Source organism: Rhinolophus hipposideros (assembly GCF_964194185.1).
Source record: "Rhinolophus hipposideros genome assembly, chromosome: 5".
Lineage (NCBI taxonomy): Eukaryota > Metazoa > Chordata > Mammalia > Chiroptera > Rhinolophidae > Rhinolophus > Rhinolophus hipposideros.
In genome coordinates this window covers 61,708,216-61,852,394 of record NC_138051.1, presented here as the reverse complement: position 1 = coordinate 61,852,394, position 144,179 = coordinate 61,708,216, and the positions used below count along the sequence as shown (strand labels likewise).

The following is a 144,179-nucleotide window of genomic DNA, read 5'->3' as shown; positions in this document are numbered from 1 at the left end:
TGGTCATGACCTAAAAAGTAAATCTACCTTCAAAATATCAAAAATTGTCAATATTAAGAATATTCAAAAGATGTTTCATGATCTAAAAGTAATTCTGAAAGAAGTTCCAAATATGCTATAAGCAATCACACCATTCCAAAGATACCAACTTGAAGGATAGTATCTGTTTGGATGTGTAAGTTCCAATATATCTAAGTTATCCTACTTTACTGTTACTTCTGTGTGTTTTTTCACCAGAAAAATTTAACACAGCAGTCCATTATCCATGGGGGATACGTCCCAAGACCCTCAGTGGAAGTCTGAAACCTCGTAGTACCAAACCCCACGCATACGTTTGTTTCCTATACATACATACCTATGATACAGTTTAATTTGTTAGGTACAGTAAGAGATTAACAATAACTAATAATAAGATAGAATTATTATATAATATACTGTAATAAAAGTTATGTAAATGTACTTAAGTCTCTCTTATTCTTAAATCTTATACTGTATGCACCCTTTTCCTATTGATGATGTGAGATGCTACAATACCTATATGATGAGATGAAGTGAGATGAATGATGGCATTGTGATATAGCTTTAGGCTATCACTGACCTTCTGTCAATAGGAGTTACCTGAACACCAGCACTGTGATACTATGACAGCTCATCTGATAACCAAGACGGCTAATAAGTGACTAACAGGTGGGCTGTAATTGGGGGCGGGGGGTAGTGTATATAGTGTGGATATGCTGGACAAAGGGACGAGTCACCTCCAGGGTGGGACATCGTGAGATTTCACCATGATAGTTAGAACAGTTCGCAATTTAAAACTAATAAATTGTTTATTTCTAGAATTTTCCATTTAATATTTTTGGACAGTGGTTGACTACAGATAACTGAAATCTCGGAAAGCAAAACTGCAGATAAGGGGGGCTACTGTATTCTTCAAATACCCCTCTACACGTAGAACTTTATAAGTATAGTCTTGTACACATGAATGGGCCATAAATAAGATGTGATATAAAACCGACATAAAATCCTAATAATATATTTCAAAATTTTAAGAAGCATATACAAATTTTCAAAAATACATTTTAAGAAGAAAGGAAAATAATCTAGTAGTGGCAATAACAGTAGTAGAGGCCATGGAAGCAATAAGCATGTAGCATTTGCTGTGGGCCAGGCACCTCTGTGAACAGGAATATGGCGTAGCTGTTTCACTGATTAACAACACACACCATCCCAAGGTAAGTACCACTGTTATCCCCTTTTATTGAGACACAGAAAGGTTAATAAACTTGCCCACAATGATAGAGCTAGTGTTTAACTTACACAATCCCCTAATTCATAAAATTTCTGATTCCAAGAAAGTTAGGTACTTAATCATTTTACACCAACAAATGAAAAATTGTTTTTTTCATATTTTTAAAGGAAAATATCTTATTCATCAAAGTAATATAGCCAATGAAAACATTTAAGTAAGATACTGTAAAATGTGACTTTGATTCTAATTTGGAAACAATTCTTTCTGCACAAGTGTTATTAAACTAAGTCAATGTAAAAATTATTCTAGCCAAAAAAATAAGATATACATACAGGGTTTTTTTAGGATTATTTCTATCATACACAACAAAGGATATGTGTGTACGGTTAATATAAGCATACACAATACATAATCTTAGTTTTCAAGCACATCAATGTCTTATTTTAATATAAGTGTATTATTGCTACATTTTTAGTCTAATGTAAAAATTCTTATTTTGGTAATTTTTACTATTTATAGAATACATGTCACTGTTTATTTAAGAAACTTCACCGTGTTGAGACAATACTATTTCTATCTAATACAAAATACTCTAAAAACAAAAGAAAATTAAATCCTAAAATCCAGCTCTTCTAACACTGATCTTTATTTTTATTTTAAAAGAAAAAATTTTAAGCTTGTCTATCTTCACATAATTTTTAGAAAAGCTCTCTGCACTTTTATTTTACTTTCTAATTCGTTACCTTTTCAAAGAACTTGGGCCAGTCACTGCTGTGTATGTTTCTTAAATTACCTCTGTCTTCAATCTTGTAGTGTCTGATTTTCTGGTCTTCAAGCCAAACAATAAAGTTTCTAAATTCTGTTTCATCTGCAACAAAAATACCATATAAATCACTAGAAGCACTAGATAAGACACTTTCTTTGCCACAAATAAATGGTCTTGTAGAATTTTTTTTAACTTCCAAATAATAATTGAGCTGCTTGAAGTAGGATTTGAAAGTGCAGACCTTGTATTAACATTAAAATTGTTCCATTCATAACCTGTCCTAAATTCAAATTCTGGTTCCAGGCACTTAGTGGTTGGGTAAACTTGGGCTAATCACCTCAATTTTCTGTGCCTCTGATTCTTGAGTTACAAAATGGGGGTAATAACAGGATTTACGTCATAGGGTTGTTATGAAGAGGAAATGAAATAAATAAGAATAAAAACAATGTCTGGCACATGGTTTTGCTACTATTATTCCAGTTCCTTTGAAGGAGGGACAGGGAGAAGGCAAGGTTAAATTTATAGCAAAGGAATAATAAAGTACAAAAATTAAATGACAATAAATAAAGAAGATACGAGTGTCATTTACTGTGATAGCACCCTGAGTACATGAGAAAGTCCATCTTGTTTAACTTAATCCTTCCACGTCCTTGTGAGGTAGGTAATAGCCCCCTTTCACAGGCGAGAAAAACTGACGCTCAAAGATTCAAACCCAGACCTTAAAAGCTCTATTGCCACCGACCCTTTTTTTGTTAAACAAAAGGCAAAGTTGAAAAACGAGATTCTATAAATTGATAGGCTTCTACAGGTCAGCAAAACATTGTTATCCTGCTTAGGAATTATTCTCAAGTTGAAAATCCAAGCTGGAATTTCAAATTCAAGCTTCCATCATGAAGTCCTGAAAATTGATGGTTCTGAGTTTCCCAGGCTGTAGTTCGATCACTTTCAAACTTACTCGTCTACCACTGGCTAAAACACTTGGGAAGGAAATAAGCAGCGGAGGTCCGTGGGTAAGCCACAGTGGGTAGCAATGCTAATACTTTTAAAACCTCTAATGCTCTAAAATCCCAAACACCTTTGTGTTTACAATTCAACCCCAATCTTCATCGCCTACCAACTTTTTTTTTGCACGACCCGTACAACGTAATTAGCCCGTTCCCATCGCAGTTACTCCAACCACGTCGGCCCGGGGCTTCATCACGTACTGTCTTTGAGCTCAAACTACCGGCGGTGGGTTCCGACTGCCTCCCATCCCCACCCTCACCCATTAGTTCCTGGCGGGCAGGACCCTAGTCTTCTAATTACTCAGCACCTTCCTCAGGTTGCAGCTCTGCGCGAGCCCACAGCAGGCGCTCAAGGTGTCGCCCAATTTACTCGGGACACCACGGAGTTGAAGGACCAAGGAAGAAGGCGAATACTCTTCCTGCAGTGTGCTGGCGGGGGGTGGAGGTGGATGCTCGGAGTTAGCAAGTGCACCAAGTGGCGATGCTGAGGCAGGCGGGGTTGGGAGGGCTCCGAAGGCCGAGCGTGTCGGGGCCTAAGGAGAGGGAAGGCGGAGGGCGGAGGTGCTACCGAGACGGCCGGGAGGACACCGGCCCGGGGGCCTCGGGGAGACAAGGCCGCGGTGGGTCGGGGTAGGAAGCCCGGCGGGGGGCGCCGAGAGCGGCCGTCAGCGGAGTCCGTGGCGCGCAGCTGGCGGGCCGCCACCTCACCTTTGTAGTTGAAGCCAGTAGGGTTGTGGTAGTCGAGGGCCGTCAGCTTGCGTCGGAACATAGTCCCCGCTTCTCGCTCTGGTTCCCCGGGCTCGGGCCGGGAGAGGACAGGCGAGGAGGTGCGGGTGGCGCAGGCACCAGGCGACACGGCGAGAGGGCGGGCAGGCGCCTGGACGCTCCGAAATGACGGCGGCCTTCGCCAATCGTGACTTAGGAACGGTGGCCGCTGGCGAATACCCACCAATCGCGGCTCTGGCTGGGGAGGCGGGGCCACGTCGGGGCACGTCGACGCTCAAATAAACTTTATTGTCAGCTTCCTAGTTGGACAATAGGCAGAAAGCCCCTGAGAAGCCTGTTTCCTCTTGTTTTCTTCGCCTTGGTGATAGAGCCTGAAGAGAATAGTATATATAGAATTTCTGCTATCGACCATACCTTCCATTGGATCATAAAGTTACTCTTAGTATTTTCAGTGTATTCATTCATTCATTCATTCATTCACGCATGCATGCATGCATGGATGCATTCATTGTATTCCCTATGTACCCTATTTCCCCAAGGTAAGATCTAGCCCGACCATCAGCTCTAAGGCGTCTTTTGGAGCAAAAATTAATATGAGGCCGGGTCTTATATTATTTTTTGCTCCAAAAGGCGCCTTAGAGCTGACGGTCTGACCAGGTCTTATTTTGGGGGAAACATGGTAATACAGAGGATGCCAAAAAATGTATGCACATTTTAAGAAAGGGAAACTATTAAAATTGTAATACTCAATATACAGTATACTGATAACAAAAGATGAATACAAGTCACATCTGACTTCTGCAATTACAAGAGGTGCTCAAAGTGGTTACCATCAGTGTCCAGACACTTCTGATTACAGAGAACTATTGCTTGAGCAACGTTGACCAAAGTGCCCACTTGTATACATTTTTTGACCCCCCTGTAGATGCTCTTCTAACACGACTAACACACAGACTTTTGGCAAGGTCTCAAACTAGTTGGGAGTCATCCACAGGTAAATACCCAATTGTAATACTATGTGATAGTTACAGACATCACCACCAGCCACAAGAATCTCTGAAGCCAGAAACTGGGAGTCGTCTTACTCCCTGTCACATTCAGTCACCGCATTCAGTAGGTCATTGTTCAGTAGGTCATTGGTTCCTGCTGTTCTGTCTCTCATGCCTCTTTCAAATCCCTCACCTCAGCCCAACTCCACTGATGCTATACCTGAAATCAGGCCCTCATCACTTTTCTTTATCTGATTTCTTACAGCCAGTCTGGCTCCGGTTCATTACCCCACACAGCAACAATAATGATTTTCTAAAATGAAAACCTGTCCATAACTTTTTAATGCTTAGTATCTTTTAGTGATTCTACTCATTAAATCCCCATTGCCTTATAGAAATAATCAAATCTTCTTATTGTATTTAAGACCCTTCGTGATCCAGTCCCTACTGCTTTCACACACTGGAGAGACGGCAGTGAGCAGAACAGACCAGGCTCCTACTTTCAGTTTAAAAGGCTAATGAGGAACCCACACAATAAACAGATACACAAGTATGAACTATGGCTTGAAGATGGTGAGAAGTTCACCATGTAGTTAAAAGGACAATTTATTTTGAGGGAAAAGGATGTACAAAGGCAAGGAGTGAGCAGTAGTAAAGCCCAGAGGGGCAAGAGTTTATGGGGGCTAAAAGGAATGACAACTGATGGGACTGTAGACAGAGGCAGGGGCCTGATCAAGAAAGGCCTTGCATGCCATGCTATGGGGAGCTATTGAAGTTCTTGGGGATAAGCCAGCTCTATATGTTTCATTTCATTTCAACAGATTATAATTAAAAACTTTTAGAATTTGTGGGGCATACAAAGGAGTAAGACAGTTTCAGGAAGTATAATTGCAAAAATAGACATGTAAATGCTTATAATCTAGAGTTAGATAGTGATAAATTGTGAGAAGTACAGAGTATGCTGAAAGGTCAGAATACACCTTTACTGTGAGTCAAACTATTTCTTCCAATTAAGATGCTTACAGAGTGAATCAAAAAAACAAGCTTCAAGAGTGTCTTGCCTTAAACAAAATTTGATCAAAGCTGCAGCTATAATCACATACGGTGTTGTATGCTAGTTGTATAATTAATAAAACACTAGCCAAAAAATAAGAAGAAAAATGAACCTGTCAAGGAAGGGAAAATAATAAAGGAATACTTTCATGGAATTGCAAATAATACATTTTTTTTTTTTTAAGGGGAGAAAAGCAGCTCTTAAAATTTGTTTTCTGGAATTGACCCTTTAACGCAAAAAAACTAACTTGTTTGCTCCTCACCTTGTCTTTCTATTTCAGTGCCCTAAGTTGTCAGTCACTTGAAACTGTCTCTGGTCATCATCCCTGGACACCTCTAGGTGTGGGGAAGCTATAAGTGGACTCAGACACACAGAATGCTGAAGGGAAGCATCAGACTTGAGGAGGGAATAAAGCTAATTTTGGAAAAGAGGTATAGCAGGTTACATACAATCAACCTCTTTTTTTTTCCCCCTGTATAAAACCCTTTTGTGTTTGTTTTTTTTTTTATTTCCTGCATTTGAAGGAGTCCTTTGGCCTATTTGAACAAAGTATCCAACAAGAAGCGAATCTTAGACAATTCTGTTTCTGAAGACTAAGTCCTTTGGCTTATCTTGAACGAAGTGTCCAACAAGAAGTAAATCTTAGACAATTCCGTTTCTGAAGACTAAGCTCTCTATGCACTTCAAGAAGGGGAAACCAACTTTTGTTATCAAATGTCCTGAGTTCCAATCTAATGGTTGATAAGGGACTTTATAGGTCATTAATCCATCTGTTTAATTATCAGAGTTAAGTGTCATTGCATGCCAAACAGTCTTCTAGGCACTTTGGGTGTGCCTATGAACTTATACACAAAAACTTCTGTCCTTGGAGAGCTTGCCATCTGGTAAGGGAAGACAAACAATGTAAGTAAATTATTTAGTATTTTAGAAAGTGTTTAGTGCTATGGGAAAATCATAACGAGATAAAGGGAATAAGGAGTAGGGGCAGTGGGAAATGATGGAGGTTGTAGTTTTAAAAAGGATGGTCAGAAGGTGAAATGCCGAGACTTGAAGGAAGTAAGGGAATTAGCCACATAAATAAATGGGGGGAAGACAGTTCTAGATAGAGCACTCAGTACAAAGAAGAGATTGAAATTGAGGGTCCTATGACTTTAATTAAATTTAGTTTTAAATCCTAGTTCTAGAAATCAAATCCCCCTCTTTCTCTCTCCGTATACCCCTCAAAGATCTAGCCTTTTGCCTATAATCGGCCATCCCCAAGGCAACAGAAGACAGTAGCCCAGACCTGACTAGTGGTCACACAATCCCATCTTCTGGCAGGCTAAAGATAACATCTTGATCTAAATTATGTTTCAGTTCCTGAGCCCTAAGGTGGAACGACCCCCTGGCTACTTTCCCATGAGACTGGACAGAGGGATAATAGAAAAGAACTGTTCTCAAGACCTGAAGAAATGATTTATTACCCTCCTCCTACCAATCAGCTCCCAGCACGACCCCAAACTCCTAATCCATGGTGTCCTATTATTTTTGTCCTATATAATCTGTAACTTACACACTATTGGGGAATTTGGGCTTTTGAATATTAGCTTCCCATTCTCTTGGATGGTGCCATTCATCAATAAAATAGCCAATATTACTCCACTGCAATTCTCAGTGTTTAGTGTTTGGTTCTGCTAGCACTGGATGGACAAACTCTTTCTGTTCTATAACAAGAATGGTTTATATATTTTTAAATAGTTGAAAAATCAAAAGAATAATATGACACATGGAAATTATATGAAATTCAAATTTCAGTTTCCATAAATAAAGTGGTATTGGAACACAGCCATCCCCATTTGCTTACTCGATGTTTTGGTGCTACAAGGGTAGAGTTGAATAGTTGCAACAAAGACCACATGGCTGTACCACAAATCCTAAAATATTTGCAAAAGTCTGTAATGGTTTCAGAAATGCAGAAGTGGCTATTTCAAGGGTGGCAATTATTACCAGGCCAACACATTATCAAGCAAGACAGTAAATCAGAGATACTCTTTGAAGGTTATTATCACAACTTACAACGTTTTTTTAAAGGCCTAGCGTTTTACTAGACACCTTTGTTAAAATTTTTCTTCCAAAGACAGTAAACAGAACAAGTTGGTAACACTTAGGAATATACACAAAAGTCTCTATCACACAGAAAAACAAACTTGATGTTCTAATGAATGTTACCAATTTAACGCTCTGTTAAACCGGATATTTTTTAACAAATTGCAAATGCAAAGAGAAGTTCCAAGGCTTCTTCCTTGGAACCTCCTGGAGAGAGAACATCTTCATCTCTTTCTAAGATTGTTAATTATGAAGATTTTCTTTCTTTTTCTTTCCTTTTTTTTTTCAGGTCAGGCCTTTAGAAATGCAGGATTTAACACTAAAAGTAAAAAGCAGGCCAGTAGAGCTCAATTTTAATGCTAGAAATGGAATAGGAATTTCCTTAGTCATACCAGGAACATGAAGCATTCACCTTCCATACTTGATGACGCAAGGGGTAAAGCTTGCCTGACAATGAAAACAACACAGAGGAAACAGAGCCAAGAGGTGGAAAAAGGCAATTCCTGAAAATGTTTTACAAAAGCTTAGATCCAGCTGTTCAGATACATGAGCCAAAAAATTCCTTTTAATGCTTGATCCAGGTGGGGTTGGGGTTTTGTCACTTACAGCTACAATAGTCCTCTTGAGGACAGATTTCAGAGAGGTAAAATAAACGATCCACAGAGTTGACGGGACTCAACATGAGATGAGAAGGAGAGGATGGCTTAAAGGCGACCTGGGGAATGTCACACATCAGAGATTTGAAGAACAGTGGATGCAGGCATAGAAACAAAAGTGCTGGCAGACATGAACTAGCTGGGGAAGCTGAAGAAACAAGCTCAGGACCTGTTGTTTTTGAGGTGATGGGAGATGTAGCCTGTGAAGGAAACCAGTATGTGTTACCCCAAAATAGTGCTTTTTTACATAAAAATTGTTTTGTGTTGAAGACAAGCAAGAAGCAGCTAACCCAGAAAAAGATACCCCTTTTTGTAACTTACAGGCAGGTTATAAAATCTCATTTGACTGGAGACAGACTCTTACTAGCCCAGAGATTTAATGGCGTAATCTGCAAACAAAACTTACTTTGTTATTAGGGTGGTGCAAAAGTAATTGCGGGTTAAAAGGTTAAAAATAATGGCAAAAACCGCAATTACTTTTGCACCAACTTAATAGTTTTCTCTCATATATTTACCTTCCCACAGTTTGTGGTCCTTGGAAGACTAAAACGGCTTTGTCCTATATGATTCCACTTATATGAGGTAGTCAAACTGGTAGAGAAAGTAGAATGGTGATTGCCAGGGGCTGGGGGAAGGGGAGGAGTGGGCAGTTACTGTTTAATGGGTATAGAGTTTGTTTTATAAAACGAAGAATTCTGGAAATGGATGGTGGTGATGGTTCTGTAACAATGTGAATGTACGTAAAACTTTATACTTAAAAATGGTAAGATGTTGGATTTTATGTTACGTGTATTTTACCACAATAAGAAATTTTTAAAAAACTGCTTTTTCCTGTCATTTCTCTACAAATGTATTGTTCTTTGTTGAAGATGCTACGTACGCTGGAATTCTACACCTCCATTTTGTTTCTCCCACGTGATGTGTGCTGCATGTATTAATACACTGTTTTTCTTCCTGAGATTCAGGAATGAGCTTGAGTGACTGGTCCAGACAAGAGATGTCAACTGAGGGGTCATCAGCATAAAATTATAGTTGAAACCTACATGTAGAATGAGCTCCTTGAGAAACCATGGAGAGAAAAGAGAGCCAATGACTGCATCTTGGGAAAACCCAGTATTCACATTCAAGCAGGAATAGGAGGAAGAGTCATAGAAAAGTGACTTTCATTTGAAAAGTGGTTGGAAGGATAAAGAGAAGGAGTATATGTGTCCCAAAGGCAGAGAGGAGAGGGTTTAGAGAGGCAGGGTTGGAGGTGGGATAATAGAGATCCACGTTTGGGTGAGATAGACTTCCCCTAAAAATTATAGAAAAGCCAATGTTGAGTATTTGAAAGCAAGGAATGAATAAGGCAGATATTATGACCTCATAGATTAACCAACATAGTCCAATTTAGATAATCGGCTTTACAGACCTCTCATGGACATTCCTATTCCTTCTTCCCTCTCTCCATCACCCCAGTAAGCCCTCGGACAGATTTGCTAACTCTCTGAGACACCCACAAAGGCTCGGCCATTTCCTTTTTTTCAAATTTCTGATAATTTGTCCCTCTCTCGGATGCTGGGAGTTGGGCAGGGGCAGCTACTACAGGAATCCTTGTAGTATTAGGAAGTCAGGTTTCTCAAAGGACCTTTGATGATCTTATAAGAGGCATTGTCCTGCCAGGTGGGCTTCAAATGTAGGCTTCACTTTGGGGTCAGACTTCCCAGGGTTCGTACCTGCAAACCATAGCATTGGAGCTCAGCCTGCAAGCTTGTAAAGAAGGTGATGGTAAATGGCGTGATCCCATGCTCGCTCCCCAATATGAGGACATTTTAAGTAAAATTCTATTGTGATGCAGTCACACAGATTCTCTATCTTTTGCTTCTAAGTCTCACAGAATTATTTTGTGTTCAAATGACATGTAAAGTCCCAGGTCACTCACAGTCGGTCAATTTGAGAAGAAGTCAGGCTGAGAGTGGAGAACATTCATTCATTCAGCAGATATTTATTGAGCATCTGATATGTATGATGCTAGACCCTTGAGATATAATGATGATGAAGACAGATCTGATGCTCACCTTTACTGACTTTATGGCCAAATAGGGAGATAGAAAACAACAGCAACAGGTAAAGGAGATAGAGAAGAACAGAAAGGGACCCACTTTATAATTTTTGTTTTAATTTTTCAATTACAGTTGACATTCAATATTGTATTAGTTTCAGGTGTACAGCATAGTGGTTAGACATTTATATAATTTATGAAGTGACTGATCTCCCCGATAAGTCTAGTACCAATCAAGTACCATACATACTTACTACAATTTTATTGATGCTATTCCCTATGCTGTGCTTTACATCCTTGTGACTGTTTTGTAACTGCCAATTTGCACTTCTTAATCCATCTTTTTTCACAGAAAGGGACCTACTTTAGATAGGGTGGCCAGAGGAGGCTTCTTGGAGGAGATGACGTTCGGGATGACTCATAAAACATGGGCCATTACTTGATGTCCAGCTGAGAGAAAGGACAGAGAAATCAGCGTGAGCAGAAAAGACTTTTGGCAGGAAGGGTGTGATATGGTGGAACTGAAGGCAGATCAGAGTGGTAGGACACTGAGCAAGATGCGTGTTAAGTGAGGAGGGAGTGATGGTAGGTGAAGAGCACACGACAAAGATTCTCCCCGTGGCCAAACTCTAGCCAGGCTCTTCTAAGCCCTCTTCTCAACTAAGTCTCAATCTTGGTCTATAAAGACTTGAACAAATCCTAACATAGTTTGAGAGCTGCACCCCTAAGATAACTTTAGCCTTTTTGAAAGTGCTTGCCTGAGAAAACTCAAGGCTGTCAAAACAATTTCCTGTTTGCTCTAGCTGTCACCTGAGGCTAGGGCCTGTCTCTAGTCTCCATGGAAGACGGAATCCTAAATTTGATAGTTGCCAGCCTGCAGACACAGCTGCCCTAATCGCATTTATACTACCTAGCCCTTTGTAATTTTTCACTTCCCTGACTCCTAAACCCTCCCCAGCCCACTCCCTCATTCACCTTTAAAAACGCCCATTTACCTCCACAAACCCAGGTTGAGTTCAGCACACAAGGGACTCTTTTTTCTATTGCAGTAGTTATCACTGATTAAAATCTGTGCTTACCACTTCACTGTCCAGCTTTGTTTATCTTTGTCATAGGTCAGCAGGGCCTTAAAGGTCACAGCAAGAAGTCTGGGTTTTATTCTAAGTGCAAAAGGAAGTCATTGGAGGTATGAAACAGGGGGCGACAAGCTGCTTTTAAGATCCTTCTGGCTACTGTGTAGAGGCCAGAATGTAGCTGATAAAGAGTAAGAAGCTGGGAGGCCAGTTGGGAGGCTGCTACAGTGGTTAGGTGAGCCATAAAGGTGAAAGTCAGGGCTACCCACACTATCTAGAATATTATAATGTGTACAACACATTATAATGTGTTGCAAATTGCCTTTTTAGCCGCCATTGTGGGTGATTAAGAGTTATCCCTATGCACTATTCACCTCCCTACTTCCCATTATTACCTGGCATTGCTGGAGAGCTGGATAGCCATTTGGATGATTTTTCAATTACAGGAAAATAAATTCTAAAGCTGAGAGAAAGAGCCCATTACAAAGAGAGAAATATAGCTGCTATCAGTCAGGGCACATATTTCTCAGCTCTCCCATTGTGGCTCTTAATTCAAACAGATTTTCCTATTTTACAGTGAGGTGCTGGCCCTAATTCCTCTCCTAGGCTCAGGAAAAGCACAATAATTTCCCTATATGCTTTTTCTTTTACAAATCTTTCTGGAAAATATTGTAAATGTGCTACTGTATTGGGGTTTAATAATAAAGAGGAACAAATTTGCTCTTTATGCTCCTTAACACGTGAACACTTTGTTGCTCTTTATTTTGTGTGTTTGCTGGTCATTCCTCCTTTAGCTTTAACAAATGAAAGTGGCAGCAGCCTCTTGGGGATTTCTAATATTCGATTCTGGGCATGTGTGTTAGCAAATGCCCAGAAAAAGCAACCTCTCCCATCCTTTCCCTTCCAGCTGTAATTACGCCATCTCCCTGTTGGCATTGCCGGAAACTGAGACTTGACTTCACTGGTCCCACTAATGACTATGTAGGAATAAATAATTTAGATTGTTAATGAGGGTCTGAGTTATTTCCCCAGCGAACCCAACTTTCTGGCAGCTTTAGCCTTCATAGCTCAGCAGAGCGTGTGTCTCTAAAGCCACTGCCATTTTCACACTCTTGCCTCACAGTCAAGAAATATTTGGAATCTGGTGTTTTAAATAAAGTACAGATCTGCTCTGATAATGGGCCTCTTTGATAGGACCCTTGGGAAATAAAGTTGGCCCCAGACTGTCCATTCCAAGCATTGCTGGAGAAAGTGATATACAACAGTCCACAAACATGAATCCAATTTCTGCTTTCAATTTGCCTTCTACACATGGTAGAAGCTAAATCAGTCAATGTATGATATGATCCGTCAATTTTGATCTCTTTTGTTGGGGAACTTCTGAAATGCCAACGAGTGGATGGCAGGCAGCAGGTAAGTTCAGTGTTTTCATAAACTGGCATCCCCTGGGAGGTTCTCATTTCTGTTCAGTCTTTGGCCGTTGGTGCACAAGTCACTGCTGTGCCTACCTCGTGCCCACGGCCAGGTCTCCAGGTTCTCTGTGCTTGCTGCCCTCAGTGGTCCAGGGACATCTCACAATTCCTGCCCCATCCCAGTGACAGAAACTCCATTTCCATGGCCTCTGGGACCCATGAAACTGCAGAATTGATCCTCTGCCACAGCCAGTGAAACTGAGTAACTCCGCCCATCTGCCAACATCAAAGACTGGAAAGTGGTGGCCCACATGTGGCCCTAAGATGCGTTTGATCTGCACTGATTAGCTTAAAAATTAGAGCCAACACATAAATCAGAAGATTTCATATATTTCAGATCGTCCTCCCAGCCTCTCCTGTCTCCTTGCTTTCTCTGAGCCCCAAAATAGGCTTATATTACCTTAAAAAAACAAACATTCCCCACAACATGTCTCAATTCACCACTTCAAGCTTTCCTTTTCCAGTTCTGCTTCACATCCTACACTGCATGGAGCTAGAGGCTTGACATTCCCTAACCCCCAGTGCTTCTCAAAACTATTTGTGAGGAAGGACACGTTTTAAAATTTCTGATCTATCGTAGACCAATACTTTTGTAAAATACAATAAAAAATGTAACACCAAAGAAAATGAAATAAAAAAGATACACACAAATATGAGCTCAATTTATTATTGTTCTTAGTTTGAATAGAAATAAAATTACTCCATCAAATTCCTATGTAAGTTTTTTAAACGCATATTGTCAGTTTCTGTATTTCACTCATTGTGGACCAATAGACTGAAACAATTCCCTGACTCTGCTTCTGTGCCTTTGCTTATGCTGTTCCCTTCACCAGGAATGCGGTGGCCACTGCTGTCCACCCTCCCTTCCTTCCCTTCCCCTCATCGTGCTCACCTTCCAAAGACCTGATCCTTCAGGACCCTTTCAAATGCCACCTCTGCTAGGAGGCATCTTTCCTGCTGTGTGAGCCCCCAAGGAGCACAGACGGACTGTCAGTCTTTTGGCATTGTATTGTGATTTTTGTGTACTGGTGTCAGCATACCCCCACCTGATAGTAAACTTCCTGAGCTCAAGGACTTTCTTCTCCATGGTACTAACAGAGAGTACCATGTAGTAAGCTTGCAGCACACAGAACTTCAATCCAACAAACAAACCAAGAAAGCAAGGATGCCACTGGGTTGATCACAAGTGTTAGTATCAGATGTGGGCTTTGGGCTCTTAGTTTCATTCTCATGAACTGTTACAAATTTAGCCCTAAAAGTAAAACAAGTTAAACAGAGAAAAGACCAACTAAGGGGTTTGGGCTCTTAGTTTCATTCTCATGAATTGTTACAAATTTAGCCCGAAAAGTAAAAAAACGTTAGACAGAGAAAAACAAATACTGTGTGTGGAATCTAAAGAACCCAAACTCATAAAAACAGAGAGTAGGATGGTGGTTACCAGGGACTGGGGGGTGGGGATGGGGGGAGTGGGAGATGTGTAAGGACACTAACGTGCAACCAGAAGATGACTAAGTTCTGGAGACCTAAGGCACAGCATTGTGGATATAGTAAACAACACTGTATTATATACTTCAAAGTTGCTAAGAGACTAGATGTTAGTTGTTTTCACCACGAAAAAGGAAATGATCATTATGTGACATGGCCTAGGTGGTAGCTAATCATCTTGCAATATCTAAATGCATCAAACCAATAAGTATTGTACACTATCAACTTATATAATATTGTATGTCACTTATATCTCAATTAAGAAGCGAAAATAAAAATGGAACAACTTGAGCTCTAAATTATAGAGATTCACAGAAAAATCTGATTAACAAAAGAAAACCACACCTCTCTTTATTGTTGCCAAACGAAATTTCACAGTCTGAATGTCTTACCTAAATTTGAATGAATGCTCAGGTATCTTGACGAAGCCCATGAAAAAGCCCTGGGATTCGAATCCACATGTTCTTTGACCTTGGTACACATTCACCCAAGATTTGGTAATACCTGATTCTCTTTCTGGCTTAAAAAAGGGGTGTGGGGATTCTAGAGAATCAAGATATCCAAAAAGGTTCTTTTTATGGGCCTGTTTATCCAGCCTCAGAGAGACTATTCTTGGAAAAGAACACCTCTGAGGGCCAGAACAATGAAGGAACCAGCCAGCTAGGGAGGGACACTGAGCGATGCATGTAAAATCTTGACTCCCCATTCAGGGCCATTTCCAATTTTTGAGGTTTCAGGTTTATTTTTAAAATCAAGGAACATCAAGCCTTGTAAAAATTGTAGTACACACACACACACACACACACACACACAACTGCATAGTGTAGCCTCACTTGGAAATTAATCTAAAAGTCTGGTCGTGAGACTGTTTAGGATTCAACCAAGATATGGGGGTGCGTGTGGGATAAAGGCAGTCCCATAACTGGTGATTTATGGTTAATGTTTTCCTCCTTTCTGTCCCAGAGATTTTGAACATTTGCTTCCTAGTCTGTCTTGGGAACCATTCAGAGCCATACCCGCTTTCTAGTCAAACATTCCCATGCAATCTCATTCATTCCTGTGGTTTTAGTGGCCATGTGTTTGCTGGTTTTCAAATCTACACCCTCAGGTCAGGCCTCTCTCCCGTAGCCCAGATCCTTGTATCCAATATTTTGTACCTCAGTGCCCACTGGACATTTCCACTTGTAGGTCCTCTTGGCACCTCAAACTCTACGTTTCCAAAAGTAAAGCTTGTACTTCCTTGTACTTTCTTGTCCCCAAATCTCTGATGGCTGTGCACTAAATCCAGTTCTTTGAATGTGCGGCATACACAGTTCTGCCTGGAACTCCCTCTAACCTCTCTTCCCCATTTCCCTTTGCCTAGCCCATGTCTACAGAATCCTAAAATGGTATTTTCCGTACTCTGGAAAACTCCCTCTCTCCCCAGAACAGACTGGGGCACGTAACACTATGGTCATGAGTTAATTGTGGACTTCTTCCTTCAATGACTATTCCCACCACTAGAAGATGAAGCCCTGACTGTAGAGATCATTTCTACTTGTTCACCAGGTACCCACACCTGGTAGATGGTACCTGCCATAACTGGGCATTTAATAAACATGTGTTGACTGACAGATGGAATAAATGAATCAGGTTTCTCCCTTGCTTGAAACCCTTCAAGCTGGCAGCCTTCAAGATAATATCCCACCCTTCAACATGGTGTCTGAGGCTTCTATATCCGAAACCTGTCTACATTCCTTCCCAGTCTCATTTCGCCAGTCCTGTGTAATGCAGTGGATGAGAGCACAGGTTCTGGAATAAAATGACCTGGGTTCAAATCCCAACTCTACCATTTACAAGCTGTATATCCTTGGAGAAGTTATTAAAGCTTTCTGTGCCTTTCAGTTTCCTGATCTGTTAGATGAGAGTAATAGTACTTGCCTGGCAGGCTTGTAAATATTAAAGTTAAACTCATATATATATCAATGTATGTTGTATTAACACATATATTAATATTATGTATACATGGCAGACACCCAGGGAAAAATCAGTAATTCTCCAAGTTGAGCAGGAGTTGCAGTTGCTTCTCTCTTAGCCTAGAATAGCCTCTTATCCTCCCTCCACTTGGCTAAGGCTTCCTGGCTTTCAGGACTCAGATCAGGTCACCTTTGGGGTGCCTTAATAGCACCTTCTCTTCAGTTGGTGGCATTAAGTGTCCATTCCACGTGTACAACTTCCCTCCCTGCATCCCTACGCCATGTACCAATAATTATTTCTTATCTGTCCCGCCTCTAGACCCCGGGCTCGATGAGGGTAGGATTTTTGTCTTATTACTTTTGTATCCGCAATACCTAGCACAGCGTCCAGGCACTGAGCAGTGCCCTAGAAAAATCTGTCAAACAAATGCAATACAAAAAGTCTCTAATCAGGGCTTGTATGTACATGTATATGTGTGGGCCAGTGACCCTGTGGAGGGCCTGAGCCATCTGCAGGACAGGAAGGAGGGCCCGGCGTAGGGCCCTGGTATGACAAGGCTTGCTCCTCTATTTCTCGGGAGAGTGGTGGAAGTGGAGAGGGTTAACAGGTTAGAGGAACATGGTCAGCTTTCCACGTGAGTGTCCTGGGCACATTTTGCTGTTCTTGTCTCTGTAATGCTACAGGTTCTAGTCATAGGTTTGCTCCTATGGTCTCGAGTGTGGTCTTGATCTCTTAACTTCAGTTTCCTCATAGATGAAACAGGACCCAATCAATGGCCTTAGTAACTAGTAGGACATTTAGCTGTACTCACCTGTCCAGCAGAACTGACCATTGTGGCCGTGTCTGTTCTGACCGGGCAGTGTCCATGCCTTTCTGGTTGTTAATTCTGAACATCTCCCCTGATCGCTAACTACATAATAAGAATAAAGGCAGGGTGGCTCAGGCGGTTGGAGCTCCGTGCTCCTAACTCTGAAGGCTGCCGGTTCGATTCCCACATGGGTCAGTGGGCTCTCAACCACAAGGTTGCCAGTTCGATTCCTCGAGTCTTGCAAGGGATGGTGGGCTGTGCCCCCTGTAACTAAGATTGAACACGGCACCTTGAGCTGAGCTACCGCTGAGCTCTGGCTCTCAACCACAAGGTTGCCGGTTTGACTCCTGCAAGGGATGATGGGCTGCGCTCCCTGCAACCAGCAACGGCAACTGGACCTGGAGCTGAGCTGCGCCCTCCACAACCAAGACTGAAAGGATAACAACTTGACTTGGAAAAAAAAAAAAAAGGTCAGATCACATGCTCTTTTTGCTCATCTTTATTAAATATTAGTCATTTGCATACCACTTTGTGATTGTCCTGTATCCACATTTTACCTATACAACGTTTTTGCTCCATATTTTTATTTACATTAACTCACTTTTTACTTATACCCACTTTAGCCTTGTTCTAAACAAGAATATTCTTAAAATCATGCCTTTGATATGCAAGCGGTACTTTAGAACACGCAAGCAAATATGCATATAAAACTGTTACAATGTATAATATGCATCCTGTGTCCTCTTCCACCACCTTGGGGTATGGCATGCACACCACCCTTTGGGGAATCTCACAGACCAGTGGTTCTCAAAGTGTGATCCCTGGACCAGCAGCATGAGCATCACCTGGGAACTTGTAGAAATGAACATTCTCCAGCTCCACCCCAGACTCATTGAATGCAAGACTCTGAGGGTGGGTCCAGCAGTCTGTGTTGTCACAAGCCCTACAGGTGGTGTGCCCAAGACTGAGAAGAGCTATCAGAGAACGTTGGGGGCTCCCATGGACTGACTTCCGTATACAGAAGAGAGCCCATCTCAGACCCTTTCCTGAGCCTTGGCTCAGCCCTGCCTTCAGGACCTTTCACTTGTTCTTGTTCAATCACTGAGACCTGAGCTACCTGTTTTTCCTGCAGCGCACACAACTGGATCCCCACAGAGGCAGCCTTCATTTGGAACAATTTCCTTCCCGCTTCTATTGTTTCCCAACCTTTCAGGCATTGAGTTGATTAAATTTAGAGAAAGAAATAGGTCAAATCCTCTGTTCCATAAAAACTGATTACTTTCTCTGTCCTCCTGGGTCTGTCCTATGAGGTGGGAGAGTTTTTTTCCTTCCTTTTTTCTGAGTATGGTCCTCTCTGTTGTCCATGGCCCTCTCCACTGGGCAGGTGGCACTAGGCCCCCAGAAGTCCTTACATGCTCCGAGATGCTTTCTTGTCCTCTGACAAGAACCTTTGTCTTTGGCGGGAGAAGCACAGGAACTTGTGAGGCCTCGTGCTCTGCTCAGCCACTGATACCGCAGCGGAAGTATTGCTGCTTCCTTCAGAGGATTTCTTCATCTTTGTTCTCCTCTCTCTCATTTGCTGATTTCAGCAACAGGCAGACCTGTTTCGTTGCACTTCACAGATGTTGAGTTTTTCCCAATTGAAGGCAAGATCTTCCAATGGCAAAAGTATTTTGACTCACTTCATTACAGTGGTCTGGAACGGAACCCAAAGTATCTCCGAGATATGCCTATATTTCACGGCTTCTGCTGTCTGCCTGCCAGTGAAGCCTTAACAGAAATTTGTTCACTCCCCACCTCTCTGAGAAGCTCTAATTCTGCATTTCCTGGGCTCATTCTCTGTACCTCACAGCCAACTTGTCCAAAGCAGAACACATCACCTTAGAGGGGAGGAACAAAAAATTTTTCCTCTACCTTTCTTAAATTCTCAGCTGGGGCCTTGTTGCAAAAGACAGATAGGTTAACAAGAGAAAAGCAAACAGTTTATTAACACGTATACCGTTACTGGGAGAATGACATCGATAACCTCAGCTCTTGTCTTCTTGAAGGAAAGACTTCAATCAAGAGACAGAAATTTGTGCAGCATGAACAGCAGAAGTTTATTAGTAGAAGAAAGTACATTCTGAGTCATGGAGCTGGCTGACCAGAGAAAGGGAAGCAGCCTAGAACACCAAGTTTATTAGAATACTAGAGTACACTCCAAGACGTGGAGTGGGCTGACCCAAGGGAGGGAGGGAAGCCGCCCCACCTTACATTGTGTTGCTTTTATTTCTATGGGTAGAATTGCTTCCCCCTCTCCCTTATCTCTCTTTCTTCCCCCTGCGGTGCCTAGTCCTCTGGCATTTAGCAATGAATTTCTTTGATTTAGGGGCATGTGTAAACACAGCCCTTTCATTTAGGGGCATGGGTAAACACATCCCCTTGATCTTGGGGAATAGGTAAGCACATCGCTTAGGGGTGTGTGAAAACCTGGAATTCTGTTGGGTTAGTGAGGTATTGGTGACAAACAGGATGTGTTGATAAACAGGATGCCTTCTCTTAACAATGCATTTCTTTGATTTAAGGGCATGGGTATTCACATCCCCTTGGTTTTGGGGGATGAGTAAACACATCCCTTAGGGATGTGTGACAACTTGGAATCCTGTTGGGCTAGTAAGGTATTGATGATCCTGACAAACAGGATGTGCCCCCCTCCCCTTCTCTGATTTCTAACAACTCTCTCTTTGATTTAGAGGTATGTGTAAGCGTGGAGTCCTGCTGGGCAGCTGCCAGGGGGCTTGACCCAAGTAGGAGCTGCAGCAAATGACTTTCTAATGGGGCTAAATTTCTCCTTCTCCTGCTCATTTCTATCTACCTACCCTACCATATACCTTATGTATACCTGGGAGACACCCAGGGAAAAATCAGTAACTCTCCAAGAAGAAGCTTATAGTTCAGGCTGAAATACCATCTTTAGCTAAAAACAAACAAACAAAAAGGGTGTAGGGAAGGCCAGTGAGATGACCAGGAAAAGTAAGGTCAACAAGAGTCAGGTTTGTTGTGCAGATTTAAGTTAGTGCCTTAAATTAAGAGTCTCCGATGATTTCATCATTCTTCTCTTCCTGGTACAGAGAGGAGGACACCCTTATAATGGAGATTTCCTTTATAAATGTAAATTTTGCTTACAAAAGGGTAACTTCTACTCTGTTTTCAGAGTTTCTCCTGTGTCTGCTGTTTCTCAAAATAAAGCTTATGCGAAAGGGACATATTATGGAGTGGCATATTTCTCTTGCATTTCCCATCTCAGCTAATTAAACCAATGTCTACTGTATCATCCAAGCCAGAAAACCTTCTCTTCCTCATGCCCACCTTTGGTGAGTCACCAAGAGACAGTGATTCACATCTTCATGGGGAATCCTTACCCTTCTCCATCCTCAAAGCCACTCTCTGAGTGAAGACCCTCAGTCTATTATTGCAACAATAGCTTCCTGGCCCGTTTGTCTTTTTTGCACCCACCCACCCACCCACCCACCACTCTGCAGCTGGAGTGAAATTCTAAACAAGAAGTCAAATTATTAGCACATTAAGCACTTTGTTGCTAAAACTTTTTCAGGGGCTCCCTACCACCTCCAGGATAAAGTTCAACACCTTTGCAAACAAGCCTGTGAACACCTGGCCCTGGCCCCTAGCTTCCTTTCCCAAAGCACACTGGTCTCCAGCCATACAGAACCACTTGCCGTCCCCAGAATGTGCTGGGAGCTTTCTGGCCTCTGGGCCTCAGAGGCCTCCTGGCCACTCCTCACTTCCCAGTTTGCCAAGTCTCCATGATCCCTTGAATCCCAGCTCTAATGTCAACTCTGTGCAAGTTGCCCCAACTTCTTCCCCAGCCCCCATCAAGCCTGGGCACTGTCTTCTGTGCACTTTTAGTAGCTCTTAAATTACAGCCTCTGCAGTGTTCGTCATACTAGGAATGGATTGGGGTGGTCTCTCATTCACCTTGGCCCCCTCAGGGCCCAATGCAGATACTCATGTTAAACCAGCACTGTAGCAGCTGATGGAGATCAACCCTTTCCCTGGCAGGTGTAGGAAAGGAAAAAGTTTTCCTTGACCCTCTTAGGGTCCCTGGCTGACTCTGAAAATTGAGCTGACAAAGACAGGTTAAGAGGAGAGAAGCATACAAATTGTATAGAATCTTTACATGTACATGGGACTCTTCACAAGAGAAGGAAGACTCAAAGAAATGACTGGAGCAGGGAGCTTTTGCAGCCATCCATATCTTGGAGATATTGCAGGTTCGGTTCCCCCATCACCGCAATAAAATGAATCATAATCTTTTTGCTGGTGGAAGGTCTTACCTTCAATTTGTAAAAAGGCAACACTTGTGAAGCACAATAAAGCAAAAGCACAATAAAATGAGGTATGGCTGTATACATTTTATATAAGGAAACAGTAACTTTGTGAAGAATCAGCAAGACAGAGGGGTCTGGGCTAGACCCCTCATTTTCCTTAGTTAGGAAGATAATGGTTAGTTTAACAAGGTTTGTTTGCAGAAACCTCTGGTGCCCTCTCTGGGCTGATTAGAGTCTGTCTCCTCTAAAAGGAGAATTTATTTCCTGCCTTTAGGCAGAAAAGGGGAGCTTTTGTGCATTTATTGTTTCTTAATTGCCTTCAGCTCAAAATAACTTTTATGTTAAAGAGGCATAAAAAGTTGGGGTGGCATACTCTGGTTTCCTTCACAGACTATAGCCGCAATTTCCACATCCAAACATGAAAGTTGTAAACACTGTTTCATTCACTCCTAACAAATCTGTAAGCCTCGAGCAGACCCAATATTTTGTCTCAAGTCACTAGGGCACTGGCTATGTCCACATCCCATTGTGGGGACAGAGCCCCAGAGAGCAGTTTCTAGGCTCTCGGCCTCACATGGAAAGGTGCTGGCTCAGGTAGTAAATGGCCATCAACTGTGATTGGATGGCCATCAACTGTGGCTGGTTGGCCGTTGGCTGTAACCAGTGAGCCATTGGCCACTAATATAACTGCTGTGGCTACACTAGCAGAAAAATGGGGGCTAGCAAGAAGATGGTGGCTGAGCCTGCAAGCGGAGCAGTGAGGGTTGCGAACAGTGTGGCTCCTGCTTCCTGTGTCTCCAACCCAGCCGCCAGCGACAATATAGTAGTATGACTCCCCTATCTATGGCTCCGTGGGTGTTCCTTTTTGGCCTCACCATGTCCTGCGTTCTTATATGAAGAGCGGGAGCAGAGGAGCATCACACCCCGCGTGACACCATCCGTACGGGGCTTCTTAGACCACAATAACCATTTTAAGAAACTGGGAACCAAAACCATCTCTCACCAAACCACCGCTTGCTGGCTACATTAACATATCTATACTATTCCATTACTAGCATAGCTTTACAGTTCAGAGACTCTTACTCTGGAAAAGCAAAATTACAAATCTTTGTTTCATTGTAGAAATTTCTGGAAAGTCTCATCAAGTTATCAGCTGACAGTTTACATTCCTAGACTCGCCTTACTTGTGTCCACCAATCCTAAATAGTTACACTATAATCCTTACCCAATCCTAATCCCTCTCCCAACATTAAAAGATCTGCCTTAAACCAGACCTCAAAGTCTTGGTACATCAGGCTCTGCCCTTCCCCTATCAAGACACTCTCAGACTTTCTTATGGTGGTAAGCAATAAACTAAACTTTGTCTTATCAACAGGAGGAGCCAGCATTCAACAAGGTATTGTGTTCTCCAGATCTCTCCAGCCTAACTAGGGGGTTGTTAGCTTGCATTCAAAGGGAGTTTTGTTCTCTCAACGAGGTTGACAATGAAGACGTTCTGCATGTTCAGATGTGGATGCTCATGGACTGTGAAAAACTTGACCAGGCATGGAGATGATACTTGTCTCTAGAACAAAATCGGTCTTTGAGGTCTTCCTGGCAGCAAAACCCACCTGCAGACGTAAACGCGCTGACATCGTGCCTTCTGAGAACTGACCAGCAGAGGGTGCTCTTGAGAAAGAAGAATTATTTGGAAGTTTCTTTCGGTCGGGACAGGAAAATTCCCACACAGGAGGCACCACTTAATTTTCATTATTGTAATTAATGGTAAATGCAAGTGGAGCTTCCACAGAACATAAACCAGAACAGCCACGGAATGATAGAGATGCCAACAGTGGGAAACCCAGCGGAGAACCTTCCCAAAGTGGTGCTCAGACAAGGATTGAAAGCCTGTAGTGGGATTTTGCTTTCTTATCAAAACTCCTGCAATAATAGAATTTCCCCCAAGTAATTCTGAAACCTGCGATATTTAGGTCATGCCATGCTGAAGTCTTTCCGGTCTGCTCACTCAGGGGTTCCTGAGAATTATTCTTAATAGTCATGCAGAAAGTCATCCTAACCCAGGAGTTGGCAATTATTTTCTGGTTATAACAGATATTTTCACTTTTGCAGGCTATACAGTTTCTGTCACAACTTCTCACTGCCTACTTAGTTTGAAATAAGTCACAGAAAATACAAAGCTAATGGGCATGGCTGTATTTGAATGGAACTTCATTTATGGACCCTGAAATTTGGTTTTCATATAATTTTCACAGGTCACAAAATGATATTCTTCTTTTGATTTTTTTCAACTACTTAAACATGTAAAAGTCATTTTTTTTCAGCTTGTTGGCTATACAAAACCAGTTAGATTCAGCTCATGTCCTGTGGTTGATCAACTCTTGCTCTCAAGAAAGATGAAGGAACCAAAACGTCTCTTTGAGGTCCTACTATGTTTGTCACTGAACAGAGAACTGTTGAAAGTTATGGACTGAGTTTAATAGAAACACATGATTCTCAAGGGTCAACATAACTAATACTCTTTCTGGTGTGAATATTGACTGCAAAATGTATGTTTTGCCAGAGAGGCTCTACTGGATCAGTGTCGAACTAGAGGAGAGAGTGAAAGTAGAACCAGAAACATCAGGGTTTGAACCCAAACAGCATTACTGATTGAGATGCTCTTGGACATGCATGTGACTTAACTTCTCCAGCTTCTCTTTCCTCATCTGTAAAATGAGGATATAATATTATCCATCTGATGAAGATGTCAAGAACCTGAAACTTAGTAGGCACTAAATAGATGGTAGCTTTTAGGGACATGGAGATGAACCCTAAGGAATGCCTCATCTATGTATGAGAACCAAGATACACTCCAACTTTAGTAATGGGTTATAAGGTATCTTAGTCCATTTGGGCTGCTATAACAGAACCTCATAGACTGGGTGAATTATAAACAGCAGAAACTTATTTTTCACAGTCTGGAAACTGGGAAGTCTGACATCAAGGCGCCAGCATATTTGTTGTCTGATGAGGGGCTGCTTCCTGGTCCATAAATGGCTGTCTTTTCACTATGTCCTCACATGGTGTAAGGGATGGAGGACTGCTCTAGGGTCTTTTTTTACAAGGGCACTAATCTCATTCATGAGCGTTCCACCCTCATGACTTAATCACCTCCAAAATGCTCTACCTCTAAATACCATCACATTGGGGGTTAGGATTTTAAAATATGACTGTTGGGGGAGACAGAAACATTGTCTGTAGCATATAGTAATGGGAATGGATTGTAAGATTCTTAAGAGCAGGGTACACACCAAGTTCCTGTTTTTCTGACTCACTTATTTTAGCTTGGTGCCTAGTACCTAAGGGGATGTGGGGAGTCTCAATTGTAGGGAAAAACTTGTGCTTCAGGGAAAAGCTATGCATTGCTCAGAACATGTTCTTCCAAGTTACCTGATTCTGAATCCATAGGGGTTCTGAGCCTTTCCTTGCGTTTGAGCTATTTTATAATTCTGTGAGTTGTAGATAACTAATAGCAGCTGTGAAATAGTTCTTGCTTTAGTCATGCAACTAAGTTCTGTCCAGTGGAGTTTCCACTGACTTCTCTCCCCCTTTGTGAAAGAAGCCAGTTTTTCATCCATTTGCAAATGCATTCCACTATTCCTGATTTATAAATGTCTCTGCTTTTTGACTTTTGCTTTGGACTAGTTGTAATATCTGCTTGGTTTCCTTATTAATAGTGAGTTAAATCAAATGTTTGACATATGTTCATTTTATACCTATGTGAGAGTCATGATTTATCTTTTCTGGTGTGTGGAAAATTATTTCCAAACATACTGTTAAATTGTGAAATTGAATTCAGGAATGTTTTCCTAGAAAACGTTTGAACAGAATCCCTGGGGCAACCTTAAACACTTCTGTCTTGCCCTTTTGAGTCATCTTCTCTCATCCTATATTCTACTCATGACTGCCACTAAATAGCTATAAGATTTTGAACGATGCTTACATTTTTCCATCTGCAAAATAGGGAGTGGAACTAGAAAACTGTCTATAAGGCAGCAGTTCTCAAACTTTATGGTCTAAGGATCCTTTTAAACTATTGAGAACCTCTTTGAATTATTTATTAAGGATTTGGTTTATGCAGGTCATATCTATGGCTACTAGAAATTATAACTCATTTTAAAAATATAAATTTTTAAATACATTGACAATAACCACAACAAATCCATTACGTGTTAATATCAATAACCTATTTTTATGAAATGTAACTATATTTCCCAAAACAAAAAATATACTGAGAGGAGTGGCATTGTTTAGATTTAGCAAATCTTTTTAATGATTGGCTTAATAGAAGACTGATGGATTTTCATATGTGCATTTGCATTTAATCTGTTGTGACGTCAATATCACGTAGCTTCTAAAAGCTCCTCTGTACACTCATAAGAGAATGAGAGTAGAGAAGGCAAACAACATCATAGTATTATTATGAAAATAGCTTTGACCTAGCAGATTTCCTGAAAGGATCTCAGGGACCCTTAAGAGTTCCTGGAACATTCTTTGAGAACAGCTGTTATAAAGTAAACCAAGATAACCTGCAGGTGGGAGTAGTGATTTTTGATGGTGGGATGTGCCAGTACATGGTGAGGACCCCTTTCTCAGAGTGACCGTTGTTTCTGCAAGCATTCTGGAACAGGAAGCTTTTACTCATGAGTATGCATGTTCCCGTGCAGCGGCATCTGTTGATCTGCGTTGTGACTGTGTTACAGGCTTGAGTCGGATATTACATATTGCTGGAGTAGGGAGAGGAAATGCGGTGGGGGTTGGGGAAGGAAATGAGCACCATTCTTATCTTTTCCCCGAAGAAGCTCTGGGTGAGACCTTGAGACTGCATTGGCAAGGGCCTTTGTCCTCAGATTCTTCCTGATCCTTTTCTCAAATGAAGCCCACGGGAACCTCCACTGCTACTCAGACCCTGTTTCTGACCATTGGAGGGTCCCTGGGTTCTGAGAGTATAAGGAAGCAGTTGTTAGAACAGTAGTTAGAAAGGGAAGGTGTTTTCCCCTCCTGAAAGTACTGAAGAAATACAAACATTCTAGACATTCCCTATTAAAATCAAGCTTCTTGATTTTCCTTGCACAGTCTCCTTGATACCAGGCAATATTTTCTGTGCAAAGCGAACACTTTCTAGGTACCAAATGACCACAGAGAAGCAATGTGGAGCTTTGAAGCTGACTGACAATCAGCTTATTCTGTAAATAAGAACAGCTTCAGAACTTTTCTAATAACCTCCCTCTTACGTATTTGCCTTTCAGTTTACATTATAAGATAGTAGTTAAATCTTTAGAATCAAGACAGATCTAGGTTGATTTCCTTGACCTCCCACTTAATAGCAATGGGAACCTGGGAAAATGGCAACCTATTTAAATCTCAAATTCTTCATCTGTAAAATGGGATTGAATTTGCTTGAATCTCCCCCAAAGCAGAACCTGAGTCAAGGACTTGAATGCAGGTAGTTTATTGGGGAAGATATTTAAAGAAGAAAGACCAATATGATGTGTTATTGGGCTGGTTACCATTCCGGACAATTGAGGCTCAATCCTGCCGGAGACCCTTTGAAAAATCACATAAAATACATTCCAGAATTACCCTCTGAAGGGTGGGCCTGAGACATTTGTCCCTCATTGGTTGAGGATTGCCCCACCGGACACTAATTTCCTCCGGGGAAGAATGAGCTTGCGCAGAAGTCTCCACTGCAGCTGTGGCTGAAATCAGAAGTGGGTGACTGGCTGTGACACGAGGCACAGAAAGTACTCACTTTGGGAGATAAATAATATCCATGCTAGACAGTTATTCTGAGAGTTAACTGAAGTGGTATCTATAAAAAGTTTAGCATTGTGCCTGGCACACAGTTAAGTACTTAATAAGTGTTCACTTTACTGTTGCTGCTGTTATTATTATTATGATTATTATCATTCCACTTTCTAGAGTGAGAGATGGGGGTGAATTTATGGGATGATACATAAGCCACAGCATGTCTCTTCTATGCCACACCGTGTATGATTTACCATAACCTCTGGCCAATTGTTATGACTGTTGTGATTATAGTACTTTTACTTTCTCTCTTTGTGTGTGTGTATGTGTGTGAGTGCGGTTGAAATTTGGGCACAAGGAGAAGGTGTATTTGTTCAGTTGTATGGCATGGAGAAAAGGTAGCTAACCATTGCTCTGGAGCAGGTCTGTCCAATAGAACTTCCTGCAATGGTGGAAATGGTCTCTATCTCTGTCCAATATGGTAGCCACGAGTTCCAAGTGGTTATTGGGCACTTGAAATATGACTAGTGTGGCTGAGCAACACAGTCTTTAATTTTACTCAACTCAATTTGTATTTAAATTTCAATACCACATGAAGACACAGTAGAGGGCAATTAAAGACAGTGTTGTCAGTGGACCGTGGGGAAGACTCTTCTCCTGGCGCTAAAATTAAAGCAGTGTGGCAGTGGTGTATTTCTTCTGAACCCTGGACCTATGGGGCCCACCAAATCCCACTTCCAGGTTGGAAAGCGGTAGTGTCACTGAGGCCAAGGGGCTGCTGGCTAAAGAGAATGAAGTCATGGGGACACAAAGCTGGAACTGGCGAGGGGAGGAGAGGCCACAACTCCCTGCAGCTTGGTTCATCTCTCTTGGTTCATTTCTTTGGCAAGCTCACGAGACCAGCTTTTACTAGTTATGCCTCTGCCTTGTCCCATTTCTCTGCAGGCATTTGTCCTGTACTCAGCCCATCAATGATCATTGCTGAGTATCACTGTGATTCCAAGTGCTATGCCAGGCACTGAGGGAGACTGAAGAGAGGACTGCCCAAATGGTGTTCTCTACTCCCTTGAACATTATGGAGAGAAACAAGATTCACATATAATAAGCCATTAACTTCAATGTTACCTTCTCTGGTTGGTAATCCTCCTCTGCCCTCCTCCCCTCAGCTTCTTGTGTTCTAGAGCTTCTCACTCTGACTAGTAACTGACAATTTACTTGACTACTTCCTCCACTAAAGCACAAGCTCCATGAAGGCAGGCACCTCAAATACAGTCAAATGCTAAACAGGAATTGAGAAAGGAAAGAGATAAGTATTCCCTGAAGTCATTCATAGACAACATGGAATTCAGAGTGGGCCTCGAAAAATGAGCAAGAGTTCAATAGTTGAGGAGTTGAGTAATGGCATTCCAGAAGGTTTATTTACCTCATAAGCAAAGGTGTGGAGGTAGGATTGTAATACATATTATTATATATTCACAGAAGGCAAAATAAATCAGAAGAAAGTTTAGCAAGCAAGGTAAGGATGGGCTTGGACAATAAGCCAGTTGAGTGGATCTGATAGGTTGAGTGGATCTGATAAATTGATAAGAGCACCGTGAGCCAGAGCATTCTGGGTTTCCGAGGGTGGCGAAATCTGAGGTTACATCAGTGAGTCTCACAAGATGTGGTTGGCACCAGTTTTTTGCCTTTAACCTTCAATCTCTCTTCCTCTAGTAGGAACACTTCAATTTCCACAGCTCTGCCCCTGTGGCACAACGACCTTACCTCTATGTCCAGGTTCCGGGATGGATGGGCATGAGAACAGATCCAGCCAATAAGAATCTTAGGAAGTGTTTCACAGATACAGCCAGAGACTTTTTGCTGGAGCTGTTATCTTTCTTCTCTGATTGCTAAATTAGTGAGATAAGCCCAGAGCTGCTGACACTATCCTGATGCTGCAGGGGAAGAGTCTGTCTGAGAATTAAACCAGCCCAGAGGAAAGAAGAGACAAGGAGTCAGAGAGAGACCTGATGACATCATCTGAGCACCTGGATCCAGCTGAGCCTGAAGTAGCACCTATTTCTGAGCTCTTCAGTTATTGGCCAGTTTCAGTGAGGTTCCTGCCACTTGCAACAAAAGGAATCCTGATTAATGTATAAAGTGGTGAGAGGGATGGCTTAGAGTGGGAGGAGACGAGAGAGAGTCAGACATGAGGCATCGAGGGTCTGAATCAGGGGCTATGAAGTCAAAGAAGCAAGGGGGTGAATCAAGAGGTGAGAAGGAACTAGCTAGTCTTTTCCTTTCTTTGAAAGTTGTACAAGCAGTGTCCAATGATTCTTTATCACATCTTTTTTCATGATACTCTATTACCTGCTCACCTTCATTTCTACAACTTAGTGAGGCAAGTGAATCAGATATTCTTGTATAGCGTGAAGGTCACATGGGAACTCTGGGGCTTGGTTTTGATTCTCTAGCTCCAGTTAGATGGGCTCTTACTTGCGTATAGCATGCAGTCACCAGGCACAGTCTTTCTGTTCCCTTAGAGTGGAGGTACACCCCCACTCCCAGGTTTCTCTTATTATGGACATGGAGAAACAGTAGGAGTTCTTACTGAGGAAAGGCCCGGGAGCCCATGACCCCCTTCATTAAAAATAAATTCTGCCTGAGTCTCCTGGTTCTAAAAAGATAGAAAATGTAGATTTGGGGCAGAACCAAAGGGACAGGGATTTCCCTTGGCAAATTATTTGCAATTTGTGGATTGGAGCTGACCCAGCTCCAATTCCCACGTCATTGTGAGTGCTAAAATGTGATCAGCTTATTAAAGAACCAGAGCTGGAGGTAATCCTCCCATGGGGCTCAACAGAGCAGGAGCAGAGTGAAAACCCACTAGCTTTCACTGCCGTGTCTCATGTCCAGGAGCTGCCTAGATTCTCACTCACAGTTTACATGTTCACTTTCCCACAGCCACTTCCTGTGCTGCAGGAATTAGAGCAAGCATATTTACGATTGCTTTGTGTCTTTCCTTAGGCATTATGAAAAGCTACCTGTCACAAGTACAGTTGACCCTTGAACAACATGGATTTGAACTGTATGGGTCCACTTATATGTGGGGTTTTTTCCCTTCGATAAATACATACAGTATTATAAATGTATTTTCTCTTCCTTATGGTTTTCTTAATAAGATTTTCTTTTCTTTAGCTTATTTTATTGGAAGAATACAGTACATAATACATATAACACATAAAATATGTGTTAATTGACTGTTCATTGGTAAGACTTACGGTCAACCATAGGCTATTAGTAGTTATTGGGGAGTCAAAAGTTATACTTGGATTTTGACTGCATGGTGGTTGGCACCACCAATGATGCATCATTCAAGGCTCAGTTGTGTTTAAATTAGTAGTCTTCAGACTATAGCATGCAGTGAGTGTATGTTCTTAAGGGCTACTGCCAGAAATTCTGAATTAGTGCAGGGTCTGAAGTCTGCCTTTTTAATACAGATCCCAGGTGATTCTGAAGCAGGGGGTCCAGGGACCACAGTCCAAGATACAGTGATGTAATGGACAAATGCACAAACTCCAGTGGCCCCTTTTTCAGAGGTTTAAAGACGCTGCTTGTGCCTCTTGTGCCTCTCCACTGGCACAAGTCCAAGGAGATCCAGCGTTGCCTTCTTTACTAACAGGGTTTATTACTCACTGGCATAATTTGAAGGACATACGGAAGCTTTTCTTGACTAAGAATATCTCTGAGGAGCTTCTGAATCTGGAGTTCTAAGCATTTATCTTCTCCAGTACTCCTTTTAAATCATGAACAGCTTATGGAGAATAGCACTCTGTGTTCTTTTTTTTTTTTCTTTTTTTTTAAAGGAAAAATCCCAATGTGGCATACTCACAGTATGTTAGAGTGTAAATGCCGCTCATCTGTCTTCATGGTCCATCCTGCCAGACCACTGGACTCTACCCCATCATCTCCCTGTGTCCCCAAGCCCTGTACTTGAGACATAGAGACCAGGGAGACAGAGCCTCATGTGAGTTTTTCCTTCCTTAGGGCACCTTTATTTACAAACCCTACAGAAAAATCAATGGATGCCTATTTCTGCATCCTTCCTATTATGCGTTATCATGCTTCTCAAATTAACCCATGGGTGAGGTGGTCCATAGGCTTTCGCAATGAAATTGACTGCATATGAAATGAGTCAGAAAATTCCATTTATTAAAACAAATACATGGTCCATGTGGGATGAAAATGTGCACATCACATTCAGGTGTTCCTGTTCTAATGTTTCTGGATTGCCTTCTCTTTGAAAAACACACTCCATAAATCTTATATAGGAAAAACATTAACAATTTTTGGGCTGGGAAAACATTAATGTATATGTAACAATTCACCATTGCCAGGAGCAGCTAGAAGCAAATTAAAAAAAAAAATTACATAAATTCCCTAAGACAGCATGCGCAATTTCTCAAAATTCCAGTTGTGAAAGAGTGTATGGAGAAATGGTTTTGACTTTTTCTTGGGAACCAATCTCTTTCAAATATTGCAACATTTGCCTCAGATAAAAGTATTTTTTTTTATTTGCAACCTCTGATTTAAATGAAATAGTATTAGATTGAAAATTGAAAACAAAAACAAAAACTAGAGTTAATATTGAGAATGATGTGATGTTTATTTTTTTTAAATATAAGAGTTATGTTTACTGTTTAACTAATTTTATGGCAGATTTCATTACTACCCAGTACATCAGACACAGAAATTAGGGCCTTGAATAATTAAACTAAGTTTTCCTATTAGTTACCCCTCAAGATAAAATTATGCTGGTGAAAATGATTATTGAATTTCTAAAAGAACTAAAGCTCTTCAGAGGCATAAGTAATCAAAAAAAGCTTTTTTCCCCTTAATAAGTAAAGATATCAATAAGCCAAAACTCATATAAAGGCTCTGGCATTATAATTCCTTACTATAGGACATGAAATTATGAAAAAAGCCAAAACCTTTTCCTTAAACTTAATTTCAGATGGGCTATATATTTACTGCTTTCTCTCTCCTTTTTAAAACAAGGTCACATTAAGTTTGGAATTTCTTTAGCTTTTAATTACCAGAGCAGTATTACAGTGTTTTCTCAAGTTTTACTCCATTTTCATTGCTCCAAAAATCTAGATTTACATGAAAATATAAAGAGTCCTTTTGAGAAAAACAAACTGTGTGGATTATGAAAATCATCAGGGTCTTATAATGACGTCTTAGTTACCACCAAAGAGTGTTTATTCACAGTTGTTTTAATGTGACCACATGTTCAATTCATATTTTGGCTCATTTAAAAAAATGGATATGGTTTTAGCTCATTCCACAGTATTACTAAGCTAATGGTACAATACTGTAGTTTAATAAATACTCTGTCAGGGTTTTTCCCCCTCTAAATCTTTATCAGTGTCCCCCTGACTGTAACAAAATTCCAAAGTTTAAACAGAACAGAAATATTTGGTATAGAAGTGCATTCATACATTTCACAAATATTTCAGTCTTTGCTCCCCCACCCCAGGCATGAGCTTTAATTGGATGCATTCATTCTTTTACCAGCATGCCCATTAAAGGAGCTAAGGAAAATATTTACCAAGTCTGTTTCAAAATCTGTCCTTGGCATATTAAGAATTTTTATTGTCTCTTTTCTTCCCTCTTCATCCCTTTTTGTTTCTTTTTAAACAGGAGGAAGGAAAAAGAAGAGAGTAAAATTTGGAAACCGTCTTTGGGATTGCAAAACAAACAAAACGTAAGAGAGGCCCTCTTTTGCCTGGGAATGTCGCAGAAAAAAAGTAACGGAGGCTTTCAGGGCCTCCCATTACTGATAGAGGCTAGAGCTGCAATGAAAAATCACTTTCAGTATCACTTCTTGGGAAAAGAGAGCTCTAGCTACAAGGGAGCTGTAAATAAAGACTGAGAGATTCTGTCAAACAAGATGGAGAACAAAAGCTAAGAAAAGATTCTATTGAGAGAAAAAAATAGGTGACACATAAAGACCATCTCAGTGGAAAAAAACAAAAGCCAGACCCCATCTGGTGGAGTTGGCTCTGTTGGCTATACCTGGCCCCTTCTCCCTGGAAGGCGAATAGCAGGCATTCTGAGAATGGGTCTTCTCCTGTGCCATGGGTTTATTTCTCCTGATCCTTGAACAACCAAGGGCCACATTTTTAAGAAGAGCACAGAAAGCGTTCTTTCAATCTAAAATTTCTGTGACTTAGGGACAGAAGGAATTTGCTCCTACTCTCTGACAAAAGCACCTCCCAACTCATGGTGAATCCTTACTGCTCCTGCGTGATGGTACCTACTCTGTTCTGGATCCTGAATAAAACCTAAATGCTTTGGATTCTGGAAAACATATGGAAGAGGCATTTATACCACTGATAACTAGGAGGTATTTTAGGCATCACTAAGGCTCTGAAGTAATCTCAGTTTTCAAGATACTGAGTTATACTCCTTCCCAGCTTCTTTCTCTCATTCCTGTTCCAGACTTTATAGCAAAACAACAAAACTTCTGAATGGATGTAACATAGGGACATTTTCATGCAATAGTACTCAAAAATTGTCACAAATATATGAAAGCACCAGTCACAACACATGAGTTACTTTTACTTGCAGAATCAACGCTATCATGTACAAATGTTAGGAATAGTGATAAGAGAACACAGACAACCGGCATTTTTTTGTTTGTTTGTTTTTTTGTTTTTGTTATTATCATGAGGATAAACCACAGGAAACATTTCCCTAAGCATTTTGGGTGCTCATCCTTGGAGTTCAGTCTCACAGACAAGCCCAGCCTTATTTCTGCACTACTCTAATGGGGAAGGGAGAGAGGATAGGGGACAAAGGAAAAAGAAAAAGGAAAACAAAGGCACAAAGACTAGACATCAATGCCATTAAACTGAATCGCAATTACACTGGACAACTCAGCTGATCAAAGGGTATTCTAAAGGCAATATTCATTCCAAGAAGGTCATACACATCTTAGCTCAGTACAGCTGTCTGTTTCAATTTTTATTTTTTAAATATGAAGCAGAAACATAAGGTTTTGGGAGGGAGAGCAGAAAAGAAATGACACCTATTTTATCTTTAAATAGTCCCCTCCTCCAGGCAGTTCTGCTGATATCAGATCTTTTAATTCAGGCTGTGTATTGGCTTTCATTCTCCTAAAGGGGACCAGTTCTTTAAACATGCATAGCCTGGAGTTTCCAGGATGGTTCTCCTCCCTCTCTTTAAATGCTGTGGACTAGAAAGGCGCCCACTTTGCTAAAAACTCTACATCAGTGTCCCAGGAGCCCCAAGGCTCTTCAGGCTTCTCGTGAAGACTTAAAGGATGGCACAGAAAAACTTCTTCTCCCTAAATGGATTCTCTGAAGCCGGAACAGGGGTCAGGAGGGGGTCTTCCTTGGCATGAGCTTCACAGTAGGCCATCAAGTCTGCAGCTGCCTTAGATACCTAGAAAGGAAGAAAACAACAACCGGAACTTTAGATGAGGCGCTGATGCAGGTGCAGTCAGTTAAGGCCCAGGATTTGGTGTCCAACTGCCCTCAAGAATTCGGGTTCAAATCCTAACTCCACCATGTACTAGTTTGAGTTAAAGTGAAGCAAGATACTCAATCTCCATAAGCCTCTGTTCCCTCATCTGCAAAGAAGGGAGTCGATGATCTTGACCTTACAGGATTGTTGCAAGCAGGTCCAAGACTAGGGTGAGGGGAATAAGGCACTTAGGGCACAAAATTGAAGGAGATGCTCAAGGTCAGGGTCATGCATATATCAACTCTGCATTTGTACAGCCCTGAGAGTGGGTTATCCAATTTATTGGCATATAATTGTTCACAATATTCTCTTATGATCCTTCTTAGTGGTGTTTACGTAGTATCAGTTGTAATGTCTCTTCTTTCATTTCTGATTTTACTTATTTGAGTCTCCTCTCTTTTTTTAGTCTAGCTAAAAGTTTGTCAATTTTGTTTATCTCTTCAAAAACATCAGCTCTTAGTTTCATTGATCTTTTCTATTGTTTTTCTGGTCTCTATGTCATTTATTTCTGTTCTGATCTTTGTTATTTCCTCCCTTCTGCTAATTTTGTGCTTAATCTGTTCTTTTAAAGTTTCTTGTGGCAAAAGGTAGGTTATTTTAGATCTTTTTTTCCTTAATGTAGGCATTTATCACTGTAAACTTTCCTCTTAGAACTTCTTTTGCTGTATCCCATAAGTTTTGGTGTGTTTTGTTTCCATTTTCTTTCTTTGTTTCAAGATATTTTTTGATTTCCCTTTTTATTTCTTCTTGATCCATTGGCTATTCAGGAGTATGTTGTCTAATTTCCACATACTTGTGAATTTTCCAGTTTTCCTCCTGTTATTGATTTCTATTATAATTTCATACCATTGTGATTGGAAAGATTCTTGGTATGATTTCAATCATCTTAAATTTGCTAAGACTTGTTTTGTAACCTATCATTTGACCTATCCTGGGGAATGTTCTGTGTGTATTTGAGAAGAATGTGTATTCTGCTGCTGTTGGATTAAATGTTCTGTATATGTTTGTTAGGTTCATTTGGTATAAAGTACAGTTAAGTTCAAGTCCAATGTTTCCTCATTGATTTTCTGTCTGGATGATATACCCATAGTTGAAAGTGGGATATCGAAGTCCCCTACTATTATTGTACTGTTGTCTATTCCTCCCTTCAGGTCTGTTAATATTTGCTTAATACATAGAAGTGCTCCTATATTGGGTTCATACATATTTATAATTGCTATATCCTCTTGATGAATTGACACCTTTATCGATATATTAATATAATGATCTTCTTTGTCTCTCGCTGTAGTTTTTGGTTTAAAGTCTCACTCTTTAATAGGCATTACATTGCTTATAAAAATATTTTTATTCTGTTCCTATTTTGTTCCAGATATTGACTTAAGTTTTCTCTTTTGACCTATCCAATAATCCTGAGGTAGAAAATGTTATCCCCCTTTTATGAAAGATTAAAGGCTCAGCACATTGCATGAGTTGTTCAATGTCCTATAGCAAAGTAAACAGGAGAAAAATATCTTGAGCCCCAATGTTTTGCCATTAAGACACAGCCATCTAAACACAAACTACTCAAATGCAGGGCTAGTTCCAAATGTTGATTAAAATTCTTTGTGCATCTTTATGAAATGCTACTATGACAGAATGAAAGGAAACAGCCTGTTCTTGTCTTAGCAACTCTAAATGAAAGCAAAGGACAGACTTTCAGAATCTTGATTACTTTTTTTGTGGTTTTTACTTGTTTGAGCCATAGTCATTATTACACCAAATAGGAGCTTAGCTGTAAGCAGCAGAGACTGAGCAGTGGTAATAGCCAAAATTCACTTATTAAGAAGAGATCTAGCACCATCATTGCTCATTTGCAATGCTCACACCCAATTTTTTGCAGAAATTTTCAAAATCTTTTTATGAAACGGAAAGTGCTATCCTGGCTAAAATTAATAGCTTAGAATTGCTCATATCTTATATTGGAATGCTTGATTCTGAATGATTTCCTTCTCAAAATATATTATGTGTTTTATCTTGTTTCCTCAACTAGATTGCAATCTCTTATGAGTGATAGTTCTAAACAATGTCAGAATCCTAGCAGTAATTAGAATAATTGCTAACATTTACCTGGCCTTGGTATGGGCAGAACTGTGCTAACTACTTTACATACAGTATGTTATCAAATTCTTACAACAACATTATGGGTCACAAACTATTATTATCTTCATCCTTAATATGTGAAGTTGAGGTTTCATTAGGTAAATGTTTGTCCTAAGTCCTACAGCCTGTGAGTGTCCAAGTCATGGTCTCAGTGTCGCTGACTTAATCTTTATGAAGTCTCTACCTTTCTAACCCATAGCTTCCATCCTTATCCTGTACCTGACAATGATTCACAGCAATAATCTGCCTGGCAAATCTTACTTTCTGATTATTCCTGCTAACATTTTGTACACAACTTCTTTTAGATTTTACATCCCCATGCCTAATTCTTCCGTGAAGATTTTCCCAATAACTAGGCAATCTCTCCATTTTCAGTCTTTGATTCTTCCAAAAACATCTCAAATTTGTCCTCTATGGCCATCTCTGTTACTGCTATATCAGTTCAAGCCTCTACCTTCTTTCTCCATGATTACTGAAATAACGTCTTAAGTTAGAATTCTCAAGGGACCTGCTATAGACTGAATGTTTGTGTCTCCCCAGAATCATATGTTGAAATCCTAATCACCAGTGTGATGGTATTTGGAAGTGGAACCTTTGGGAGGTGATTAGCTCATTAAAGCAGAGCCCCTATAAATGGGATTAGTGCCCTTATAAAAGAGACCCCAGAGAGCTCCCTTGCCCCTTCTACCATGTGAATTTATAGTGAAAATATAGCCTTCTATATTCATGAAGCAGGCCCTTATCAGACACCAAATCTGCTGGCACCTTCATCTTGGACTTTCAGCTTCCAGAACTGTGAGAAACAAATTTCTATTGTTTACAAGCCATGTAGTCTATGGTATTCTATAATAGCAGTTCAAACAGACTAAGACAGGGTCTGTGGGTAGAATTCAGGGGGTGGTCTGTGAACTACAATGATAAAAATATTACATCTTTACTTTCACTAACCTCAAATGGAAATTTCTTTCCATTATAGATGTAGGCAATACACCAACATACTACAATAGCATTAGCCGTTTCTATGACGTAGTAACCAACAGAAATCAGATATTTTCCATCATATAACAGTTATTGCAAATATCACATTTCATTTATGTTGATCCACTTTATAATTATACACCCACTACTAGATCTTATATTATCAGTTAATAAAGGGATACACATATATCATAAATGTTTTTCTAAAAAAAATATTCTGATGAACTATGTTTCAATATAATTAGTTTCCTTTGTGATTTAAACATATTATTCTGAGGAGACCATATTCTTCAACAGGCAGCCAAACAGTTTAAGGGCACAAAAAAGTTTAGGAATCTCAATTCTAAATGACTTTCCTACTTTTACAACTGTGCCAGGAGTAGCATTCTCCATACTGCCGTTATAAAAGATATTTTAAAAATATAAATGAACTCATATCACTCTCCTGTTTAAAACTTTCACTAGCTTCCCATTATACTTTGTAGAAAACCAAAACATCATAAAACAGCCTGTGGATCCTTCCTGCTTTGGGCCTGCCCATCGTTCCAATTCATGCTGTGGTATTCTTCCCTCCCCACACAGGTGTCCTCTAATTTTTTGAAATATCCAAGCCTCAAAGCTTCACACATACAACTCCCTGGAACATTCTTATCTCCATGGCCTTAACAGGCTGTCTTTTTCTCTTTCTTTAGGAGTCAGCTGAAGTGCTGCCTCTTTGTAGAGTCTTTACCGACCACTTTATCCAATAATGACTTTCCTCATTATTCTCTCTCAGAGTACACCATTCTTTTCCTTCACAGAAAAAAGCTTATCATAGTTTATAATTATGACCTTTGGTTGTTTATTTGCTGTTTGATATTTAAGCACTATGCTCTATGAAGGCAGGAACCATATCTGTTTTATTCACCACTGAATAATCAGTGCCCAGCACAGAGTAAACACTCAAATAATTGCTGAAGGAGTTCTCAAACATAATCTTATTTAACAAATATCCCACTAAAATAATATTTATTGAGTACCAAACATGCTAGTTCTGGAGGCTTGGAATAATTAGGGGGGAAGTCACACAGTTCTGGAGGCTTGGAATAATTAGGGGGAAAAAGTCACACAAAGATTCCTGTCCTTGTGGAGCTTACACAGTGTTGTAGACTTCCAATTCTGGAGCCACAGGGACCAATTAAACCTTCCTGCTGTAACTTAAAAATTGGACAAAACATATGTACAAATGTTTTTTAAAATGTTATACAAAAGGACAATGATCCCTGAGAGAATGGACACAAGATAAGCTTTACGATTGCCATAGCCTACTGCCTAAAAAGGGTTTCCAGGCCAAAGCACAGGTAGTGAGTACCTAAACAGAGTTGAGGAATGTCACTGAGTTCAGGTGAAAGTAACAGGGAAGAAAGAGCTACAGAGAGAGAGACAGAGTGCATACACATGCTCTGGAAGCCTCCAGAGGATTCCTTTGAGTCTTTAGTTGAATACTGATAAGTACATGTGTTGCAGAAGACTGTTGGAGGCTGTGCAAAAAATTTCAGAAAGGATCAAGTGAAACACTCCCCGATGAGCACACAGACCACAATAGTTTGTGTCCCCATAGGCCAGAGTAGAAAAACTTCATAATTGAGGTTTGAGTCCTAAAAAGGTAGTGGTGCCAAATAGGCCTAAGTTAAAGGCTGTTGTGGACTCACCTATCAAAGATGAAAAGTAAGCTTTGAAAAAATCAAAATGTTTCCAAGTAACTTAACTTCATCTTAGAACAAAATTAAAATTTATGGCAATACAATATTCAAAGGAATATAAAAAAATCCAAGCATGCCACAAGATAAAATTCACAATTTCTAGAATTAACAAAAAAGCCAGGCATGAAATAAGTAGGAAAAAAAAATCTATCCCTTAATGAGAATAAAAACTAATTTAAAAGATCCAGAATTGATAAAGATGATAAAATTAGTAGATATGGATAAAGTTTAAATAGCTATTGTAAATATTGTTCATATAATCAAAAAGATAGAGGAAAGCAAACATGATAAAAGGAGACCTGGAAGATATTAAAAAGGCCCAAATCGGGGCGGCTGGTTGGTTCAGTGGTTGGAGCACAGTGCTCATAACACCAAGTTCGTTGGTTTGATTCCCACATGGACCAGTGAGAAACACGGCTTGAGCTTGGAGCTGAGCCACTGGTGGGCAGCTGGTTGGTCCAATGGTTAGAGTGCAGTACTCATAACACCAAGGTCGCCAGTTTGATTCCGAAATAGGCCAATGAGCTGCGCCCTCCACAACTAGATTAAAAAAAAAAAAAACGACATGGAGCTGATGGGTTGGAAAAACACACTGTTCCACAATATTCTCCAATAAAAATTAAAGAAAAAAAGACCTATATCACATCTCTGGGAGAAAAAAATTACACTACATGGAATTAGCAGCAGATTAGATACTGCAGAAGAAAAGATTAGTAAACTTGAAGATATAAAAGAAATTCTCCAAAATGAAGCAGAGAGAAAATAGACTGTGAAAAAAAATAAAAATGAACAGAGGACAATGAGACAACTTCAAGTGATGTGGTATACACCGGGTTCTCAAAAAAATGTACACAAGTGGACATTTTGGTCAACGTTGCTCAAGCAGTAGTTCGCTGTAATCAGAAGTGTCGGGACACTGATGGTAACCACTTTGAGCACCTCTTGTAACTGCAGAAGTCAAACGTGATTTGTATTCATCTTTTGTTACCGGCATGTATTGAGTATTACAATTTCAGTAGCTTTTCCCTTTCTTCAAATGTATGTACATTTTTTTGGCACCCTCTGTATATCTGAAGTCTCTGAAGGAGAGGAGAGAGATAGTGGCTGGAGGAGAGGGAAAAAAGTATTTTAAGACATAATGGTGGAAAAAATTCCAAATTTAATGAAAACTACAAACCCACAGTTTCAAGTACCTCAACAAACCCCAAATGAAGAAATATGACTCAAACTACTCCAAAGCACAGCATAATTAACTTGCTTATATAGTATTTCAGTGGGAGAATAAAGAGAATAGAAAATGAAACATAATAAATTGCTGCTATAGATAAAGTTAGAAGGTAGTAAGTTTTGTATGAAAAAGCAGGGCGAAAGGGATTGAAAGTGTGTGTATTGGGGGATAGTGGTGGGGAACAGGTTGCAATAGTTAGGTTTAGTTGAGAAAGTAATCAATCTTTGGGTAAAATATTACAGAATGAAAACTACAGTAAGAAATGGGGCATCACCGACTTATATTTTAAAGGAGCACTCTTAATGCTGTGTTGAGAACAGAAAACTATAGGAGTCAAGGGTAGAAGCAGAGACTACCCTAGAGACTACTGTTGATCCAAGTGAGAGGTGATAGTGGTTCATAATAGAGCAATAGCAGCAGAGGTGGTGCATAGTCATATAATTCTAGATAAACAGCATTTGCATGAGATTTTCTGATGGATTAGAGGTAGGGCGTGATGAAAAAAGAAACACTAAGTAATAGAACTTCTAAGTTTTTGGACTGAGCATATGGAAAGATAATGTTGGCATCATTCCAGTTGGTTAAGGCTTCAGGGAGAGGTTTTTGCGGGGAAGATCAGGAATTCAGTTTTAGACAGGTTGAAATCAAAACATCTACCAGTGAGATATATAATGCTGCAGTTTGGGAGAGAGAGCAAGACTAGAGCTATAAAGCTGGGAATTGAGGCCATGTAGATGGTACAAAAAGCCTTGGGTGTTAATAAGATCATCAACGGAGTAAATTTAGATAAAAAAGAGAAGACCAAGGACTGAGGCCTGGAACACTTTATGAAAGAAGTTGGGGAGCCTAAGAGGCACCAGCAAATGAAATTTAGAAGGAGTAGCCTGCAAGAGTGGAGAGTACTGAGAGCTACATGAAGAAAGCGCTTCAAGGAATAAAGAGACATCATCCATGTCAAATGCTGCCAATAAGTCAAGTGAGATGAAAACTGAAAATTGGTCATTAGATTTAGCAATTTGGAATCACTGGTGAACTTGATGAGAAAAGCTTCAGTGGGATGATAGGAATAAAAGCCTCACTGGAATGGGTTTAGGAACAAATGGGGCCTCCTCCTCTTTCTTCCTAAACAATTCAGTCTTACAGGCATTAGGTAGGACCAAGCAAGGTAGGTTTCCACATCAGGTCAGATGCAAGGGGCAGCCCAGTGAGGGTTGTGGGAGTTTCGGTGGGATGTGAAGTCGTCCATGTCGGGAGGAGAGGTTGTGGAGTAGGAGCTTGGTTCTCTATAGGGAGTTAATGAAATAAGGATAAGAGGATCCAGGTTCTTATTCAGTGAAGGGAGTTACAAATACGAAGAGTAGAAAGCTGGGATGAACCCTGTGGTGTAGGATAGGACCTGGTGGTGTTGATATAAACTCACGGTTACCTATACACATACAGACAGACAACTCAAAATAGATGTGGGTGGCTGGGTGGCTCAGTTGGTTAGAGCACGAGCTCTGAACAACAGGGTTGCCGGTTCGATTCCCACATAGGCCAGTGAGCTGAGCCCTCCACAACTAGATTGAAGGAAAATGACTTGGAGCTGATGGGCCCTGGAGAAATACACTGTTCCCCAATATTCCGCAATAAAAATGTAAGAAAAAAATGGTTAAGCTGGTAAACTTAAAAAAATCAATATAAATGTAAAAGAGCGTGTGTCTGTGTGTGTGTGTTCGTTCTCTAGCTCTGCCTACTGAGAACTGCCGTGTTTCTCCAAAAATAAGACCTAGCCAGACAATCAGCTCTAATGCATCTTTTGGAGTAAAAATTAATATAAGACCTGGTCTTATTTTACTATAATATAAGACCAGGTCTTTAATGTAATGTAATGTAATGTAATATAATGTAATGTGATATAATACCGGGTCTTATATTAATTTTTGCTCCAGAAGACACATTAGAGCTGATGTCTGGCTAGGTCTTATTTTTGGGGAAACGTAGTAGGAGCATCAACACTTCATCAATGAGCAATCTAACATCCAGATCTTGATTTCTAAATGTCACTCTCAAAGGAACTAGTGCTCTTTGGAGAAGAGGATGAGTCCAGGGCTGGGGCAGGAAAATAACAAGAGGATCCTAGAACATCTTCTTATGCCCAAAACTAAGGAAACACTCAAAGAATGATGGAGGCTGTCAAAACAACACAACAGCCAGCTTTTTAGTCTGTTCCAATTTAAACATCAAAATAAAGGATGACAGTAGCAGATTATAAGCTACATATCAATATAATTCAATAAATAAAAAATTAGAATGTTTACTCTCAAATCGTTCAGGGGAAAACAAAATCCTTTGCACTGTACTTGCAACACTCCTGTACCTTTGAGATTATTTCCAGAGTAAAAATATTTTTTCAAAAGAAAGGGAAATTAGAGATAGTGAATACAGAGAACGTTTTCAAGAAGTTATGCTGCACAGCAGAGCAAACAAATGAGGCAGTTGCTGGAAGAGAAAGCAGGGGACTCAAGAGGAAAAGTGTAAATTTTATTTAAGATGGAGAAATAACGCCAGGCTTGCATGCTGATGGAAATGATAAAATAGAGAACAAAGACTGATAATTCAGTACTGGCAGGTGGTTGGGGTGAATAGCTGAGGAGCATGTCCTTGATTATGGAGGGGAAACTAATGTGCAAGTGAAGGAATTTACTTGTGATAACGGCAAGGATCTCCCCAGATTGACGACTGCTGAAACCCAGTGATCCAACAGCCTCACCAAACCAGACTGGGGCTGAGAAGCAGGGAGTAAAAGGAGGGAGACTCTAGACATTCCCAATAAAGGCCACCAGACTGTGATTGGAGGCTATGAGAAAACGAACCTACTCTACACAGACACCCTGACAGCTCTGAAAAGAAGCAGTTGTCTGCAAGGATAAAAACCAGACCCAATTTAAACAGTGTGCAAGGATATCGCTCCGTCTTCATTACATCCTGAAATTGAGACACATATATATTTTTTTAAGATAACCTCAAATTATCTAATTCCACCCAACTCTATCTTTTGAATCACATCTTAAAATCGATGTCACAAAATGCTTGCAAGCCATCAGGCAAAGAAGTAAGCACTGACAGGTTGTCATTGCCTATGCACGTAGGACAATGCCTGTGCATTAAAGATATCAATCGTTCAATCAGTCTTTCAGGTAAGTTGCTGGCATTAATGGAGCCATCCAGGATGACAACTTTAATTTGTTGCTTAAAACGACATCAAAGATTACACTGGGATGGAGGCTTGAAATGGGAAGTTATAGTGAACATTGAACATTGCCGGTCACAGGCTGGGCAATAACGTTGAAGGCAAAAGAAAGTGCCAAACCTTTGGGAAGAGATCATTTCATTTTCAAACCAGGGCAGATTGGTCTGACATTTGTTTAGAAAGATCTTTTACTGATGTCAAAAGCTGCCAGCTTTATTTTTCTTTGAATCACGAATACAGAGGATGCCTAAAAAGTGTATACACATTTTAAGAGAGGAAAACTGTATTAACATTGTAATACTCAATATATACTGATAACAAAAGATGAATACAAGTCATGTTTGACTTCTGCAATGACAAGAGGTGCTCAGGGTGGTTACCATCAGTGTCCAGACACTTCTGATTATGGTGAACCACTGCTTGAGCAACGTTGACCAAAGTGTCCACTGGTCTACATTTTTTTGGCACTCCTGGTATGTAATTCAAGAAAGGGAAAACTTAAACATCTAGCTTAAGCGCTAATAAATGCAAGAAAAACACCCCTCAGTATTCTTTGCTGTGCCTTGGAATTCTATTGAAAATACCAAGGGTGCTATGGAGAGCAAGATCATGAACATAGGACTGCAGAGCAAGTCACCAGGATGCCCATGTCCCCAAGTAGTCCTGCATCACTGCTGGTGGCCAAAGGTGAGCCTCATGGAGCTTTCCACTGTGATTGTGAAGGACACCTAGGATCAAACTGTGACTATTATACTAGAGAAATTATAATTGTATAGATAAATATGTACTATTTTTATTTGTCACATAATGTGTGAGTATTCTAAGTAGGTTTTCTTTCTCGCTTTTCCAAGGTGATATTAAATTGATGGTACATATCAATAGGCTATTTTAAAAAAGGAAATAAGAATAATTAATTTTCAAAAACAATAGTCATCAAGAAAAGTACCTTATATGTAATTTGCCCTACTTAATAAAAGAAGAAAGACATGCGGAATTGTCATCCAAAATAGTTATATTTTTAAGAAGGGAGACATCATCTGTCCTGAAAATTAGGTGATTCAGAAAATTTCATTTCCCAGAGATTTTAAACTATCAAGGCTTTACAGTATTACTTCTCTAGCTCCTGGGTACAATGCATAAGGCTAAGCATGTACTTGGTACTTAACAAATATCTATAAATTTAAAAAATATACCAACTCTCATAAAAATGAAGTTTTATGCTCAATTATTAATGTACAACTAAATTAAATGTTAAACTTTTTGCTTCATTTTTAGCAAATCAAATGAATTAGAACTGGCCATCTTTGAACACAGCCCTTCCCTCTATAAGTCCTTTGATATACTGTGCTAATTTTATTTATTTATTTATTTATTTATTTATTTATTTATTTATTTATTTATTTATTTTATTTTATTTATTTTTTTTTTGAGAGCGCACTGGCCCATGTGGGAATCAAACCGGCAGCCTTCGGAGTTAGGAGCACGGAGCTCTAACCGCCTGAGCCACCGGGCCGGCCTACTGTGCTAATTTTATTATCCCTCAAAATATTCTCAATTGGCCTATAAGGAGGCTTGCATCTCATTCTGCCTAATAAACTGAATGCACGTATTTTCAGAGAAAGAATGTTAAAACTTTCAATTTCAATTCTGGAAAAATACTGGGAAAGTCCCAGACCTAAGCTGTATGTCCCCTCTCTAATATGAAGCATGATATCTAACTGGCCCATTTCTCAGTACAGCTTTCCGTTAAGTTGAGTTCCAACTTATCATGAGTCAATCATCAGAAAGATGATTTAGTCATTAGAAATGTTACTATTTGGTTCGATAATTTACACATATTTGCCAGTTATGAAAATCAGTCTGTTCTTTTTATGTTGAACTGTTTTAAAAAGAAGATACACTATAAATGCTGGCTACTTATAATCATACACAATACATAATAGACTTTACCTATCCAAATTAATTCTGCTCTTTTTAATATTTTATTAAATTTTCTCCTATTAGCACAGCTTTATTTAGCCAGTTACCTTAATCTTTGAAATTTCCCAAACCATAAAAGTAATTGGAAATGTCATGTAGAATGTAATCCCTAATGTCTAATAATATGACACTTAGTACGTGAACTTAAAGCTCCCACTAAAAAGAAGTGTTTCCCGAATGCCTGCACACCTCAGTACCATGAAGGATGCAAAGAAGTAGATGACATTGTCTTTGACTTTGAGGATTATATAGTCTACTTGAAAAAAATTTATCTGGTAAGGGTAAAATTAATTAGTAAATTGATTAGTTAATATAGTCAGAATGGTAAAAAAGATTCATGGACAAGTGGAGATTTGAGCTGAACCCCTAACAGAGGAGTACAATTTGGACAGTGTCATAGTCTATTCAGGCTGCTATAACAAAATACCATATACTGGGTGGCTTATAAACAACAAAATTTATTTCTCATAGTTCTGGAGGTGGGGAAGTCCAAGAGGAAGGTGCTGGCAGATTTGGTATCTGGTGAGAGCCTGCTTCATGGTTCATAGATGGTCATCTTATCCCTGTGTCCTTACATGGTGGAAGTCAAAAGGCATCTCCCTGGTGTCTCTTTTAAAAAAGAGCACTAACTGCTCTCATGACCTATTCACTTCCAAAGGCCCCACCTCCAAATACCATCATGTTGGGGACTAGGATTTCAACATACAAACATTCAGTATATAATAGAAAGGAAAAGAAAAATTTGCACAACACATTCTTGGGATGGTAAGAAGAGCCAGTTGGAAAGGTCTATTGGGAACATTTGGGAGAAATGAGAAATAAGTTTGACATTTTTATGTGGGGTTAATTTATGGAGCATCCAATTTGTAAAGAAGCAATCATTTCACCCATGCTCCTGGTCTTGGTTTTCTTTTGCTCTTACATCTACATTATTTTTCATGATGTTAACAACACCCTTTGTCAAAGAGCATCTTCCCAGCTTACAGTGATTCCTCCCCTCCTTAAATATCTATCCCCTTCCCATGCACATGAATGGGTTAATTCTAGGAGCCATGTTTGTACAATGTGGTTCAATTCTAATGTCAGCTGATTGCAGCTGCAGATGGCTCATTCTTGCTAGAACAGAGATGCCAACCTCGGAATATGGAATTGAGATTAAAAGGGATTGAATCAATCGATCTCTTTCTTCATGGACCTGGGACTGTGACATGTGATCCTGGGAACCCTGGGAGCCATCTCATGTCTGCCACATGGGACAGGCAGCCGAAAAATCTTTTCTTCCCCAGAAAAAAAAAGAGGCAGACACACAAAGAGAAGCAGAGACATGTAACAGGGTACTCACAGTTCCTGATGGCCTTCTAGTTCTCACTTTCACTGCTTACCAAGCTACATTTCTGCTCTTGGAATCTGAAACACCCTATATCTTTTACAATCAATCTCCTCTTTCTGCTTAAGCAAGCTTGGGTTAGGTACTTCTTATTAGAAACCCAAAGACTCCTAATATAGTAACGAGTAAATAGATTTGTTGAAGTCCTGCTGTCCTTTACTTTTATACATGCTCTCTCAACTTGTGCTCTCAAAACAAGCTTTCTTTCATTCACCTTAGTGTGAGTGTACTGCTGCTTCACATATCTGAGTGTCACAGTCTCCACACACCCCTCGCCGCCCCTTCCCAGCTTCCTTTGATTTCTCTTTACTTTCTGTCCCTGAATGATATGCTAACAAAGAAACACAGAAAGGCTGGGAATATAATTTATATATGCCTGAGGCTTATGAACAGATAATGGGTTCATTAGCCCAAATCTCCCAGGGTCTATGATGCAAAAAGATAGGAAACAAGAAGGTTTAAAAATGAATATGCTATTCAGATCTTTTCACAGTAGGGCTACTCTATGAAACCCAAGTTATTCTAGAGGCCACATTAGGGATAAGGCCGTCCCCTGTTTAAGGCACCCTTGACATCTCCAGTGCCAGCTGTGTCCCCTTACCACCTATTCCCTGTGGCCTAAGCCACAGTAGGCTCTGCCAGATGTACATAAAGCCACTACTACCAGAAATGATGGCTTGAAGAGGTCACTACTCTCACTGGAAAATTACAGCCTGGGATCTTCAGAGAGAGGCCCCTTCCTGCTGACAGGATTGTGCATGGAAAGTACGTGGAGAAACGTGAATGCTCAGAAGCCTTGAAGGGACTCCCAAAGGCAGATAACCAAGCCCTAAAACAGCTAGCTGACAACTGTGTCAACACAGTCACACTTTTATCCAACAGCTAAACTAAAAATAATCCGACACTTCACCACAGCATGTCTGCCTGGCTCTGATGTGCAGAACAAATGTTAAAATACAAGCTACAGCTACATTTCCAACAATTTAAGGTCTAATGACATCAAGAGGGATTCAGAGATTTGGATGTGAAAATCACCTAGGAAGGCAACTCCTTGGTGCTCAGTTGATTAGGCTAATGTTTGTCTCTCTTTCAATAGTGATTTATTTGGTCTCTTTACAAGTTGTATACAAAGGGACTCAGGGTGTGACTCAGTTGGCTTCTTTCTGATGATATTTGGTAATTATGCTTCTTAGATATCTTTTTGGCATCAATGATACATCTTGTTCATATTTTTTTGTAATCCCTTAGTAGAATAGGAGATTCCAGAGGGCAAAAATCATGTCTTCATCTTTATCCATCTTAAAGCTCTAGGACCTAATGAGGTCTAACAACTTAGAAAGCTCTCAATAAAATACTTATTATATAAATAAATAAATGAACAACAAAGAAAAACGGTGAAAATCCAGCCTTAGGGAGGAGGGTCTGGAGAAACTTCTTAAAGGATATAATGATTGATCTGAGTCTTCAAGGAATCATAAATTCATCAAAGTTGGTAAATCAGAAAGGTAGAGAGGAGAGTGAATGTTCCAGGCATCTGAAATTCCCATGAAGGGAATTAGAATGTGGGCAAAAGGAAGGGGATGAAGCTGAAAGATAGGCAGGGGCCAGAAGAACCTTGTACATTCTGCTGAAGAGTTTAAATTTTATAATGTAATACACCACATCATAAAATGAGGAATAAAAATCATATGATCATATCAATAGATGCAGAAAAAGCATTTGACAAAATTCAATATCCATTTATGATAAAAAAAACTTTCAGCAAAGTGGGGATAGAGGGAACATACCTCAACACAATAAAGGCCATGTATGACAAACTCACAGCTAACATTACACTCAACAGTGAAAAGCTGAAAGCTTTTTCTTTAAGATCAGGAACAGGACTTTCACCACTTTTATTCAACACAGTATTGGAAGTCTGGCCACAGCGATCAGGCAAGAAAAATAAATAAAAGGCACTCAAATTGGAAAAGAAGAAGTAAAACTGTCATCATTTGCAGAACATTATACTATCTATAGAGAATCCTACAGATTTCACTAAAAACTTTTAGAACTAATAAATGAATTCAGTAAAGTAGGAGGATATACAATTAATATTTAGAAGTTGGTTGCATTTTTATACACTAATAATGAACTATCAGAAGGAGAAATTAAGAAAATTATACCATTCACAAGAAGAATAAAATACCTAAGAATAAATTTAATGAAGGAGGTAAAATACCTGTACTTGGAAAACTGAAAGACAATGAAAAAGGTGAAAGGGATGAAGTACAAATTGCCAGTTATAAAGATAGTCATGGGATGTAAAGTATAACATAGGGAATATAGTCAATAATATTGTAATAACTACATATTGTGTCAGATGGGTACTAGACTTATCGAGGTGATCACTTTGTAAGGCACATAAATATCTAATCACTATGTTGAACATTTGAAACTAATATAATACTGTATATTAACTGTAATTGAAAAATAAAATTTAAAAAAATTCTAAAGAAAAAAATTGAAGAAGATTCAAATATATGAAAGGATATACCATGTTCATGGATAGGAAGAATTAACATCATTAAAATGTTCATACTACCCAAAGCAATCTATAGGTTCAATGCAATCCCCATCAAAAATTATCAATGGCATTTTTTGCAGAAGTAGGACTAACAATCCCCAAATTTATATGGAACCACAAAAGACCCTGAATAGCCATAGCAATCTTGAGAAGAACAAAATTGAAGGTATCATTCTACCTGATGTCAAAACAGCAGGATACTGGCATGAAGACAGACACATGGATCAACGGAACAGAATAGAAAGCCCAGAAGTAAACCTACACTCACATGGTCAGTTAATCTATGACAGAAGAGGCAAGAATATATAATGGGAAAAGACAGTTTTCTCAATAAATGGTGTTGGGAAAACTGGACAGATACACGAAAAGAAAAATGAAACTAGACCACTGTCTTATACCATATAAAAAAATAAACTAAAAATGGGTTAGTCTTAAATGTAAGACCCAAACCATAAACACTCCTAGAAGAAAACATAGGCAGTAAACTTTTTGACAGTGCTCTTAGAAATATTTTTTGGATATGTCTCCTCAGGCAATAGAAACAAAAGAAAAAAAATAAACAAATAGAACTACATCAAACTAAAACGTTTTTGCACAGTGAGTGAAATCATCAACAAAATGAAAAGACAATCTATTGAATAGAAGACATTTGCCAATGATACATCTGATAAGGGGTTAATGTCCAAAATACATAAAGAACTCATACAACTTAACACCAAAAAAACAATCTGATTAAAAAATAGGCAGAGGACCTGAATAGATATATCTCCAAAGTAGATATGCAGATGGCCAACAGACATACGAAAAGATGCTCAACATCACTAATCATCAGGGAAATACAAATTAAAACCACAATAAGCTATCAGCTCACACATGTGAAAAAGGGCATCAGCAATAAATCAACAAACAACAAGTGTTGGCAAGAATGTGAACAAAGGGAATGCTTGTGCATTGTTGGTAGGATTACAAATTGGTATGGCTATTATGGAAAACAGTATGGAGGTTCTTCAAAAAATTAAAAATAGAACTACCATCTGACCCAGTAATTCCACTTCTGGGTAAGAAATCGAAAACACTAATTTGAAAAGATATATGGACCCCTATGTTCATTATTATTTACAATATCCAAGATATGGAGGCAACCTAAGTGCTCAACGATAGAAGAATGGATAAAGGAGAAGTGGTACATATATACAATGGAACATTACTCAGCCATAAAAAAGAATGAAATCTAGCCATTTGCAACAACAAGGTTGGACCAAGGGTATCATGCTAAGTGAGATAAGTCAGTGAAAGACAAAGACCATATGATTTCACTTACATGGGGAATCTAAAAAACAAAATAAATGAACAAAACAGAAACAAACTCATAGATACAGAGAACAAATTGATGGTCGCCAGATGGGAGGGATGGGTGAAAATAATTAAGAAGTACAAATGACCAGTTATAAAAATAGGCACAGGGATGTAAAGTATAGCACGGGGAATATCATCAATAGTACTGTAATAACTATGTATGGTGTCATATGAGTACTAGACTTATTGGGGGGATCACTTTGTAAGTTTGTAAATGTCTAACCTCTATGTGGCACATCTAAAACTAATATAATATTGTATGTCAACTGTAACTGAAAAATATATTTTAAAACAGTCTGAATTTTATTTTACAGATGATGGCAATCACAAAAAGATTTTCAGTAGGAGAGGAACATTATGAGATTTTATTATAGAAATTTTTCTTTGGCAGCAATGTGGAGGGTAATTGAGATGGGATTTCAGAGATCAGCTAAAAGCCCCTTGCAGTTACTAGTTCAGGTGAGAAATGATGAAGGTCTGACCTATGGTTGAAAGGTCTATATCTGTCATCTTCCTCCCACTGTCAGCTTTTCATCACCATCAACACTGTCATATCCTCCTTTAGGAGCCAGGCCTGGGGATGCTGAGTAGTAACACAAAACACCAACCACAAACACTTTTATCTTAGTTGAGCCACCCCAAAAGGCAAGGGGGGTTTTCCCAGAACGTCCATGGGCAGAACCTATTCCCTCCCCATAAAAGAACTGAATAACTCCTTCTGATGCTACAATCCTTGAGCCACCTCACTTCTCTCAGCAGTTATTATGCCCACCCTGCCACACTGTACTTTGGCAGCATGGGAGTAAAAAAGAAGAGGCAAGGGGGAAAGAGAAGAGGAAGGTGGTAAAAGAGCAAGGCAGATAGTGGGAACCCTTTATTTATCTCATTTGTGAATACAGAAAAGGAATGAAAGCTGTTGCAAGAAGAATAGAAGATGTTTACATTTTGTGGCCCATTACCAGGACTCAAATTTTACAAAGGAGATTAAGGATAGGTGGAAAATTGTCCATGGCTCAGCTTGTTTATGGAGAAACACCAGCTCTCCCTACAATCTCTAGTACATATCTGAATGGGAATTAAAAGGCGCTAACCCCTACCCCTAGGCTATACACTGACATTAACTAATAACTAAAATAATATATTCATGCCTGAAGTACACCCCAAGAAATTCTAATTTAGTTGGTCTAGGATATGGTCTTGGAATCAGTCTGCTTACAGAATGTGATTTGAATGTCCAGATGGGTTGAGAACCATTGCTCTAGACCAGGGGTCAGCAAAATTTTCTGTAAAGCCAGGGAGGAAATATTTTATGATTTCTGGGCCACGTGGTGTTTGTTGCAACTACTCTTCTCTGCTGTTGTAGTATGAAAGTAGCCACAAACAATCTGTAAATGAATGAATGCAGCTGTGTTATCATGAAACTTTATTTATAAAAACAGGAAGTAGAATGGATCTGGCTCATGAACTATAATTTATTGACCGTTACTGTAGAAGCACACTCCAAAGGAGGCTGGATTGTCCAGGTTGCTAGGTCGGGTATGGAGAAAATAGGAAAAAAATATTGTAGAATGTTCTGGTTTTATTTTAGTAAAATGAGATGTGTTTCTGAGTTCCATTTCATAAAATTCTTGGGTCTTCTGGGGAAGTGAAGTTTTGGTAGTTGACAAAAATTCACTTTATCTATCCTGCAGTAGCTATCTGCTAATAATGACACTGTGTAGGTCAACTTTACATTTAAAATCGGCCAACAATGAGTTAGTTTTTAAGTCCTGGCTCAATATGACTTAGGCCCAACTTAAGGCAAAGCTATCAGGTTCGATCCGGGGAGTGAGAGAAAGAAAAAAAAGAGTTGACTATTAATCTCCATTAAACCTCTATGCTGTTTGACTTCTTAGGGAGACCATGTATGCTTTTGTGTTTTGAAGAAAAAGAATCCAATAAGGTATAAAGATGGAAAAAAATAATAACCTGCAATGGTGAATTAGAAGGATTAAAAATGAAAGATAGATACTTAAACTTAGAACCCAAATCTGAACAGAAAAAAATTAAAACCCAAATGAGAAGGTCCTTGCAAGGTCAGAGAGTTCGACTGGTAGACTTCTATGTTTTGTGTTCTCTGATTTCCTTGGTTAGAACCCGGTCATGAGCTATGTTTTGCTTTTGTTTTGCTGTTATTGTTTGTTTTTAATTCTACACAGAGAATCAGTTTTAATTTATACTATTGTTTTATGCTGGAGAAATCTAAAGAAGGCAAGATATTACAAAAATAAACTTTGGCCAAATTATTAAGTTTCTCTTCCATCATCACTGGCTTCATCACTCTCTATGGAAAGCATAATAAATGATAGATGGCTGTAAATCGTGCTCGTTATATTCAAGGATAGATGAGCTGTGTGGGTTTTGTTGTCCTTACCTTTATCCGATCGATGTTGGCTTCCATCTTCAGCTGTTCTACCAGCTTCCTGGCTTGTGCTATGCTGGCAGTGTTGTTGCTGGCCATTGAAGTGCTGGGTGGGTTTTCCAGACACACTAGGAAAGAAAAGAAGGAGGAAGAATGCATGAGAATTCACGAGCTACCAAATGTGCAGGTTCATCATAACTGGGGGATCTCAAAAGAGTGGCTGCAATTTGTGACAACACAGCGGATCTTGAAATTATCATGGTAAGCGAAATAAGTCAGAAAAAGTTGAAAACCATATAATTTCTCTCATATGTGGGATATAAAACTGAAAGTAACAAACAAACAAACAAAAATTCATAGACACAGACAATAGTTTAGTGGTTACCAGAGGATAAGGGGGACGAATAGAAGGAGATGGTAAAGGGGGTCAAATGTGTGGTGATGGAAGAACTGACTCAATGCGATGTATAGATGCATTCATTGGTGAACACTCAATGCAATGTATAGATGGTGTATTAGAGAATTGTACTTGAAACCTATATAATTTTACTAACCAATGTTACCTCGATAAATTTAATTAAAAAAAAAAGGTGGCTGAGTCAGGCCAGGCTAATCTAGCTCCCTACACCCCAATCCAGTATTGCGTATGATTGTCAAGCACACCAGAAGATGGGGTTTGCTTTTCCAACCCCCTCACCTTCTGCCCTTCAATCCTTATTTAGGGGGAAAAAATGAAGAATGTTACCAAGTCAGTTAGAATAAAATGTGCTGCCACATTAACAAAGCAAGTTATTAGAATTACCTTAATTTATGAAATAAGTTCAAAATCATAAAGGTGAGAGAATGCATTATTACTGCTATTATTTATTGGGTACTCGTATTATCAGATACTGTGTTAAGTGCCCTCAGACAATGAGGAGTAAACGCAAGAAGAGACAGCAGTGGTAAATTATATAATCCTTCAGGACTAAAGACACCAAGTTTACAATGTTCTTTTGATGGGCTCAAAAACAACTTTACGGTTAACTATGACCACCTAGGCCTATTAAACTGCAGAAATACTGTAATAGGAGGTTTGGCTTTGCAGAGTCACTTATCTGGCACTGTTTTAAATAGTCATTTCTCTTTTCTCTAAAATATGGCTTTATTCACAACTATTCACTTTACTCACAATTCTTCAGAAGCACATCTATAATGTCAAGGGGGAGGGATTGCCATGTGTAAATTGTTAATTACATCAATGAGCTCCCCAGCAGTATTATAAATTAAGTACAACAGACTTACTACTTTTTAAAATATGAAAATGGAACATAAATGTTTAGAGAGTGGAATTCTGTACCTATGTAAAGTGTGAGATAGTTTCATTGCCCCTGGCTCTGTCAGATCCCCTCCCCATCCTTGCCTCTACTCCCTTCCAGTTCTTATCACAATTTCATTTCTCTTCTAATTCTTTCTTGACCCATTATCTCACTTTATTCTTGTTTATCTTGGAAAGTGTCCTCTTTTATTTTCAGGGCCCATTTTCCCCACATTCTGATCAGGTCTCGCTTCCTGTCAAGGTGCCATATGCTATTTCTGGACCATCTGTGTAAATGTGCCCCCTGAGGTCCCTGACACCCAGTCATGAAACAATGTCCAAAAGCTGCAATTTAATCAGATAGAGTGCACATCCCAAGAAATGAGAAGCATTAAAACACTGCTTCAGTCAACACTAGTTAAATCTTGTTCTGAAGGCATTATATTAAAAACTGTGACTTTTGCTAGCTTTGATGAATATTTTTATCTAGGAATAAAGTAGGATCAGGTTACCATCTAAAAAAGGAAAGAGGAAAAATAGAAAAGCTGGGGAAGGAAGAATAACCTATAATACACTCAATACATAGATTTTTATTAAAATCATAAAACAATTTTTAATTACCAAAAAAGCAAAAGTCTATAAATTATGTCCTTTGGTTCTTATTTCTTGATACCAATTTTTCAAGACAAAAGAAAAAAATTATGTATATATAACTCTCTGTAAACAAAGAACTCCCTTTATAGAGAGTGCAATTTTATAAAGAATACTATAAAATAAGTCACCCAACAACATTTATAGTATAAAATTGGAAGATAAAAAAATTGGAAGATAAATTAACTGTACCCTCAACTCATTTTCAAAGGGCTTGGAAACAATAAAATGGGAAGGAAGACTGAAGGATTTTAAAACCACAAAGATCTCTGAACCCTACTTTTATATGCTTGAAGATCAAGGGAACATGTAAAAACAAACACAAAAAGAAACAAGGAGGCTTTAATAACTACAATTGTATCAGCTTGGTTAGGGACCCAATCATCTCAGCCCTACAGGAAAACTATATGTGCCCAAATCAAACATCTAACATCCTCACAAAACTTCACAGCTCCAAGATGGAATATTAACTTATCCATTAGGGTAGCCTAACTCTTCCATTCATTCAGAGTTGGAAGCTACCATGATCTACGAGCCCCGGGCATTGTTCTGTGAAGCTAATATTTCTTCCAAACTAGAATTGATCCCATGAGGATACAGACTATCACAGAATTACCAAATCCTCAGCTGCTGTTACACATTACTATCAATTTAGTGGCTTAAAGAATAGAAATTTATTATCCTACGGATTTGGAGGTCAGGAGTCTGAAATAGGTCTCACTGGGCTAAATTCTAGGTGCCGGCGGGGCTGTGTTCCTTGTGGATGCTCTAAAGGAGAATCTGTTTCCCTTCTTATACTCGCTTCTAGGGGCTGTCAGTGTTCCTTGGCTCTTGGCCCTTTCCTTCATCTTCAAACCAGCCAAGGTGAGTCGTGTCCTTCTCACATCATATCACTCTGACCTTTCCCTGTGATTCTCCTCCTTCCCCTTCTTCCACATCTAAGGACCTTTATGACTAAATTGGGTCCACCCAGATAATTCAGAATAATCTCCCTATCTTTAGGTCAGCTGATCAGCTACTTTAATTCCATCAGCAACCTTAATTCCCTTTTGCCATGCAACATAGCATATTCATGGACATTCATTCATAACATATCATGGACATGGACATTTTGGGGGGCCTTTACTCTACCTACCATGAAAAGAGACCTCTGTGCAGGCGGAGGAGGTAAAGTGGAGAGGTGGGGTGTCGATATGGGAAAAGAAGAGGAATGGGCCATGATGCAAGTCTAGAAATGCTGGGGAGAGAACACATCTGAAACCTAAACGGACTTAAAATAAACATAGCCTTTGATTTGTGCTCCTAGTTTTAGGAAGGTACATCCTGATTGTTCTTGTTTTACCATATGACCCAACAGAGTCTAGTGCCGCTTTTAGAATCATTTCGTGCATTTTCCTCTTTTTCACATCCAGCTGTGTTCCCATAACAGCATGATGAAATGCCCTTCCTGGAGGCTGATAGAACTGTAGAGTCCTAGACCAGTGTTTCATAGAAGTATGTGTTTTCCTAAAAAGTGGCTATGGTAAATAGGAAAAGTTAGCCTATCTTCTAAGCTTGAGACATTTGACATAACACACACACACACACACACACACACACACACACACACACCCCTCTTTTCATCTTACAAAACTGAAACTCTATACCCAATAAACAATTCTTTTCTCCCCTCAGCCTTGGAAATCACCGTTCTACTTCCTATTTTTATGATTTCCGCTATTCCAGGTAGTTCATAGAAGTGAAAATCATACAGTATCTGTCTTTTCTTGACTGGCTTATTTCATTTACCATAATGTCCTCAAAGTTCACCCATGTCATAGCATGTGTCAGAATTTCCTTCCTTTTTAAGGCTGAATAATATTCCATTGTATGTATAGACCACATTTTGCTTATCCATTCATCTGTTGATGGACACTTGGGTGGCTTCCATGCTTTAGCTACTGCGAATATGCTTCTGGGAACATGGGTGTACAAGAATCTCTTCAAGATCCTAGTTTCAATTCTTTTGGGTATATATCTAGAAGTAAAATTTCTAGATCGTATGGTAAATCTATTTTTGATTTTTTTGAGAAACAGCTATACTCTTTTCCACAGCAGCTGTACCACTTTACATTTTCATGAAAAGTACACAGGATCCCAATTTCTCCTTATCCTCACCAACACTTGTTTTTTTTGTTTGTTTATTTGTTTTTATAGTAGTCATCTTAATAAGTGAGAAGTATTTCACTGTGGTTTTGATTTGCATTTCCTAATGATTAGCGATGTTGAACATCTCTTCCTATACTTATTGACCATTTAAATATCTTCTTTGGAGAAATGTCTATCCAAGTCCCTTGCTGATTTTTGAATCAATTTTGTTGTTGTTGTTGAGTTTTAGGAGTTCTCTATATATATTTGGGACATTAATCTCTTACCAGATATATGGCTTGCAAATATTTTCTCCCATTCCATGGATTGCCTTTTCACTCTGTTAATTGTGTGCTTTGATGCACAAAAGTTTTTAATTTTCATGAAGTCCAATTTGCCTAAGTTTTCTTTTGTTGTCTATGCCTTTGTTGTCATGTCTAAGATATCACGGCCAAATCCAATGTTGGGAAGCTTTTGCCCTATGTTTTCTTCAGAGTTTTATAATTTTTGTTCTTATGTTTAGGTCTTTGATCCATCTGAATTAATTTTTGTACATGGTGTTAGGTTAAGGGTCCAACTTCATTCTTTTACATGTGGATATGTAGTTTTCCTGGCATCATTTGTTGAAAAGATTATCTTTCCTCTATTAAGTGGTCTTGTCACCCTTGTTGAAAATAATTTGACCATATATATGAGCATTTATTCCTGGACGCTCTATTCTATTCCTATGTTAATTCTATTCTAAGTTAATTTCTAAGTATTTTATTCTTTTGACACTATTGTAAGTGGAATTTTTAAATTAATATCTTTGTAAGATTGTTCGGTTAGTGTATAGAAATGCTACAGTATTGATTCTCAGTGGGGAAGAGGAAGCCTTTTACTGTCCAACCCTACCTGAGTTGAGGTTAATTGCATGCAACGAGAAGTGTCGTTCAGCAGGGGAGAGCCTTGCATCTTGTGAACATAATGGGGCCAAGAAAAAGTGTTGACAGAGTCCTGTTAGATGCTTAGGAGGTTTCTAAGGGAAGCACAGACACACATCACATACTCTTTGCTAATGTTTCTGTTTCATTTTACATGTAACCCAAATTGGGCACAAACTATTTTTTTTCAAGAGGGAAGGAAATGGTTTTGAATACACTAACTAAAACAGCTAAAAGAAAAAGTAACATTCTGCGGAAAAGATCATGTAGATAAAGCTTTAAAACATGCACACCTCTTAAAACAACTAAAAATTTTTAGTTAAAAAGAGGGGGTACTTCATTTCTACACATTGCTCTCCCCTCACCCTTTTAGCTCAGTCTTTGGATGGCCCTGTGGTGCACTGGAGTTCACCTTTGCAGGAGCCCAGCCTGGCCCTGAAGCCATCAGAGGGCCACTCCAGAGATTCACCTAGCTGTGGACTCTACCTCTTCTAGAAATTGATGGGGCAGAGGGAAATAGAGTCAGAGTCTGGTTCTCGGGAAAAGTCTGGATTCCTGAGGTCACTTCTGGGATCTCAGAACATTTCTGAGTGTCAACACGGGTGACGGTCAAAGGTTGGGCAATGCTTGAGTGACACACTGTGGTCCAGGAAGGTGTTCTTAGCCCAGCAATTGGTAGCACCTGTCAAGTACTGGATCATCTGGCAAACAAGTTATGGCATGGGATATGACATCTCTGAGTTTGAATCAGAGAACTATAATACTGCAATTTAATTCTTTCAGAATTCTACAGCCAAAGGCTCTTTTAAAAATTCTAATACTTTATCCTCTGGAAATCCCAAATGGGATTCAATCTATTCTCCAACCCCCACGCTAGATCCACTGGCAGTGGTTCTCAGTAGGAGAGGTACCACTCCTTAGGAGGCGTTTAGAAATGTGTAAGGGTGGTGGGTTATGGCAATAACTAGTGGTGCTCCTGGCATTTAGTGAGCAGAGGCAGGAACTCGAATACCTTGCAGAGTGCCAGGCAACAATGACTTATGCTGCTCAAAAGGCCCATGGTACCATCAACGAGAAAGGACACTGACAAAATAGCCATAGAGCTAGGAATGAAAAATCTGCTCAAAGACCCTGTTCAAAAAATCTTTTCTACGCCATGAGGAAAGGTTCAACTAACTGAGCTTTTATACTTAAGTCTTATGAGCCCTATTACCTTCCCAGCGATGAATAAGTGCTAAGTGTTCATAATTCTCATTAGCATTATGCTTTATGGATAGTTGGTTCCTGCTTATTTAAAAGAGAACATAGCCTCTTTCTTGCAGTGTGCTCATGAAATGAGATTATGCTGGGTTCTATCTGCCAGTGAGCAAAAGAATGCAAACAACAAAAACCCTTAGAACAATTATAGAGCTTGTGTGAGAGATTGGCAGGACTCTGCAAGAATGTCCTCATTATCCCACCTGAATTCCAAACCCAAGAGTAATACGGAAGGCATTTTATTGTTTTCAACTGCTGAGAGGAGCTCCTCCGCCCCCAACCAACCCCAGCAATGTGAGAGATAGGCCTATCGTGGAATAATAACCATTAGATGAGTTTTCTTTTTCTACAAATGCATCCAGCATTTTAATTTCTTTCTGTTAAGAAACCACACTTTTTTCTTTCTTTTTTTTTTTTTTTTGGTCATTTGGGCTTAGGAACAACATACAACCCCTTATTTCTGTGGCACAAAGATAAATGTTTTGGTAATGGGATCTTTGCCTTAGAGAGTATAGGTTAATTGTGGAAGATTCTATTCTTTTCATACTCTGATGGTGTTTTCTTAAGCCTGGCATCCAGCGAGTGTCCCTATGGCCCTTCATTTTAATTACAACTGTGTGTTTCTTAGAACTGTATTTTGATATCTGCAATAGGTGCTAAGGGGGTTTGATTTATTTGTTTTGTGTATTTACAGGTTCAGTTTACATTGGCAATGAAACAAACAATTCTCATCTAGACCACAAATTAGAGGTTTATAGTCTCCCAGTCACCTGATGATACCATTATTATTCTCATTTGTCAGTTAGCCGTATCACTGCTGAGTGGTTGTTAGTTGCTTTTGAATTAGAGGACTAATTTCAAATTATTCCAATTTAGAATTCTTCAGAGCCTCTACAATTACTCACCTGGATAAATATGTTTGTTAACTGTTTGTACCACAACCCAAGTTTACCTTGGTCATTTTGCCACTCATTTTTTTGATCCCTACTCTAATATATTCTGCACCATCGTGAAAATGATTAGATTATACATACAAACAGTACAGTTACTATCCATTCCTGTGAAGGCTTTAACAGTCAGAACACTAGTGAATTTATGCATAGCAGCTGAGTGTCAATCAAATAATAATTGTGAAATAGCCTGCCAGGCTTCACGGTAGTTTTTTGTCAGACATCTCTTTTTGTTACCAGTTGGCCACTTTGACGTGAAGATACCAAAATAGCACATTTCAATCTGTACTAATCAGCATACACTAATTTCTTTTTGGTTCTCCAGCCTCTAAGGACATTTTAAAACAACAAGGGATTTATTTGTGAGGCTTGTTGCTTTTCCCTCAACACTTTCAAGCCCTAGAGTATTAGGGCTGGAATATACCTGGGCACTCACTCTTTCCCAATCCTGTGTTTCAACCATTGGAGATGTCACAAAGGCATCTTTTGGGTGTCAAAATGTCTTGATTTCCTCACTTGCCCTTGCTCATTTTTGAGCAGTAGTGTGTAGGCTGGAGGTGGAAAATAAAAAAAGCTGAGAATAGAGCCTAGTGGGGGGACAGGAAGGGGGTTAGGTAGGGTATATCCACACATATTTGGCTTGGAGATAAAGGCTATGACATGACCTTTTAGCCCACCAGGCGCTGGTCGGTATTTGAAGAAGAGAGGGGAGAAGGAAGAGAGAGGAACCAGGGAGAGGAGGGGAGAGGAAGGGAGGGGAAGGGGGAGAAGGAGGGGGAATAGGAGGGGAGGGAATCCAGTAAGGCAAAAGAGGCACAGCAGCCAGAATGCAGAGAGCTGGATGACAAAATGCTGGCTAAAGTGAAAAGATGGATTTATAAACAAAACAAAACAGGAGCCTTTTGAGAATTTTCCTCCTTCTCCTCTCTCCCCTCCCCGTATTTTAGTGCTTTTCATTTCTGAGAATTCGGTTTTACAGGCCAAAAGCTCTGTTCCTTCACCAGAGGACCAAGAACTCATACTAAAAATGAATATTAGTTTATAAACCAAGGGCTTGCCATGTACCAGGAAGTGGGTTAAGTACTTTAAAGAATTATCTTATTTAATCCTCACAATAACTCCAGGAAGGTAAGTAAGCACTGCCTCCCTAATTAGAGGAAACTGAGGCTTAGATTAAGTCAGAACATTAGTGAAAAGGGTGTGTCTGAATCATGCTCCCCAGGAAAAGATTTTCTTCCAGCCCTTCTCAATGCATATTTTTAGAGGCAGCAGACTGATCCTAATTGGGGCACTATGGTATATGTTTGCCATTTTCACAAACATAATAGCAATTTTTATGGTCTTTGTAGCCACAGGGAGAGCAAATGCAAATGAGGGCTAGTATGGAAGCTGTACCAAGCAAAAGTGCTAGGATGCCAACAGGGAAGAAAACGAACCAGGGGAGCAACATCAACTTAAAATCCACTCTGTGCTATTTTCATGCAGGTTTGCTGGGATGTTGCCACTTACCAAATGGGAGCAAGACAAGATCCCGTCTGATTTCCCTCAAACCAGCATGGGAGCCATTTATGCTGTATAGATGGAGAGTAAGACACAGCACAGCTTCCCTGCCTCACTGGGGTGCCAGAAACCATTACTTGAAATGACAGCTCTCTGCTTTCCAGTAAAATGTTGTTTTTGAAACATCTTTACGAGATGCAGCCTTCCTCTTGGAAAGAGCATCATTGGTTATCTGCTTTTAACAACCGTGACAAAAACACAGCTCTTGAAAAATGTTGACTCAAAGTCACGGATTTCACAGATTTCGTAAAATGAAACAGGAATGAATAGGCCATGTTGCAACTTAAAAATGACATGTAAGCTTTTCGTTTTTATCGGAGCTTTGGATAAGGAAACAGTTTGTATCCCAAATGGCGGCTGGCATTCTTAGATGTTATGTGGGCTTTGTTCACTCCAAGGTAAAAAAGATTAGTATTTTGTATGGCATATGTTGGATTTTCTTTCTTTCCTGTTTTTTTGTTTGTTTGTTTTGTTTTTTAAAAAATATGGAAGCTCAGACCATGAACCAGTAGGTTTCCAACAAAAGAAAAATAATGAGCTTGTTTCCATAGAAATGGCTCTGTTAACCCAGTGATGTCTAATTCTCCACAGCAGCAGGCGAAGGGGGATCTGACAGGCAGTGGCCTTCTGTCTCCTTGTAGGAAATTATCCACTGGATAATTAATTTCTTAAAAAAAAAAAAAAAGCCAAAACACTGCTTCAATCCTAAATCCTCAGTGGATCTCAAGCCTTAGGCAACCGCCGACTTCAGGGACCCTTGCCTGCCTGAGCTTCCTTGCCACTGCTCCAATGGCCATGTAGGCCTATAAAGTGGTAACAGAAGTCCTCTGGCTGAGCTCCTCAATGCAGCCCACCCAAGAAAAATTGGACCTCCTCCATTCAGATTTGTTTTTTTATCACTGTTGTCTAGAGATATACTTCGTGATGCAACTGACATGTGGTGCAAGAGTGGAAAAACAGGCACTAGGATACGGTAGGCCTGAAGTCTAGTGTATTTTGACACTCCCAGCTGTTTTACAGTAGGAAAACCATTGTATTTTTCTGGGCCTCAGTGGCTCAGCTGTAAGGTGGAGATAACTCCAGGACTGCTCAAGTGCGCTTGATGTTTATGATAGCATGTTATAAATTATGGAGTGCTATCTATACAAGGAACAGACAGGAATACAGAATGACCACCACCATGTACTGAGCAATTACTAAGCACTGTGACCTAAACACATTACATACATAATCTCAAATCCTTACAACAATGAACATGGAAAAGGAATCAGCGGCTAAGAAAAGCAAAGGGAAAAATCTATGATGATGGCCAACTGTGACTCTATTCAGTGAGAACTTAATAATAAGCAAGAACTCAACAAACAATCCAAAGGCGAGGAAATCTTTTTTGGGGGCAGAGTAAGTAGATCTTTACATCCTATTTTGAACTTTCTAATTTGCGATGACAATCGATGGAAGAGATGGTAATTCTATGAAAATCAATTGTGATTTAAAACTGGTAAACAAGGATTTATTGAATGCTTAAGCACCTGCCCAGGTTACAGTGTTTCTAAGGAAACCACCCACTGAGCGGATGTGCTACTTCAATAATTCTGAGAAGGCTCTTTCATTGGTATCTTCTGGAGGGAAAGTCTCATGTCCACATATAGTGTTTGTAAAAGCTTTCTGTGGCCACAGAATAAACTTGCAAGCCTAGCGCCTGAAGCTAGTTGCCTTCTGCCTCCTCCTCAGGCCTATCTCCTGTATGTAAAGGCCAGCAGAGCATCTGTGCACATACAACAATTGTTTCCATCAAAATATCCACTGCCTTCTGCTGCCCCACATTACCAGCCCTAATCTTCAGCCAAAGTGCCTGTTTTCTGTTCTCCTTACACAGCTCATGCCCAGGGCAGCCATGATTCTGCCGTATCTGTCATCCCTCATGCACGCCTGTATCTGACAGCACAGCTCGAGCCTCTTTTCCTCTGAGAACCTTCCTCAGTGACTACAGTGACCTCCTCAGTCCCTCAAACCCAAACCACCAGCCTAGGAGCCTGTGCTAATATGAACCAAGTCATTTCTCTGACTTTTAAAAAAACTGCAGGCTGACTGGTGTTATTCGTATTCTGTGCAGCCTTCCTCCTGTAAATATTTACCAATCCTGCTCTTCCATCTCCAAAATTGCTGTTTGTCTGTCTGCACTGGTTCAACAGGCCAAGCCAGATTTCACCTGAGAGTCCTCTCCCTTGCCAGTGGTTTCCCCCATCTGCAATGCTGCATTGCCCCTGGGTGGTGCTGCACACAGCCTCTGCTTTCTCCGTCAGACCTATCTTCAAATGTCATCTCCTCCTGACCGCACTATCTGAAATGCCCCCTCCCAGGCCCTATCATTTTCTAGCACATCACCCTGATGATTTTCTCCAATACATTACCATAATATGAAGTTATTGAATCAATTTATATATCATCGGTCTCTCTCCTTCTCTAAGTGTGAACTAAGAGCAAAGATCTTGTCTGTCGTATACATATTAAGTGCTCAAAAAACATTTGTTAAATGAATGAAAGTCCTCCAGAGTCTCCCCAGCACCCAGCCTTATGTATATTAGATGTGTCAGTAAACATTTGCTGCTTCTGAGAATGAGTACCGGCCACACAGCATCAGTCACTCCCCTCAGTGTGGCCCCACCAAATGTTCCTGGATACAGACTGCTACCAATGGCTTTTGTTTGGTAGCAAATAGGCTTATGGAGCATATTCCCCAAAAGGGCATCTCCCAGACTCTTTATCTCATCTGTTCTTCAAGTATCTCTACCTCCTTGGGGCAAAAGATAAGCTTGTGACTTTCACCTTCTCTCTCACCATTTCATGTCTCCTGACAAGAAAGGGACAGATCCTCAAGTAACCAGATACATTCTGGCTTGTTTGGGGCAATAGATAAAGCATCAATAACTTTTCCCAGTTGTACAGTTAGACAAACGCTCTCTTTGAAAGCATAAACATCATCCCAGGCTGAAAAAGCTCCCCTGTAGCATAAGCCTCACATCCCCGCTCCCCACAACCAACCAATCTATCACCACGCATCTCAGACAGAATCCCAGTGTGAAGTCACAGGCCCTGAAAATGCCACACACAAGGGCTCGTCTCCTCTTTATTAGTTTAGTGTCAGGGACGGCACGAGGCACATTTTTCCCAAATTCACTTTTTAAAATACGGTTTTCTTATAAACCAAATACGTAGCCATTAATGGAAAAGTGCAAAGAGATTCAGAAAACAAAAATCTCCTATAATCCTATCACCGATAGACAACCAAGTTAACCTTCACAGTAACTTTTCAAATGCCTTTCCTCAACTTGGAGTGCTTATTTTTTTGGTGTGTAATAATAACATGCTGGGAAGATAATACTAACCAATACACATAATCATTTGCTGGGCCCTGCATAAATGTTGACCTTCTGAAATGTCTTCTCATTATTCACATTGCAAGATGTGTTCCTCCTCCACCCAACATCCTTAAGAAAACGGTTATTTTAATGTTTCCCCATTACTCAAGTGTCAAATTTTATATCACATCTTTTAAGGTTAGGACACATCTCGGATATGTCATACAGAGTCATGTATTATTCTTTTAAACAGTATTGCTTTGAAAGCTACGGCTCTAGGTACATAAAATAAATTGCCATGCCAATATCCCTCTGATTATAAGGAGTGAATAGAGGAAAACTGTAAGAAATTAAAGATGAAGGAACAAGTAACCTTTTCTTTTACTTTGTCACCAAGTAAGGACATAGACAACTACTGAGTCAGAAATATCCTGATTACAGAGAAGGAGAATCAAGAAAAGGGCCCTTTTCCTAGGACAGCTGTTTATCTGCCATCTCTAAAGGGTGAAAGGAACTTATCTGAAATGAAATGTTGACTTGGGGACCAGGAGTTCATCTTACAGATACTTTTTTTTTTAAAGTCAGGTTTAACAAGATATAATTCATATACATTAAAAGTCACCCTTTTAGTGTGCTGATGAAAGGGTTTGACAATTGTGTATGTAGATTCCCCGAAGCACCTCAATTGTAGATACTATTTTCAGGAGCTATTTAACCAAGCTGGCTGCTCACTTTTTTTTTTTTTTTTCTAGCCTGCTCTCATAGAATGAACACCTTTGAGACCAGACTGAGCAGTTCTGAGAAAGTAAAGGCTGTGAACTTGACTGACTTTACTTAATATACCAAGAAGTTCACAATTATTAAATGTCGGATTTTAGCAGGAGTTATCTTGCAGAACTATTTATCCAAAACAGAAATCTTTCTTATCACCACTGATATAATGCCCTTTAATCACTCATGACACAGGTTTAGAAAATACCTCTAAATGTATGGAGTCCAGAGGGGCGCTGTGTTTTATTTAATGTTTGGTCGACTTTTGGCAGCTCCTTAGGGCCTCATGAAAAGGGGCCTCTCCAGGATAAGAGGCGAGGATTTTTCTAGGAATGAGCAAGTTAGAAAATGGCTCCTCTGTAAATTTATGCCACTAACGCTTAAAGAGATGCAAATAAAAGACATTTGAAACTCACTGAACCAAGACCCTTATTTCACAGATGAAAATTATTTATAATTAGGTGCTATTGTTTTAAAAACTTAAGGGCTAGGTGATTAAATGAATTGTCTTAGAAAATGTAGCTATAACCAAGCCTTGGAACAAAGGACTTAAACCCTGGTTTAAGACACCTGGTTAGATGAACTTTTCACTGTTTGAGTATTTCTTACATTTTGGTACTTCCTTAATTGTTAACATTATTAAGGTTCAGGTTTCCTACTAAGTTGTCTCCCTGTCAATATAACATAGTTTCATTCCTATACTGTATCATGGAATCCTATAGCTCTGGGACTTTCTCAACATAATTAAGTTTCAGCCCAAATTCCAAAATTAAATGTCCAAGGAAAGAGGATCAATGCGCAGAAAGCCCTAAGACCAAGACAACTCCAGCTGGTTGAAAGGAAGATTTCAAGTTTTCCATTCTCTTATGTCCATTTCCTATTTTTCCAGGTCACTCCCACTGTACCCTGATTTCAAGAATTCAGGATACCAATCTATGGAGACTATTGCCTTTTTACTGTCTCTAAAACCCTTATGTCCTCATGTGTCACCTTACCAGGCTTAGATTCTGTAGTGTATTATGTGGTAACTCCCTTTCAATTCACAGCAACTCTGCCTCTTTCTCCCTCAGTCATACAAGCTGATAAAATCCCCAACCGTGGTTGAATCCAATTCTCAGCCTATCCTTGAGCAACTAATGAGTGTTGAGTAAACAGGCAACCACAAATGCACAGATATTAACTTCAAGTGGGTCCTTAGTGCTGCCCAGCTTTTCTTCCATATCTTCTTAGTCAACTTACAATGACTTTTTTCACAACTTCTCCTCTCTCTTCAAATCTCTACCACTTCCTCTCTCCCCATCCTCATGCTTAGCTGGTAACCTTGCTTCTTATTTCAGTGAAAAAGTAGCAGCACCCAGAAAAGAGCACCCATATATTCTCGTGACCAACCCTACCAATTTACTTTCCCCTGTACTTCTATACTCATAAACTCTGCCTTCTCTTTTGTTATGATGATGACATATCTATAGACGAAATAGATGATATAGGTATAGATATAGATATATAGATATAGATGTAGATATATCTTAGTGAGGAATCCGTTCACTTAAGCACTGGTTCCCATCTTCCTTACCTACTAAAGGAACTGACCCTTGTCCATTTTTGTTGGTGTCTCCTGTATCACCAATTTTTCTCCCCTCTTTACTGGAGCAATCTTATCAGCATATAAACATGCTAAAACATCTCCCATCTTAAGAAAAACAACAGCAAAACCTGTCCCTTGACTCTGCACGTCCTCTTCAACAAGAATCTCATTTTTCTGCTTTCCCTTACAGATGACTTGGAAACTTGTCTTGCTGTATACACTTCTCTTCCTCCAGTTCTTTCTTGTACTCACTCCAAATCATTTCCCCACCACTACTTTACAGACACTCCAGTTGTCTAGGTCACCAGCAGGTCCAACTTTCAGTCTGCCATATTAACTGGTTACTGCTCAGTCCTCGTATCACTTGACCTTTGTCTTAGTTTTCTATGGCTGCTGTAACATATTACCACACACTTAAGGGCTTAAAACAGTGGAAATTTACTCTCTCACCAATTCTCTGGAAGCTAGAGGTTCAAAATAAGTTCCACTGAGTGGAAATCAAGGTGTCATCAGCGCTATCCTCTCCCTAAACTCTTTAGAGAAGAATGCACTTCTTGCCTCTTCCAGCGTTGGGTGGCTACCAGCATTCCTTGACTTATGGCCACATCACACAATCTCCGCCTCTGTGTTCACATTGTCTTCTCCTCTTCTGTGTGTCACCTCCTTCTGCTTCTCTCTTATAAGGACACTTACTATTGGATTTAGGGCTCACCAGGATAATCTAGGATAATGATTTCCATGTCAGGAACATTAACTTAATCACAACTGCAAAGACTCTACCTTAGTAAGGTAACATTTACAGATTGCAGAGATTAGGACCTGATATCTGGGGGGGGGGCAATTATTGAGCTACTACAACCTCCTAGAGCATTTAACACAGTAGATTACTCACTTTTCCTTAAACGCTGTCTTCACTTGACTTCAGGGATGCTGCTGTTTCTTTCTTTATTGATTGATTGATTCATTCATAATTGTGGTAAAAGACACATAACATAAAATTTACCATCCTAGTGTACGGTGTAGTGTTAACTATATTCACGTTGTTGTGCAACAAATCTCTAGAACTTTTTCATTTTCAAAAACTGAAACTCTAGACCCATTGAACAACACTTTATTTCTCCCTCTCCCCAACTCCTGGCAACTACAATTCTACTTTCTGTTTCTATGAGTTTGACTACTTTAGATACCTCATGTGAATGGAATCATACAGTATTATGTCTTTTTGTGACTGGCTTATTTCATTTAGCATAATGTCCTCAAGGATCATCCACATTGTAGGGTGTGATAGGATATCCTTTTTTAAGGCTAAGTAATATTCCATTATATGTATATACCACATATTTTTTTATCCATTCAGTCATCAATGGACACATGGGTTGCTTCTACCTCTTGGCCATTGTGAGTAATGCTACTCTGAACATGGATATACAAGTATCTCTTCAAGATCCTGCTTTCGATTCTTTTGGACATGTACCCAGAAGTGGCATTGCTGGGTCATATGGCAATTTTATTTTTAATTTTTTAGGACCTTCCATGCTGTTTTCCATAGCAGCTGCACCACTTTACATTCCCACCAACAGTGACATGCACAAGGGTTTCAATTTCTCCACCTCCTTGCCTATACTTATTTTTTACCTTTCTTCGTTCTTGTCTGTCTTCATTGTCAGTTCCTTCTCAGTCTTCCTTGTTGGTTTGATTCATCTCCACCATACCCAGGTCTCAGAGTGTTTGTACTTTTGTCTTCTATGTTTACACTCAGCCCCTCATCCTCCTTTCCGTGATCTCATTCAGACCCATGGCTGTAAATACCATCTTTGCTTACAGCTCTCAAATTTACATCTCAATTATCAGTCTTGCCCTAGTTCTCAAGACCTATATATCCAACTTCTTACTCAACCTCTCCACGTGAATGGATGGACAGCTCAGACTTGACAGGTTCCAAACCAAATTCTTGATTTTCTCTCCCAAACCTGCTTTTACCACAGTCTTTCTCATTGTGATCAATGGCAGCTCCATCCCTCTGGTTGCTCAGATTAAAAACATTGAGGACATTCTTGCTGTTTCTTCTTGTTTTACATATCACCTACAATCTACCAGGAAATTCCTGGACTCTTCCTTCAAAATATGTCCAGAACCAACCCCTTCTCCTCCATACTGGCCTAGCCACCTTTATTTTTTGAACATTTCAATATCATCCTATCGTCTCTGATTTTACCCTTGCCCTTTCATTCTAATTTTCACATAGCAACCAGAGTGTTCATTAATAAAAAATATGTAAGAATGATGTCAGTTCTCTGCTCATAACTTTCTAATGGCATCACACCTCGCTCAGAGTAAGAGCTCAGTCCTATACATTGTCTACAGGAGCTGAACAGTAAGATCCATGGACATCTCTTTGATTTCATCTTTCATCAGTCTCTTCATTCTACTATAGGTATAGTGTCTCCTTGCTCTTTCTTGTATATGGCAAGCACCATCCTGTCCCAGGGCCTTCGCACCTACTTATCCCTCTGTTGGGAATGCTTTTCTTTTTTTTTTTTTTTAAGTTTATTGGGGTGACAATTTTAGTTACATAGGTTTCAGGTGTACAATTTTGGGGTACAATTCTGTAATACATCATCTCTATGTCACATTGTGTGTTGGAATGCTCTCCTTAAAGTTTATCCCTTCACTTTATTCAGGGGTCTGCTCAAACATCAACTTAACTGAGGCCTTCCCTGTCTTTCCTAAGAAAGAAAGCATCCTTCCTTCTTACACTTCTCATCCTCCTAACTCTCCTTTATATTCTTTCTTGGCATTTATCACAACCGGACCTATTTTATCTTTATTTATTTATTTGTATTGTCTGTATTGCCCACTAAAATAGAAGCTCCATGAGCACAGAGAATCAGTCTGTTTTGATCACTGCTGAATCACTGGTGCCTAGAGTAGGGCCTGGCTCATGGCAGGCTTTCAATAACTACTTGTAGAATGAATGAATGAATGAATGAATGAATGAGGCACCTATAATGCCTTTGTTAAGAGTCATTTCCCAGAAAGGGGTTTGCTCCTATTAATCATTTGTAGATGGGTCATGAGACCTTTAGCACTTCGGAACTTTAAGGCCTTACACAAAGTTAGCTTTAAAACAGATTTTCTGTTGGATGCTCTAAACATTGCCCTTACCTGTAGGTTAGGAGATTTGATGCTATCTTCTAAGCAACATTCTTTTTTTTTTTTTTTTTAGATTTTTATTGGGGAAGGGAAACAGGACTTTATTGGGGAACAGTGTGTACTTCCAGAACTTTTTTTTCTTCCAAGTCAAGTTGTCCTTTCAATCTTAGTTGTGGAGGGTGTGGTTCAGCTTCAAGTTGTTGTCCTTTCAGTCTTAGTTGTGGAGGGCACAGCTCAGCTCCAGGTCCAGTTGCTGTTACTAGTTGCAGGGGGCACAGCCCACCATCCCTTGCGGGAGTCGAGGAATCGAAATGGCAACCTTGTGGTTGGAGAGCCCACGCTCCAACCAACTGAGCCATCCGGAGCTCAGCGACAGCTCAGCTCAAGGTGCTGTGTTCAATCTTAGTTGCAGGGGGCAGAGCCCACCATCCCTTGCGGGACTCGAGGAATCGAACTGGCAACCTTGTGGTTGAGAGCCCACTGGTCCACGTAGGAATCGAACCGGCAGCCTTCGGAGTTAGGAGCATGGAGTTCCAACCGCCTGAGCCACTGGGCCGGCCCCTTAGCAACATTCTTAAGGCTTATTTGTTCTATTTAATTTTAGGCCATAAATATAGAATGACATGTATAATCGTGGAAGGTTACCTTCAAGAATTCATACTGTATTGTCCACTGTTTGGGGGAAACATCTCTGAGGCAAACCAGAAACAGATTTGCAGATGAAGAAACAATGAAGAGAAAAGGTGACCTGACCAAGGAAACAGATGGTGACTACAAGCCAATCCTTTTATCTCTCAGAACTAGTCCTTTCACTAGAAAACCCCAGAAAACAGTCTCTTTTCTTATTAGGTCTATCCTACGAAAATGACTAGTTTCTTCCATTAAGTGGTGCCTAGAATGGAGCTCAGATTCAGAAACATTTTGCTTATGGTGGTGATGGATTAGTCAGGCTCTAGCCAGTGTGTCCCCCATCACTAAGGAACATGGCACGACAGGTCTAAACAAGCATTTTGTGGTCCTGGAATAAAGCAAAGCTGACTCTGCTAAAGAGGAACGAGAGTGTTCAAACAATATTTGTGCAGTGTGCTAACCAAATACACCAAAGGAAGTACACACAAAAGAGTCAGAAGAGCAATTCACGCTTGGTTAGCACATTATTCGCTTGACTAAGGGTTATTTACAGTGTCATACAGGTTGAGGCTAAGATGAATGGTCCATTTCACAAACAGGGGTGGTGATTAGTATTCTGTATAGAAACATATCAGCTACTCCTAGAGATAGATGCTTTCATTACTGGTGAGTTTAAAATTAGGATGATACATTTTCTTCTGGCTGGTGAGAACAGATATTATCAATCTAGAAAATGGTTTTCCAGAGGCATTGAATCTTCTATAAAAATTTTCATTTATCTGTCAAACTGGCATCAGAGCAACCTACATCAATTGCTACTGTTAGCCTCTCTTCCCAATGCCAACCTCACATCTTCCTTGTGTTTTTGTCTCTGCCAAGCACAGAAGCTCCAGGGAGACCCTACAGCAAGTGGATTCAGTCTTCTCTCATCCTGAAGCATATTCCCATGAAAATCAAACCAAAACTGAGTAGGAAAGCAAGGTAGACAGACTTTCAGTTTTAACAGGTAGCTATTCATTAACCTCACCCACATTCAATTACTTTTGGCTCTACACACATAAGGCGTGTATTTATGACTAATGCCCGGTACTCTTTCTTTACCTTTTGCTTTGCTTGGAGAAGCTAATTCTGCTGAAGCTGCTAGAGAATTCTGCGGTTTATAGACACTCATTTTCAGAAACCTTGAAAGGTTGCTTAGTGAGAGGCTTCAACATCCTCAGACCTTTTCCCCCCATCAGCTAATGTTAGATGGGTAGTGCAGATAGGAACTGCATCCACCCTGGGGGGTAGATAGGAATGAGATGAACCCAAACGGTCAGTGGGCCTGACCCATTATAACATCTATTTAAGATAGCTGGAAAAGAAACAGCAAACAACCCTTTATTTAAGCCAGCTTACTTGCTGGGTCTGTTATTCAGGTGAATCCTTATTAAGCAATGGAGCCTGATTTATTTTACAGAGGTCTAATTAATACTCTGACATTACAGAGTACATGAAATTCCTAGGATTTGTTCCTAAAAATCCTAATGCCAGTAATCCCACTTGCTTGTGAAATGGTTTTTATTCCTAAGAGTTTTACATATACACTAATGGCAGAACAGAATCTCTAATAAAAGCCTTTAAAGATTACTAAAGTTCTGAGAACATAGAGAGCGTCCATGATTTATATGAGACTTTGGTTCAGTTCACACCAGGCATTGTGACGGTACAAAGACTGAAAAAAGGCAGACACCTAACAGGGACTTCAGAGACTCGGTATTTCCATGAAGGGTTTTGCTGTCACGACAAAAACCTTAGGATTCTAATTACACAAGAACATCATTTGTTCTTTTCATTGTTTGCAAAGAACACCAAAAGACTCAGTTTTAAAAACTTTCAGTCTTCCTTACATAACAGATCACTCTTCCTAAACATCTGGGTGGCCTTATTTAATCTAACTTGGCAATTAAACAGAAATCTTGCCAGTCCTCTGTGGCTACTCTCCTTACAAATCTCAGTATAATCAAGAGATTTTGGGGTTTGTCTACTTAATGTGCCAGGCCGTGCTAGGAGCCAAGGATAGAACAGGGAACCAGATAAAACCCGGTTTTTAAGGAGTGTATACTCTAAAGGTAAAGACAGACCCTTAAATAGGCAATTTCAACATGGTATCTTGTGTGCTAAGCTAGGAGAAAGCCCAGGTATAAAGGAAGCATCTAGGAGGGGCACCTAACCTTTTTTGTTCTTTTTTACCCCAGAGAGAAATAAAAAAGAAAAAAAGCGTTTCTAGTACTAATGTAAAATATAGTGATCTGTTAGGTTAAGCAAAAATTTCTCTCCAAGTAGAATGGTGGCTGCTAAGGACTGGGGCCGAGGGAAATGGGGAAATGTTGGTCAAAGGGTACAAACTTAATTTATAAGATGAGTAAGTTTTGGGAATCTAATGTGCAACGTGGTGACTATAGTTAACAATAGTGTATTAAACACTTGAAAGCTGCTGAGAGGGCACATCTTAAATGTTCTACACACACACACACACACACACACACACAATGGTAATTATATAAGATGACGGATGTGCTAACTAACCTTATTGTGGTTATTTTGCAATATAGTATGCATTAAATCATCACATTGTACACCTTAAAGTTACACAACATTATATGCTAATTATATCTCAATAAAGCTGGAGAAAAAAAGAATCTGCTGCATAGTCTCCTGGGAAAACAAAATAAACACTACTATAAACTTGCTTTGTAATAACTGTGTAAGGGCCGTTATGGTTCAATCTTGAATAATAAAACAGTGAAGTACAAAAAAATAATAATTTCTCTCAGCTAATAAATGCAAAGCACTGAAGGAGTGCTCAGTGTACAGTATATGGTTTGTTCAAGTCATAGACCTAAAGGTAAACCAACTGTTTCAAGTGACAATAAGCAAGGAAAGGAACTTAATTTATATATGTGACAGAAGCTGACAACAGAAGCTGAAAACAAAGATACCAACAGTTCTCTCCAGCTTTGGACATGAATTCTTATTTGATCTCTGGCCACATGATCGACACAAATTTAAATGAGGCGTGGAATCACAATCTGAGCCAATGACATAAAGAATCACACACGACTGATTTTGGAGGTTTAATGTTATTTACTATCATTTATCCAGTGGTAGGTGGGTCTTAACTGAACTAGAGACCCTGACTTGCAAAAGAAAATCTGAACTTGAAGAATTTTAATACTATCAAATTGGGAAAAGGGATTAGAGAAAAGAAGTATGGTGATAGTAATTCAAAGTGACATCAGCTCCAGATAAGCACTAGACATTTGATCCCAGACAAAATTATTTACCATGTTGCAGGATTGACTATGCACTCAAATGGAATTATCTGACCAGATAGGACTGCCAAAGGTCAGGGAGGACAAAAAATGAGAAGGGCGGCACAGCCCAGGAAGCAGGGAAGACTCTTCTCCTAATTAATAGCCCAAGAAAAGGAATCAACTAAAGCATGTTTGGCAACTTGCCTCAAGATAGTCGCATCTGCCTCAGCGGGCCGCCTCTTTCTGACTGGTGAAAGGTGCCCACACACTGAGTTTTTATTGATCAGGACCTAGTGAAAAGTTATTTTATATGAATGAGGCTGAAAATAGAGAAATACAGATATCTGGCACCTCGATCCAACTATTTTCTCAAAAATATTGTATCATGGTGACTTTAATACCTGGATACTATAAATGTTAGTCTATTTTTTATTGACTTTTAAAAATGAGTTGGTAAAGAATAACAAAGATAATCATTCGAAAAATTAGACATCTCAGACAGGGAACCATATCAGTGGTCATGTGAGGGCTGTCAGGGCGTGCGGGAACCTCGACCTTTGGTCCACACCCTGCCCCTGAAAAAAATTAGTCCAAAACTCATTCAAAAGTCCGAGATAAGCCTTCTGCCTTTTTTTCTTAGATATGAATGTACTTTTATCTATAATTTCTATGACTTGTTTAGATGGGAAGGGATATTTTTAAAAGTGAAGACCTGAAATCCACTATTTTGCTTTGTTTTCATGACTTTCTCCAAATAAACTTAAATGCACCTCCGTGAAGCCTAGTGTTAGAAGCAAACATAAAGTCAAAATGATGACTTCGGGGAATTTGGAAGACAGCAAAACAACGCAGTGTAACTCATCATGGCCAACAACAGATTTGAGAGCTCACGAAATACTGCAGATCACTTTTTAAAAAATGGACACTTTATGTTCTCAGTATCCCCACATCTTTCTTCAGCTTAAAAAGACAAAACAAAAACACAACTGATCACTTCCTTGGAGCCTTTTCCTTTATGGCCCTTCTCTGTCCTCACCACTCCAAGTACATTTAAGACTTCAATGTCAAGCCTTACATAAGAGAATTTGAACAGCTGGCCCCAAAGAAGGGAGCATCTTCTGATGTTCAGAGGAGCAGACTCTGAGCACTTCCTGTCTTCGGCACATTGTAATTACTTACAATGGCCATTCCATGGGTTGGGAGGAGTACAACAAGGAGATACAGAATCTATCCAGTTCTAAAGTCTTACTACCTGGTTTCAGTTGGATCTTCTGCCATATACTAACTGGTCAACTTACTTCAATACTCGGCCTCAGTTTTGTCAACTGTAAAATGGGAGTATTAAAGTACCTAGTTCTTAGGGTTGCTGTGAGGATGAAATAAGATGATTCTTGTACAGTGCTAGAATAGTGCCCCAACCTAGTATATGCTTAACAACTGCTACTACTATTAGGATGATGAACACCAGTGAAGAGGACAGGCAGCATCACAAGAAGTAGATAAGAAAGAGCATTATATATTTTGAAAGTTAAGCAGGGTCAGTGTTTACCTTTAATTATTTATACTTTTGGTAGATCCTGACACTGAGAAATATCTTACTCAGAACTCTAGTCTGTATCTTAGGGGTTGCCTAACAATTTAAGATGAATCTGATCTATGGACTTTCTCCTTTATAGCAATTTGGGCCATCAGGGGCTGCTTTTACCTCAAAGTCCCTCTGTTGAACTGCTGAGCAGAACTTTGCTCTGACATTTACTCACCTCTTTCCTCTTCCTTCTCTCCTCTGACCGGTAATACTTTCAAATACCAAAGTCTGTTGCTGAAGTAATACCCACCGTATGTAGGTCTGATCTTCCTAAATGTCTTACCGTGTTTCCCTGAAAACAAGACCTAGCTGGACAATCAGCTCTAATGTAATTTTTACATTAATTTTCTAATATAATTTTTTCTCCAAAAGACACATCAGAGCTGATTGTCCAGCTAGGTCTTATTTTTGGGGAAACATGGTAGATTTCAAAATTGCTTCTCCTTATGCCATCCTTCTTGATTGATTAACTATCTCAACTCAAAGGTATTAATAAGCATGATGATGTACTACTAATCTCAACTGAAATGACTCATAGTGATAGCTGATATTTAAATAGCACTTCATAATTTAATAGAGGTCTTCCTTGGGCATTACATCATTTTGATTTCATAGCTGTTCTACGATGGCAAAACAGGTGCTATCATTCCTATTTTCAGATTAGGAAACTGGGGCTCACATGGATGAACTGGCTTGCTCTATTCCACACAGCTGTTAAGTGACCCTGCCTTAGGAACTCACAATTTCTGATTTGGTCTGTGAAGTTAATCAGAACAGAAAGCTAGTTGTTTAAAGTTATTCATGCTAAGATATGAATGACCAACAGCTTAAACCTATAAAGAGACATGCTTTTAAAAAGAGAAATCTGAAAAGGCTAATGAATTTATAATCATACAATAAAGATGGGGGTAGGGAATTTAGTTATCTCTGAGCAGAGAATTTTTCTGATTTTTGTTGCCCATTCCTGCTGGCTTGCATGGCCAGCCTTAAACTGAGATGTCTCAGGGGGTCTGCTGAGGCTGAGAGAAGAATGAACCTATGCCCCTAGGGAATCTGCGGCCCTTTCCTGTCACAAGCTAGGTTTCTACTCCACTTTTATCTTAAATTCAAATACATTTTACATTTAATTCTGTTTACTTTAATATAGAAAATATTTAAAAATAGAGTGAAATTTTACCATCTTAATCCTGGTACATGGATCCTGGTACATCTTAATCCTGGTAGTATTCTCTGTTTAAGGAGGTACTGTGAGTCCATTTAGAGTCCCACAGACAAACGTCTTTTCATTTAAATCTAAGTCATATATACAGAGAGTGCCAAGAAAAATGTATACACATTTTAAGAGAGGAAAAAACTGTATTAAAATTACGCCGATGGTAACCACTTTGAGCACCTCTTATAATTGCAGAAGTTAAATGAAACTTGTTTTCATCTTTTGTTGTCGGTGTATATTATCACAATTTTAAGTTTTTTTCCTTTCTTAATATGTGTATAGATTTTTTGACACCCTCTATATATCATATATATATATATATATATATATATATATATATATATATATATGATTTCATAGCTTCAAAAAAAGTTGTGAATCACTAAATCAACCCTCTCTTTACCTCCACAATTCAGGTTCCAATTTTTTGGAGTCTTGATGATCTTGATGTAATTCTAACTTAAGGCCCAAGACCAAGAGGGGACTCTCTCCACATAGCTCTGCTTCGCTCTGGGTACCCTCTTGACGGTTTCAACAGGAAATGCGACATGCTGGCTTACCGTTGTTGCAATAGAAAGAAACTTTAGACAGGTTCCAACCATTTCCTATTTAATGCCTATTATTTTCTCTGCTTAGCTATTATGTGTAAATATGGGTATTTTGCAAAAAGTAAAACCGCCTGTACACGGGAAACCACAGAGAAAGTTTTTGGCAGAAAGAACTGTCCTGCTCACAATTGTATGTTGGCCTGTTTAAGGCAGTGCTCCTGGGGCTAGCTCTGAGCACCCTGAGTACCTCTGGGGGAAGCGTCTGCACGTCTGCGCGGCCGCTCGCACACTTCCCCTTCTCCACCCCACCACAGCCTTGGAAATTAGCAGTTGCAATCTTTGACTGGATGCTATTGAGCCATCCCACCCGCGGCTGCTCAGGAAGCACATACCAACGAACAGAATGAAAGGGGCTTTTATAAACACAAGTCGGTTATTTCTTAAACAGACTCCCACATAAAGGCTTTTTTGTTTCTTACTCTTTAGGAAAAACTGAGCTCCTTCTGAACAGTCTTTGGAGAAGGAACAGAAACTGAAGATGGGGAGGAAGCTCAGTGGGGGAAGCTACACAGCTAGGGACAAAGGAGGGGCCGTGGGGAGTGTCAGAGCCTTTTCTGAGGTAAAAGCTCCAGTGTTTGGTGGCTGACGGAGTGGGGTGAAGGTGGTATTCTCAGGGCTCAGAGGGGTTGGCTGGACAACCCCTTGGGGCCTTCTCCCCCAAGGGATCCATCCAGGCAAAGAACATTTAGGAGAGAGCCTAGCGTTCTGGTCTCCAGAAATATTTCAGGGAACTAGGTGTTCTCTGAATAGACTTAATTTCTTGTCTTCTCCTTCTCCTTTTCTTTTTATCTAAAAAACGACATCTTATATTTTACAAGATTCACAAGCAATTTTCTTCCCATCATATTATCCTGGTTTGTTTTTCTTTTCCTAAAGAAGCAAAATCTCCTAAACTATTTCAGACGTTCCAGAATCTGAATAGTATGTAGGAAAAGACTAGTTTTACAATTTGACTTACTTGGCTGTAACGTGTACACACACACACACACACACACACACACACACAGAAAAAAGATACATAGTAAAGTTTCAATTTATTCTTCATTAATTAAACATTTAATAAAAACTGATCATAATCTAACTGAATCCAGGTGGTCCGCTTATAAAGAAAATGCCAAAGAAATTAGTACGGTTTTAGAGATTTTTGCATGCATTAAGAAAGGAAGAGAAAATGATGCTGCTTATCGTAATTCTGCATTAGCTTTGTTAGAACAAAATCTCTACAGCAGGCAGAAATCAGCAGAAGTTAATGCTTGTGATTTGTAAATGAACTTTTTCATGATTTGAAAGATCCTTCCAAGTTTAATTTATCATATCTCATTATATTGCTTAAAAAGAACAAAAATTCAATTGCCTTAAGAGAACCCACATCTCAGCACCTCTGGGAATGGCACTTATCTCTGCTGCTTTGTTGCCCTGGCCAGAGGTATAACGGCGTTATGAAGCAAACACTGGTTTAATATCCTGTACACAATCCATACTCAGGGACTAGTTTAATATCCTGTACACAACCCATACTGCATGTGTCCTAAGAAAGAACAGAGTCCATGTGGGTGTCAAATAAGGCATTCTATAGTTGTGGCCCCCTTATCAGCAATAAGAAGTTGTCCCTTTAAAACATGTCTGAATCAAAGGGAGGTTTGGTAGGAATTATGGAAATGTAAATCTCGGTTCCCACACATTAGTCTGTTTATATGTTTGTACCAGTGTCTTGAGCATTCCGCCTCTACTGGAGTCTCCTCTTTCAAGGAGGTAAACTCCTTTCAGAGGATATTAATAATAAAAACACTTCTTAAGTACTTACCATGAGGCAGGCACTGTTCTATGCACTTTCCTTAAATTAATTCATTGAATTGTCACAACACTATGTGGTGGGTACTAATATTATTCCCCATTTTACATTTTTGGAAATGGATATACAGAGAGGTTAAGAAGCTTACCCAAGGTCACACAGCCAGTAGGTGACAGAGCTGGGCTCTGAACATTCACAATCTGGTTCCAGAGTCTGTACTTTTTATCACTATACCATACAACCTTTCAGGACTTTAGATCTAAAAGGACCTCAGAAATTATTTCATCTTAATTCTCTCATTCTATAGGAAAAAGAATGAGAATCAATGGAAGTTAGGTGACTTGCCTTGGGACATATAGCTTGCTAGTCCTTGGAAAATCCAGAGCAGAACCAAGGTCACTATAATTCATGTATAAATACTGTTCTCTTCTCTCCCTTCCCTCTCTCCACACCCAGAATAATTCCGGTTTTTTTTCTAAGGAGCTCAGTACTCTTTTCACTATTCCATGTTGCCTCCCATATTATCATGGCCCCAACGACGGCAATTTGTCAGGCCCATGTACATTTACGATGTCTTGATTAAGAAAGATCAATATTGGTGGCAACACAGACAAAATTCACGGTTGGGGCATTCTGGTCATCTTCCGTTGTCTATAAATGATGAAAGGGAGGAAGGACTAAGAATCATACAAAGAACAATACTCTAAGAGCTCAAAATCCTTGGACCTTCCCATTTACAAGTTCTATCCAAAGTAAGTCTTTCCTAATGCATCTCATGGCAGGTACCCTGTTTCTATCCTTCAGGGTACTTCTGTATCACAACTTGTAATTGTATATATAATTGTGTGTGTGTTTACAGGTAGACTGCAAGCTCCAAGAGGGGCCATATCTGTTTTATTTGCCTAGAACCTGGGACACAATTAATTGAGTAGGTACTCAATTAATATTTGTTAAATGGAGTTACACCAAAGAGTCAGCAACACAATGTTAAAAGATTATCTGAGACTGCTCCACATTTTGCATAATAAACATCTATTCTTCAGTGCTCATTACCTGGGCCATATCCATTACTAAAGCAGAACATGTACAAACAGACAAAGTTTCAATAAGCAGAAGTCTAGTTGGCTTACAAATCTACCTTTTATTCAGGGTCCAGGAACCGCCAGGGTGGGGCTAGCTATAATGTTAAACCTCAATTGTCAAGTAGAAGACCACTCTAAAACATCTAAATTATGGAATCTATTGGGAGGAAGTGGATTACTTTTAAGTTCTGAGGATAATTCAAAGTAGGTAAGCAGAGTTTGCTGCAAGACACTTCTTTGGGGACCTCCTTGATAGCCTAGAAAAAATAATTTGTGTTTGGCATGTTCACATATGGCATACATATTTATGTGTAAAGAGCTATTTCAAAAGACCTTAAGAATGTTCAAAACCAAATTATTCTTTTAATATTTTAAACATTTCTCTTACAATCTTGTTTACACATTATTGCATTATAATCACTTGCATTATTAGCCCCAAAGAAAAGGTCTGTTGAGTAAAATTAAATGTCAGTGCAGTCACTATGTAAAACAAAACGAACTGTGAATTGATGGAATTTAAATTAACGAAGTTTTCACTCTAGCTGAATTATAAACAGTTTTCTAAATTTTATATCCTTGATGATGATGTATAAGAATTTTCCAAAAACAATAACACTTGGGCTTTTCACTCTCTCACAATGAAGAAAACAGATGCAAGAAAGTAGCATTAACTCTGTGCCTAAGTGACCCATCTGCTTTAGTGTCTATTTTATAGCTGGATCCAAGGAAATTATTTTTGTGCTATAGACGTGAGTGTATTCATTTACTTATTTATTTTGAGAAGCATAAATGATCGAAAAGAGAGCCAACAAAACACAAGGTAAGCGCTCTCTCCTGGGGACCATGCCAGAGATGAACATGTACCTTTTTATTTGTAGAAAATACCTGTGTGTAAGTTGGGATGGATAGATATTTTTAAAATTTGGTTACAACCCTGAGTCCCATCTTGTCAAGATGAAACTGCAAAATGAGCTCTCTTTTTCAAATGAAGGAAATAAAGTCAACTTTATATTTCAAAAAAATGCTCTCTGTTGGGACTTATGTCTACATAAGAACAACTGAGAAGCAGAAGTAGCTGGAAACTGCTCTGTGCATTGCAGAGACAGTGCAGGTCTTTGCCAACGTGCACAACCACATCTTGGCACCACAGCCACATTTTCTGATGTGAAAACCTTGGCACTGTGGATACACTGTGGATACATGGCATCCACAGATACATGTCACAGGTATCTTTGACACTGTCAAATAAAAATGCTTTGGGGATCTCTTCTATCCCACTGATCCCACTGTTTTGCCCCATCACTCTGGCTCATGACCCTGTAGCATTAGTCTTCTCTTTCATAGAGAGGGAGTTGAGGCTTGTTTGTTAGTGTTTAAAATAATATGTGTCTGATGATTGATGAGGACATGATCAAAAATTCAGATTTACTTTTATGATTAAAATAATCGTGGGTAAATAGCATGATTATTTAGATTTTTCTTTTAAGCCTGATTTTTACTTTCAGGGAACAAAAAAACTCCCTTGATGAATCCTAAATACCTTTAATCAAAGGAAATTCTGATTTAAAAGTATACCATTTGCTGGATGTTAAGTAATAAAAAAAAGACATGTTTCTAATAAATTCAGTACCCAGCTTAGGTTCTGGCTCTAATCTCCTAGAGGATGTTGCACATCGCAGGAAGATTCAGAGGAGGTTGCAGGATGAAGGAAGCCAGTCCCATCTGACAAACGAGATGCAATTTTCTTTTCTTTCCTACTCAAGCTCAGCAAGTACATCTACGGAAAATCGCTCCTTCTTTATCCATTTTCCCAGCAGTGGCTGGTTTCACTGGGACCTGTGATAATGATGACTGGGTATTTTTACTCCAGAGCATTTGAAGACTATCTTTACTTTTGAAAAAAATTTCGGAAATGAGATATCATTTTGAAAGGGTGAGGGATTAGCCGGAGATGCATTCACATGCCTAAGGGCTACCACAGGTTTAGGAGAAAATCCATTAGGCCATGTCTTTCCTAGCCTTCACTTCCCCCTCTCAAGCCACAGTCTTACTTTTAGCAGGCTTTGCCTACCCAGTACTCAAGCCAGTCCTGAACAAGCCTGGCAGTGTATTTAAAATCAGATCTCCAGCAATGGGGGAGTTCTGAAATAGATTTTGCTTCTTAAGCCATATAGCTAGGGAGCTCAGAACACCTGGCACCCAGGTAATATTCCCTGCATTCTGCCCACTAGCCAGGCCTTCTGCCAGGACTTAACCCCCACTGCCCAGGACTTTCTCCCTGAATTTTACATGCTGCTAGATGGGAGGTAGTTTCAAAGCTGCCAGATGGTCCTGGAACCCTGACACTATTCACTACATGATGTCCCCTGTCCATCACGTTGCATCCCTGGGATACCTACAGCCATCTCGGTGTGGTCCATGGCAGCCGGGCACTGTCCCGACCACACCCAGCTAGGTCTCCCTGCACTTCCCTGGGCTTCCTCCCTTCTCATTGGCCACAGATGAAGATGTACCAGCTACAAACCCTGATCTCCCTGGAGACTGTTTAATCTGATTAATTTCCATTTTCTTTTCCAGATTTATTTTGGTGATGAAATTTTAGCATTTTAAGATGTTATAGCATTGGCATCCAAGAGACTGAAATATGAAATAGCAGCGCAGAATAGGTCCTTGTGGGAAGTCAATGTGCAAATTTCCCACCATATTCTGCCAACGGTGCACAATTCTCAACTGCTCCATTTATCTCCAGGGGGCAAATAGTGGATACGTTCCAGCACCCACTCAATTTGTATTTTCTTCTGGCAAAAATAATAATAGATTTAAAATATGGCTTTTCATCTAAAATTAGCCCTTCTTTAGACAATATCCGCTACCAGTCAACACAAAGGAATTTCATACAGAAATAAAATGATTATGTAGATAGAATGATGCATAATTTCATTAATTAAATCAATTGTTCTTTAATCATTTGGCACCTATCTATATAGTATGTTGAACAATAGCGGACAAAGAAATAAACAGGAAGAGGTCCTGTTCTCAAGGGATTTACCTTTGAGGTGGACTTTTATAATCTTTTAGTTCCACTATATCTTTTGTATTTCTAATGCAAATGTATCTGTACCTGAAAATGACAGTAATTATAGGTGTATCTTACTATAAATAGTGTCATCACCTATCACCTACTGCCACACTTCCAAGACAATGAAAAAGCCCAGATGTGGTATTCTGCAGTGAGTTTCTGCCTGAGAAAAGATTACAACATCTCTTTGCAAAGTTCTAAACACGTGACCCTTAATTCATATATGTAGGTCAAAATGATTATTTCCTGCTAAATATGCGCTCCTTTCAAAGAACTCGATTAGAGCAATGTTATGCTACTTGTTTTTTTCCAAATAGCATTTTGTCACAAAAAATTTTAGAAAAATATCAATTTTCTATTGTGGGCAAATTATTTTAAGGGCTTAAAATTCATAGAGGAAGGTTGTTTTTTAAAATAAAAATACACGTTAACTCTGATTGGAGGGCAGCTGCCAGCAAGGATTGGGGTTTGTTTGAAAGGTGGTGTGAGCCAGACCCTATATTGACAAGTCTACTGCAGAACAGAACTGGTGGCTTGTTATGTATCACATTTACCCATTTCCCCCTAATTTTCCATTTATCCCGAGTTCATTGTGTTTACCTGCTGCCTCTCTAAATCCCTACCATATCCTGACAGCTTAGGTGTCTTTTGTGAATTCATTTATGCTCTTTGTTCTATTCATTGTATTTGAGGCAGTAACAGTTTACAAGGAACAAAACACTATGTTATCAGTCAGTCATAATTTTTACACTCAAATGCATCCTTTTCCTTCCTAACAGAGCAGAGGCACAATATCATAAAACATGAATTTCTCAACCAAAAATTGCCATTTTATCCACAGCTAGGTAATTGTCTTGATGATGCCCTTATTCTAAGAGAAGAACAAAGGAGATGAAAGGGAGTATAGGGAACAGATAATTGAACTGGTTGGTATATTTGAGCTCTAAACATGGCCAAAGTTTCTTAACAGCTGAGGCAAAACAGTGATGGGGTTACACAGTTTCCTGACAGGGTGAAGGCAAAATAAACTCCTAAGTAGAAAGAAATATCCCTGCAGTTAAACCCAAGGGAGAATTCATGAAGTGACAGGCTCTTTGGGCCTTCCTGATGGCAAAAGGTGTGAGACCAGGTTATGTGTATCTGTTGTCCATTTTCCCTGTTTTATCAAGGGAGATCTCAACCATATAATCTTTAGGTTTCTTCCAAAGGTATGAATATGTGAGTGACTCTCACATAAAGACCAGTTCAAACCTGTATTACACTTAAACAACAACAACAACAACAAGAAGCACTCTTCAAATAAAATATGCTCAACCTAACTAGCCCATGGGAATACGTCCGATAAGTTTCATCACCCAAGATCTCTCTGTTACTGGACCCACCAGATCAGGGCCACTAAGGAGCTCCCTTAGACTGCTTTAATTAGGTATTTCACTTACAAATGAATTAATTAATTAGTGATAAGCACCTGATGCGCATTACTCATGTGGTCTATTTAAAGCTTTGATCGATAAAAACTGCTGACATCTCACTACTATCAGATAATGTTACACGGGGGGTTAGTACCCAAGAAGATTTACCAAACCTCTTGCCAAAACAATTTGCATTGATTCTAATCCATTCTCCACCCTGGGCACCTTCAGCAGGAAGGATCCTTCAAGAAGATTCAGGAAGAAAGGATCAAAGCTGGAGCTATGGTTACTGTGGTCAGTATTTCTCTATCAATATTTCTTCAGGCATAACAAAGCTGCCCAAGACAGCAGTTGTCTCCATTTCTGCTTTGGTCTGATGTCCATTTTATGTTGCCTAATGACCCCAATGCAATGGCATTGTATGTCTGGCAGCCTCTCGCTGGAATAAAAGTGGTGACAGACTTATATAAGTGCCAAAATGGAAACACTACATTCTCAAGACACAAGATGATTGCAACTTAAGTACCTTCTGGAAAAGCATATGAAAAAAGTAAGCAAACCAACAAAAAAATCTTTGAACTTTATACTTAATACAGTGACTCCCAGTAGTAAGCACACTTATGGAATTTCCTACACAAATAGGCCTGGCAAATATGGAAAATTTGGTAAAAATTTGAAATTAGGACAGAAAGAATTTTATGTGTCCTTTATAAAACTCATTCATGCAAATTAAAAAAATCATTCAATTATTTGTGGACATAATATGGTCTTAGGGATGAACATATGTTTGTCAAGAAAATAAATGAATTCTTGGCATTGGCCTTTAGTGAGGAAGCTACTGGAGAGATTTCCATCTGAAAATAATCTTAGGAAAGCGAAATGCCTGAGCGATTAAATCAAACTGTGGTAAATGCACATGACATTCTCGAACAAACTAACTGCACCTACATAAGTTACCAGATCAGGAGGTTCTACTCAGAAATTTTAAAGAAAGTAAGGGTGAAACTGTGGAACTATTGGCCAAAGCACTTTTAAAATCAGCACATGTGAAAAACTTCAAAATTAGGCAAATTATTAAGGTGGTCAAAATTCATAAAATCAAAAGCATGAATAAAGCCATCACAGATTTATTCATTAACTCCTGTTAAGATATAGGACATACTCCCTGGAAATGTCTAATGTTAATTTCTAGATAAAAGGAGCATATTCCATTTGGTGCAGTGGTTAATGTGGTAAACATAAAAAACAAGTTACATAGAGATACTACATACCTAACATTTATTTCATAAAATACTGCCTTTTTTCTGATTATAGATTAATATATGTCACTTGAAAAGAATCTGGAAAATGCAGGGGTAATATGAAAAATATAAAAAAATTGTAATTCCACTATCTAGAGATAAATTTCTTTCTATTAATACATACACACAAAAAACACATATGTGATAAAAAAAAAACCACATATGTGAAAAAAAACCATGTATATGTGCAACTTTTTTGTAATTGTTGGATTGGTTTCAAGGGACTATATGGAGTACCTCAGTGCTAATATTAAAGTTATAAATGTAATTTAAATGTTGTAACCTTCACCCCCACAGTAACTTTGACTTCTGCAGCAGTACTAACAGCCAAGATGCTTATTTCTTTATCTGGAGCAGCCCTTTTCCATCTGTTCTCCCTCCCTACAACCTCTCTAAGTCTCTGCTGCTCCTCTTGGTCCTATGGCTGATGACATGGAAGAAAGGACCACAAATTTTGTACTGTCCTCCCATTGTACAGATCCCATCAATAGCAACTGTATTTTTAAAATTCTTCCCCGTAAACCTTGTTTTTTAATGTGCTTATTTTCCCTAACTTATTATTTAAAAATATTAAACATACAGAAAAGTTGAGAGAATAAAACGATGTACACTCATAGACCACCCACCTAGATTTAACAATTGTCACTTCTGCTTTTTCTATCCCTCAGTCTCTCCCCACCATTTGAAACTACTAGGTAGCAGACAACATTAGACTCCATCCCTGAACATTTCAGCAGTAGCAACCCTTTGAAAGCAGAACTCTAAGGTTACAGGTTAAATTAATTCCCAGTAGAGTTAGTGAACTTCAGCAGTTTTACCTAAATATTTATTTTAGCTTTTCCTAGGCAATCTCCCACATCAAGGAAACAAAACAAAACCAAGCCAGGTAATGAAGACACGGGCTGCAGCATAATACCTGGTGTAAGGCTTTTGTAAAGGGCTGCCCACACAATGTTGTTTCCCTGTGTGGTGACTTTGGCCTCATGTTAGAATCACTGACATATAAGAAGAAAGAATCTAGGCTGGTAACCCTGCAGGGAATAACTCCCCTCTAGAATGTCAGATTTAGTCAACCATGCAATTCTGTTATGAGAATTTCACCCCTGAGGACTTCTTCTGCTTTGTGTGAAGAAGTCCAGCAGTAATGAAAGTGGACAGGATTCCACCCACAAGAGGGGTTCTACCCGGGCGATGGTGGGTGGTACCCCTGCAAAGACCCGCGGCCAGTCTTCACTAATCACGATAGTTTTAGCAACAGCAGAAAATGACAGTCTCTCCCTCACCTAACTGGGACCAGGAGGTTTCAGTGAGGGTGTAACACTCTCAGGATATACTCAGTATTTAGTCTGAGCCACTGGAATTAAGGGCTTTTGGGGTGGGGAGGGATGGGGTAGGGGTAGAGGCTGGAGGGCAGAGAGGCTTCAGTCCTGCCCAAGATACAAGGGAATCTTAGTGCTTTCTTCTTCCTTTTCTGGCCATTCCAACCATATTTCCTCCATTCTCTTTTCCCCCTCCCAGTAATGGCGAAAGCTAACTTGTACACATGGCTGAGAGGCAGTGTAATAAAGTGACTAAGAACTTGGACTCTGAGCCCAAATAACCAAGGTTGAGTCTGAGTTCTGGCATCTTCTAGCTAAGTGATTTTGGGCGTTACTTAACTTCTGTGCCTCCCTTTCATCTGGAAAGTGGGATAATGAGAATAATCACACATACCTCCTGGGATCTTATGAAAATTAAATAAGTGAATATGTCCGAGGCACTCAGAACAGTGCCTGGCACTACTGGCTGTATTTTAAATCTACTAAATAATTACGTTATACAAAGGACTTTCCTGCCTTAACTCTTTTAATCCTAACAAGAAATACATGAGAGAAGCTTATCATTATTCCCCTTTTAAAGATAAGGAAAATGAAGTTCAGTAAGTCTCTAAGATTTCCCAGATAGTAAGTAGTGGTGCCAGGTTTTGAGGTTAGACAGTGGGTCTCCAAGGCTACATACTTGGCCATTTGGCTCTGTGACATTTCAACTTGAGACACAGGAACACTAAATTCACGCTCAGGGACTATTTCATTCTCACAGGGCTGGATGACCCTTCCCTTCCCTGCCCCATCACAGATGTACTCATGCATTTCCCCATCCCAAACACACACACACACACACACACACACACTTTTTACAAAGCCTGACATTAAAAGCATGACACCATGGAAGCATGACACCAAGTCACGTTATACTTTTTGCTTCACACGGTTGCAAAAGCCGAAGCTGACCATCTGGGTGAGCAGCCCCGACAGGCCCCCGACCCAGTGCCCTGGGCCTGACCACATTCCCCTTCCACTCCCCTAATGGTATCGCTAGACAAATTCTGCAGCTAGGAGCACAGCTCTCAACTGTACACCTCTTTGTTAAATAATGGCTCAGAACTGACTTGAGTAGCAGTGACGCATTTCAGAAGTTCAAAAACCAAAGACAAAAGGGAGGCAAAGTAGGTTGTTCTGGAAGCTCTGCCAGCTAATTCCATGTAGACAGGTGACCCATATTATGTCAATTAAGTGCCGCTTTAGAGGCATGCCGCAGTGGGCTTTTTAAAACATTGAACATTGTAAGGTAATATGGAGATGGATTAAGGTTTGCTGAATGCACTAGGGCCTTTCCTCTCTGTAATTCAATTAATAGAATAAGGCATGGACTTTTGTTGGAATGCCTCCCAGGCGGCTGAAAGGCAAAGTGGGGCACTTCTGAGTCCATGAGGGTAGAGAGGTAGGCCTTGGCAAGGCTGCTCAGCCCCTGGAGTACATGCCAGGTGCAAAAACAGGTCCCAGCATCCTGCCCATGGGGCCCAGGTGGACAATGAGAGGAAGGAGGCACATGGCTAATGGAGCCGCTGAGGTTTTCTTAGCCAGCTGACACCTCTTCCTTCCAGCCCAGTGTCCATCACTTTCCCCACCCCTTTATATCTGCCCTTTGGAACATTTTCATATCCTAAATTCATTTTTACAAACTGCTTCTTCCAGCAAAATGTGTAGGCCCTGCATGGTCTGGCTCCAGGTCCCTTCTTAGCCTCATCTCTCGCTATGACCCCTTCTGGTCACACTGGCCTTTTTCAGTGTTTCAAACAGCTCAACTCCTTCCCACCTGAAGCCTTTGCAAGCATGCTATTTGTTCTTTTGTTTTCTGCCTGGTTTGATTCTCCCAGCATCTCTCCTGCTGACCTCAAACTCATCCTTTAGATCGCTACTTTCCTGGTTGCCTGAAATACTGCTCATTCGTAGACATAATTATAGTTTGTAAATATGTATTGTGATTATTTGATGATTGTCCATCTCCCCCATTAGACCACTAGACTAGCAGCTTCATGTTAGTGCCTGTTTTGGCTCGTGATTATATACCCAAGGCCTATGATAACTTCTGGCCTATAGTGGGTACTCAATAGTTATGATGTGTTCAATGAACCCATGAGTGAATGAATGGTCCCTTCAACTAATGTAAAATATTAACCTGGTTTACACATTAGTGGCTGATAGCAATGCATTACTTTCTCAGACATTCTGTGTGCTATTTAAAGGATCTTGAGCCCAAAGTGTCAGGCCAAGCAATCGTGAGACTTTCAGGAAGGAATGGAGTAGGCTGTTGGGAAGACCTGGCACAGCTGGCTTTCTACAATCCACTTATCTTCACGTCTCTAGGCTGTTACTGCCCCGACGCACAGATAGACACCTGAAGACATCAGTTATCTTGTCAAGAGGGGAGCTGAGTAAACATTCCAATGCTCATGTTCAAGTCACAGAAGGCCCACTTGGGCTCTGGAGCTACAGGCAGAACTCTGGGGAGCAGGTGGGGTACAGCTTTCTAGAATCAACCACTCAGAGTCCTTTTCACTCTCCCTGATGGTTCCTCTGATCGCACTGCAGGCCTTTTTGTCCCTTCTTTTTGTCTTAGGTCTCTCTGCCAAGTACAACACTATATGTCTTCTTCAAAATTGCAGCAAGGTGTATCCTTAGAAGGCAGGTGTTTCTGAGTGTAGGTACAATATTTTCAGCAGACAATTCAGCAATATCTAATAAAATTTGCATGCACCAACTATAGTTCAATTTGAAAATTTACCCTGAAGAATTCTCTCACAGCATGCAAAAATATATGTACAAACATGATTCTTGCCTAAAAATGAGGGAAGAACTTAACTGTCCAACAGTAGGGACTGGTTAGAACATTCTAAATAGTTATTCTATTTGCTACATTCATTCAATAGAATATTATGCAGCTAGTAAAAACATGAATTTATGTACCAACATTGAAAGATATCCACAATATACTGTTAAGTGAAAGAAAAGATATTCTGAATCATGCATAGTTTTTATTAAATATATTTATCATGCTATATAGATACATTATTAACTATGATTATAAGTTCACATGAACTTTCAAATTTCTCTATTGTACACTATGTATATTATTTAAAGGTTTTATAATTATATTATCTATAGTTACATTATTATTAAATGTAATGCTATTCAAGTTTACATTTTTTTTGGCAAAAACATAAAATTTGCTTTTAAAATATGATACTCATTGTAATTCACTTGATCAAGAGGCTGTCATCAGATGTAGCACTAGACTTACAGCTACTCTGGAATCCATGGTTTCCAGAAGAGATGGTCATTTGGACCTGTAGTAGCCAGGCTCCAAGATGATCTACAATAACCTGCTTCCTGGTATTCACACCCTTGTGTGTGTGGTAGAAATGATGGTTTGTTACTTCTAAAATTAAGTTATAAAAGCCTGCGGCTTTTATTTTGGGCTTTCTCCCTCCTGGATCACTTGCTCCGGGGGAATCCATGTCATGAACAGTTGTACGGAGGCCCCTGTGGTGAGGAACGGAGGCCTCCAGCTTTACATGAATGAGCTTGGAAACAGATGGTCCAGACCAGATCACGCCTCAGAGGACTACAACCCTGGCTGACACCTTAACTCCAGCCCCATGAAAACACGGGAGCCAGAGCCACCCAGCTAAGCCATTCCTGGATTCCTAATCCACAGAAACTGTTAGATAATAAATGTTTGCTGTTTGAAGACACACTGGACTCATTTTTTTTTTTAATAATTAAAAGAATTTTTTTAAATGGGGGAACAGTGTGTTTCTCCAGAGCCCATCAGCTGCAAGTCACTGTCCTTCAATCTAGTTATGGAGGGCACAGCTCAGCTCCAAGTCCAGTTGCCGTTTTCAATCTTAGTTGCAGGGGATGCAGCCCAGCATCCCATGCGGGAATTGAACCTGCAACCTTGTTGTTGAGAGTTCACGCTCTGACCAACTGAGCCATCTGGCTGCCCCTCCGGAAGCTCAGCAGAAGCTCGTTGTCTTCAATCTAGTAGTGGAGGGCGCAGCTCACTGGCCCATGTGGGAATCGAACCAGCAACCCTGTTGTTCAGAGCCCGGCTCTAACCAACTGAGCCATCTGGCTGCCCTGGGCTCATTTTTCATGTAGCCATAGAGAACTAATATAGGACTGGATCAACTAAGCAATTTTTAGTGCTTCTTTCCCAATCTGACATACAGCATTTTAAAGTTATGATCTTTATGCTCTGAACTTAGTCTCACATTGGTTTCTGCTGTGCACCAACCTCAAATTGGTTAAGACCAGGTCCTACTCGTAAAGTTACCGTAGGGCACTGTGTTTCATCCTCATGAGGGCACCACTAATGAGATGGGTGGGGGACTGAATTCAAGGGCAGTCTAGAACTGATTTGGTCTCACGCCTTCAAATGAAAACCCTGTGCTTTTAAAAAGACTTCCATTTTTTTTATCTGACCCATTCAAATCATTACCTTATTGACTCAGGCAGTGATTCACATTAAATATCACAAGAGAATACCCATAACAAAAGAAAAGGACAAAACAGCTGAAAAAGCTGTCCATTATATCCTTGCTAAATGGGGTCTCTGAGGAAAGAAGAAATGGACTCCTTTCATAACTAGGTTTAATTCTGCTTAACGCCAAGAGAGGAAAATGAAATTCCATTGTTGTAGAAGTATTGTCTACTATTCCTGTTGGTGTGTTTCCACTCAAGACCCTTATTTTCAATGGTTTTTCATCTAGCCATAAGCATCTGTGCAAATAGTTCTAGGAATGGTTTTTATTTTCTGATTTAAAAATGGTTTGCACAGGTACTGTACATTTTATATAACTGAACAAAATGCGTGTATGAATCATCACCTGAAAAATCAATGAGAGGTCAGGGAGGCATGGCCAGCATGCTCAAGGAAAGCAATGTCTCCCAAGTCACTATCAATTCGCTGCCAGCTTGGTCCAGGGACACTTGGCAGTACCCACCAGCCTGAATAAAATCTAGGAGCTGTCATGCCTGTACTTCCAGTACGGCTTAGTAATAAAGTCATGGAGTCCCTGCAAGGGGTTCTCAAATAGGTTCCATGTAAAATATAGTCAACACAAATGTGTTCTTCTGTTTTCTCAAATATAAGTAGATGACAGTGTGACATATCAAATGCAAATTCATTTAAAATTACTTTTCAATTAATAGCTTTCTTAATTAATGGATATTAGAAGTATAGCTTTCATTATATAATATACTGAGATTTTTAAAATTTTATTTTAAAAAGAGACCATTTCAATTGACATGTTGAGAATTGTTCTAGAGAGGCTACAGGGAGATAAAAAAATTTCTCATTTTTCATGAGATGTAACTGAATTCTAATTTAGTTTTATCCACTCCCTGAACATGAAGATCCAGTACATTGAGTAAAGCAAATCATGCTTTATGCATAAATTTACATTTATAGAATATACATTTTAAACAAAAAGGACAGTCTCACTGTACATTAAGTATGGCATACAAAATGTACTATAATGTCATAATTCCTAGTTGGTCAAAATATTTAACATGGAATAGTAAAATACAGAAGGAAGGGGGAGGAAAGATGGAACAGAGCAGGACCCTTGAGAATAAGGTGATAGGAAGAGCAGGGAATAGAAACTCCTGCCTCATGTGAAAGATACTAGAAACTTCAGTGAACTAGTGACAGCAATAGTTCCCTCTGATTTACTTAGGAGGGTGGAGGAAAATGTCTGTCTTAGGTCTCTGTCATATATAATGTTGCCTGCCAACGAATACCCTGTCTGTTGCTATGGGTCACTCATTTCTGTGGCATATTTGGCTTCCATTCTTTCCGAGGCTGTCTACGGTTCAAAGTGAAAAAAGTAAAAGTAATTAAAATGAATCCAATGTCCCTAAATCTTCTCTTGACCAGCTCTGTAGTATAATTTGGATATTATCTCTGACTAACCATCCTCCATGTGTCAAGATTCTTCAGCTCTCCTGAAGTATCACATATCTTTTTGATAAATTCCCTATGGAAATTTATCTATGGAAAAATTCACTCAGGTTAGTTATGAGTCCTTGTAACTAAGAATTAGTGATGACTCCTTGTACTAAGAATGCCCACAGTGGATAGAACTAGGGAACAGCTCTGAGGTTTGAGGCTTTGTTATGTCCACCATGGGCTATCTGATTGGATTGGGTCACAGTCACTCTGTCACTATCTGAGTACTTCTCAAATCATAGAATTGGTTAGTAGTTGTTAGTTTCTGATCTTGTGGGGACATAAGGAAAAATACTGGATTCATCTGCTAAGGCTCCTGCCCACTTCTTAGGATTTATTGGGCAGACCTAAACTGTTCAAACAATAATATTCTTGTTGATCTTATAGGAAAAAAGGGAGTAAGGGATCTGAAAAGCTCCCCCAAAACTGAAAGCCATGGAGGTCTAGAACTGTGTGTGTTCACTGCCATGGGAAAGTAAAAAAAATTACAATAACCTAAAAACAGATGTTTTTTCCTGCTTTGCCCAAGATTTTGAATATCACCAAGATACCGGACCAGATGTGAACACGTAAGTCTATGTACCTACTTCTACCTCTAGTCAATTCTCATTATTCATGGTAGGTATGTTCTTTAAAGTTGCTGCAAACAATTAAATACTGAAGCATTGCACCTAGGGGAACTACAGGGTTAGGTTCTTGGGAGCCTTTGCTCATAGCATTAATTGATCAATATATAGCTTTGCTTTATGTGTGTTTCTGTTTAAAAACTCCTTATTTATATATATATACAGTTGATTCATTAACACTGAACTTGGGCCCAACGGCATTGTAACTCATGCCTGAACAAAGCTTATCTGCGAGGAGCAATGTAAATTGCAGAAAGAAAACAATCTTCAGTTTTGGGAAAATAAACTCGGAGTTAAATTTTAATGTGCTAATAATGATTTGTGGTGACTTTCTATGTTAGCAATCTGTAAGGCAGGTAAACTTTTCTTTCAGATTTCTTGTTTATTCATCAGCAAAGAAACAATGAAAATTACATCCCAATAGTTTTTCATTTAAATACTCTCCATTGTCCCTTACATTTTCATTCAATAGATAGATGTTGTGATTTTTTAAACATGGCTGCAGACAGAAAAATGAATATTAGTTAACATTCCTTCTAAACTTCTCTGTAATATTCGTGTGTATCATTTCAAACGAATGCATCTATTCCATGGAGCTGTCAAATATTTTGATTGTTTCCAATTTTTGCTATTATAAATAACTCTACAATAAATATTTTTAAAGAAAACTTTCATTTGCTTTAATGTTGTTTCCTGAGGTTAAATCTCCAAAATGGGTGAAGAAAGTAAGCATCCCTGATTGCTAGTAATAAATTAACTAGGTCCTTTCAGAAAGTGGTGACAAGTTTTCCTGTTTCCCCAGTGGCTCTCCAGCACTGGTTTTATGTCTTTAATTCACTAACTTAATAGGTGTGATATTTTATCTCATGACTGTTTTAGTTTGTTTACTTAATTATTGGTGAGGAGGAAGAGCTTTTCAGATATCAATTCAGTCATTCGCTTAGTCAATTAACATTTAACAAGTCACTAGCAGGTGACCTGGAGACCAGATTCATGTCACACACTGTTCCTTCCCTTGGAGAACTCCTCTGCCTATCTTTACTTTTGTACAAACTGCCTAATAAAATGCAACCTTTTGCGTATTGGAGGCTTGTGTCATCTTTTTGGCTTTAAATAAGCACTTTATTTAAATTTAGACAATAAATCTTTACCTATTATACTGCTACTAGTTTCCCAATTCATTTTTTTCTTAGTTTCAATGGTTTGATTGAATAATTTTCATTTTTGTATAGGTGGAAATTAGTCACATTCAAAATATTTAACAAGTGGCAAGCTAAAATATTAATATGTAACATAATAAACCAATATATTTAACCAAAATATATTTAATATTCCTTTTATTTGCTGAATTAACTACATCCCAATATATTCATAAATGATAAATTATGGAGAAAATGATTCACCAAAATATTCTGGCAATTTCCGAAATCACTTGTTGATTTTTACAAACTGTTGTTGTGATATTAGTTGATGTAGCTGCTTTCTAGCTAAGTGATTCCCCAGTTCAAACCATATAAGAACCACATCAGTGACTCCATCATATTGACAGTCATTATATCTCTAGTATCTATGATGCAGTTGGGCATATTAAAGGCTTTTCACAACACGTATATATCCAACTCCCAGTGCTCTCCAGAGGGCCTGTGCCTGCTTTGTCGCCCCTGCCAACTCTAGGCAGCCCTAGGGCAGCTTGAGGTCATTGCACACACCTCCACTGTGGTCTCCCAGACCACTTAGTGGCTGCTGGAGCCACCAGCATCTGTGTTGGCACTCCTCCCAGGTCCATTACCACCTCCATGGCCACTGAAGGGTGACACGATTAGATAACTTATAATCTCAATGACGAGAAAATTTCTTTCCCAACTGATATGAAAATATTTCAGTATTTTAACACCCAATGCACCTCTACTAGTACATTCCAGATAATTATTAGCCCTGACTATCCCATAAATATGCTTTATATGAAATGATTATTCAGAAATGCAATTCCTGCTGATTGGACTCCTGCTTAGAGAATAGATAGATCCTAAGCATTCCCAAATGCTGTAGACAGGAAGTGGGAACACACTGGAAGCATCCCTGAATGTTCCACATTGGAACTTTGCATGCATGGGCTGAATATATAACCTACATAAATGAAACCCAAGTCAACTAAGAAGAGCATTTAAATGGCAATAGGTACATTTACAAGATTGCTTTTATTCAATCGTGAATACTGAGCCACTCTTTCGGGCAGTGAGACAACCAATAGATCCAAATCCCTTTAAGATCAAGTCACTCTGGCTGGAAAGTGATTAGAAAGGTGGAAGTGAAATGACTGAATAATTTCTCTCTGCTTTTCTCCAGACCCATCTCTACTGTCTTCCAGAGACTATGGAAACAAGGAAACAGAATTGTTCTATGAGAGTAAAACTATTAAGTCCGTTAAAAAAAAATCCCAAAACTCACAAATAAGGCATAAAGATTACTGTGAGCCCTTTCAGTGTCTAACAAGGTTGCCCAGCTTCATCTGACACTGCAGAAGGACGTTTTTTTTTATTTACTCTTGATTAGGGCCCAGACTCTGTAAAGCTAGATGTTCACTTGTAGAAGACTGATATATTACAGATCATTTTTTTCATGATAGAAATGCAAATTATTTGATTGAAAAAATAATCTCAAAGGTTATGCCGTTATTGCCCTACATGGATGGCATTTACCGGTTTTGTATGTAACTGGGCAATACTATTTTATGGTTCTTCCTGTCATTGACATATATATTCCTTGCATTCCTTAAATCAAGTATTTCATTCACTGTTTTCTTTAATAGGTTAATTAAATCTTTGACATGTGCTCACCACGTATTTGTATGAGATTCATGTCCTTAACTTTTTCAACATTGACTTTGACAATCATAACTTAATGATTTGCAGAGACATCATCAAAGATAGAATTACTGCCAGACAGGGCTGACTAGATTGGTGACAGTGACTTGAATGAATTAATTTCATCACCTGTCAGGAAGGGGAAACTGGTGAATGAGCAATGAGAGCTTCATAAGTAAATGTCCACCCATCTGAGCACTGACCAGGGGGCTGTGGGGTCCATTTGGCAGCTGTATCCCTATGTCTTCAGTAGGTAACCACCCTGATATCACCAGCATATATCTAGCTCCCTTTTTTCCATGGCCTTGCTCACTGAGTAACCTCTGGATTATAAGTTGGTTTCCCAGGCAGAGAAATGATTTGCTTGATCAAGCCAACATGAGTAACCCATCCAGGTGGTACTTTCATTTTTCCTTGCAAACTAATAAATTGTCATTGGCATGTAGTTTTGCATTCCAGTTCTTTGTGAAGCCTGACAGCGTGTGTCTGTTGTGACTTAAATCAACTCTAGTTCTCCTAGTAGATCAAGTTTCTAAGCCTACAGGCTGCGGCTAACCCCAGATCATATGATTCCACCAAGGGAAATGCCAGTGGATCAGAAATCTGGTGACAGCACTTCTCAAACTATCTGTGGTTGCAGACACAATTTTTGTTCATTTGTTTGTTTTTAATTTCCAACCCATGTGGACCAATACGTTTAAGAATTTAATAAAAACATATTATCAGGAAAATAAACATTTGAAAAACTAATACAAAATGTAAAAAAAAAAAAAAAGCCCACTTTTTTTTTTTTTATTATTTGAAGGTTCAATGGAATCCAAATTTCTCTGTTACATAGATGTTTCTTTTAAAAGTATAAAAGTCTCTCTCAATGCTTACTCTCAATTTATGTACTTAGGTCCAAGGACTGCACTTCATCTGGGAACTTGTTAGACTCTTGGGTCTTCCCCCAAACCTATTGAATCAAAGACTGGGATGTGGGGCCCAGCAATCTGTATTTTAACAGACCTCCAGGTGATTCTGAAGCCTGCACAATTTCATGAGAATCACTCACATAATAAATACACATCAGACGTAACAAGTTTAAATGGCAGAAGGGCTAGACAGGCACAGAAATACAGTTTGACAAGATGAGGATTATAAAAAATAATAGATTCCCTGGCAAACTATAGCCTGGATGTCCCACAGAGAAGCATTCAAATCCAGACACACACACACACACACACACACACACACATACACACACACACACACACACACCCTCTGGTCAAACACACCTCTGGATAGTGTGTGATCCCTGGTCTATTACTTTTTCTAAATGTGGATTAATAGTAATCTTGATAAATAGTAACCTTGAGAAAACGATGAGTTTTTTTTACCCAACAACTGTTTAAGCTCAGAGTATTATATATTAAATCCTAAGTGTATGAAAGCTTTTCTTGAGGTCTTTATTCTGTCACGTAACTTACGTTTCCGTTTTTAATTCTATATCACACCATTTTGAATTGTGAGACATTATAATACATTTTTAGTCACCCTTGATTATTACTTTTTCTTCGGTAGTTTGAAAAGTTAATTCTTACCAATTGGTTTTACAATAATTTTGCTATATTCCACCAAGTGTCCTGTGAACATTTCAATTAAAATTGGTAACTATTAGTTAACTATTAGTTCACTTGGTGATGGGTTAGGAAAAAACAGGTTTTGGGTTCCCATCCCAACTCTGTGGCTCAGAAAGTCTGTAGCTTAGGGCAACATATTGAGCGTTAGCCTGTGATATGGCAGCAGCAATGTCCCTCTTGCAGGCCTGCTAAGAAATTATTAACATATGCAAATCACATCTGACAGTTGGCAGGTGCTCTAACACGTCATTGCCCTTTCCCCTCTTCCCTTCTCAAGCATTGCAGACCCCTTCTCTTCTCTATCCAATTAGCTGTTTTCTTAATTGCAGGGAAGAAAGAAATGAAGAATAAAGCAATCCTGAAAGCGATACATTTCTTCCTTTGTACTGCTTGTCTCTGACCTAATTATTTTATATATAGTATTTTTATTACAACTATTTTTGGGTGAGTTGTACTATGGTTATAAAATGTGACATAAGATGATATAATTTCTGATTTCTTCGTTCTTATTGAAAGCTTCTATGTGTTCAAATAGAGAATACATTTTTAGAACTTCCTATGGTCTGAGAGAAAAATATTTCTTTTCCATAGGCAACAAAAGAAAAAATACATAAATGAGACTACATCAAAATTAAACATTTCTGTGCATAAAAGGACACAAGAGAAAAGGCAATTCATGGGATGGGAGAAAATATTGGTAACACATATAAGGGGTTAACATCCAGGATATATAAAGAACTCCTACAATCTAATAATAAAAAACAAACAACCTGATTAAAAACTTGAATACAATTTTCTCCAGAGAAGACATACAAATGGTCAATAAGCACATGAAAAGATGCCCAATGTCACTAATCATCAAGAAAATGCAAAGCAAAACCACAAGATGTCACCTCACACCTGTTAGAATGACTACTATCAAAAACACAAGACATAACAAGTGTTGTTCAGGATGTTGAGAAAAGTGAATCCCTGAGCACTGTTGGTGGGAATGTAAAATGGTACAGCCACTGTACCATTTTGTGGAATGGTGGAAAAAAGTATGGTGGTTCCCTAAAAATAAAAAATAGAACTACCATATTATATCCAGTAATTCCACTTCTGGGTATATACCCAAAAGAACTGAAAACAGGATCTTGAAAAAAATCTTTGCATATCCATGTTTATAGCAGCATTATTCGCAACAGCCAAGAGGTGGAAGCAAACCAAGTGTCCATCAATAAATAAATGGATAAATAAAATGTATTATATACATACAATGGAATACTATTCAAAGTAATTCAAAACAAAGGAAATTCTGACACACATTACAACATGGACGAACCTTGAAGAAATTATGCTGTGTGAAATAAGCCAGTCACAAAAAGAGAAATACTGTACATAATAAGTATATTGTATATAAACATTTATATGAGGCACCTACAGTAGTCAAATTTATAAAGACAGAAAGTAGAATGGTAGTTGCTGGGGGCTGAGGGCAGAGAGGAATGGGACATTATTGTTTAATGGATATAGTGTTTCAGTTTTACAAGATGAAAAGAATTCTGGAGATGGGTGGTGGTGACGGTTGTGCAACAAAAAGAATGTGCTTAATACCACTGAGCTGTACACTTGAAAATGTTTAGAATGGTAAATTTTATTATGTGTATTTTACCACAATTTCAAAAAAAAGAAACCTCAAAAGAAAACCCAAAATGTTTTTCTTTTTCCTACCCCTAATTTTGATATAAATCATAATTCTGCCTTATTGTTGGTACCATTCTTGTTTCAGTTCCAACAAAGGCCTGGGCTGGGGTTGGCCCAGCCCCGGGGAAGAGGATGGTTCAGAGTTTATGGGCTGATAGAGAATGGCTGGATCTTGGCAGAGGCAAGGCCAAACAAGAGCTGATGGACAGAAGCGGATTGGGACAGGAAAGAACTGAGTTCCCCTACAGAGCCCAGAATCAAACTCTTATTTGTCAGCAAGTTGTCAGGATCAAAAATATGCTGTAAAGATAGGGGAAGGTCTCATAAACAGACTTGGACACATGTCCTGGAAAGTCAATGCCAGAGTGGAGATGGATTTGCAGAACGCTGACAAGGCACTATCAAGGGTGGAGATTTTATCATAGATATCTTTCCTTCTCTTTCTTTCCCATTTCTCCTCACTGCTGCTGAAGGGAAAGTACATCAGAATCGTAAGGTCTTTATTAATTAGTGGTCTGGGCCATCTTACCTATTTTATTTCCACCAAATCTTATGGCATTGCAACAGGAACCTGAAAGTCCAGGTGCTACAGTGAACTGTCAAAGAATTCAGGGGACAGTGACTTGGCTCGAGCAGCTGTTGTCACGGAAACTCTTCCTCATGGTGGCAGAGGCACCCCTATCTCAGAGGCTGCAGTTACAGAGCTTGAGGGCTCTGCAATGAAACACACATTTGTATTCCATGCACATCTTACCATTTTTAGTTATTTTGAATTCAGACAAAGAACTTCCCCTGGTCCTTTGTGGCTATTTTGTTTGTGCCATTGGTCTTTTGCTGGAGCTATGATTTTAACAATTTTCTATTTTTAATGAGTGATATTTTTTAGTTTCCTTTCATGTTACTTTCTTGAATTTTTCACTTTTATTAAATTGGAATGAAGAAACAAATAAAGAACTATGAGGGCAATCTTTTTTCCTGGCCTGGTCTATGGTGTTCGCTCCTATACCTACTCATGGTACATCTACATGACCCAGAAAAACCTAAATGCAGGGGCCATTTCTACCCTTAAAATTCATCATGCAAATCATTCAAAAGAACCACGAAGAAAGAAACAAATTCTCTGTCCTTTCCTGTATAATTTAAATATTTCATAATCATTTGTAAGCAATAATAATGAGCCTCAAAGACAGCTTGGGGAAATGGTTGGGATAATAACACTCCAAAATTTTCAGAATATGAGATCTGTAAACTGGAATCTGTGGTCTCTAACATATGTAACCACAGGACAGAGACAATTTGCTTAAGAAGCCTAGGTCTTAGATGGAAAATAAATAAAAAACAATACCCAGAGAACAAGAATCTTCTAGAAAACAGTCCGAGAGTGTTAAATCCATAGTAAGAGGGTCGCCCTGTTGATAGAGCCCCTTTCATATCGTCCTGCCTCCCAACAACCTCATTTCTAGGCAGGACTCAAAATGAATGTTACTAGTATGCAGCTATTTCCCATAGCCTTCCTTTGAGACATTATTCAATACATTGTGAGACAGGTAGCTGCCTATAGGACCCTGGCCTCAAACATGGAAGGGCCAATAATATGCTCTGTCTAGTTGTCCACTTGCAGCTCCATCTAGCCTTTCACCAAAGGAGTTCCTTACCCTCCCAGAACCAGATTAAGAAGCGACCACAAGCTGTTGGTAATCTACTCAGGGAAATACAGGCAACATTATGGATAGGCTCATGTCCCTGAAAAGCTAAGCTTATCACCAATTTACCACCTAATAACTTTTTCATCAGTTAAACTTCTCCATCCATTTCTCCTTGAAATTATTACTAGATTTCTGATTCAACTAGAAACTTGGTTCCATGTGGGGAAGCTGATCAACTGATGCCTTAATTCTAATATTATCCTTTTTACATTACAGGTTTACTCCCACAACTCCCTCTGGAGTTGTGCAATGAAATAACCCTGCTGCCTTCGACAGTTATTTCCATTCTCATTAGCTGTAGGAGCCATTGCTTTTACAGCTGCCTGGCCTTAAGACGCCTCTTTCCTCCTCAATGTGATCAAGCCAAGGAAACTCATACATTTCCTAACCATAAGCAAATGAATGGTTTGACTCTACTATATCTCAGTCTAGATAAAACTTGATTGTCCAACTCTACTCTATGTTAGTAAACCAGGAAGTATACAACATATATTCCTAAATATCAAAAGGCCAAAGTTGTTCCCTGGTCCTAAGGGCTCTTGGAATACACCACACAACAAATCCACTTTCACTTTTGGAATGATGTCAGCCAAAGGAGAGACCTCACCCTACTATCACCAGTCGTGCATTAACATTATTTGCTTATTCCTTTTGTTTCTAAGTTTCTCATCCTACCCATTTTGTTCTGCAATTAGTTCTCAGATATTATTCTCAGTTTCCTTATGATTTGCTTAATTAATGTATCATAGTTCTGCCTTGTATTTTAATACACAAGGTTGGACAATTAAGTTGGCGAACTCATCCTAGAAAAAGTGCTACATACCTCATTGCTGAACATCACTATGGTCACCTTCGAAGTACTCCCCTTGGGAAGCTATGCACTGATGCCAGCGCCTTGTCCACCCTTCAAAGCAATTTTGGAACTTTTTTCTGGAGTGGACATCAGAACTATCATTGTATTACCCTTGATGTCCTGAATGTCATCAAAATGTCTTCCTTTCAATATTTTCTTTATCTTCAGGTAAAGAAAGAAGTCATTGGGGGCTAGATCAGGTGAGTAGGGAGGGTGTTCCAAAACAGTTATCTGTTTACTGGCTAAAAACTCCCTCACAGACAGTGCTGTGTGAGCTGGTGCATTGTCGTGATGCAAGAGCCATGAATTGTTGGCAAAAAGTTCAGGTCATCTAACTTTTTCATGCATCCTTTTCAGCCTTCCAAATAGTTAACTTGGTTAACTGTTTGTCCAGTTGGTACAAATTCATAATGGATAATCCTTCTGATATCAAAAAAGGTTAGCAACATCATTGCATCAAGTTTGTGAACTTAATTGTCAGACATCATGCACACAATCGTAACAATAATATACCATTTTCTGTTGATTTCTTTTTATAGCCATAATGAACCAATTCTTAGGCTTCTTTCCATGAGTGAAAAAGAACATTTCAGCTAAGGGCTTCAGCCCTTCCCCACCGTATCTCATTCTCAGTTTTTGGACTGTTATTCTGAGACTTCTACTTTTCTTGGGGGTCAGAAAGACATGTATTCAAATTCTGACTCTATTACTTTACAAAGCAAGTTCTTTAACTTCTCTGAGACTGTTTTCCATCGAAACAAGGGATTCATGCCACTTTAGTTTTTGAAGATTAAATGAAATAATGTATTATAAAAATTTTAATACATAGTAGATGCTCCCTAAATGTTAGTTCCCTTCCTCTCTGCCTTTTAAATTTTAGATTACAATTGATTCTGCAATGGGACGGTGGTCAGAAGCGTTGATCCTTTCTACGTAGTGTTTTTAATCTCCCATTTTGAGAATTGGTAAGTCAGCCACAGTATGGAGAAATTCCTGTTTTGGACCCAAAGTGTAAAGTCAGTGACTCTTTAGGGTTGGTTGGATATGTGAAAATCTTTCTTTAGCTTTCCCAAATGAATGACATCTTGCCTGGATAATTTTTTCCATAAAGAGAATTGCAGATGTTTCATTTCCTTGGGGAGTTCATGGTTTCAATTGTGGCTACATCTGAAATCAGTATTTTGAATGTTATCTGGCCTTTGTTCCAGATGTTTTAATATTTCTTTCTCACTGAAATTTGAAAATGTTGCAAGTAATGTCTTGGTATCATTCTCTAAATGTTAATTTACATTTATAGGCTAAGTTTTTAGTCAATGCTGGAAACACGTTATACCTTAAATTGTTGATTCTTTAAAATATTCCTTCTACCAGCTCAAGTAGTTACTCTGTTATTTTCAAGTTAACACACTGCTCAATTCTAGAAATGAGTCATTTTGGTCTGCAATTATTTACACACTTTCATTTAAGCCTTTTAATTTTGGATTTGATTCTGTAGTTAATAAGCATACGTAATAAGCATAGGTCCGTCCTTAATTAACCATTTATCAGTTCTCATTGTAAACTCTTTACTACTTCTAGAAATGTCCTTAGTTCTGATATTACAATTTTCACTACATGGTCTTTGTTTCATGGCTTTATGTCTTTTTTCTTATCATTTAGAGTATATTTAAGTCATTTTTGGAATTCCGACTGACACTTTTTACTTGTTTTGTATCAGATAATATTAAAGTTTATTGTTTTTAAAAAATTACTTCATAATTGTGTTCTTTGGAATCGCAACATTTAAAAATTGTTGAATTATTTTGAAAATTCTTTTTTGACTTGTTTTTTGGATAGCGATGTTATGTTATCAAATTTTTTTGTTTGAGACATTTTTATTGGCATTTGAACGAATTTAATAAAGACTGCTACACTGCTGCTTAGGCCATTAGTTTCCAATGGATAAAAATGTTTCTTCTACTTATAAATTATAGTCTTTAAAAGTACATACAGGAGAACTTTATTTTTTGTAGCTGATGATAAAATTCTTCCAACAAGTGATATTACCCATCTACCTTATATCTTGAGGTTTTATCTTCAACTAAGCCTGTGTTCAACAGATAAAATTGCGCTTCAAAGAAAATTGAAATGTAAATATAATAATTAGTTTCCTTGATTAAGATCCCACTTTTAACAGTCTTGGCTAATCCAGAACTAAAAGAAGGGACGACGTGCCTGTCACACAGAACTGGTAGCAAAGTTGAAATGAGGTGAAGTAGCACAAAGCTCTCCTTTAACATTCTTTAAGTCCAGCTTAAAACATTTGTCTCTGGGGACCAGAACTAAGATCTCTGTATTTCAGTCTGAGAATATTCTTTAGCACTAAGAGAAGAAAAGCTGTTTATTTTTATATTTATTTTATACGCAGACACTTAAAGAAATTTCCAATTTCAAATGATAGAGAAACTCTTATATACTGAGGAATACATTTCAAAAGAAACTACAGTATCTATTTGAAAGCCATTATAAAATATTTTTTAAAAATATAAAATAAGACTTGAACAGAGAAACGTGTTTCCTGGATGGAAAAACAATGAATATAAAAAAGGTGATTCTCTCCAAATTAATATGTGATTTTAATGCAGCTTTAATCAGAATCTCCAATGGTTGTTTCCCCCTTTTTAAACTGTAACAAAGTGAATTTCAAGTTTCTATGAAAGAAAATGCCAAATAATACCAAGAAATATTGAAAAAGAAGAGTGAAATGGGACTCAGTTGCTTTTCTACATATTAAAATCTAAAATAAAACTATTATAATCAAGATGGTATCATATTGACATAGGAATAGAAAATAGATCCAGGAACCATAACACGAAGTACAGAAATTGCTACAAGTATATGTGAAACAATATATGACTGAGGTAGCATTTAAATTCTATAGCTAAAAGGTTTTTAAAGTAAATGGTGTCATCAGACTGACTATACATTTGAAAGAACATAAGGTTATATTCATACCTCATACATATACAAATATATTCCAAATGGATTTAATATATGTATATAAAATTAAATCAATAAAAAAATTGGAAGAAGAGTTAGGAGAATATTTATATTACCTTGGGTAGAGATAACTTTCCTAAGCAAAATAAAAAACCATAAAGGAAAAGATAGATATATGTGATTAAATATTTTTTTAAGGCAAAAGATAGTACAAACAATATTTTAAAAAATGATAGACTGGGAAACAAATAACTACATCATACAGATCAGAGAAAGTTTTATAATCTCTAATAAACTAAGAACTCCCTACAAATTAAAAGAGTCAAATAATGTTATTAGTAAAATGATCAAAGAATAAGAAATGAGAACTCACAGAAGAAGAAATAAAAAGAACAATGAAAATATATGAACAATGCTCCACCTCAGCAAAATTCAAGGGAATATAAATTAAAACAGAATGTCATTCTTCACCCAGTAGAGTAATAATACCAGGATAACTAGAATATAGAAAGCAAGTAGGCTCATACTTGCCAATGCAAGCCTGAACTGGTACAATTATTTTGGAAAGAAATTTGGCAATGTATTTTAAAATTTAAGATGCATGTGTCTTTGACTCAACAACCCACCCTTTTGGGATTTAACCAGAGTAAAGCACTGTACTATAAGGATAGGTTAATTAGGGGAAACACAACCAAGGAGACCATAATTTCTCTCCATAGGAGACAGTGGAGTGAATACTGTGCAATCGTTGCTATGAGTTAGATCCACACCTATGAGCTGGATAAATGTCTGTGACATTTGTCATTTAAAACATAGTTGCACAGTAATGCTAATGTTTGAAAAAATCCTCAAAGACTCGGTATGTATGCATGTGCTTCTTGAACTACACACCATTCCTGATATGTGTGTGACTGAACTACACAAAATTTCTGATAAACAACTGCTTTGGAGCTAATAAAATGGCAGTCGCATGAGTCTCAACATACATTTATTACATATTTCTGAGCATGGAAAAAAATGTGGAATGATTAATTCCCCAAGGCATTAATACTGGTTGCCTGAGGGAGGGGAGAGTTAAGGAGGAAAGAGGAAATGAACTTCTTCATGCATCTTTGTATTGTTTTACTTGTTTAAAAATTTGCAAATCAAAAATATTTAATAAATAAAACTGTTTAAAGAAAACATAGAAAAGAAATGAGACTTTCAGTCTCGATATTACTTGAAAACATGTATGTAGGAGCAGAATGTACCGCACTGGACCATGTAACTTTATCAAATGTAGTAAACAAAGACCAAGTTATTTCCTGGTCTCTAACCTTGATAGTTCAAAATGAAAATCGAACCAATTTTTTGTTATTTAAAAAGAGAATTTCAGAACATATCTGCAATAAAAGCAGTAAAAATGAAAATTCACAAGACATTATTGACAAGTGGAGCAACAGGAACACTTTTATGCTGCTAATGAGAAGTAACCATTCCCAACAATTTAGCATTATCTGGTAAACTTGAACATTGCATAGTTGATGACCTAGCAACTGAACTCCAGAGTACATGTCCTAGAAAAACTCCTGGATGAGGAATAGAAGACATATACACCAGTATCAGAGCAGCATTTTCATGACAGCAAAAGGCTGGAGTCAACTCAAATACCCCAAATGGATAGAATGGATAAAAAAGTATAGTATATTTCATACAATGGAAGAACAATACTGATGCACTGATTAACACTATATAGTGGTGAAACTGAGGGACTTGTAACTACACACATCCACCTGGAAAAATCTCAAAACATAATGTTGGGTACAAATCCAAACCAGAGAAAAAACATGATTCCATTTCAAAAACAGGCCACACTAAAAAATACAAGGAGAAGCAGTGGAATGACAAATAAAAAGTCCAAATTACAGCTTGCTAGGAAAGGGAAGAAAGAAGAAAGGGGTCAGGGAAGGCAAACAAGAGTCTTTAAAGATGATACTGATCATCAATAAAACTAGAAGGAAAAAAAGAGGAATATATGTGTGTTGTTTTATTAAAAGTCTTTAGGTATGTGTGTACATTCATTTCCTCTTTTGGTGTGTAGTACATTTCACACATGCACGCATGCATGCACACACAGAAAGAATCTAGGACAATGTCTGCTCGTGCCTACAAAGCGCATCCTATTACTGGAGAAGCCATTTAACCATCTTCCAGGTATACTTTGCATTATAGATATTTAATATATAAATGAATGGATATATTTCTACAGTAATACTTAAAAGAACATCTTTGGGAGCTATGTTCTTCCAGGGCCAGGATAAAAGAGAAAGTTCTCCTATGCAATTTTGCGTAGTGCACCAGGAGCTGGAGAGAATATACTACAGAAAACCCTCAGATAAATAAATACATGCACTGACTTCAAAATTTTTAAGTCACTTGTAGAAACTTTTATATACTAAGTCATAACAAAAAGCAAAGGTAACATTTCTGAGTAGAGTTAACATGGGTTTTGCTTTCATCCTAGGTTCATCTCTCTCACCACTTTATGATTTAAACTAAATGACACCAAAACTCAAACTATGGCTAGCAATTTTTTCCAAAGTAGGAAAAAAAAAGCCTTTTTCAAGGACAAACACTGAGTCCTCAGGAAACACTGATTTCTTGGGAGTAGACCAGGTGGAGCTCTGTTTCCAGTTATGACAATGTTAGTCCTGATTCACAGCAGTGGAGCAGCTAAAAGCATTCTAAATAAGGCGGTATTTCACCAGGTGAAGGAAGACAATTAGAAAGGGCGGAAGTCTGTCCTTATTCCCATCCTCTACAGCTGCTTGAAACCAAAGTTGTACGTCCAACGGAATGACTACTGATTCTGAGCTACTAGTTTCTTTTCCTTTCCAAGGATTATTTTGAATATTTGGACTTCTACTTAACTTACTCTATTCTATCTACTGCTGCTAGGTGTTTGGTAAATAATCTAATTTAGCTAAGATGTTTTACTGACAGGATATCCTGTATCTAATTTAACTAACTAAGGCTAGAGGAAGGGGTGAATGCATGTTATTTTTAAAAGGAAAGGAAAAGACAAAAAGTCAAGGTAGCTACAGGCCCTTTATCATCTCAAGTAAAGCAAAACAACATGATACAGTACTACCTCCCAAAATATGACTTATTTGCCGATGTGACATTTTTACTTTCTAACGCTGGCCAAGTTTCACTTTGCGCTCAGGACCTGAAAATGCAGGTGCAGCAGATCAATGAGGTAAACAGCTGTAAGTTTTCCCCTTAGCACACAACAAAACAAAAAAAAAAGAAGAAAAAAAGAAAAATTACATTAATTGCTACTCTTGAATGTTTTTACCCAAGCAAAGTTTTACAGATTGCTTTTCAAACATAATAGCCTTATTGAAATACATATACTGTAAAATTCAGTCTTTTAAAGTACACAATTTAGTGATTTTTAGAATATTCACAGAGTTGTGCATCTATCACCACTACCAAATTCCAGAACACTTTCATCACCCCCAAAAAGAAAACCCATACCCACCATACCCTTTAGTAGTCACTCCCCATTTCCCCCTCTCCCTCCAGCCTCTGCAGCTACTAATCTACTTTCTGTCTCTATGGATTTGCCTGTTCTGGACATTGCAAGAAATGAAAACATATAACACATGACCTGTTGTGTCAGGGTTACTTCACTTAGCAGAAGGTTTTAAAAGTTCATTAACGTTACAAGCATAAATCAGTATTTCATTCCTTTGTATGCTAAATAATATTCTATTGTAGAGATATACCATCATTTCATCCATGCATCACTTATGGACATTTGAGTTGTTTCCTCCAGGTTGCTTATGTATGGTCAAGAACAAAAGAAAGCTTAGGAAGCAGAATGAACTGAATTTCAGCTCAGAGCTCAACCTAAGCCAGGGATTAATAAACACAATTACTGTTATATCTGCATTTATACCCAATTCTTGTACACTGTGCTACTCCTGGAGGATGTAATGAAAATGTCAGCTGTGGTAACATGGGCTATGTGAAAAAAATTTTTTATACTATTAATGAGGAAAGAAGAAGGGAAACCGAATTAAAACATAATTGATTATATCCTCCAATAGGTGCGCAGATAAACTGTGGTAAACCAATCCAATAGAATACCACTCAGTAATAAAAGGAATAAACTATTAATACATACAACATGGGTGTATCTCCATATAATTATGCTGAGCAAAAGAAGCCAGACAAAAATTAATATATAATATATGACTGCATTTATATAAAATTCTAGAAAATGCAAACTCCTCTAGAGTGAAAGAAAGCAGACCAATGGTTGCCTGAAGATAGGATTGGGAAGGAGATATTGTTACTGAGCATGAGGAAACTTTGGATGGAGATGTTCATTATCTGGATTGTGGCAATAGTTTCATGGGTTTATGCAGTTAAAATTCATCAACTTTAAATATGTATTATTGTATGTCAATTATACTGTTCGTCAATTATACCTCAATAAAGCTATTAAGAAACAATGTTTTTTTAAAACATGAGTGTACCCCTACCTTCTGAAGTATTTGAATGACTGCTATGTGGAAAACCCTCCCTTGATTTTGAATATAACGTTTCAACTAATTTTGGAACAAGTCAAATTATTTTCATTTTACACATAAGGAATTTGAGATTGAGAGAGTACAGTAATTTTCCAAGGTAGATGCAGTCAGTATTAAGCCGAGATCTCTTATTTTTAATCTCCAAATCCATGTTCTTTTCACCATTCCACATTGCCTCTCATTGTTCCTATTACAGACCCAACTTTATTTTTCTGGAATCCTGGGTCCCTGTAATTCCCAAGTCAGGGAATTTTCTGGTCTGTAAAAGAGGTTTATGCTTTAGGGTGGTATTCGAAATTTACTTTAGTTTGCCTGTCGTTGTATGCTGCCACAAACACTTCTCTAACTATGCAGATTTATCCGATTTAGTTGATTTATTCAACTTCAGTGAATCAGAGTGGTTAATCTGGATTAGATCAAGGTAAGTAACCATGGTCCCTGGGTCCAAGGACTGAAAATAATTCATGTAAGATTAAAAGCAAGCTGAAGAAAACAAAAAACTGGCTACTCAACCCACCAGCTTTGCATTGTTCTCCTTTGGGGCAACAGTCACTCCTTTGATTACGGGAGGGCCAACAGTATGGATCATTCCGGATTGCTGAGGTGTCTACCTACTTTTTCCTGCCCCTTCCACCAAAGTTGAACTTTACGTTGAGGTTGTCATCACATCTCTGACTAGGACAACCACAGGGGTGTTTCCCTCCTTTAGATGACCTTTCACCTCGCAAACCACTGAACTCCATCCAAATGTATTGGGGCCCATTTGAACATGGGCTATGACCTGGATTAAGTAAAATGAATGAAAAAGTGAAAGTTGGTTAAAACAATTTTTTGGTAAGATACCTAGATTTGGGGAGGAAACAGTGCTTTCTTTCACGCAAGACTTTCATAATGAAGGTTAACTGTGCTGGACATTATATGTTCCAATTTGCCATCCTCCATCCTGCTCCACCCATCTCAATGCCCGAGGAGACTAAATGCATGCACTCAGCAGCAGGCTTCCTTCTGCTTCCTCTTCCAGTTGGGTTCCATCAATGAGGAGCACAAGCCGATCAGAGGGAGACAAGAATCATTTCAGGGTATTTGCGTCCTGGGATCCCTGCCTGGGGGGTCATTATAATCTGGCTACACCCCTTTCCTGGAGGCCACATCTCCACTCAGGAGGTCTTCTCCTCCCAGTCCTGGTCCCTTCAGGCCAACAGGTGGTAAAGGAGCCCTGGGGACATGCATTGTCCCTTGCAGTTTTCCTATACTCTGCCCACATCCTTGTCAATATTCTCTTTATTAAGCTCTCCTAAAATGAATCAATTTGAGGATGTCAGTTGCTTCCAATACAGCTGACATTTTCGGAGGGCTATTTAGAAAATTGACTTATTCCAGGTCCTCAGTTGATATGAAAACACTGCCATTCGTGGGGTTGATACCATGCCCAGGCAAAGACAAACAATGGCCAGGGGAGGTGTGGAGTGGAGTGGTCCAACAGCACTGACTCAAGATTACTGCACTGAAGACTGTGTAAGGTAAAGGCATATTCATATAGACTTCCCAGAGCAGTATAGGTGGTGGATTCTTTTCTCAGATTTTAAAATGTGGGAGATGTAAAACATTTTCACATTGCTGTGTTATGCTTCTCCATGCTTACAAATCCTATCTCCACGGTGCCTTCAACCTTTTTGCATGTTATTCTCCCTGGATTGAGACTTGACACCACTTTTGGGGTTCTAATGATCATACATAAAGAAAGGGATGTTTATTACACCAAAAACTGCCTGAATGGCAAATCTAAGAGAGAGAACGGATTTCAGAGTTGCCATCTGTTTTCCCTCATTAAAAGATATTTCATATGTAGTAAAAAAAAAAAATGCTATAAAAATGAGGCGATGTTTCCTGTGTCATGCATAAGTTATAATCTCAAGTAAATTTTTATTGGTTAGAGCTTATATCAAAGATATAAGTCCTTTAAGGAAAAAGATGGATCCCATCTAAGCCACAAACAACGAACGTCCCATTCCCAGAATATATCATTTCCAGTGAAGTATAATTAGAATAGTAACTTGAAGGTAGATTTTCTTTGATAATTTTTCTCTGATGAAGCCAAAATGTCATTTAGCATGCAACTGTAAAGCTCTTTGAAGTGAAAAAGCTAAAATGTTGAAATATTAGCATAGTGCTTTATTTTTGCTTAGTTTCAGTGTGCATGTATGTGCGTGTGTGTGAGTGTGTGTGTGTGTGTGTGTCTGTGTGTGTGTTTAACATAGATTAGGGTTACAAATTGAAAAGAAAAATTCATTGAATTAATCTGAGTCAGCAAGGTAATAGCTATCCTTGTATTCACTATGAATATCTATAAGGACTTAAGAGTATTTGAAAGGAGATATCAAAAGAAAATCTGGGGAACTCTGGCAGCTGCCACTTAATTCTGCATAACACCAGATGGCTCTTACAAAGCTCTCACTTCTCATTTTCTAAATGAGTGGTAATTTCATTCTTTCAACTTTTCCTAACTCAATGCAATGTATCAATGAATAATACTATCTTGTATTTATACTGCATTTTACAATTTACAAAGTGCTTTCCTATTCTTTATCTCAACTAATCTTTACAGTGCAGTAGTCCCCCCTTATCCGCGGTATCAATTTCTGCTGTTTCACTTACTCTCAGTCAACTGCAGCCGAAAATATTAAATGGAAAATTCCATAAATAAACAGTTCGTACATTTTAAATTGCATGCTGTTCTGAGTAACAGGATGAAATCTCATGCCATCCAGTTCTATCCCACCCGGGACATGAATCACTCCTTGTCCAGTCGATCCATACTCTACACTACCTGCCCATTAGTCACTTAATAGCTCTCTTGGTTATCAGATCAGACTGTCACAGTACCACAGTGCTTTGTTCAAGTAGCCCTTATATCATGTTTCCCCGAAAACAATTTTTACATTAATTTTTGCTCCAAAAGATGCATTAGGGTTTATGTTCAGAGGATGTCATCCTGATAATTCATGCTAGGGCTTATTTTCCGGTTAGCTCTTATTTTTGGAGAAACACGGTAATAGCCTAACACTACATCACAATGCTGCGTCATTCACCTCACTTCATCTCATCACATAAACATTGTATCATCTCACACCATCACAGTAAGAAGGAGGAACTCAATACAGTATTTTGAGAGAGAAAGATCACATTCACGTAACTTTGATTACAGGATATTGTTATAATTATTCTATTTTATTATTAGTTACTGTTGTTAATCTCCTAATTTATAAATTAAACTTTATCATATGTGTGTATAAGAAAAAACATAGTATATAGAGGGTTCAGTACTATCTGAGGTTTCAGGAATCCACTGGGGAGGCTTGGAACGTACCCCGGTGGATAATGGAGGAGGGAGGAGGGATAATGTAGCTCAGATACAGTCAGAGCAAACATTATAATTCCCATTTTATAGATGCTGTAACTACGGCCTGGAGATATCAGGACTCTTTCAGTAGCAACTTGAATTAGCTTACGCAAAAAAAAAAATGAAAATGTATTAGCTCACATCAACTGGATTCATAGATTCTAATTGTTACTATGCTCTCATTCTTTCCATTTATCTATCCATCTGTTTGTCTCTCTCTTTTGCTTCCCCCACCCCTGCCCCCATGCATGGAACTTCATTCTCTCAGTAGACTAAAACAGAGACTAGAAAGGATGGTACCTCTCCTCCCTCAACTTGAGTTGGAAAATTCCAGAGGAAGAACCTATTGGCCCCTCCTAGGTTGTATGTTCACCCTTTGAGCCAGCTCCTGTGGTCTGGGTTGAAATACTATGGCTTCCCCAGCATGGGTGAAGTCCCACTTCTGTGGCTAGTATTACCCAAACAAACAAACAAAACAGGAATAGGAAGAGCCAGTGAGGAAATTTTAAGCAGAGTCAGCCACCCTAATTTGTATGTACTGTATGAAATAATTTGCCCAAGGGACAGAACCAGAACAATTTCATAACCGATCTTCAGGCTGCAAGCCCAGCACCCTGCCCCCTTCACAGCCTGTCACTGTAGGAGCCTCTAAGGAGTTTCTGTACCTCTCTCTTCTCCATAGTTACCAGTGTGGTCTGGTTCAAGACTAAAACTTGGAAGAGGCTCACGTTCTAGTCGTGATCCTATCACTCTTCAGCTGTGTTCATGGGCAAATTACTTAACCCCTGGGAACCACAACTTCCTCCTTTGCAAATTAAAGTAAACAATTCCTGAGTCATGGGGTCACCAAAAGGATAGAGGGAGATAATGTACTCCAGATGACTTAGAAAATTATAAAGAACTACCTTAAGGTTTATAACTGAAGTTCTGTATGTAAATTTTATGGAGGCTAAAATTACACGTTGACATTCTTCAGTTACAGTCCTCTCTACCACCAATCCTCTAATAGCATCACTTTGGTTCTAACATTTTTACTCTTTCAGTTTTAAAAGGCACATTTCAAATAGAAGTGTCAACTAGTGTCTCAAAATTAAAAGATGTAGTCCAGAACAGAAGCTTATGAACAGATGGTTTAATGGCGTTTATCATGGTCATCTTTGCAATACAGATTAACCAGGAGATGGAAAACTTCTGAAAGACACACAAGAAACTATTCACAGTGGTTACCTCCAGGGAGTGGGGCTAGAAGTCGGTGTTTAAAAAGAAATTTCTAGTTTACATTTATTCTTGTGTCTACTACTTGAATTTTTAAAAAAACCTCACCCATATAATTCTTTTCATAATTAAAAAAAAACTAATGAAAAATATAAAAGCATGGTTATCACGGAAATGGAATATGGTATATACCCAGTATAGAGTCTGACACATCAAAACTTTCAATACATTCTTGTTTGTTGATCACACTAGGAATTTTTAGTTGCCATCTACCCAGCAAAGTAAAATAAGCTGCATTAGAATAAAAGCCAGGTTTCATCTCTGTGAATGCATGTTTTCATTAATCACATGGTGAGGAATGCTCATTACCACTTGCCGAGGATATGGTTTTAAACTCTTATACCTTCACAAACCAAAAATGAAACCTCCTTTCTTAATTCCCAATTATAAAGCACAGTGCATGTGGCTACCTCTCAACTCTGTTAACCACGGCTCTTGTAAGCATGCTGTCTTATTAATATCAGAGTATGCTGGGCTTCTAGGAAACTTTCAATTTTATAGCTGGGGGTTGCATGATATTTCTAAGAAATGAAAGGTTACATGGCAGCATATGCCAAAGTTAAAAGAAAGATTTAAATAGTATTTTTTCAAATGATGCAATAGCTATGAAGTTTGGATGCTATGTACTGGCTAAGTGCTATACTGGTTGCCTAGTTACATCTCTGTAGAAAGGTCAAAATGGTTGTCTCTCAATCTAGAAGGAATTAAATACCTTAAACTTGCATCATCAAACCAAGGATTGTGTGTGAAACCCCATGCAGTTATCCCTTAAAACGAGTTCCCATCAAACTTTGATCAGGTGACAGCCCTTGGGGGTATCTAAGAAGCTATTTTAATAAAAGACATTTCTATATGTGAAATTTGTTCCCCTATTCACATTTCATTAAAGTTACCACAGCTGGACTTCCTGTTTTATCATATCCAATTTCAGTCTGCTACTATAGGATATTAAAAATCTTTCCAGCCTTGTTGATACAACTTCTATTTCACAACAGTGGGAAGAAAGTCCAGTGTCTTAAACTGCTATACTTAAAAGACAAATTTACATTGTGATCAACTTTGCGAAGTATAGGCCAGTCTATAATCTAGTAACAAAAACTATGCATCTTAATAATAAAGAAATAATATATTTTTAATTCTCAGAGATGTTCCTCCTTTACCCCCTTGAGATTTCCTCATTAATTCTGCCCAGCAAGCACTTTTAAGTCTAAATATCCCAGTAATGAGACAAGATAGAACAACAATTTTTGTCTAGAGATTAAAATGGATGCAGATTACTTCCAGAATTTTAAGATAAAGAGAAGCAGTCTTTTTTTTCAATCAAAGTTCACTTGACATTTTTTTAATTGAGGGAAAATTCACGTAATATAAAGTTAACCATCAACCATTTCAATGGGTACAAGTCAATGCCATTTAGTGCACTCACAATATTGTACGGCCATCACCTGTCTAGTTTCAAGACATTTGTATTACTCCCAAAGAAACACTGTACCCAGAAGAGTCATTTGGATCTCTTATTTATATTTACTTTCCTATTTTTCTTTGGAAAAGAATAAAAGAATCTGAGTTTAAACGACAGCATAATTATTTGACCTCCTTTCATTTCTGCCAGAACTTGTTTGATGCACAAAAAAAAACAGCAGAGGTTTGAAGCTGAAGTGAGGCTGGCCTTAACAAAATGAAACCAAGATCAGCAGTCCTAGAAGGAAGGATCCCCAAAGGGGATTGAGGAGAATATGAAAATAATTCACAATTCTATCCAAGACCTATCCTTGTCAGAAACCTACATCCTATCACCATGACTGGTAATGTACAATTTTTCGTTTACTAAAAAAAAGAAAAATAATTGAAAAAGCATTCTTTGTACCTATCAACAACTAGGACAGTTTGGAAGATAGGGAACAATTAAATATAATGTATTTAAACAAACAAGCACATAAGTAAATAAACAGATAGGTAAATAAATAGATAAATAAATGACCTGGCTTCTAAATGTCAAATGTCTATTCTGGGGACAGCTAATTTATTTTTCTTTCAAGTACATTTATAGTTCTCTTTGCTTAGTCCCAGTGGCTTAGAGAACAAAACTTTCCAAATGCAGGTCACAGAAATGAAAGGGATGAGAATAGGAGCTTCAGTGTTCCCGTTTTCTCAGTCTGGCTTTGCTATGGATGACACAAGGCAGGGATCAGGGAAGCCGGGAGGAAGGGCTGAGCAAGAGTCTTTACCCAGATACAGCTCCTTACATCAGGGTTAGCAGCTCATGTTCTACCCCTGGGAGATCAGGAAGCCCCATGTTCTTAGAGCTGGATAAGACTCCAAGACATGATCCACTCCAATCCTTTCCTCTTGGGCATTCAAGATAGTCTTCTTAATACTTATCTAGTCCTGAATGAACAGTCTGTGCCATCTCTTGGGGTAAAAGTTCAATTTTGTTATACAAAAGGCGGGATTCAAGCTGAGAGAGCTCCGTATTGCTTGGCAAACTTGGGTTTTAGAGTTTCCAAACATGCTAATATGCTAAAAACGATGCATGAGGTTCTGTGGTCACCTCAATAATAAAGTCATTGAAGCAGTGATTGTCAGAGCGTCATACAGGCGCATGCGGGTAACACTGAAGAATTGAAAGGGCAAAGTATGAAATGTAATATTTCATAAATGTTGCTGGTTCTTAGGTTTTAGTTTTTGTTTGTTTGTTTTAAGTTGGTTTGGGCAAACATGTATATGTGGATACAAATTTTCCACGAGATAGACTCACCCCGATCTTCAACCCAAATCCTGAGGGTTACTGTCATTATTTAATTCAATCAAAATCCCATTTTAATTCAACATGACAGCCACTTTCCATTGTTAGACAGCTGCAGTGACCACCTGTCCTGATTTGTCCCAGGATTCTCTTAATTTCAGCCCTGAAGTTTCTGTGTGCCAGGAAATACCTCTGTCTTAGATAAATCAGGAGGGTTTGTTACTCTATTGCTAATGCTAGGTTTGGCCTTTGGATCTGCATTGCTGAGATGTCTGGAAGAGGATAGAAAAGGGACTTGCTACAAAAATGGCTGAAAAATTTAAATCGCCATCAAAAATTTCGGGCTATATTCTATGCCAGAGATAGTTTTCAAAAAATAACCCAGTGATCTATTTCATTCACTAGGCAAGAAATGCTTTCTTACTTTGTGGGGATGACCTCCTAAGGTATGGAGGAAATTAAACCAGACCTAGAAATCAGGTATAGTAGATACCACTATAGTGAGCTTCTGAAATATTATATTTTCCCTTCAATTTCCACATTTTAGAGCCCAATAAATAAAGTATAATATGACAGGCAGACATAACAGCATAAAATAAAAAGCTCACATTTCTTTGGTGCTATTCAAAGACCTTGGAACCTGCACACGAAAGGCAAACTTTCCAGAGTTGGAGAAATGCCAAAAGCAGCATACTCTCCCGAGGCCACACCCGTAGTACCAGAAAGTCTGGCCAAGAAAGGTGCCGTTGGACTTCAACCTGTCCACTTGAGCCAATGCCAAATACACCAAGAAACCAAAAACCTTCAGTGCCTGGGTCTATAAAACAGGATTTGCAGAGTCAAGACAAGAACTTGCTTCATCAGTTTAGGAACCCTAAACCTTCTCTAGCCAAACAATAAAATGTTAGATAATCTTATCTCTGCTACCTGAGGCATTTCTACCTTTTAAAGAGATTGAAACAATCTCTTTTACTTTGGCATAGGCAGAACAATAGCCCCCAAATAGGTCCACGTCCTTAATCCCTGGAACCTGTCAATATGTAACCTTCCATGGGTAAAGAGATGTTGAAGGTGTGATTAGATTAAGGAATCTGAGATGGGGAGAGTATCCTAGATGATTCAGGTGTACCAAATCTTGTCATACGGATCCTTAATAATCAAAGAAGCTTTCCTGGATGAGTTCAGAACTAAATGCAATTACGGTTGAAAGACACACAGATATGCAACGATGTTGCCTTTGAAGGTGGAGGAAAGGGGACTCTAATAACCATCAAAGTCAAAGAAAAGTCGCTGGAGCCTCCAGAAAGGAACGCAGCTCTGTTGATACTTTGCTTTTAGCCCTGTGAGATCACTACAGAACCTAACCTACAGGACTGGAAAATAATAAACTTGTCTTGTTTTCTACCATTACGTTTGTGACAATTTGTTATAGCAGCAATAGGAAATGGATACATCCTTCATTACCACTGCTATTCAATTTGTATGATGCCTGAAGTAGTATTTTGTTTTAAACCCCCGTATTTGCCCATTAGTGTTTAATTTGCTTCTCTGTGTAGCCATGAAAAAATAGATTTAATATTAGAGCAAATATGCTCAAAATCCTTCCCACAGTGCAAAACAATACTTCCTTTTGCACATCTATTTTTTTAGTTTCTTTCTTTAGTTTGTTAGCATAAAGACCACTTATATAATAACCACTGAGCATAGCTAAAACTAGTAATTTTGTATGAAGCAAAAATGTTTTTAGGTGAGAGAGGGAAATGCCAAATAACCTCTTTAAAGTTGTATACTAGGACACAGTAGTTCTCAATGTCTCCCTAGGGCCATCTGGATATCACAACGGCTGGAAGACACGATTGGCCTTATGTGAACCGAGGATAGGATAGAAAGCACAGTGAAGAACTGTCCCATTCAACATGCCTGCAGCCCCCACTGGGAAATACTGCTTGGGTTGATTAAACCATTTAAGCACATTTATGAAAGAAATCAACACAAATATCAGACAAAGAACACCAAATACTTATAAAACAGTCTTTCTTAGTAGTAATATTTGGTGTAATGTAGGGATGGCTCAGCCCTCACCTATAAGATATTAAGTTCTGAACTCCAAAAGAAACTCATTATGGGGTAGCAAAAACTATCCATAATCTTAAAAGCAGACACACACACACACACACACACACACACACACACACACACGCCTTTCTTTTAATAAGCTTTAGATCGGGAATTCTCAACTCTGGCTGCACGTGAAAATACCTGGGAGCTTTTAGAAACTGCAGATGTTCAGGCCCCTCCTCCAGGGATTAGGATTCAGCTGGTCTGGGTAGGGTCTGCATATCAGTATGTTTTGAAATGCTTCCTTGGAGATTCCGATGTGCAGGCAGGACTGGGAACCACTGCTCTGTACCCATCTTTGAGCAGCCTACTGGCCATATGCAATGGGACGTGGCCACTCCACAGATTTGAATCCTCTCTTCCTGTGTTTGTAGCCCAGTTATCACCACCCATCTAAAGTCCCAAAAGAGAAATCTGGGGGTTATTCTAGATGTCTTTTGCTCCTTCACATCTCGCCTTTGATCAGCAATTCCCTCAGATCTCCCATCTCAGGCCGGTCATTTCCAAACCCAAGACCTCTACTGATCTCCCTTCCATTAGTCTCACTCCACGTCTGTATCCTTTACTCTGCAGCCTAAGGAATTATCCTTAAAAAGAATTATGGGCCCTTCTCTGACTTCCCACCCAAGCTGGAGCCCACTCTTGAGCCTGGCACTTAGGGTAGCTACCCAAGTTTCATCAGTCTTCTTCTCAAGGCACATCTTTTCTGTCTGCTACTTCCCAACTACACCGCGGCCACTGTAAGTTTCCAAAGGTTCCAACACACTCTTTGGGGCCTTTGTGTACTTTCATATGTGATTCTTCATTCCCAAAATGCCTTTTCCCTAACTTTTCTGATAGTAGTTCCTGTCATAGCTCTAATGCCCCTTTGTCCATCAAGCCTCTCACCAAACTCCCCACCAGTTAGTCCTCTCCTCTGTCACCCAGAGCACTCTGCTCAGGGCACTCACTGCAGAGACCTCTCTTTTGCAAGGTTCTCTCCAGACCTTGAGACAGAGAAACTCTGGGGTAAGGCCTGTGTGTTTTTCACCTTCATATTCCCAGAACCTGGCATTCACCCATTTGTTCATTCATTCAACAATTGTATGAAATATATAACAAGTTCCAGACAACTTGCTAGATGCTGGAGGCAAAAATGGTTAGCAAGAGACACTATTCCTGCTCTCTTAAAGCTTATATTCTTGAAAGGGAGGCAAATAATGGGACAGACATTTATGATAATTTAAGAAGGTTCATCAGAAGGTTGGAAAAAATGTTTTATGTTTTAAGTTCCCAGTATATTAAGAAGTGAAAAAAAAGTCAAAACAAGTTTTTAAAATTGTGGCATATTCTAAACGTTTACATTTAACAATTAAAGTTATATGATGAGTGCCACCATCTTTTCATTTTGTCAGTGTATGTCCAATAGATAACCCCATCTGGAGATGACAAAAGTCCAAATTTGAGGACCTCATAAACGTGAAGTGAGGAAAATTTGCTCTTTTATCCTAAGAAGGTTCTGATACTAGCAATTATTAAACATTTGCTAAAAGAATAAATGAATGAATGACTAACTCCAGTAAACTAAGTCAGGTTATAAGTGAGTTTCATTTTATTAGCATTTTGCTGTAACCACTAATGTAAATAAACAATTAAAAATCCAACAACCATTTTCAAGTCACTGTCATATAATTCAATGGGGAAAGAAGAGAAATTGGTGAGGGTATCAGTGAAACAATACTGGCCACGAGTTGACAATTGTTGAAATTGAGTGAATAGGGATATAGAAGTTCATTATATTATGCTATTATATTTTGGTATATGCCTGAAAATTTTCATAAGGAAGTCAAATTTTAAAACAGGGAATAAAAATCCCAGTCACTGATTAGAGGAAACTCTGTATCTTGGTTGGGGAGAGCAAACACATCACCTTTCTCAGCAATATGGTGACCTTTCAAATATACAGCCAGATTCAAATGGCTTTAGCTAATTTCAAAAGCCAAGTCAGCCTCTTCAAGAAGAAACCCAACCAGCAATAAATTGACCTTCTGTTGTTGTTATTGTTGTTGCTGCTGGAAAAGTCCTTACAATGTCTACAACCAATATGTTAAGAACAGGGTATACCCTTCTCTGATCTAATCTCTGATCTACCTGACATCTCTCTTTCACAAGATATGTCCTCAAAGGCTGCAACCAATTAGTCATGTTTGGTGCCATAGGAATATGTTTTGTTAAGGCAGCAACCGCAAGGGCTCTCTAACTCAAATTTTTAGAAGAAAACGGGGACATCTGGGTGAGAAATCTGATTTTAACTATCAAGGAGAGCCATTTTCCCCCCTTTAAGTCCTGAAGCCATGTTAATATTGCTAAAGACTCTACGAATGTTTGATAAATATCACATGTTAAATGCTGTCATCTATAGCATCAGTAAAGATTATATTTTTTCTTCTTGAAGGTCTGGTTAGATTAAAGAAGATCCTAGAAGAAAATATTTCAGAATTCTTACCTCTTCAGTTCCCAACGCCTGAGGCTCACTGGCAGATCTGGCTGTCAAGGAAGCAGAGAGGAAAATGTGTTGTTTAGAAAAAGGAAAAACAGCATGATACAATAAGTGCTGAACAAGCAAATGAATGTTTCTGTAACTGGGGTTTGGTGGTGATGGGTAAATGGCTTTAAGAGCAGGAGGGTCTAACAGGTTTATATTTCTGAAACAAGAAGCAGACGTTCTGTTAACTTTTTCTTTTAAGAAATATATTTATGAAAATATGAGTCCCTTTCTTTGTGAGCTTCCCCAACCTGCAAGAAAACATGAAAACACAAAGTTGGCTTGGGATCCTGTGGGAAGCAGAGGCTATTACCAGTGAGATGAATGAGAACGAGCTTTCCTCCTGACCTAACTTGATTTGCTCCCAGCAGGACCCCAGTGGCAGAGACAGAACACGCTCTTGCTCCAGAAGTTAGGGGCAGAGTTGGAGTTCCATTTGTGTGTATCTAGCACTTTAAGAGGGTAGATTGGACAAGTTAGTAATTATAAAAAGCATCTTTAGCATCCAAAACTTCTGCAGGGTGTTTAAAAGTAAGGGGGAAAAGGGATGGTAAGAGAGGGTAAAACATATGGTGACGGAAGGAGAACTGACTCTGGGTCATGAACACACAAGGCAATACATAGATGATGTATTATAGAATTTTACACTTGAAATCTATATGCTTTTACTAACCAATGCCACCCCAATCAATTTAATAAAAATTCAAAAATAAATAAATAAAAGACACCTATACCCCAAGGCACTAATGACCTCTGAGGATGTTGAGCAGATTTGGCTTAATTTTGCCTAGTGCCCAAGTGTGGTTTACATCTAAGAAAGTTCCTATGTACAGGACCATCTTTACTCCTGAAAAGCTATCCAGCACCCAGCTCAAAGGGAATTGCCTCCACCTCAGGGAGTGCTTTACCATTCCTATTTTGTTGGGTCTCAAGACAAAGAGGTACCTCACATCTAGAGCACTATGACTAAGGGTGGAAATCAAATTTACATTGGGTCCTAGGACCAAAAGAACATCCATGTCTCTAGAGATCTCACTTTGCTTAAGACTAGCACATATGCTACAATCTCAACCCAACCAATTATATTCCCAGATGACTTTAGGGGATCATATGTTTTTAAATGAGCCCAAGTTATTAGAAAACTATTATCTCATTATTAATAACAGAAAAGGAAAAAAAAAGCCAAGGGCAAAAATAACCTATTTTCAGAGAACGAGCCCTAGGGATAACCATGATTAGTGGGACTTGCAAAATAAGCCTGTCCAAGGGTGCTCGGAGTCCAGCACGCTCATACATTATTGGCAACAGCATAAATCAGCACAACCTCTGTGGAAAGCAGTGTGGGATCACTTATCAAGATTGTCAAATATGTTTTCAAATTGTCTTAGTGATGCCACTCCTTGACTTTATAAAAAAAAAATAAAATCCAAAATGTAGATGAAGAATTATTACCAATGTGTTAAAAATAGCTTAAATATCAAATACAATCTATTAAATAAAACAGAGAAACTCCACACGATGGAACTTTAAAACTATAAATACAAAAAATTTAAGTAAGAAAAAATGCACAAGATATAAAGTTAAGTGAAAAGAAAAAAATATAAAATTTTATGCATAGTATAACCTCAACTAAGTTTCTAATATATGTATTTACAACTACATATTTTTATAATACATTTTCTGTATTTTTCATGTGCAATATTCTTCTAATATGCCATATATAATATTTTTAGCAAATATTATAATAATCTTTCTGATATATATTTTTCTAGAAAAAAGGACTGAAAGAAGATACATTAAAATGTAAACAGTATCTCTTCTGTACAGGATAATGGAAGTAGCAGAAGTTGCTAGATATGACCCAATATCTGCTCTCTTCTTATTCCATGCTTATAATAGAATTCTAACTAGCACATACATGTTAAGAATAACTACTTTTCCCAGCTTCCCTTGCTGCTAGGTGTATGACCATGAGTCAAAGTGCAACGAGATGGCTGCAAAAGAGATTATGTGCATATTTTGGGTTATGCTTTCTTCTTTCCAACTTTCTCCCTTCCTACTGGTTACAATAAGGGCTTTACAGCAAGCCTTGTTAGACCAGAAAGCAAGGGAAACATGCCAGGAATGATGGAACAATGTGATATAAGAAGCCTGGGTTCCTTGATGATCTTGTGGAACAGAGATCTCTTACCAGCCCTGGGCCACCTACTTGTTATGTGAAAAGGATTGTTATGTGAAAGAAAATAACTTCTACCATTTGTCAGCCTCTGTGAAATCAGGTCTCTTACATACAGTTCAACCAACAACCTAATTAATGAAAGGGGTCACTCTTATTTTCTTTACAATTCAATAATCACCACAAATTACACTGATCATTTCTTTTACAAAGAAAAATTTAAGTTAAGCTTTTTTATTAATGTTAAGAAAATTAAGATAGCACAGAATGAAGTTTGGGTAACATGTGCCTTCTTCCCACATATGAGGAAAAAACCGAAATCTATAGTTTCGAGAAGTAGTTATTACATCATATGCCAGGGCATGAATTACACACAAACTCTGAGTTTTTATGACCCTTAATCACACCCCATGGCACTTTATTCAAAGCCATTTGAAAATTTATTTTAATAAGGGAAAGTTGTTTAAATAAAAATAAAATCTGCTCTGAAATCTGCTTGAGAAATACTCTAAAAAAATAAAACTCTACTCAATGTATTACAGTAGTTCCCCCTTAACCATGGTTTCACTTTCCATGTTCTCAGTTACCTATGGTAAACTGTGGTTCAACAATATTGAATGGAAAAACCCAGAAATGAACATCTCAGACGTTTTAAATTATGTGCCATTCTGAGTATTATGATGAAATCTTGCACCATCTCGCTCCATCCTGCCCGGAATGTGAATCAACCCCCTTTGTCCAGCATATTCACCGTGTATACACTATATACCTCATTAATCTTTTAGTAGTCATCTCAACCATCGGATCAATTGTCATGGTATATCCCAGAACTCGTGTTCAAGTCACCCGTATCTTACTGAATAATGGCCCCAAAGCACAAGAGTAGTGATGCTGGTGATTCAGATATGCCAAAGAGAAGACGTAAAGTGCTTCCTATAAGTGAAAAGGTATGTAAGTATAGGCCAGGTCCTATCTGCAGTTTCAGGCATCCACTGGGGGTCTTAAAATGTATCCCTCACAGATAAGGGGGGCTACTATATATTTATCCATTGAAAAGGATACCTAGAACTTCTAAAAGTGAACTTAGAAACATTCTTTAAAAGTTTTGTATGTGCACTAACTCAAACCTTTAATCTAAAGGTAGTGTTTGTTCTCCATATAGAATCATAACTCTCATAATAATTTCGCTGGCCCAATAACTGTTGACTGTCCATCAGCCAAGCCTATGCTTTGATTTTACTTTCCCCTGGAGGGGTAACAGATTTGGCAGAGCTCACATAACCTCCTTGGTCTCCTCTATGACAAAGGGGCCTGCATTATAAGATGACTATTCCAGATAAAAGAGTGATATCTACTCCACAAAATACAGGAAAGATACCTGGTGTACTTGGGGATCAGATCTGAAACAGTGGCCTCACTAAAACCAGTCTCTAACCATATTAGCATAATGTACTGAGGAGCCTTTAAATTTGCAATAGTGTTATGCCAGTGGAATTTAGTGCCTTACAAGCCCTGTGCACTTGTACATAAGACCTCAGGTAGACCTCAGAGACTTACATGTAATTATGTATCAGATAAAAAACATACCTTTCCCCCTTCTTCCCAAGAGAATGCCAAATGGTCCTTTTCTCCCCTGTGAATCACAACACTCAACGCTAATATGGCTAACCTACATTCAATAACAAAGGCAGGATGCCAGAGTTTCTTCACTTCCCACTCAGGATGACGGTGCCAGTATGTTCTCAAGAATCCCCTATACTCTCTCTTGCAATAATTTAAGCTGATAGTCAAAGCTCTGAATTCTCAGTTTCTCTTCTTTTCTTTGCTGTGCAGGAACATAAGTAAGCCAACCCGACAGGCCTAATTACCATGGTAACAACATGCACTGTGATTATGTGTTTGTTTTTTAAAATGACTCACAGATTTGTTCCCCCAGAAGCCCCAGACACACAGGTTTCTGGCTGGTTTATAAAATCTATCCAAAGTTTTCTTGCAAATTTCTTGCTCCTGTTAGCATAATTGGTGTGATAGAGAGAGATTCATCAAATCAAATATTCCCTTCTCCTGAAGGATAAAAAAAAAAAAAAAAAATCACTTGGTTCCTTAAACACTCCAAGATTAATCAATTTAAAACTCAAGTTAATAATAAAATTAATTTGAGTTTGTACACTGGAGATAATTAATCTGTCCCTAATTTAAATAATTAAGGTATTTCATAATGTGGTTTCAGAGACCCAAGTGAAATAATCAGATGAAATAAAATCAGTAAAAAATATCAAATAAAATAGCCTAAATCTATAAGTATGTGGTTGGTCACATGAAAAATGTTACAAAAAAAGAATAAACATAAGTCCTAATATCAAGATGTTTTTAAACTAACGTCCAAAATAAAGACATTTACTTTAAAATGCAGACATGACAGAGGCTGTCCACATTTGGAAGAACTGTGGACTACTTCCATTTATTTATTCAATACATGTTATTTAAGACCCTCTACGTACTAAGCACCATTGTTTATAACTGAAACACTGCAGGAGAGCTAAGGAAGACTACTTTCTTACTGGAGACAAAGGCCACTGGCATGGTTCAATGCATTATCTCCTTTCAGAAAGATCCTTTGTTTCACAAGACATCATTCTGAATAAGACCTCCATGAGAGGGACCATCACCTAACAATCATATCAGGCCTGGAATTCAGAGTCCTGACTTCGGCATCACGGTTGACTCCCTCCAAGAAAAATACGCTGGTAATTTTGGTATGTTGATTTGCCTCTTATGAAAAGGAAAATCTTATTTGATAAGAAAGTTAACTGGAAATGTTTATATAAATCTGTTTAACTTAAGACTCTTGGTCTCTTCATGCATACATATAATACAAACATATAATACACATGCACACACACACACACACAAACACAATCGTCATTAAAAATTACTATCTCCAAATAGCCACACATTTTATGTATTGTTACCAGTAATACGTTTTTTTTCTTTAGAGTTTAAAGGGATAACCCGAGCATATCAGTCAGAATAGGCTAGGTTATACTGCAGTAACAAACAACGCCCCAAATCTCAGTGGCTCAAGACAGCAAAGCTTATTTCTCACTCTGACTACATGTCCATTACAGGTCAGTGGAGAGACCATCTCCGCGTTGTATTTAAAACTCAGGCGTAAGAGTTCAGCCACCTTTTCTGTGCTACTACGACTACCAATTATCAAGAAATGTGCTTATATCCTGGTTCTTACAAGCTTCTTCCTGGAAATGATAACCATCATTTCTACTCACATTTCACTGGCCAATGAAAGATACATGGCTACACCTAACTAAAATGGTAAGCCTATTACGAGTTGGGAAGGAAAACTAGAAATATTTATAACTAAGCACATGGATTACTGAACACATAGCTCATGGCTGTGATTGACACTTAACTAAGTCAAAACATCGACATGTGAATATCCCAGGGAAAAGACTTCTTTAGGTGACTCCTCACTTCAGGTTCTGAACATCTATGGTTAACGTTGGGCCATAATCATTTCTGCTAGAATTTGGTAAGAATCCCTTGGATAAAATGAAAGATATTCTACTTCAGCTTTGTGGTAACAATAACAATTGTACTGATAACAACTATACTTTGAATAGTTATAAGTCAGGCACCATGCTAAATAAATATTCTACACACATTATATAATTTTCTCTTGACAATTCGGTGAAGCAAGCATTGTCATTGTTTCCCCGTTTTGTGGATGAGGAAACTGAGGCATACGAAGTTTAAGCAACTTGCCCAAGTGATTCTGATTCCAAACCAATGTTCTTTAATTACTATGTTCTCCTGTGTAGGAAGCCTTAGAATATTATTTTTCTACACTATAGTATTTTAGAATTGTTTTAAAACTTATAATGAAAGACAAGTTGGACCATTTTTTTGCCTAGGGATTTTTCACCTTTGCATACTTAAATTTTTTATTATTTTAATTAACAGAAAAACTTGGGGCTGCTCTGTATCAAGTTTTTTTTCCAAAAGGGGAAAAATAAAACTGTTAGTGAAGTATTCTTATTGCCTACTGTGTTTCCCCAAAGATAAGACCTAGCCGGACAATCAACTCGAATGCGTCTTTTGGAGCAAAAATTAAAATAAGACCGGGTCATATAATATAATGTAATGTAATGTAATATAATATATAACATAATATAATACCGGTCTTATATTAATTTTTCTCCAAAAGACGCATTAGAGCTGATTGTCCAACTAGGTCTTATTTTCAGGGAAACATGATATACAAAATATTCTCTAAACACAACTATAATTCATGAGGTTTAGAAAAATAACAAAGGATTGATTGAGTTCTCCAAGGAAAGCCTCTAAAATGACAGATTTTTTTCCTGTTTCAATTTTTTCACAATTTTTTTCATATGTTTCTGCACAGATCAGATAAATATCCTTCTTAAACAGAACTCTGTGGGCAAAGCCTAGAAATTTACTTTCCTGTTAAAAAATGCAAATATAAGAGTAGGAAGTACTCAATCATTTATTACAGAACAGGTACTCCTACAATTAATACCTAGTCTGATAGATGAGAATGCACAGAAATACACCTAGAGACAAGCAGTCAAAACACTGTAATGATGGCAATTCTACTGAAATTTCCCTTTTGCACTATTGCTGCTTCACATACGTAGTCTCTGAAATACAACACCAAAGTAGAAAGTAAGAAACATGAAGAAAATACAGTAATAATGGAACCGCATGTTGCCTCCGGAGTTTGAAAGTAAAAACCTATTTTCAAAATAACTCCTAATTGAAAATTCTAGAGATTACTCATTCTTCTCTTACGGGTGCTGTAATAAGCAAACTACAGACCTCTCTAGAGAAAACAATGTTTTCATTTAAGTCCGAAAGACACCGTACATAGAACCTTGGCCTCTCCAGCTCATTTCTTGGCCCAGGGTGAATTTTCTTTACACCAAATTGACTTAAATGACCAGGAGTACTCGATTTAATTATTTATTTTTTCACAATGTAGACATGCAGGGCTGGTTGTCTAAATTAAATGCCATTCTTATTGCTGTATAGGACCTGATGTATTTTCTTCTGTGATAATTTGTTTAGAAGGGTCTCCTTTACTTAATTTTGCATCAGCTATTTGGGTTTTTTTCCCCCAGGATTCTTTCTCCAGTCTCCCTAAATCATCACCAGCAACAAAAAGAAATTTTTGGTGTGTGTGTGTGTGTGTGTGTGTTTCTCAAAGGAAAATGCATGGAACCACCGTTCAACTCAAAGCTGCATGATCTTGATAAATGATTTAACCTTTTTGGGCCTTGGTTTCCTCACTTATACAATGGGAATAATAATAGCGGCAGACTCTATTGACTGCCCCTGGTAACCGTTAACCACTTCTTCCTTGCTAATAGAACCAACCCTTCTTTCTAGGGTTTGTTGACTGTTATTCAGAGAGGCAGGGTTGCTCCATGGCCTTAGGAGGAAACTCTTAAATTAGCCAATCACAGTGGGCCATATGGCTGGCCACTAACAGATAAGCATGTGAGTTGTGAGGAAAATTCTGCTCGAGATAGCTTTCCTGTAACCTTAAAAAGAGGTATGTGAGAAGAAACTAGCTACCTCACTGCACCTCTAGACACTGACATCTGACGGTAATTCTGAAATCATAGTAACCATCTTGGCACATGAGGGGACATGCCTCAGAGGGTAAACCAACCTGCTAAGGATGTCAGAATGGGAGGAAGGAAAAACTTCAGGTTGTTAAGAATATTGTTCAGCCATGAATAACTAACTCTGGACTGACCCTCCTTTCTGGAGGTCTTGAGATAAGTTTCCTATTGCTTAGCCATTTGGGTAAGCTGTTCTTTTACTAACAGTTCTTTTATTAACAGCCAAAAGCATCCTGATAGAAAAAATACCATTCTCCTCTCACAGGCTTATTCTTAAAGCTAGTGGAAAACAGTAACGTGTATGAGAAACCCAGGAGACAGCACACAAACGGAATGCTCTCGACAAGGACCAGTTCTGAGCTTGATTTTTGAAACATGCGGATCTTCACTCAATAAACACAAGCCAGAGAGCTGAACTCCATGTGGTTTAAATGACTCCTCTGAGACTTTCCTCTGGTTCCCCCACACAGAATTAAGGATAGAAGTTACTGCTTTCTCTGTTTTATTCATCTAAGAGATAATACCAAGTACCTAAGCTTATTTTAAACAATAAGATTGGTGTTGAATTCAGACAACAAGCCCTACAAGTGCTGATTGCAGTGTAGAAAAATATAATTAAACAGAGTAGTCTTCCTGACTGTGTAAATCAATTGATCTAAATAAAATCCAGCCTAGACCAAGTACTCCGAAGAGCAGCCACATGTTCTGCATTTGGAGCCTGCCTCGTTTAACTGAAAATCTGCTTTCTGTAGATATGACATATTTTATAGATTATCGGACACATATGTGAAAAAAGCCACATTTCCTCTGGAATTTCATCTCATCCTCATTTTAGAAAGGCAGAAGAACCTTCTGCTTGGGAATTCTTTTCCCCCAGATCTTCACATGGCTGACTCCTCACCATAATATAGGTCTCAATTCAAATATCACCTCTTCAGAGAGGCCTTCAGGGTTTACCCAACAAAAGTAATCTTCCCCAATACCACCACCATCATCACACAACTTCTATCATTCGACCTGTTTCCATTTTAATCCATCTCAGCACTTATTGCTACCTGTTATTTTCTTGTATTGTAATTTGTTTCTTTCAGTGGGGTCCAATCCTGGCTGATTCCGATCTAATTTGTCTTAGTTGAGGCTGGGACATAAGTAGTATTTTTAAAGTACCCCTCAGTGATTTCTAATGTGCAGCCAGATCTCAAAACCACTGGTTTATGTGTTTACTCTCTCTGCCAACACTACATGCAAGTTCCAAGAAAACAAAGGACTGTTCCGTTTTGTTTGTTCAAGTCCTCCTGGCCCCTCGAAGGACACGTGGCACCTTGCAGACATTCAGTTAAGGCTTATGGACAGAGTGTACTGTAATTATGTTAGTATTTGTCTGTTTCCCCCAGTAGTGTATGAGCTCCTAGCAGACTCCTAGAGTATTTAGCCCACTTTGCATAAAAAAATAAATAACTCAAGAAAGTTCATTAAATAAATGAATGATAAATTAAATGCATTTGTGAACTCAAATGTTCTCATGAAAGAAAGAAAGAAAGAAAGAAAGGAAGGAAGGAAGGAAGGAAGGAAGGAAGGAAGGAAGGAAGGAAGGAAGGAAGAAAGGAAGGAAGAAAGAAAGATGGATGCGTTAATTAACTAGATGGGAGTAATCTTTTCACAGTGTGTATGTATATTAAATCACCATGATGAACACTTTAAATGTCTTACACTTTTATTTGTTAATTATACCCCAATAAAGCTGAAATTTAAAACAAATATCAAAAAAAAAAACACCTATTTTTTTTTGCTATAAGGAAAATAAAAATGAAACTGGGTGTGGCTGTTTTCCTCCAAGATCTTGCAAATGAAAAAAAAAAAGCAGATTGCCATTATACACACTGGAATGTGCTAATTGCTGTGATGAAAGAATAAAAGATTGCTGAGGAAGTAAAGATTGTTTCTTATTTGGAAAGGGAGGAAAGAAACCATGGAAGGCTTCCTGGAAGAGGCAGCATTTGAACTAAGTCTTACAGGGCAGATGGACTTTGACTATTCAGAGAAACAAGACTGTGTGGGTGAAGTGTGGAAGGGGAAGCAGGAAATATATTCTAGGGAGAAGCAAGAACTCCAACAACAAACCAGTCCAGCTGGGGGTTAGGGCAGCCTGAACTAAAACATCAACTATCAACATGGAAAAGAGTAGATAGCATCAATATAAATTTCTGATGACAATGCAAAAGGTCATGCAACTGACTACAACTCAGGTTGTTTGGTGAGAAAAATAGTGAAGTTGACTTTTCATAATTCAGGGATGGAGAGAATGGGCTGTCATTGGTACTCATGGAATCAGATGAGGAGCTGGTTTTGAGAAGTGGGGGAAAGGTGATGGCAAGCACTGTTTTGGACTAGTGAATTTCAGTGTCAGTGGGTTGAATGTTTTAGCAAGTTTGCCGGGGGCTTGATGTGTAAGTTCAGAGAGTAGGTGAAAGATCAAGATGGAGAATCAGTTGGGCGACTGACCTACACAGCAACAATGATTGAAATCATAAAAAGGGATATGATGAAGGGAGAGAGAAATTAAATGGCAGTAGAATCAATTCTTGAGAACACTCGAATTTAGAATGAACTTGGAGTTAGGAGAGAAGTTGTGAGCCTTCAGAGAGGAATAAAGAGTGGCAGAATATGCCACCTCAAAATTTGCCTCTTTGGCATAAGGATCATTTTGAGCAGAATATTTTGGGAAATAGAGTACACAGAAGAACTTCTGAAAACAGACTAGAAACTACCTCTTTTATAAGGGAAATTTACATTCATAAAGGAAATCTCCATTTGTAAGGGTACTCCCTCTCTGGACTAGGAAGAAAAGATAACTAAATCACTTGAGACTCTTGCTTATGGAGAGGCACCAACTTAAATCTACATAACAATCTTACTGTTATTTACCATGCTTTTCCTGATCTGGCCTCCTCCACTTTTTTTTTTTTTTTTCTGTCTTTCCGCTTAAGATGTTATTTAAGCCTGAATTCTAAACCACCTCTGAGAGTTATTCATTTTTCCCTGGGTATTTCCCTTGTATACATGATGTATACATGTTAATAAATGTCTGCTTTTTCACTTACTAATCTGTCTTTTGTTATAGGGTTCCCAACTGAGAACTTAGAAGTGTAGAAGAAAAACTATTTTTCCTTCCCTACAGTTAGGAGGAAAGAAAGGTTAGTAGAGTCCAGGGGAAGCTTTGTTGACAATAGGGTTGTTGTTTAATTAATTTATATGTGTAAACTAAGCATGTTTTCAGGCAAAGTGGAAAGGGTCAATAAAGAGAAGAAACCAAATATGTAGGAAGGAGATAGAATTATTGTCAGAACCTAGTCCCCTAAGAAAGTAAAGGGAAATGGAATGGAGAGTTCAAGTAGAGAGTTTGCTTCTGACTTGAAAGAAGGGCTATGTTACTTTCACCTAGGAAGGAAGGAGGAGAGAATGAATGAAGATAGAAATCTTGAGATGGTAAGGAATGAGGCTGAGGAACCCTGTAATAATATATGGCTACTCAGAAAAATAGGCAAGTCGCCTGTAATGAATAAAGGGATTGGTGACTTGGCTTTAATGGGTTTCATTGAAAACACACTGGGGATAGTAAAAAGTGAAAGTAAAAAAAAAAAAAAGTAAAGGATTTCCAAAGAACAACAATGGCTTGTTGATGTTGCAATGAATCAGGAGTAGAACCCATCAACCCAGTTGCCAGACACACTCCACTGGCTCTGAGTGGCATGAACCTGGCAGCAAGGATCATGGGAATATCTGACCCTGACAACCTGGCTGGCAAGGGAAGGCCAAAGGAACAGGGAGAAGGGGTCTAGTGACTGGTTTTCCATTAAAAGCTTGACTGTTTACACATTATTTGAGAAAAGATAAAAGGACTAATCCTTTCTTAGCTTGAATCTTGGTATACCATGTCAGACAATTAAGTTTGCGAACTTGTCCTAGAAAAAGTGCTACACACCTCATTGCTGAATATCACTATGGTCACCTTTGAAGCACTCTCCTTGGGAAGTTATGCACCGACGCCAGCACCTATTCCACCCTTAAAGCAATTTTGGAACTCTTTTTCTGGAATGGCCATCAGAGCTGTCATCGTATTACCCTTGATGTCCTGAATGTCACAAAATGTCTTCCTTTCAATATTTCCTTTATCTTCGGGTAAAGAAAGAAGTCATTGGGGGCCAGATCAGGTGAGTAGGGAGGGTGTTCCAATACAGTTATCTGTTTACTGGCTAAACACTCCCTCACAGACAGTGCTGTGGGGGCTGGTGCATTGTCGTGATGCAAGAGCCATGAATCGTTGGCAAAAAGTTCAGGTCGTCTAACTTTTTCATGCAGCCTTTTCAGCACTTCCAAATAGTAAACTTGGTTAACTGTTTGTCCAGTTGGTACAAATTCATAATGAATAATCCCTTTGATATCAAAAAAGTTTAGCAACATCGTTAGCATCAAGTTCGCAAACTTAATTGTTGGAACTTGTACAGAGGTACTACTTCAAAGAAACATGTTATCACTAAAGTTTGAGAATTGACCTTCCTCTTTTTTTAATGTGTAATGAAGTCCTCTAGAGATTGTCTGAACTTTGACTCCCATTAAATATAACTTGTATTCTTTAACATAAGTTTTGGGGAGCCATATATACCCCTAATAGTCTTACCTGAAAATCGGAATCTCATTTCCACAGTAACGTCTTTACATTTGAACAAATTTGTACACAGAAACTCCATATTTACATAGGGTATTAAATGTAAACATTGCCCTCTTCTTTTTAAACAAAATAATTTGGTCTTACAAACAATTTTAAAAGCAACAAAGTATACCTTCTCTGTTCATTTGGCCTATTATGGAGAAAAGTGAAATGGAGATTGAATTGGGAAGTGAGGTATTAATCAATGGTACAACTTTGGACAGATAACTTAAATTCTGGGCCTATTTCACTGTCTGTCATGGAGGCGCTGATAAAGACTAGATTCATCCCCTAGTAATTTTCAGCTCTACCATACTTTGATGTCTTAGGCCGGGGACTAAGCCTTAATACAGTTCTGTAATTCCCTTCTTCCTTCCAGATCTATAGAACCAGGTATCTGTGAAATGAACAGATTTGGAAAGTAAACAAAGTCAGGAGTCATTATCCATCAGCTCCCCCACTCCCCAACACACATAGAATGCATTACGAAAAGTTAATGTGCAATCATTCAGGAACTCTTCAAACTATTCAAGGTCAGCGTCTGCACCCACAGCATAAAGCTCAGATATTGTCCCTATTTAATAGAGTCCTCCCTAATCTTCCTGCCCACATCTCTTCAGCCCCATTTACACTTTGCCTCACCAGTTTGGGAATCAGAAGTGAAATATGTAGTAAAAAATGAAACAGAAGGATTCTTTGTTGTCAAATGTGAAATTTAGATTTGAATCACATTACATTAGGAGAAGTCTGTTGTCCCAGGACTCTATTGTTGTTTAAATACATAGCCCTTCTCCACAGCTTAATGCTCCCCATTATGAAGGGTTTGAGAGCAATTTAGCGTACTTTAGTATCACCTCCTTTTTTCTGACCCTGCTAGTACTGGGCATTATTTTCTCATGCAGCTGAGTGGAGACTGGAAAGACACAGAAGCAACAGCCCCCCAGGGACTCCTTTGCAGTAGTCTGGTCCACACTTGACCAACAGGGGCCCTGGTGTGACCATCTACAATGTCTTGAATTTCACTATCAGGTTCTTGATATCACCAATTATCAGGAGCTATATAGATTTTCTTACTTTCTCCTTTTGATTTCAAAACTTATTTTTGAGAGAAGGATTTTACTTGGGTAGGAATAATATTGATGCATGCAGGAGATTAGATATAAATGTTATAATCATGATCATTATGACACTATGTTAAGACATCCTACCATTTAAAAATATCTCTTTGAAAACAATTCAATTTAAAAATGGGTAAAGGACTTAAATAAACATTTCTTCAAAGAATATATACAAATGGCCAATGAGCATGAAAAGACACTCAAAATCACGAATCCTTAAGGAAATGCAAATTGAATCTACAGAGATACCAATTCACACCCATTTGGATGGCTACTATCAAAATCAAACAACTCCCCGGAAAATAAGTGTTGGTGAGGATATGGGGAAAAAAGGGAACCCTTGTGCACTGCTCGAGGCAATGTAAAATGGTGCGGCTGCTGTAGAAAACAGTATGGCAGTGCCTCAAAAAAATTAAACATAGAATTAACATATGATCTAGCAATTCCACTTCTCGGTACCCAAAAAGAAGTAAAAGCAGGGACTTGAACAGATATTTATATACCCATGTTCACAGCAGCATTTTTCACAATAGCTAAAACATGGAAGCCACCCAAGTGTCCATTAAGAGATGAATGAATAAACAAAATGTGGTACATACATACAATGGAATATTATCCAGCCTAAAAAGGAAGGAAATCCTGACACATGCTATAACATGAATGAACCTTGAAGACGTTGTGCTAAGTGAATTAAGCCAGTCACAAAAGACAAATACCACATGATTCTACTTACATGAGGTATCTAGAATAGTCAAAATCATAGAGACAGAAAGTAGAATGGTGGTTACCAGGCACTGGGGGAGGAGGGAACCAGGAGTTATTGTTTAACGGGAACAGAGTCCCAATTGGAAAAGATGAAAAAGATTTAGAAGTGGAGGGTGGTTATGGCCACACAACAATGTCAATATACTTAATGCCACAGAATGGTTCATTTAAAAATGGTTAAAGGGGGACATTTTATGTAATATACATTTATTTTACTACAATACAAAAATGTCTCCTGGAACCTTTGAGGTAGTGGTAAAGATGAAGAAAATGCTAAGTTTTCCTTATACCACCCAAGAAGAAAAAAATGACATCTGAGAACCTACTATGTCCCAGGCACTCACAAATCCATATACAAAAACAAAAACAAAATAAAAAATCAACAAAACAAAAAAACTACCACCTTGACTTTGTACTATTTACCCCTCTTTACAATGAAGAAACTAAGGCTCATATATTAATGCATTAGGTCAAGTACCGTGTTTCCCCAAAAATAAGACCTAGCTGGACAATTAACTCTAATGCGTCTTTTGGAGCAAAAATTAATATAAGACCCGGTCTTATACAATACCTGGTCTTATACAATATAATATATAATATAATAAATAATATAATATATAATATAATATGACGTATTATATATTACATAATACGTCATATTATATTATATAAGATCGGGTCTTATATTAATTTTTGCTCCAAAAGACGCATTAGAGCTGATTGCCGGCTAGGTCTTATTTTCGGGGAAACACGGTAGTTAAGAACCAGTGGTAGGATTCAAAGGCAGATCAGCCTCTCAAAGCCCGCATGCCTTTCACTGCATGATTTTGTTTTCCTCTACGCACAGTTGTCTTTTTGAACAGGCTTTCTGCATTGACTATAGGGCTTTTATACTTAAAAGTTGAGCCTGCCTTCTGAAGTAGTCTAAAAAAGTCAGTCAACCAAATACAGGTACTGTGGCCCCACCATATGAGGCCCAGGGCTGCCCATGAAATAATGGAGTCATGTTTCCACTCAGCTATTGGCCATATGGCAGGAAAAAAAAACACAAAAAACATTCAATTAAAATTTCAGTGTTGGTTGACTCCCTCAAAAGCCACTGAATACCCTGGGCAAAAGCATTATGCCTTTCAATATTCCATATGGCCAGAATAAGTGGAAATAGTCTCATTCTACAGGGTAGGAGCGTTTTCATCTTTTTCCTAAACCTTCTACCATTATAGTTACCGATCTGCTGTTACTCACTAATGTTATGCTTCAAGCTGGAAGTTAACAATTAAGGAAATGTTCTGTGCAGCGCAGAAAATAGACACCTCTTCGCTGTTTTCTGAAAGAGAGCAGGGGACGTCTTAACTCTCCTGTGCCTAGGGGCCACGGTTTCATTTTCTTACTCTTGTGTGAAATACAGAGAAGAGGAATGCAGGTTGACTACACATCCCCCAAACAAAGCAGGGTGTTGGCATTATCCAGTGAAGAAAGCCCGAGATGAGTAAGTACCAGAGGGTAAACCCCATTTTCATTCATACAGCCCAGATTCCCAACTTTCTGCTTCATTTAATGACAAGCAGCTTGATCACAGAACTCCAGTTAGGGGCATTCTGGATCCAAGATCTATCCTAGATCTTTTCTCTGGGAAGATTATCTTAATATATTTCACTTTAGGAGGTAAATGGGAAGTGGAACTGTGGAATGTGGGGTGTGACTTATTTTGCCCACAGGTTTGATTAAACCCTATGAATCTGTCAGGGGAGCTCAGTTCCACGGTTTCAACACCAGCAATATTTTGCCTCTTAGACATAGCACAGGTTTAACTTAATAAGCAACCTCAGAAAAGTAAACATTTTTTTTCTTCGGTACCAAAATATTCTTATCTCTCAAAATGTGCTGCTACACCACAGATTTTGAGAAGCCAAATCAATTTCATAAAATGGAATTTAAAAAAAACAAACAAACCCTGTAGCTCTTCACAATTGAGAATGATAATAAATGAGGAGTCATATACACTCTCAATGGCATATTTAGTGTTTAAAAACCTATATTTTAAGAATGTATTAGTGTCTAAATACAATCTTTTTATTATTTTTACTCCACTATAAGCAGTTTTCTTTCCTTTGAAAATTTATCTCCTTTCATTCTAAAAACTCAAGAAAAAACCTTTTATCAATGACCATTTATTGCTTAACGACACTTTCTTCTGAGACAAAGCTTAATTTTAAAAACCAGCTACGCTAGAATATTAAACTCTTTCTCCTACATATCTGGCCACAGGAATCCACAATCTCATTTCTTATCGGTGAGACCTATTTAATGCACTTTTACATATCATTCATAAATATGCACAAGTCATGGTCACAGACGCTCTCGAAGAGCATCCATTGCTTAAGAAAATCAACGAATAAAAATCACAATCTGATTTTTCTATTTCAGTCTCTCTATGGTGCATACAGGTAAAGAAACAAGCCAGCAACACTTTTACATTTTGCTCCCTCACTGAGGTTAATATGTGTCTTGACCTAGAGATGAATAAAATCCATGTAAACATAAAAACCATGTATACACCAGTATCTGATTCTGGACAAGTTAAACCTGCCACACTGCTCTGAGAAAGGTTGCAACTTTAGGATAAGACCTACTCGCAAATGATAGCTGTTTCTGAGGTTATCCTGAAAGCAGTTGCACAGAGTAGAGGAAGACACCAGTTTCTTAACGGTAAATACTGCCTCACACATACGCAATTCCAAGTCTTTGTTGGCAAATTCTGAGTACAAAAGGATTTACAGCCTCCACCCCCCAAAAAGGTCCAATTACAGTCATTATGCTGCAACACAGAAGAAACACAGTGCAATGTGTGGGAAATAAAATGCAATTAACATTTTACACCACATACACCCCCTAAAACAGGACTGCAACACTCCGATGATCAGCCCGCAGCCGCACAGCCCCAATTGATTTCAACTCAGCCTTGCTTTTCTTCCGAGAGAACTATGCCAACCGCATGTTCCATTTACCCTGTTTTCTTGACGAGTCACCAAAAGTAAGTGCTAATAATGATTTTTTTTTAAAAAAAAGCAAATGTGTCACAAATTTGGTCATTCTCAAAACCCTCCTAAAAAGAACCCAAACTAATCGTTTTCCCCAAACCTGAAATAATGTCCCTATCTTCCCCTAGGCATCTTCCCTTTAAAACCGCAGGCAGTGGTCATTGTCTCATTCAAAAAGGAGCGACCTGAAAAGCGTTTCCTTTACCTGAGGCTGGCTCTGAGGCTGGTCAGAGAAGAGGGGCTCCTCCTGTCTCCGAGCTGATCTGTGCAGGCGAGCTCCAGCCCGCCCAGCCCAGCCCAGCAGCAGTAGTAGGAGCTGCCCACGGAGCGGCGGCCGGCTGTTGTGTGTCTGTGTAGCAGCGGCGCCTGCAGCCCAGGGACTAGTCCCCACCCAGCTTTGTCTTCAATCATCGTTCTTTCTACAGGAAGCAGCACATCTCCCACTTCCTCCTCTTCTTGGTAGCTGTAAGCTGCTTTCTTCTTTCCCTCTCATTCCGTTTCAGGGCTCACTAATTGTTTCGCCTTCTCCAGAGCTACTGACACTCTTTGACTAGAGTCCCCTGTTACCCTTTTCTTTGTTCCAAGTCCCTCTGGTGCTGTCCCTTCCTTCCCCTTATTCCCTCACCCTCACCTTCACGACCTCCCGCCTTCAGCAACTGCCTCATGAAACCCCCTTTCCGGTATACACTCTGCTTTCTTAGCCTGAACTTGGCTTGTTGTTGTTGTTGCTGCTGCTGCTGCTGCTGTTTTTTGGGGTGAACAGCCCCTGGCTAGGATCTGGCCCTGAGATCCAGCACCAGCCTCAATGGCTCCTTCTGATTTACTAAAGTCCCTCTCAAATCAGAGAGCGTGGAGCTTGCAGCTTCTTGCTGCAGCATTTTTCTCTGTGGCCAACACTTCAGACAACTAATTTCTCCAAGGTCCCACTACCACTGAGATCTTGCTTAACCCATATACACAGAAAAGAATGGCCCTGATAAGTATTCTTGTGGGGCACAGGAGCTAAACCAAGTCCTGCAGTGCTACCTGTAGCCTAACAGTGAATACATATTCCCAAGATTCTTGAAAGGGGGAAGAAAGCAGGTGGTCTTAAATGCTGTAGTCCCAGCTCAGAATTAGTACCCTCATCTCCTCCCTGCCCCCACACTGGTTGAACTGAACCAATCCTCAGCGTCCTCTAGTCCTTTCCCTTCACTAGAGGAGGCGGTGTGTGCTATGGATAAGGGCAGCGACTGTAGGTGGTCTGTCCACCAGGATTTGAATCCAAGCTGTCATTACTGACTGTATGAACTTAGACAACTTATGTAATTTCTACATGCCTCGATTTCCTCATCTGCAAATGGAGATGATTATAGTCATACCCTACAGCAGAAATCTAAGGATCAAATGAGATGGTACACAAGAAGAATATAACAATTCCTGGAACATAAGAAGTGTTCAGTACATATCAGCTCTTACTATTTTTAGAGGACATGGAAGCTCAGAGAAGGCCAGTGACTTCAGCAGTCAGCAGCCAAACCAGGACCAGTACTTGGTTCTGGATTCCCCCCAGTTAGTATATTCATGACCAAACCCTGATGCTCTTGGTGACAATTTATTCAGCTTGCAAGTCATTCTCCCTAATATCTACACAAGGTGCATTGGGGAAGGTACAGACGAAACACAGGCTGAGGGCGGGAGAATCTCTCTAATGTCCACTGTTAAGGAACCTCTCCTGAGGAATCAGTGCCTGGAAAGTTAATCTGCCTTGGCAACAGAGTTAACTCCCCAACGCCACCTTTTAAATCCAATCTTGCTTTAACCTTTCCAGCAAGTAAACTAACAGGAAATGTTGGAAATCTACGGCTGATGCAGGATAACTGGATCATCGGGAAAGTCACCAGGTGAGTCTTCCTAACCCACCTTAGAGACCACAGAACAATAACCTGGAAGGTATAGGGTTTAATTTCTATGAAGTGTTCTGAGATATTCCCAGGACATCCTTTGTTTTCACTTGATGTTCCATGAACAGCATTTGCTTATTTCTTCTTGGAAACAGTTTATCAAAAAAGACCCTGATGTCAACTCACTAACATCAGAAAATTACAAAATGGATTGTTTTAAGATTAAAAATGAGGAACTGCTTTTGAAACACCAGCAAATAGAACTGTAGTAGTGGGAGAGGATTACACATAGATTCCCACAGCCTCCTACAACCCAGTGAAAATCAGATATAAATTACCTCCAAATTAGGAATCTTGGTGCCAAAGATTACCAGAAGCTTTTATATAAAAATTTTAAATATATATGATACCAAGTATACAAAAAATTAGAAGCACAATTATTAATTGTTGGAAAGATTTTGGAAACAAATACATTTTTGGTTAATTTTAGACTAGCGGATTCTGGCATTAACTCTGGATTCAAACAGGTCTTTGTCACCTTTTTAATCCTCTCTCTTCCCTTCTAACACTCCTTCTCAACCATCAGAGAGTAGTTGGTACTTATCTTTATGTCTACATAGGAAAATATCTTTCATACGATAAAATCTCTAGGAATTTGGCTGCCTTCTGATCAGTTCTTTGTCTCTGGTTCTTACAAAATTCTCAGTAGGTTAACCTGGCCATTGCTGGGAAGTGCTAACCAACCTCCCTTCAAAGCTGAAAACTAGATTTTAAGATCTTTCTCTTCCTGTCATTAACCTCCATTGCTTTCAAGTGGTCCCAATAGCCTCGTTTTCTGGAGAGAAAAGAAAAATGT

At 38.8% G+C, this 144,179-nt stretch overlaps 2 protein-coding genes across 4 annotated transcripts in view; both read right to left on the bottom strand.

Annotated features, from left to right (window-relative positions):
• RTRAF (RNA transcription, translation and transport factor) overlaps positions 1-3,975 on the bottom strand; it is a 15,934-nt gene extending 11,959 nt beyond the window's left edge. Inside the window, exons 1-2 of the mRNA XM_081049420.1 lie at positions 3,728-3,975; positions 1,993-2,117 (exon numbers count right to left, since the gene is read on the bottom strand). Coding sequence (XP_080905546.1) covers positions 1,993-2,117; positions 3,728-3,788 — 186 coding nt within the window. The 5' untranslated portion in view covers positions 3,789-3,975. The remainder of the gene's footprint in view (positions 1-1,992; positions 2,118-3,727) is intronic.
• Positions 3,976-31,649: 27,674 nt separating this feature from the next.
• GNG2 (G protein subunit gamma 2) lies at positions 31,650-141,882 on the bottom strand. 3 transcript variants are annotated; one of them, XM_081048674.1, is made up of 4 exons: positions 141,646-141,882; positions 123,925-123,965; positions 54,031-54,146; positions 31,650-34,928 (listed from the first exon to the last, which is right to left on the bottom strand). In XM_081048674.1, exons 3-4 carry the CDS (start codon positions 54,115-54,117, stop codon positions 34,800-34,802), a joined length of 216 nt encoding a protein of 71 aa, XP_080904800.1. In that variant the 5' UTR covers positions 54,118-54,146; positions 123,925-123,965; positions 141,646-141,882; the 3' UTR covers positions 31,650-34,799. The 3 variants fall into 3 exon arrangements, with proteins under 3 accessions (XP_080904800.1, XP_080904801.1, XP_080904802.1); XM_081048675.1 differs by having other exon boundaries at positions 123,925-123,961; positions 141,646-141,760; XM_081048676.1 differs by lacking the exon at positions 123,925-123,965 and having other exon boundaries at positions 141,646-141,784.
• Between the last annotated feature and the right edge of the window lie 2,297 nt (positions 141,883-144,179).

Coding starts and splice junctions, on each gene's coding strand:
- GNG2 (XM_081048674.1), bottom strand. CDS start 54,117: ATGGCCAGCAACAACACTGCCAGCATAGCACAAGCCAGGAAGCTGGTA. Junction 34,929..54,030: donor CCAACATCGATCGGATAAAG/GTAAGGACAACA, acceptor CTTCCTTTCTAG/GTATCTAAGGCAGCTGCAGA.